The 130,388-nt window shown below is 39.2% G+C and overlaps 4 protein-coding genes, 1 long non-coding RNA gene and 1 pseudogene across 8 annotated transcripts; 4 read left to right on the top strand and 2 right to left on the bottom strand.

The window, feature by feature from the left end:
* Nucleotides 1-24,112: 24,112 nt before the first annotated feature.
* Nucleotides 24,113-34,808, top strand: LOC145766146 (succinate--CoA ligase [ADP-forming] subunit beta, mitochondrial-like). Its single transcript, XM_082577803.1, has 11 exons — nucleotides 24,113-24,235; nucleotides 24,857-25,013; nucleotides 25,253-25,352; nucleotides 25,685-25,853; nucleotides 26,592-26,694; nucleotides 30,192-30,356; nucleotides 31,007-31,168; nucleotides 32,245-32,387; nucleotides 32,789-32,909; nucleotides 33,139-33,227; nucleotides 33,538-34,808. The coding sequence occupies exons 1-11, from the start codon at nucleotides 24,167-24,169 to the stop codon at nucleotides 33,610-33,612; spliced, it is 1,353 nt and encodes a 450-aa protein (XP_082433929.1). The 5' UTR covers nucleotides 24,113-24,166; the 3' UTR covers nucleotides 33,613-34,808.
* Nucleotides 34,809-40,932: 6,124 nt separating this feature from the next.
* Nucleotides 40,933-63,972, top strand: LOC145766240 (dual specificity tyrosine-phosphorylation-regulated kinase 2-like). The gene is made up of 8 exons (XM_082577911.1): nucleotides 40,933-40,953; nucleotides 52,643-52,881; nucleotides 54,053-54,202; nucleotides 54,855-55,244; nucleotides 55,541-55,669; nucleotides 56,264-56,398; nucleotides 59,146-59,271; nucleotides 60,109-63,972. Exons 2-8 carry the CDS (start codon nucleotides 52,714-52,716, stop codon nucleotides 60,763-60,765), a joined length of 1,755 nt encoding a protein of 584 aa, XP_082434037.1. The 5' UTR covers nucleotides 40,933-40,953; nucleotides 52,643-52,713; the 3' UTR covers nucleotides 60,766-63,972.
* An 8,281-nt stretch (nucleotides 63,973-72,253) lies between these two features.
* LOC145767633 (uncharacterized) lies at nucleotides 72,254-77,807 on the bottom strand. The gene is made up of 4 exons (XR_014288824.1): nucleotides 77,669-77,807; nucleotides 73,888-74,072; nucleotides 72,837-72,965; nucleotides 72,254-72,327 (listed from the first exon to the last, which is right to left on the bottom strand). It is a non-coding gene; the product is annotated as an uncharacterized LOC145767633 (long non-coding RNA).
* Nucleotides 77,808-82,621: 4,814 nt separating this feature from the next.
* LOC145767601 (UNC93-like protein MFSD11) lies at nucleotides 82,622-87,271 on the top strand. Its single transcript, XM_082579454.1, has one exon. It carries the CDS (start codon nucleotides 82,652-82,654, stop codon nucleotides 84,095-84,097), a length of 1,446 nt encoding a protein of 481 aa, XP_082435580.1. The 5' UTR covers nucleotides 82,622-82,651; the 3' UTR covers nucleotides 84,098-87,271.
* A 12-nt stretch (nucleotides 87,272-87,283) lies between these two features.
* On the top strand, nucleotides 87,284-112,611 carry LOC145767600 (N-acetylglucosamine-6-sulfatase-like). Of its 2 annotated transcripts, XM_082579452.1 has the most exons (11): nucleotides 87,284-87,418; nucleotides 88,187-88,295; nucleotides 90,426-90,580; nucleotides 90,779-90,844; nucleotides 106,178-106,276; nucleotides 107,835-108,011; nucleotides 108,417-108,618; nucleotides 109,028-109,242; nucleotides 109,486-109,593; nucleotides 109,691-109,882; nucleotides 110,225-112,611. In XM_082579452.1, the coding sequence occupies exons 1-11, from the start codon at nucleotides 87,293-87,295 to the stop codon at nucleotides 110,435-110,437; spliced, it is 1,662 nt and encodes a 553-aa protein (XP_082435578.1). In that variant the 5' UTR covers nucleotides 87,284-87,292; the 3' UTR covers nucleotides 110,438-112,611. The 2 variants fall into 2 exon arrangements, with proteins under 2 accessions (XP_082435578.1, XP_082435579.1); XM_082579453.1 differs by lacking the exons at nucleotides 106,178-106,276; nucleotides 107,835-108,011.
* A 245-nt stretch (nucleotides 112,612-112,856) lies between these two features.
* On the bottom strand, nucleotides 112,857-120,835 carry LOC145767268 (selenoprotein K-like; annotated as a pseudogene). 2 transcript variants are annotated; one of them, XR_014288750.1, is made up of 4 exons: nucleotides 120,745-120,835; nucleotides 120,448-120,532; nucleotides 114,633-114,710; nucleotides 112,857-113,676 (listed from the first exon to the last, which is right to left on the bottom strand). The product of XR_014288750.1 is annotated as a selenoprotein K-like, transcript variant X1 (transcript). The 2 variants fall into 2 exon arrangements; XR_014288751.1 differs by having other exon boundaries at nucleotides 113,583-113,676.
* Between the last annotated feature and the right edge of the window lie 9,553 nt (nucleotides 120,836-130,388).

Here is a 130,388-nt window from a genome sequence, read left to right as displayed (position 1 = left end):
AACTCTTTAACTAACTGTGCTGTTACATACAAGATAATTAAAATAAAGTTTCAAACGTTTTCGACACGTAGGCCTACTTGTGTCCTCATCAGGAATTATTTTATATTTGCAACAGCCTATAGGCTACATAAAAGTGAGAATTAAAAGAGAAATTTGACTATGCACAATAAAACCGAATCGGTCTAGGCTTGGCAGCATATATAAAAAAAAGAAGATTTTAACCTCCAATAGACTCCCAATCAAACTAAAATCAAAAAATTTCAACACTTAGGTACGTTTTACCAGTCGTGTTATACAGTCTAGACTCTAGAACAGGGGTTCCCAACCTGTGGTACGCGTAGGCTACCACCAGTGTTGTATGGTGACGCCGTCAATTTGACGGCGTCATTTGACGGCGTCAACTTTTTGTTGACGCTGAGGCTAGCACCGTCAGTTTATTTTTTAGTTGACGGAAGTGATAGCGCCGTCAAATATTTTACCGATTTTAAGCGACAAGCGCTATGCGTCATTTTTTGTTTTCATGAAAAATTTCATTTCACAATGAGAGTTTCTCAATGTATTCTGGCCAGCTCGACTCATCTGAATCACCGGCTTTCGCGTTGGTTGGAATGGTTCCCTGGATTAGGGTACAAGCGGAAGAAGTTCGCCAAATGGTGATCACTCATATCGTGAGCAGTAGACCTACCTAACGAAAACGAGGGATCAGAGAAAGAAAGCGAAAAATCAATGAATGTCATCGCAGAGGTTGAAGATACTTTATTTCAAGAGCTCTATGCTCCTGAAAAGAGCAATGATGGTGCAGTGAACCTCGTTAAAATAAGATTTAAGTTATATATGCTAAGCCATCACAACGCGCTTGGAACAGAGATAGGCTACCTTTCGAGTAAACGTTTTCAAGACTTGTTTTTGAAATACAACACACCAGCAATACCATTCAGCGCTGCTGTGGAACGCATGTTTTCGCTTGGAAAGGACATTATGCGTCCCAAACGCAAGCAGATTGTCAGACAAACGTTTTGAAATGCTTGTGTTTCTACAAAGAAATAACTAATAAGCTAAAGCAGCTCTTTAACTATACCTATTGTTAGCCTACACTTGGTTGAAATACTTCTGTTTTGTGAGACCCTGGCTAAAATAGCGCTAGAAATTAGCGCTGACGCCGTCAATTTCTTTGAGAGCTGACGCAGTACTTTACGCCGTAAAGTTTTTAAGCTATTCGCGCTGACGCTGACGCCGTCAATTTATTTCATTGACGCGTACAACACTGTCTACCACTAGTGGTACGCGAAGGTTTTTCAGGTGGTACTCGGGTAGCTTTCGTTTTTTCACAACTTTATATTTTGTTTATCTGGTTTTGTTTACAAAAAAATTCCCGAAGCTTATTCTTATTCTTACGTAACTATTCCTGTTGTTTCCTATCATTACGATCTTCAAAATACAGGTCATATCAATTGTCAACAAGTAGGCTATCGAGCACAGTTGCTTTGAAAAGCCGTAGCCTACAACGCTGCGGGACAGTGGGCGTTAATTATGTCAAACGATTGCTCTTGATAGATATCATCTAGGCCAAGGGTCACCAAACTACAGCCGCGGGCCGGAACCGGCCTGCAAACTGATTTCATCCGGCCCGCCACGTGCTGCGGAAATAACAGCTGCACTACAACTGTTAAAGAAAAAATTTACCAAATTATTGTAAGGGACTGACGTTTCTGTTTATCATTAGGCCACCACAAATGGGGACAGACTAGGCCAAATTTGGAAAGATGTAATGTTTTTTTAAAGAGCACGATGCCCTGTAGCCTAGTGTATCACAGCAGGGGATAAATTTTCCAGCAACCTTTTGATTTTTATCACAACTTTGCTATTCCACCGCTGACTTTGTTATTTATTGTTCTCAATTCAAGTCAATGGAGATTCTAAATAGTTGTAGGCCTATATCTTTTCGGAGTTTGCATCCGGCTCGCAGCTGTTAATCTCGCAGCATTCCGGCCTTCAGAGAAAAAACTTTGGTGACCCCTGATCTAGGCCTACTGTTTTATAGCTAAAGCTACAAATAGCGTGGAATAATGCTAGTTGTAAGCTAAAAATAGATCGGAATAAAATGTTCAATAACGATTACAAGGAATATGTTCTCCAATAAATGACCGCTTCATATTCAACGCTAGCTTCCCATGCATGTTCCACAGCTACTGATTTTCCCTTCCTCGTGGGAATGCGAGCAGGGAAATTCAGTCATGATGAACATCAAGTCAAAAAATCGATACCGACTAGGCAGGGATGGAGGAACCATTTTAAAAGTAGGTGGGCCCAAAGGCGCAGCAGTCAAAGTCAATCCAACTTCTGGGGGGCGAAGCCCCCCAGACCCCCTTAGCATTGCTGCATTCCAACTACTTTATTTCATTTCTACATTGAGTTTTCATGATTACCTTTCGTACCAATATGCAAATATAATACTGGCATCAACAATGCACAGCTAATTACCACAAAGTTTCAATACTAGGAGTACCGGTAGGCCGACTGGTATATAGGCTACACATATTTAACAGTTAGCAAAGTTATCCGAGAGTAGCCTAACAGCCTGCAGTATTATGTGCATGCACAACAGCTGCACCACCAATATTACAAATATAATAGGCCAACTGGTATCAAACAACAACAAGATTCCTTCCACTGTCATTATATAGGTGACTGCTACTGTATTACACTTGAAATTTTTTCAATACGATCATTGAAAGCAATGAAGTCTTAGCAAATTGAGGTGAGATCAATCTGATCGATCAAGTTTTTATGAATGTGTTCAACGAAAAAGACCTTTTTGCAGTAGCATTAAACATAAGGATTTTCGGGTAAAACTGTATCAGTTTTGATAAATTTATGTAACTGTTTTATCTATTTTAACGCCTTGAGTTCGTTTTCGGGAGAATTAACATCAATATTTCCATCCACTAGCGTACGCAGGGGAGGCATTGGGCCATGCCCCCCCACACTAAAAATGTTTTAGTAGCTAACGACGTAGATTAAGGCATTTAATATGTTTTGAATTGCACTGTCAAAGCAATTAACAATGTTATTTTATAGATGATGTTGTTGACAATGTTGTTTTATAGATGATGTTGCGCCGTACCGGTAGCCTACCCTCCGTACCCCCCTCTTATTGGCCTTGGCTTGAGGGTAGTTTAGGGTAGGCTTTCTTTTTCGTTCTATAGTTCAGAGTGCGGTAATTTTTGATTAAAGTTAAAATTGCATTCGATATTTAAACTTTCACAGAGTAGTTCGATTTATGCTTTAATTAAGGTAATGACGTTGCCTATCATGATCGAACTATTATGGTTTTTACTTCTCCGTTTAGGCTTGCTAGGCCTATCATGCTTTTCATATTCAGAATCGGTATCTGTACAGTGACATACGCAAAGACCGTGAGAGTCTATATTTCACCAACAGATAAGCTACCTTGAACCTTGGTCAGACTATAGAGTAGCATAAGGCAACTTTTGATAAAAAAAAAAGTCAAATTATATCGAATGCTCCCCTCCCCACGGAACAAAATCCTGCGTACGCCACTGAACGTACCCTCAATGCGCGTAGTTCATTGGGTTTAATAAGCCAACTACGTCGTCTACGTAAGGCATTAAATGCGACGTTAAGAATGTTATATCGTATCGTTTGTTTTCAGTACAACATCTATCCAAATGAGTTACAACCCCCCCCCCCCCCCTTTGGCACGCGTGTAACGTCACGATATGAAGAATGATGCTTTCAGTCTCTATGTCTCTAAAACAAAGTTTGCCTAATTTAAAACGAAACTGCATTAAAAGAGCAAGTTTTGCCAATACCAAACATCCAAATAAAACTCAGCCAGGAATTAGCAACAAAAAAACATGAAGACTTAGCTTTATTACCGAAAAATGCCAAAGAAAACATGATCTTCTCAATTTGCTATGCCACCGGACAGCACCATTTTACAGGAATATTTATACCCACATTTTTGTTGAAAATGCTTTCAGAATGCACCAAATTTAAAGTAATTTTTCAAAATTTTGTGGGGGAGGCCCCCCCGCCGCTGGGCGGCTGGGCTTCGCTCACCGGCCGTCAAAATCCCTTCTTTCAAAATTCCTGGCTACGCCACTGCTATCGGCTATTATTAGCAAATGGGCGTTAAATGCCCCCCCCCCCCCCTTGAGAAAATCCTGCGTACGCCACTGTCCCTATCTACCCTGGTTTAAGTGCCTTCTTTTAGAGACACACAGTTGCTGCATCCTCTACTCTTGCTGCAGCTAAAATTACTTTCTCTATATCACAAAAAACTGCAGGTTATCTTGGTCAAATCTTTCGCCACCTTTTCAAAAAAATTTGGCTTTCAAAAGTGGGTGGGCCAGGCCCACCCAGAAAATAAAGTAGGTGGGCCCAGGCCCACGGGCCCACGTGGTTCCTCCATCCCTGCGACTAGGTGCGCCCAGAAATGATTTTCAATGCGCTGTTAGCAATTTACACAGTGCATCGATCAATTGATGGTGGACAGTAAACAAAAATCTCATAAAATTTAGTTGTGGTGCTTTAGTGTTAATGTGTTATTTTTATGGGCCAATATTATTCTTCTGAATAAAATATGATTCGATCAAATTAGCAAGAAATGGTACGCTTGGCAGTACAGAGCGTCCAAGTGGTACAAGATCGTACAAAGTTTGGGAACCCCTGGTCTACAAAGCGTAAATTGGACCTCCACAACAATGAAAAAACTCACCACTTTCCAAAATTACATCATGAGAAGCATAACCGACAAAAGACCACATGAAAATAGAAGAATCGCCCAGCAACCGCTACATTTAGGTTTTTTCCAGCAAACTGGAGATTGAAGTAATTTGGTTGTCCGAAATGGCAGATCCATTCATTCATTTTATTTTTCGTCGTTTAACGCTTTCGGAACGAAAAAGATATTAGGCCTACTAACTAGTAGGCTAACTACAATAGTTTATATGAGACTACCAGCACGTCAATGAAGGGGAAAAGGTGGCAAAACCTTGAAAGGTTTAAAACGTGCCTGAATAGAAAATCATGTAGTAGGCTATCCGTCTGTAGTTAGCACGGTCACAAAACTAAAAAAAAAAAATAATAATAAATAAAACAAATACAGAGAGAAGCACACATGTAGTATTGAATGACAGCCTAATGAAAAGTGTTGTGGATTGAATTTGCCAGTTCCAATATTGATGTGGATGAGCAGTCATAATAGACTAATAATAACAGGATCGAGAAAGAAAACCGGACATAAAAGAAACCCATCCTCAGGCAAAAGCCCGTTTCGATGTGGCCCAGGAGAGCAGGTGTTGAGCTCTTTCTATGGTCAGACTGCACATCACACAGTAGCCTAGGACGATTGAGGTTTGATATCCAGTTTAAGTTATTGTTTCTTGTCCTGGTGGGTGATGGAATGGATGAGCTGGTAGACGATGATGTCCTGATGTTGTTGATGAAGCTCTCATCCCTTTTTGTGACGCTGTCGTGCTGGTTATGAAGTGATGCGTTTGCTGTTAATATCCACAAACATAAAGATACGGCATAAGCAGGTGACATTATTGATAGGTAGGCCTAATCTTTTGTAAATTATTTCGGATTTCAACTGAAATTTTCACAAGAATGCAACACAGCCTTTCGACGTGATTTTTCTATTGCGTATCCATTTTGATTAAATGTTGTTTTAGTTTGTTGACAAAAAGTGAGTTTGTATCAGTCTTTCTAATTGAAGAAGGAACTTCGTTCCATGTTTTTGCACCTGTGAATTCAATTGAATGCTGAGTAAGCGTTTTTGAAAAGTATGGAATGTTGGTTTGGTTTTGATTCTTTATCCTCGGACTGACAAAGCCTTGATTGGTTATTCCTGGTAGTTTCGCATACTTGTAGAGGCTCTTGACGCAGGACCGGTTACCGAGATTGGCAAAGTGAAGTTTTCCGATTGCTGAAGTGTTGTTGCTGGAAAATTATTCCATTCACTAGGTGTCGCTGAATGGAGAGCAGTCCTGAAATGCGTTGCTCAAGCGCACACTCCGAGAGTCGAACCAGCGCCGCGTGATCTTGAGCCGGGCGCGTAACCACTGAGCTAACGGGGCGGAGAATGTTTAGAGCAGAGGTGACAAACCTGCGGCCCGTCAAAGAATTTTGTGCGGTCCGCAAAACAATTTGACAATCGCTCATGCAAAGACAAAAGACATCTCAAAGCTGTTTTATGCCTTCGCTGGTACCGTACACCTTTCCTTTGCTATTTTCTTGCCCTAAACACTAACTTTCAGAGTTTAAAGTTACAAAATAGGAAAGCTATTCACCAATTTCACCTTGTATTTTGGTCGATTTTTCAGTGTTATATGTTTCGATTCTGCGTAAGATAATTTCAACTGTGTGGGTTTTATTACTTTCATTTGCCGTTTGTTACTTTTTATGAATAATACCTTGAGTCGCTTCTAAAAGACTTCAAAGTAGGTTACGATTAAAAAGTTGTGTAGCTCGATAACTCATGTGTAATTGACAAAGTGGCCCGCGACCGCAAAAAGGTTCGTCACCCCTGGTTTAGAGAATCATTATCATGGTTTCTGATGGACAGGCTGTGAACCTCTTTGACATATTTTAAAAAGTTTAAAGAAGCAGTCTGGTAGTAAATTTTTGTGAAATTTAAACATGAAAAGACCAATTTCCAGTTTGAACAATTGCTCAATTGATATCGGGATCTTGCTACAACTATCATTGTTGGGACGGAAAATACGATGAAATTTGTCACAAATGTTTTGAAGTTTTTGGATAAATTATTATTCGTTGCCATATTTCCAAGTCGTAATGCAATACCTCAGGTTACTTTCAATTAACGAATGGTATAGGCCTACAAGCAGATCAAATTTGACAAATTAAGCAAAATGTTTGGGTTTAACATGCATTTATTGTCAAGTAGTGTTTCAATGAATAGTTTTTGATGTTGGTTAGTGACGAGTTTCTCTAATCATGTAGTTGGGTGGTTCATGTGCTTGTCAGTTATTGGCAATGTAAGCTTGGTAAAACATTTGTGTTGCTATTGGGATGTACGATAAACATACAAAACAAAGCAACTTCAATGGGTTTACCATTTTATAATAAAAAGAAATGCAATGTAATTTAAAAAAATTTGCGTGTTAATTAACTAGTTGCAAACTAACTCAAAGGTTAGTTTTTAATTACGTTAGTGTTATGTTGTACTTGTTTTGTGTAATAAAATGTTAAACCCGTTGAAGTTACTTTGTTTTGTATGTTGTGGTACAACAAAGCAAACTCTCTACCAAAGCTTTATTGTGATGTCATATAGCTATTGCGTCTAGTCACCACTTCCATCGAGACTGATTATTACATCACAATGTTGTTGCAGTTTCATAACAATATAATGAAGCATACTAATTGAATGAGTCAAATCAGAAGTGACATAGGCCACTTTGTATCTAAAGAAAGCTTTCAAACAGAATTAATGAGAAAGTTGTGACAAGTGAAATCTACTTATTCTAAATTAGAAAAAAGCAAAGAGAACAATCCAATTTGTCTATTTTTTGCATTTTCTTCTTCTAAACATTTTTAGCCTACTATAAAATATAAAAAAGAAATTAGCATTAAAACTAATTTTTTAAGGCCTGTAATTGAATAGGTAAGAGTCTTCAGAATTTTTTTTTACATGTTTAGTGTAGTAGGCTACACAAAAGTAAAATCAGTTAAAAACATCTTTTGGTAAGTCTATAATTCTTTTTGATTTGAAACGCAAATTGCCGATTCAGAAGGAAAATGTAAGGGGGGCTCAGGGGGGGCTCGTTCAAGCTTCCATTTTCCAGCTTTTCTGGCTGAACAACAACTTCTCGACTGAACAAGTAACACTTTAAAAGCTTTCTCACAACAGAACTGCAAAAAAAACACGAACATAAGTTGATAGCAATCGCCAATTATCACTTTTGTCAGAAACTCTCCAGACTGGGAATATCAACTTCGTAGTAGCTAATCGTCATGTCAAATGATGGACTGTTAATTCTCTACTTGAAATAAAAAAAACTATTCAAGAAGGAAAGTATTCGTTTGATGAAGTTGTTAACTTGAGCCCCGGAAGTATAAAAAACTACTCCTTTAAAGGCACAACATTGGGCCAGTTCAAAGCTCGACGTAGAGACTACCCTTCTTTTGATCGTTATCGGTTTATTCAAGCTTTGGTTGACAACATTGGAAGCAGGATGGTGGACACCAACAATGAAAATTATGTGAAGAGCTTGGAAATTATTGTACCAGAGTTATGGCCTGCTGCAATCGAAGTTCAATGGCAAGAAGGGGAGCAGAGATTACGAAAAATAGAGGAGAGATTTCATGTCATCACTCCTATTTCCGATTTTCGATTGTATGTTGACAATCCTTGTCATATACCAGATACGATAAAGTTGTTCAAAAACGTAGTACTAAACATGATTGCTATAAGTTCTGCTGAAGCCGAACGTGGATTTTCACAAATGAGCTTGGTCATCACACCGCTACGATCACGACTGACCATATCACTTGTTTCAGCATTGTTGTTCATCAACATCAATGGACCACCTCCTCATTTATGGAATGGCACTGCGGCAACTCAGAAGTGGTTGCTGACTCATCGGTCGGCTGTGGATATTCAAGTTAAGTATTCTTATAAGCTGCCCACATTGAATGAACTCAGATCTCTGCAAAAACTGTTTGCTGGCTAAAATCAAGGACTGTCGTGGTGCTTATAACTTAGCCCATAAAACCAAGGACCTGGCAGACAGGCTACTTGTTTTGTGTAATCTCGTTTGCACCAACTTGGAATATGCTTTTGCTGTAATTGGAGTTTTTTAAACTGTTCGTTAATAACTAAATGAGATTTTAGTGTAACTGTCACATTGGCAGCTTATTGGTTCTTATATAGCAAATCTGCAACCACAAGCGCTCATTTCAAGAATTGCATTTCCTTACTTTCCTATTGCAGTCAATGTTTTTGCAAGTGTGCTTAGGATTGGCTCATACAAATAAGTTTACAATTGAGTTAAGAGATTGGAATTAGCTCATGCAAATCGAGTTTCAAGTGTAGGCCTCTACGCAATAAAAAAAAGCAAAGGAGATTGCAGTGTAGCAACCAAGCCAAATTTCAAACTTATAATTTTATATCGGATTCAACCACGTTTTCACGTTTTGTTGCTTCTACCATTTTCTGTACTTCAAGCTATGTCTTAGCATGGATTGTTTTTCAACATGATGTTCAGAAGTAAAAACATACTGAACAGTGTTTCCTTTTAAAAAAGGTAAACATTGTTGGCTAACCTACACCGATCACGTATACATACTTTGTCTATAACAACACAGTTAAGTGTTAGAGCCCCCCCAAAAAAATTTTAGGAATGCACCCCTGGCTGTAAGCAAGATAAAATTGAAATTTGCCCTAATCAGTCTGTTTTCAACGTGGTTCCAATTCATTTGATATCTAGGTTAGTTAGTTGTTAGTGATGAGAAAGGATTGAAATAATTGGAACTTTCTACAAAAACAGTTAAGACCATTGTTTGCAAACAATGTCGCGACATTGTCGGAAATCAAAAGACAACGATATGAAAGATGGTGAACATTCAAAGAGTTTATTTGCTACTTCGAGAGCGAAATCGAGTTTAAAGATTTTTGCTTCAATATTCTTTCTTTTTTGCGTTGCCATGCCCACCGAGACTTTTAACGTCGAAACACGAATTCAGACCACCATAGAAGATCCAAACCGGTATAGTTTCACAAATGAAAGCAATTTCTTCGGCTACACTTTCACCCTCGGCGCAAAGCCATCAACGAATGATACTGATATGAGGTAAGGAAATATACACAAGTTTTCTGTGCGTTGTTACAACGTTATGTGATGTTGAAGCTATGTCATGTGGGCAACGAGCACATTGAGTGGAATGATGTCATCAAATCTCCTGCAAACAGAATGAATTTGCCGAATTAAAACGACAATCGGTCAACTTCGAAAATAAACATGTCATCATTTCCGAATTTCTGTCGCAATAAAACAGAAAATAATTAGATAGGTTTTGTGTGTGTGAGGTTATAAATAATATGTTTGTACACTCCACTGGGTATAAAACAATACGTCTACCACCATGTCCGTAGCCTACTGTCTTTGTTGAATTGTAAAAGTAATTTTGAAGTCGTTGTTTATGCTTTATGACGCAATACAAGCAAGCCTGTGTGATTTGTTATTCATATGTTATTGTTACACCACAGAGTATATTTTAAACGCTTTTGAAATTAATTTTACAAAATCCCACAAGATCGTTGTTTCTTCACTGTAGATCTCAGATCTGAAATACAAAATAAATACAATTTTAACACGATTGTACCAACTGTGATATGCAGGATAATAAGATAAATAATGATCTGATCATTTTGTCGTTGCTTATTCGCGTAATGGGAAATTACAATTTGTTAAAATGGAGAGTTGTTCAAACGTAACATGGGAGAAGAACGAAACCATAGAAAACTTAATACGATCGTTGAGAACATGAAATTAAAGAAGAAGGTTTCATTCTCAAGTCACTTAAGTCTTAACAGGTTTAAAGAAACGGAGTCTTTGCGATCAGATTTTAAAGTTTTTGTTATTTGTTCTCAGTGTGCTTGTTGGAGCCCCAAAATCTCACCAATTTCCTTCGGCCAACCACGGAACAGCGCCATCTGGCAGACCAGAAGCTCATGAGCAAAATTCAAGAGGAGAGCTTCAGCTTGTGACGTACAATTTAAATGGGCCGGTGGCGTTTTCATCTTTGCTTCCCCCAGCTATTGAACAAGAAGCAGGGGGAATTGTCACAGATCGAGCCGCAATTGGGGCAGAAGTAGCTTTTGATCCGACCCTTGGTCCCAATATTACGGTAGGTAACATTTATAGCAGCCCCATGCCCAGTTACTGAGCTTCAGGGGATAGGAAGACAAGGTTTTCCTTATATTCATTCTTCAGTGCTAAGGAAAGTAGGGTGGCCAGTTCCATTCTTTCGGCCGCATTTCGTTCAATATTCATACAGAAGAGGTGCATTTTCAACAACCAGCATAAGCCTTGAATCAAACGGGGTATCCAATAATTAGAAAACAAATGTATTATCTTTAGCGCCATTCCTTTGCCATCTAAGAAATTCCAATTGTAACAAATTAAATCATAGACTGCCACAACCACCGGCCGTCTATAATGTTAGTGACAGCGAAACTTCAATTGCAAGTGAAAATTTCAAACAGCCAACTGCCAAGATTAAGCTCTCAAAGAAGCTTTCTCAGTCCGTAGATAAAGATTCCCATAAGGAATCATATTAAACATGAAGGGACAACATTTGAATCATTTGGAAAATGTTACTGTGAAGCCTTTCAGAGTTCAAATTACAACCAAGGTTTGCTCGTACCTAAAATATGGTGTCTACAATTCCAACCAAGATTATGCTGCACGAAAGACTTTCTTTTTGCCAGCGTCAAGTTTATATTACCTTACATTGAATAGACGTTAAAGCAAGTTGATTTTCACAACGTGTCCCTATTCTAGGTGTGCAGTGGGTTTACATTGAGAGAATGTCCCTTCGGGTTTCTTGCCCCAGGGACCTGTTACCTCTCCTCTGATGTTGGCCGAACATATTCAGAGGAGACCAGAGGATTGGATAAAAGTAAGTTTTTAAGTTTTGTGTTTACTGTATTTCCTGCTCACTTCAGTTTGTTTTACTGTATTTCCTGCTCACATATAAATCTAATATAATTCTTAAAGATAATTTGTAACCTACATTAATTTAACTGATAGACCTTTATAGTTAGGGTAATGGAAAAGTAGTAAAATTAGCATCAATTAAAACTTACACAACAATTATTTGAGACCATTCCCCTGAATAATAGCACCGAACGGTCTCGGACCAGCGTAACTTGTCCCAATCTCACAGCTATTTCATGTTATTTTTTTGGAGAAGGAACTTTTTCTTTTGCTGGATACTCTTTCAACTAACTCATCACTAAGAAAATCGTATACTAACCAGGAACGCAGCGACTGGGGGTGTCTTGAGAGAGCAATCGGCCTCCTAAATTTTATCTTGCCGCACCAAAAATTACGTTTTCCATTCTGTTACAACGTTATAATGACTTTGTATTACATGTTAAATAACTTTTTCTTAAATGTGCGGCTGCATTCTGTAGCTATATTTTGAAACAAACTTTTATTTCAAATATTAAAATATTTACCTCACCTCCCCCCCCCCCTACAATTGCTTTTGCCTAAAATTGTCCGTCTGGTTACATCACTAATGCTAACGTTTCGACAGCATCTGCTTGCCCGTCTTCTTTGGCTGACGTCATTTTTTCACTGGACTCCAGTGGGACAATAACGGAAGACAACTGGGAGCTCATTAAAATATGGGTGAAGAATGTATCCAGTGCCTTTCCAGTTGGAGATGAATTTGAACTGGGAGTTGTACGGTTTTCTGGAAGGTGAGTATAGCCTATACGTAACACTTTTTAATAATCAGTTTCCAGTTGAATAAGCTAAAGGTGCAATTACCTCAGCGGTAAGCGCTCGACTCAAAATCACGCGGTGCTGGTTCGACTCTCAGGGGTGGGCGCTTGAACAACGCATTTCAGGACTGCTCTCCATTCAGCGGCACCTAGTGAATAAAATAATTTCCCGGCAACAACACTTCAACAAACGTAAACTTCACTCTGTCAATCTCGGTAACCGACCCTGCATCAAAAGCCTCTACAAGTATGCGAAACTACCAGGAATAATCTATCAAGGCTTTGTCAGTCCGAGGATAAAGATTCAAAAACCAAACGCAACAAGATTTTTGATAATAATTAAATCAGGAAATTTCAAGCATTCAACACCAAATAGATGAATGATGACAGTTAGTTAATGTTTAAAATCCATTGTTTACAAGTGTTTAAAATCCTCTGTTGTTTACAAATAGTTACCGCAAGAAATAAATTATTGGTTCAAAATTCTGCTACTTAGCCACTGATTAGTGAAGCTGTCAAAGTTGACAGAATGTTTCTGCGTTACATGATTACGACATGGACAGACGTTGTATTAATATCAATACACCGTCAAGGTTTTTAGTTCATTTAGAAGTGATGGTCAAAAACACCACCAGCTTATATTTATTGCTCATTACTAGCACCGGAGTTTCTGTAGTCCTCTACCGTCTACACCAGGGGCGCCCAAAGTCCGGTCGGAGGGCCAACTTCGGTCTGCAATGCATTTGTACATGGTCCAAAAGCCTGCTGTTGCAAAATTAGTTATTTTTGCCACGCAGACACACATAAATCTACTAATTAAACTTGTAGATTTTTTTAAATTTGATAATGGCAACACTATCAACATGATGACGACACGAAACCAATGCTCTGACAAAAGCCGAAGCTGACACTTATTCAATGTTACAACATAAGGGCTTTTATGTTTAGAGACACTTCTGTGGTGGCTGTCCCCCTCGGCCGAGAAGAAAGCAATTTGGCTTTTGAGGTGAGCTGTCAACCATTCATGTTATTTCCTATGTTTATAATTTCCTTTCGACTTCTGCTAGAAGCGCGAGATGTCGCGATGTCTGGGGTGTCAGTGAAAACAAGGATGCTGGTTGATTTCTCATTGTCTTCAACGTCCATAACCATCAGCATCGTATCATGCCGGGGACCTGAGGACTTTGAACTGTCAGACTGAGCAACCTGACAAACAGTCGTGGGATTCAACCGGTTTGTAGGCTACCGGTTCTTCAAAATAAAAAAAAGTTTGTAGAACCGGTTCCTGTCCAGCTTTTCCGAGCGGACTAAATACAATCACTGTACGTAAGGTTGCTAGGTGTGGCCAATTTTCGTCAAAGCAAACTGGGTTTGCCAACCCGATTGAATTCCACCACTACTTCTAATTCCAATGACTTGCTATACTTGTAACAATGACAGTGGCTATTGTTGTTCAGTGTAAATAAGCTCTCTGGGTTTGGGGTATTTACTTCCTCAATTTGCTTCGTCATAACACATGACTAGAGAACTGTGTTCCAAAAGCTCGTGTAATTCAATATAGCCACAACTAACTCGCAGCATCAGGCTTAAACAGATCGTTAGAATCTACACTGTGAAGTAAGCAACGATCATGCTGCTAAAAGCGAAACTCAATCAATTGCAACAATGTTGAGTCATTCGCATATGTTTAAGTTTACGCTGCAAAGCCCAGGTAGAAGGCAAAATGGTGAGGTCTATACTTGATCCAAGCATCGGGGGATTCTCATTATACTAAGCCTTCGGCACAATAGGGTGGCCATTCCTTTCTTTCGGCCGCCTTTACTTCAGCAACTACGTCCACCCAATTTATTACACTCTGGGTAGAGGTGAGCTGTGTTTGTCAACAACCAGCTTAAGCCAGGAGTCGAACCAGGATTGCATGATTGGAAAGCGAGCGCATTATCTGCCGCGCCATCTCACTGCCCCTTGGTAGAAGGAAGAAAACAAAACTTAAAAAAAGTGAGCTAACTAATTTATGTCACCATGAACCGGCTCAGTTGTGTGGCGAAGAAGCCACTCTGTCCCTCAGTCGACAGCCACTGAAGCTAGGTCATATTTTTCCGCTCAAAGGTCTATCATCTATCGATTAAAATCAAGGCACCCATTCTTGCGATTGCTTAATGAAAGTGACAACCAAAACATCTTTCTGGGCTACAATGAATGAAAATTAGAATGAAGACTAATTACCACCATAATTCGTTCCTTCATCTTTGACGCGGACGGCAGAGGTGTAGCCTATGGAGTCAGGTTTTCTGAATTCCAGCTCCACTCCGACTCTAAAGTCTATGAATCCAAACTCCATTCCGACCAAGTGCAAAACATATACCACGATCTATAACAGCGTATTTGTACTCTAAAAGTAACAACTGGCAAGAAATTCAAACTCCAGCTTCATTCTGACTCCTAAATATTACAAAACACCGGCCCTTGTACACCTCTGGCGGGCACCCATCCCACTGACCTGTCCCCACCGAGACAGGAATGGGCCTCAACCGCCTTCTCGCTGGCATCGGCCATTTCTGCTCAACCATACTCCAATAGGGAATGTCGTCCTCCTCTTCTTGTGAGTGTGGTGCCGAGGAACAGACTGCAGACCATATCATCAACGACTGTAGCATCTTTTGTCTGCAAAAGTGAGCGAAGTATCTGCTTCTCATGGATAGTTTGGCCAAAGACTGGCTTCACTTCAGTGGTTGCTCTCCAGTGGCCTTTCAGTGCAGTCCGAAAGCACCTTCGATGTGATATGATAAAAAATGGATTCAATGTTCCACGAGACATACAAAAATGAAGTCGCGGTAAGTGCCGTAACTTTAACCGTAACGATTCAGAGGAATGACATGATGTCAGGGAACACATCCCAGACAACAATATCCGCTTTTTTACATTGATTCAACGTCCGCAGACGTTGAATCAATACAAAAATGACGGATTTTGTTGTCTGATGACATAGACATAAAATATTTCCGATTAGAAACATTGATCTTGGGTCACCAGACCAAAGCCGAGAGCTGCGAGATCGCAAAGTTGACTCTGGTGGTTTTGTGTTGTTATTATTGTGTTTGTTTTTATTGCAGGCGGCTGTAACAACCATCCCCAGAATTTCCGGGTTGACTTATATTTCCCTTGGGATTACATTAGCTATCGACCAATTTCAGTCGTCATCGAGGTACAACGACACGGAGACGAGGAAAGTTATTGTTCTTTTATCCGATGGAGGGTAAGCCGCAATCTTCATGAATTTTTACAAAGCAATTGGAGAAAATAGAATAATCTCAATTAATCTCGAGAGAAAATAAGATTTCAATTAGTCTTACACTGATATAAAGCATAACAAAAGCATGGACGTTTGGCATTTGAAGGATGAAGAACAACTTGAAGCGTTCTCAATAACCACTTTTTTCGTCATAGAAATCCTTCTGACGACATAGAACCGTCAATATCTGCTGCCATTCGAGCAAACGACTTGGGGATCGATATATACGCCGTGGTTGTGGGACAATCATATAACTTGTACCGACTGCTTGTAAGTTGGGCAGTATCATTATAGAGCGTATATACTATATTATGTATATTGTGCTCTGCTTCTGTACTTAGCCTACACTGAACGTGATTGTATATATGTTGTTGTACGTTGTGATACTACGTTGTGTGTTGTACTACGCTAACGTTGTATATACTGTAGACGTAGATTGTAGACTATACTGCAACATGACGAAAAAGTTACGGTAATCGTACATTTACAAATTAAGAAAGACCAACTGAGAAAGAGTAAGCACATATTAAAGTTCTCATTTTAACGCTTCAACCTCTTACTAGAACCCTACTTTGTTGTAACAACACTCTATCAATCTCGGTGACCGGGCTACGTCAGTGATTCAAGGCCTCTACAAGTAGCCTATGCGAAACTGCCAGGATTAAGCTCTGCAAGAAGCTATTTTCCAATCCGAAGATAAAGATTCAATCAATCAATCAACATTACCAAATATTTGTTTTTAGTTTGGCCGTCAGAAATAACAGGAAACTGAAGTGTTATATTGTGAGTGTGTACAGGGCCGTTGAGAAAATAATTTAGGCCCGGCACTAATGTATTCCTCAGACCTCAAATTAAGACCCTTCTAAGAAAAACTCCAACAAATACAAGATAGCTTCTTCAAGATCCCGGAACCCTGGAAAGGTTCTTTAAATTATTCAGGGCCCGGATTCAAAAGTATCCCCTGAACCTCCCTGTCAACATCACTGATTAGTGCGTCAGATTGATTGATTGATTGAATCTTTATCTTCGGATTGAGAAATACTTTCTTTGAGAGCTAAATCCTGGCAGGTTTGCATACTTGTAGAGGCTTTGAATCACTGACGCAGGCCCGGTCATCGAGACTGACAGAGTGAAGTTTCCGATTGTTGAAGTCATGTTACCGGGGAATTTTTCCATCCATTAGATGCCGCTGAATGGAGAGCAGTCCTTAATGTGCTTTGCTCAAGCACACACCCCGAGGGTCGCACCGCGCCGCAGTCGCGCTGCTTGGTCTTGAAGCTTCTTGTACGAATTATTGTGCTACTCCGTCCTTAGCACGTCTTAACGTTTGTGTTTTGTTGCTTTTACCATTTAGGCCTACTGGACCACTGCTATAATGGCATGTTGGCCTATTGCTTTCGCTGTGATAATCAGAAATACAAACAAACTGATTGAGCAAAATGTGATGCAGCAAATCACTACTGGGTCGAGAACCCCCGATACAAGTGATGTTTCCCAAATCTTCTTCCTCAACAACTTCAATGATCTTGGAAGTATTGTTGGGACTTTACAGAGAGAGATCGGGGGCTACTTGGAGGGTGAGTCGTTTGAAATGTAATGACCTGATCAGTGACGTAAGTTGTGATAGATCACTTATAGCTCAATTAGTTAGCGCGTGACTTCATGATCAAGGATTAAAGGCTCTGGTTCGAGTCTCGGAGTGTGTGCTTGAGCAACACATTCTAAAGACTGCTTTCCATTCAGCGCCAACTAATGGATGGAATAATTCCCCGGCAACAACACTTCAAAAATCGGAAAACTTCACTCTATTAATTTCGGGCCTGAGTCAGTGGTTCAAAGCTTCTACAAGTAGATGCTGTTCCCGACAATTTTCACCAAATCAAACGTCATATAAAAACCGTTATGGTCTACTTAACCTAGCTGGCATCTTACGTCATGGAAATTGCTAGAAAATGTCCAAATATTGCACCATCGGTCGTAAGACCTGATGAAATATTGCATCACTACCTTTGAACACCGGTTTGAATTGCGTGACAATGTCTTTCATTATTGCGTCACAATTACTGTCTACGTGCATTTGAGATATCGCAAATTATTCTAGTCATTCGTAAAATTGTTTGTTGGAAGTCAGTCGCAAGTTTAATTGTTTGCTTGGTGCTTGCTAGCTGGACAAATTTTCCGTCTTTTATCTAAGTAATCTGTTCTGTAGTGACAAGTTTTAGTGGTGTACGGCGTTGCATCCAATTTTCGATAGCCGCGGGCTAATTTTACAGGAATACACTTTTGAATAGACGTTTCAAAAGAGTGTTTATTTTTCGGTCATTACATGCAGACGAACGGATTTGGGAATCTTATGTTACAATTTTCCCACGAAGAGATTATGGTTTACCGCTGTGACCAGATGCGAAACTACCAGGAATAACTTATCAAGGTTTCGTCAATCCGAGAATAAAGATTCAAAACCAACCAAACTAAAAACTAACTGTACTAATCTATTTTATTGTATAGCAGGTTAATTACAACTCATAGACAACAAATGCAAAAGAAAGTTTCAAATGCCAGTAGGCTTCACTTGCCCAATAGTAAAACTTTCAATGGCTAGAAACTCATGAACAGTTGTTCAAACAGCAAGCAAAGCACAAGAAACATTTCTGTAGCCTGACTTGTAGCCTACCGCAACAAAACCCAGACTTCCATTGATACAGCACAGCTACAAATCCCAGACTTCCATTTACATGGCCCAATCCTTTCATAGGCACATCTGCTACATCCGGGACCACCGAGCTGGAACAGGCACAGTCTGGATTTTCCACCGCGCTTGGAAAATCTGTAAGTATGACGTCACAGTAAAGATCTTCAATGGTGTTTTTGCTATTTTTGTGACGTTTGTTTAATTTTACATTGTGTGGCTTCAAAACCAGTTACGCTATTCGTTGATGCAAGTCGAATTTTGTTGTCATATGATATGATATAGGCTACCTATAATATAATAGGCTAATGGTGAGAAACAAATGCTTTTGAAATGACTTAATAAAGCCAATTGGTAGCAAGGTTCTAGCCTATACTTATAAGCTATTTGTAAATATTTCTTATTTCTTATCGGCAATTCTATAAGCATAGGCCAGGGATATCTAATAAAGAAGATACGAAGGCTCGCAGCGATTGCCTTATTGGTTTGGTTTTGAATCTTTATCCTCAGACTGACAAAGCCTTGATAGGTTATTCCTGGTAGTTTTGCATACTTGTAGAGGCTCTTGACACAGGGACTCTGACCGAGATTGGCAGAGTGAAGTTTTCTGATTGTTGAAGTGTTGTAGCCGGGAAATTATTCCATTCACAAGGTGCCGCTGAATGGAGAGCAGTCCTAAAACGCGTTGTTTATGCGCACATCCCGAGAGTCGAACTAGCGCCGCGTGATCGTGAGCCCGGCGCGTAACCACTGAGCTAACGGGGCGGACTTGTAGGCCTACTCACAACACTACCAGGACGGTAGTTTGTACCGCGTTAAAAATGTGGTTCTTTTTAAAATTGCAGAAAGTTATATAGTGCTGCTGGCCCAGTCAGCTAAAGAAGACAGTTAATAAATGTTACCTAGAGCATATTTTAAGAATAACTTACTTGTTTGGAAAGACAGTTGAAAAGTTACCAGTAGCCGAAGCTATTTGTCTTAGCAAAGCCTTTGCCCTAGAATAGGCTATATATAAAGCAAGTAGGCCTATAGGAATTAACAAGCAACTGTAAGCATGCAGTGAATATCCAGGCCTGATGCTAATAGCGCAATGCAGGTTATCATAAGATTTATTAAACTATTACCGGTATAGCCTACCAATTGTCATTCTACGATAAACAAAAACCCGTCTATTGACAGACATAATAAAATCCTTCTTTTAGATATCCTTGATCCTTGGCATAGGCCTAATAATTTATCAATAAAATGAATCTAAGCTTGATACCAAGTAGGCTAGGTGTAATTCTTTAACCAGTTAGCCTATTCATGTTGTCAGTTACGTACCGCGCTGTGTTTGCATGTTTCGATGTTTGTGATGTTAATGTTTTTGTTTGTTGCAAAAACTAGTAGGCTACTTTGTAACACTGCAGTAGCAGCTCCACGATGTTTGGCTCTATTATCTTCACCATCCGAACTGCTACGAGAGTATCAAGGGCAATCTGCAACTAAGTCACTTTTCCACACTAAAATAGCTCACAGTCAGAGTTAATTGGTATTTAATCTACCCTCGGACTGACAAAGCCTTTGTTTGTTTGTTTTTTGTTTGTTTTATCTTTATCCTGCATTGCGAGAAAGCGGACTTGAGCGCTATGCATCGATGTACGCCTTCCGACATACACCTGACCCACGCTGCAGCCGACGGCAATGTCTGTTTCCGGTTGTCTACTCTACTTATGATTTAAATTTGGTACTACCCATTACTCGAAATCGATCACTGGGTAGAGACAATTATCGTAAAGTTTCTTGCCCAGAGAAACAACAGCAAGTGCGGGTGGCTGGAGTCGAACATGCAGGCTCTCGACTGCGAACCCAACGCGCTAACCACTCGGCTAAGGCTGCCTTTAAGGTCATTTCTGGTAATTTCGCATAGGCTACTTGTAGAGGCTCTTGACGCAGAGCCGGTTACCGAGATTGGCAGAGTGAAGTTTTACGATCGTTAAAATTGTTGTTGCCGGGGAATTATTCGAAAATATCCATACAGAAAATGTTCCGACCGGAAAATATCCTCATTTTTCGAGAAAGGGGATATTTTCCGTGTGATTATTTTCTGTATGAATGTTTTCCTTAGCCTATGGATTTTTACTGATTAATGTTTATTAGTAGGACATTGCCATTGAGGTCGCCATGAAAATAGCCTATGATCAGCGTAACTGCATGCAGAACGCTTTCAAGGTTTTGCCACCTTTTCCCGTTCGTTAACGTGCTGGTAGGTTTATATCGATTTTTGTAGTTAGTATCTTTTTCGTCCCGGACGCGTTAATGACGAAAAATAAAATGATTGATTGATCATGCAGGACGCATGCAAAAAAAAAAAAACGCTGTTTCGACCTTGAGGTCTCTTCAATGTAATAAGGTACATACGTTGGATGGAAGGCCTTACACTTATGAATTACCGTACCATATATCGAAAAGACCAGCTGGTGATTTTCTATTTGTATTGCAAATCTAGTGCATATTTTTCAGGTATATCAACTAAAGCGTTTGTAGCCTACTGCATGAGCGATAGGCTACGCGATGCAAAAGCAAGGTTTCGGCTGCAGAATGTTCAAATTAATTGGTGTAAAGCTGAGCATCACATCACAGGTTGGGCACACCACTGCTTTGAGTAGACTTTATTCGACCATAAAGTAATATCATGTAAGTTTATGTTCTTGAACAGGTTTGGGTTTAGAGCAGAACGTCTTAGCCAATAGGTTGTGAAGCATTTTAATTTTACTACGTTTGAATTAACTATCTAACCCTCAAATTGGTACATATCAGGGTAGGCCTACCCTTCATTGTCAGGCTACGGCCGAGCTGTTACACTTTGGACCTTTGTAAAAGAAAGTGCCAACGTAATTTAATTTTAAAGGATTTTTGGGGCTTGATAAGCCGGCTTGGGACTATTAAGCCGCCCGCAATTTCATTTTTTTTTTATCAAGAGGGAAAAGGGAAAAGAACGGACTAAGCTGGAAGGCTACTGTACTAGAGAGCAGCTAGTCTTTGGTTTCATCATGAAAGACATGCAAACCTTCCACTTAAAGATGGTGCAATCGTTGATGATGTAGTCTGCACTCTGTGAGACTGTGACCACATCATCAACGATTGCACTGTTGTTGGACCGTTGGTGCATACGTACTACGTAGTTGGGTAGAAAAGGGTGCAACCTAGTTCGTACCCTGAACAGTTCGTACCCTCAGTTTGTACCCTGAAAAGATCGAGAGAAAAAATTAAAAAAAGCCGAAGTCGCTGATCGCAGTTTAATAGCACAAAGCTGAACTCGCTGATCAGAGCTTCCGCAAACAAACTCGAGGGTTAGGGTTAGCGGAAACTGCGGAAAAATGTTTGTGGAAACTGCGATCAGCGAAGGTTAAAGTTATCTATGGTTAGGGTTAGCGGAAACTGCGGAAAAATGTTTGTGGAAACTGCGATGAGCGAGGGTTAGCGTTAGGATAGGGTTAGCGGAAACTGCGATCAGCGACTTCGGCTTTGTGCTATCTTTCCCTCAATCTTTTCAAGGGGAAAATTTTCAAATTTTGCGGAAACTGCGATCAGCGACTTCCGCTTTTTTTAATTTTTCTCTCGATCTTTTCAGGGTACGAACTGAGGGTACAAACTGTTCAGGGTACAAACTAGGTTGCATCCGGTAGAAAAGCCCAACTCCCATTCAAACTCTAATTTTAACTAATTCTCTTGTGACGTTTCTCTCTCATGAGTTCTCTTCTCTTTCTCCCTTATGCAAAAAATGAAATTGTGGGAAGCTTAAAAGTAACAAGCCCCATGTCAAGGCTGCTACTGAAGGATTATGGAATTATACATTCAGGGTGCTTGCAAACTACAGTATTCTAAGTGTTCCTATTGCTTTAGGCAGACCTGTCATACCATCACCAAACATTTCTTCCATTCAAAACCGAGGTCTACTGAATCGAGATTTAAACTAGAATTATCGGTACATCAACCTTTAAGTCAAATCTCAAATAAAAAATACTGTATCATAAAGGCCATCTGGTTGCCAAATGCTTTCTGTACAAATCAGTAACTTCTTGATATCATCAATTTGCACGGATGCAACCTAGTTCGTACTATGAACAGTTCGTACCCTCAGTTCGTACCTTGAAAAGATCGAGAGAAAAAATTAAAAAAGCCAAAGTCGCTGATCGCAGTTTCCACAATCATTTTAAAATTTTCTCCCTGAAAAGATCGTGAGAAAAATCAGCTCAAAGCCGAAGTCCGCTGATCGCAGTTTCCGCAAACATTTTTCTGCAGTTTCCGCTAACCCTAACCATAGAGTAATCTATGCTCTAACCTTAACCTTCGCTGATTGCAGTTTCCGCAAACATTTTTCCGCAGTTTCTGCTAACCCTTACCCTAATTCTAACCATAGAGTAATCGATGCTCTAACCCTAACCCTCACTGATCGCAGTTTCCGCTAACCTTTACCTTAACCATAGAGTAATCTATGCTCTAACCCTCGATGATCGTAGTTTCCGTTAAACGCAGTTTCCGCTTACCCATGGATCACGGAATTAGAAATTAATAAAAATTAAAAATAAGAATTAAAAATCTAATTAAAAGAATTAAAAATCTAATTCAGTGATCCATGGCTTACCCTAACTCTAACCATAGAGTAATCTATGCTCTGAACCTAACCCTCGCTGATCGCAGTTTCCGCAAACATTTTTCTGCCATTTCTGCTAACCCTAACTCTTGAGTTTGTTTCAAATTGTTTGGGGAAACTCCGATCAGCGACTTCGGCGTTGTGTTATTAAACTGCGATCAGCGACTTCGGCTTTTCTTAATTTTTTCTCTCGATCTTTTCAGGGTACGAACTGACTGTACGAATGGTTCAAGGTACGAACTAGGTTGCACCCTTTTCTACCCAACTACGTAGTACGTATACACCAACGGTCCAACAACAGTGCAATCGTTGATGATGTGGTCAGCACCCAATTTGCATAGCCACCAAACTCACTCATTAGTGAAAAACTACTCTAAAATAAAAGTTGACAGAGTGATGAAGATTGCATGCAATTTCATTCATCAAAACATAGCCAAAAACCTTATTAGTGTACTAAAATCACTTTAAAAATTCTTAATGTCAAACTTAACTGTAAAACTTAAAACATTTGAAAGTAATTAACCCAGTAAAACGACCTTCATTCTAAAAACTTAAAATGAAATGATTATGATTTTGTTGGGTGCTCGTGGTGAGTGGTGACACCATGAAGTACCGGTACTATTAAATGTGCAATGCAAGAGACAACTGGAATCATTGAAACAACACAATCAATGAAAGAGCTGCTTCAAACTTGAATCAAGCTTGCCAAAGTAAGTACATCTAACCTGTGTTAAACCGAGGTTTTATAGGACTTCATATGCACAGCTACTCTATGAGTACACCACGTAGATCAACGTAGTGAAAGACAAGTTTGTTTATGAGGTTGTTAAGCTAGTTTTTAGTTAAAGAAGCACCTAAAACTAAAAGCAAGCTTTAAGCTCTAGTGGCAAAGGGATAATTGCCTCAAAAGCATGATGTCCTCAAAGCATGTTTGGAGACAACTTGAACTGATACAGTACTAAGTAGGCTAATGAATATTGCTATTATTTATGCAGAAGCTAGGCCTAGTCCATCTTGACTAGGAATAAAACACACTTTTTAATTAGCATGGCATCCGTTGTTCAACGGATTTTTGCAAAACATCAAAGTATTCATCATGTAAGCAATGCATTAAAGGTAAGCCTTTGGTGAGTCAATTTACTATTTAATTGTAAAATGTGATTGATGTTTTGTCTTCGCTTTCACTTAACATGCATTTGTTTGATACAAATTTCTTTACACGAACAAGCAACTACAGTACTTTGATTTTGGCACAAGTTTGCAACCTGGGTTTGTTTTTTGCTGAGACTTTTCGATCATTTGTCCGAAATGACTTTAAAAAATTTGGTCATTGTCTTATTTATTTTGGTCATTTTTTCTGATGAAAATATATCCTTTCAAGTAGCTGATAAAAACCAATATTTGCACTTTCTGACTAGCTACCGTACAACATTAAGTTTCGCTGAGAAACGTTGTTTTTTTTGGACATTTTGACCGAATTGACTAAATATTTTTTCAGACATTTTGACTATTGACTATACTTTTTTCAGACATTTTTGTAAAAAATCGATCAATGACCGAAAAAAACTTAGCTTGCAACCATTTCTCATATCGTAGATAATAACGTTGGTGCGATTTGTGTTTCTCCCCTGCACAGTATAGAAGGCGGAGTTGTGTTTTGTAATGCTATTTTGGAATTTCACTTGTTATGATTTGTATAAGTAGATGATGTGACCTCCTGTCATTGTTTTGTCATAGATTGTGTCAAGAAGCACAGTCTTTAAACAACAAACCCGAAACCTCAATATTCATGAATACTTAAGTCTTGGACTCTTACGGAAAGCTGGAATTAGTGTTCCAGATGGGGGAGTGGCAACAACCCCTCAGGAAGTATATGATATAGCAAAAAATCTTCGTGAGTTTACTTCTTAAAATCTTTTTAAAAATTCATTTTAGTTTTTTGAATAAATCTTTGTCAATTGTTCTTTTTCAAAATATTCTGAGACACATTCATTGACTGAATCCATTGCCATTCTGTACAATTTATAGAAAACATTTTTGTGTGGCTTGTTTTAAAGTATTATCATAAAAGCAGGCTACTTTATATAATGCAGCAAGGTATCCAATACCTTATAGGTTTTTATTTGTCCACAGCAACCAAAGATTCCGTTGTAAAAGCTCAGGTGTTGGCTGGAGGTCGTGGGAAAGGTCAATTTGAAAGTGGACTCCAGGGAGGCGTCAAAATAGTTTACTCGTTTGTACAACTTTATCACTGATTTGTTGTTTTTAAATCTTATACCCTATTGCCAAAAGCCGGATATTTTATCTATTTAGTTTACAATTAGTTCATCCTGTTAACTCGGTTATATTTGCAATTCTCTCGATAATGTGCTTCATTTGAAATTATTCCTTGCCTGTGCAACTTTTATGCTTGGTTCAAGAAACTGTTTCTTATTCTGCAGATCAGCCTAAACTGTAAAGAACTCTGTTGTATTTGTGTAAATTAACCATTGTGAAGTTAATATTTGTAAAATGCTAGTGCGAATAATCCATTATTGTGTTTTTAAATTTCATTCTTTACCGCAGCCCTGAAGAGGCAAAAGAGATTGCAAGCCAAATGTTAGGGAGTCGGTTGGTGACGAAGCAAACTGGTGACAAAGGAATTCTATGCACCAAAGTCTTGGTAGTAGAGAGGAAATATTTACGTCGAGAATATTATTTTGCTATCACTATGGAAAGAGGAACTAAATTATTTGTGAGTGTGTGCAAAATTGCTTTGAATTAATTTTTTTTTTTTTATCCAATTTGTAAGATTTGGAATATGAAGTGAATGTAGCCCATGCAGATTGCAGATAGATTTAAGAGGCTGACTCTAAAACGATTTATAGGCTGACCAAAACCATGTTTTGCATGTCACATGCCATTTTGGAATCATTGCAATTGATAATAATTATTGAATTTAATTAATGTTTATTATAATGATTTCATTATCATTATCGTCCATTCGGGCATACCCGGACACCATCAACATAGTTTCTTGAAGCATCCCTGTCCATCATCAAATTCGACAGTTTATGCTTCTGCACTCTGATGTCCTGTTCTAACTGATAAGGAAAGTTTTTTGCCTGTCGACTCCTTTCCTAATGCCATAGTTTGGTTCCCAAAGTAGAATATTACTAATTTTCTGTTGGCATCTAAAACAGTGACCTGCCAGCTGTAATCTTCGTCTTCTGATTGTCTCAGTAAAAGGTGGAAGGCCACCATAAAGGTTTTTATTTGCGACGTGTTGTTTCCAGCTAATGTTGATTGTTGAGTGCCTTTCTTGGAAGTCTTGTGTAGTAGCCATGGAGGCGATTCTCCGCACATTTTGTTAGAGTCCAACTTTCAGCACCGTAAGTCAATACACTTTTGTCCACTATGCAGCTTGATATAGAACAAGTTTATGTTTCTGAACTGGCCTCTAACAAACTACAAAGCTTCCCTTTCTTTCCAGGGACCTGTATTGATCGGCAGCTCACAGGGTGGGATGGACATAGAAGCCGTCGCAGAAAAGACTCCTGACGCCATTATCAAAGAATATGTTGATATCAATAAAGGTTACAAATGTTTTATTATTACAAAACAAACGATGTTTGTTCAGTAGTATTTAATTTTCTGTTAAGAACATTTTTTATTAACAATCTGTTTGAATAATTTTTCATACTGAGTGACATTTATAACAGATACATATTAGGGTGTTACATTTTTTCAAACCTACTACAATATAGTGTTTGTTTGGTGGGAAATGCACTCAAACAAACTATGTCAAACTATTTTTCACTTAAAATAATATTTTGAGGTTCCACACTTGCATTAACGATTCACCCGATATTGGCGATTTTATCATATGAACAACACAGTAACAGTATAAGTAATGTTATTGAATCTGTCCTGGTAAGAAACATAGACATGGGCTAATACATGCAAGGACGTCAGCAAAATTTTTTTAAGGGGGGGGGCGTTTTTGTAATTTTGACATTTTTAGGGGGGCGCCACTTGGGTAAGCTACATAAGTAGAATTACTTTTGTTACTTTACACCTCTGGTCATGGCTAAGTGGAAAATTTGGGGCATTTCTTATTGAAATAGTACGTTTCACAATCATATTGATTATTCAAATTCCAGGGGGGGCCACGCCCCCCCCCCCCTTGCCCGCCTCCTGCCAACTAAAAATACGTGCACTGTATTATTAAATAATATCAAACTCTCATAGTCCACAATTCACTAGTGTATATGTATATTTTAAATATATATACAAAATATTACAAAAAAATCAAGTGTTCTACAGATATTCGAGACTGGTGGTCATGCAAGTAACATATCCTCTGATCGCTGTATCAATCTTTTTCAGTTTTTCGTCACTCATGTCATCATTGCTATCCTTGATTTTCTTTTCCTCCAAGCATTTCTTAACATTTCCAATCAGTCTGTCATTTGGCATTTGGTTACTTTTGAAACTTTGCCATATTCCTCCGTCACCCAATGAAATACAAGGAGAACATTTACTGGTGATATCAAAGAAAGCTTTGAGGGGTCTAGCTGACCATACAAGTTTTCTTGTATCAACAGCTGGCACTGATATATAGGCTATGTCTTTAATTTGATTTAAAGTGAGTGGTGGTTTTGTTGAATGGCAAGAGATGGCAACATTTTTAGGAGAAAGCCAAAGAACCGAATGGCGAATGAAGCAAGATTTCGCATATTTAACAATATTAGCATCCGACTCGCATTAAATCTCTTGCCAGAAGCATTAAGGCTGGTCCTTCAACCGCACTGGGTCTTTTAAAAATGGAACAAGACATTGGAGTGTAGACATCAACAATAAATTGGGAAATTTGGTTCAGAACAACATGTTGCGAGGAATTCAACTGAAATGGACAAAATGATAAAATGCCCAAATACCCTTTTGCAGTTGTTTGCCATCTTGCATGTCCCACTGTCTCCTGCTTGTAAAATAAATATTTTTGGAAAGAACTTGGAACTTGTCTGAATGTATTGCAAGCCAATGCTAGTAAAACTGCTTGATCATCTCGAATTGATTTCTTGCAAGCAGGTTTAGTGGACTCAGCATCCAAAAAGTCAGATAAAATCTGTTGACTTTTTGTAGTTGGTTTTAAATTAGGGGTGGTCAAATTATTAGCTAGAAGATGATGTTTTGAAATCTTCGAAATAAAGTTAAAAACCGATCCATGCTGCAATAACTCCGGTGATGTTGTATCGCCATCAAGAGCTTTAATAACATCTCCCAAATACAATTCGACTATGTGAAATAAGCATTCCAATAACATCACATCATGCTCATACTCTGTATTAACATGCTGTAAAATTCTTGCACAAATTTCACGCCTGTGTCCTGTGTTAAGAGATGTTGTATCTGTAATAACACATAGAATCTTCTTGAAAAAGCTGGGTTGGATCAACTCCTTTATTGCCAAAACGCAAGCTTCCCCGGTAACACTCTTACTTCTTCTAAAAGTTTTAAGAGCTATGAAGATTTCTTCATCAGTGAAATTGGCCAAACATACTAGTCTTTCTCTGTTGAATATTCGCTTTCCATCAAAGCATAGCTGATAGTATACAGCATTAATCATTTTTTCTTCTACTTCACCAAGCAGCGTGTTCCTCAGCGCCAACTTATGCCGATAAACTGTAACATGGGATCGTTTTGCTTCTGGATGTCCAAATATTTCAGCAGCTGAGTTCAATAGTGATGATGATAAACGGTTTGAAGCCAGTTTTTTATCCGCCATAATACAGTTATCTGTGCTAACAATACTTAACCTTTTTGTACGCTTAGATGGCCCAGCCTCATCTTCTTCAACTTGGATTTCTGCACCTTCCATTTCATAATTATCATCACTATTTGACTAGGTTTCATCAAATGCTGAACTGCTTACCTGTATTGATTGTCCATAAAGAATTCTACATGGTTCTGGTCTATTGTTTCTACAGCTGTATTTGCTAATTCTTCTCATATTAGCTTCAGTTTCCTGAATATCTAAACCACCAATCACTTGTATTCTCCTATTTATCTGATCAATTAAAAACCCTGCTTCTAGCACTGGAATGCGCCTTTCAAAATCACATTTGCATACTGTTTTCTTGTGCCATTGCTGCTCAACTGTTATTTTGCACTTACAGGAACTCACATCAAATAAGTTCTCAAGTTTACTCTGAAATGCAGCTACTTTCATTAAATATGCTGGGGAGTTTAGACGAGATAATGGCTGAGCTTGATGTTTTTTCACCTGATCAAAAAGTTCTTTTGTCATTTGAGTTACACGATCAATGTTAACATGTGGCAGACCAGCTTTTCCCCACAACTGAATGATATTTTGTACTAACAATGTCTTTATTTCAACAAATGTAGGAATTTTTTCAGTATTTTGATCAAGCATTATTTTATTTCTTAACCAAAAAAAAGCTCTTGCTACATCACCATTAGTAGGAAGTTGAAGCTGCGGTAACTCAGTTGGATAACCAACGCAATCCAAGATTTTAGTCTGATTTCTAGTGACGCGTGAAGATATCATTTCATATTCTAGGTTGCCAGATAAGTACACAACAACTTGATTTCATAAACTATGGTTTTTAGAGCCTTTTTGCTGAAAAAAAAGTTAATACACATGAATAAATCCAAAAAATAGCAGGCATAAAAATCCTGCATTTTTTTGAATTTTTTAAATTTTATCCAATATTACCCATAGAGCGTGGAACCTCAAAATATAAATATTTTTAATTTATTTTTTGTGCTAACTAGTTTTTGTGCAAAAACCCATCAAATAAATGATATATTGAAAGATTTTGCCCTAAGTTGTAAAAAAATGTAACACCCTAATACATATCCGACATACCTTGAAAATCAATCAACCGAATCGAGGTAGTAGTGTTTGACTTAAATCTCCTTATTTCAATCATCTCTGAAGTTTTACTGTATCTTCCTCCTCATTAAACTGATCAGGTAATTTTAACGTCTTTTGAGCTGATGAAGATATTGGTTATGATTGGCACTAATTTTCAATTTATTTTTATTGATTTGCAATGAAACGTTCCAGGGATAACCGAAGAACAAGCAACTTCTATGGCTACCAAGATGGGATTCTCTGAGGGGAACAGGAAGCAAGCTGCGGACTACATCGTCAAGATGTACAACCTCTTCATTGACAAGGATGCGACGCTGATCGAGATCAATCCGATGTGTGAGGATGCCAACGGTGATGGTGAGTACTTGGTGACGTGATGGTCAGTACGTGACGATGTGATGGTCTGTACTTGATGACGCGATGATCAGTACTTGCTGACGTGGTGGTCAGTACTTGATGACGCGATGATCAGTACTTGATGATCAGAACTTGATGACGTGATGATCAGTACTTGATGACATGATGGTCAAATATATGGTTATTAGCTTGTCATTTTCATTTCATCCAAGATGGATATGAACAGAACGAGAAGGCATTGTAGACATTTGCACGAAGCCTTCATAGAAATCATTGTTTCCATGTACTCTCTCGCTCTGAAACATATCTGCACGAATAGTGATAACCCACCTCTGTAGCTTGTTATTGAAGACAGGGTTGATGTGACCTGCGCATGAGAAGCGGGGAACATTAATGTTTGCGAAAGTATAATCAAGGTAATCATTATATTTTTTGCGTACCGTACCCCAGCAGCCCTATAGGCATCCTTTTCAATGGACTGCCCGTCTGCCATTCAAGTTTAGAAATTTGTATTTTCAGATCTGGTCAATTCACTCAGCTTATAAAAAATTATTGTCTGATCTTTTGGTGACCGGAGCCCCTCCGTTAGTTCGTCTTTTCCCTGTTTTGTTGTAAATAATGACATATGACGTCACAAACGTTGTTGGCAGTCGTGTGCATGGACGCCAAGTTCAACTTTGACGACAACGCGGCGCACCGACAGAAGGAGATATTCGACCAGCGCGACTGGTCGCAGGAAGACGAGAGGGATGTGCAAGCGGCCAAGTCGGACATCAACTACATCGGACTCGACGGGAACATTGGCTGCTTAGGTCAGCATCTACTTGTGCTTGTTCTAAAGTTTATCGTTTGTTTGAAACACGCGCGTATCGCTCTCCAGTCCATTGTTACTACAGCCGACTGATGAGAAAGTATTTGTTTTGTGGAAATGTTTTTTCACAAGAAAGTTGGTTAGGTGACATTGAGTGTGTTCTGTGTCTTGCTCAAAGATAATTGTTCTGCTTTCTTGGACAGAATCGAACGCGTTACCTTTCGATTGTCAATTTGTGATAACACAGCTGCGCACTGAACGGACACCACTCGGCAATCAATGAAGTGATGGCCTCTTGTTCAAACAAAAGCAAATTTATGTTGCATCCATTTGTGTTCATGATAATTGGTAACGAGCTTGTCGAAGCGCATGTCATTGTGTGAAAGTTTTGCTTTTTCGCCAAAACAGGTCTCGTCCTTCACTATATAACTATTCATCACTATTATCTTTCATTAGTTCTTCTTCAATCAATAATGAGAAGTCGTATGTTGGTTGCAGATATGTCCGAAGTTTTGTAGGCGACCTGATGTAATAGAGCAAATAGATTATCATTTATACAAACATCTATTTGCAGTATGGCAGTGATTCCAGTTGATTTTGTCACCAGGAAATTATCTTCGATCATTCTTCTGTAAAATCTGTAGGAAGTTCTTTCATCAATCATTTCAGTGTATTTCCCGATGTTCCGTATACCGGTTACGACAACTTCTGTTAGGTTGGCTGCCATGGAAAAACATTGGCTCCAGATCACCCTTGGATCCAGTAGGATGGTATTCCGCATTGCCGATTGCTGGGCTTGGAAGAAGCTCTTTGAAAGCTTAATCTTTGCACTCTGGCATACTTGTATAGGCTTTGAACCAGTGACGCAGGCCCAGTCACCGAGATTGGCAGAATGAAGTTTCCGATTGTTGAAGTGTTGTCTGTGAATTATTTCATCCACTGGGTGCTTCTGAACGTGCTTGAACTACCGCTCCCCTGAGGAGTTGAACCATCATCGCTGTATCTTCAACCTCATGGTAGAGTGGATGCGTATTGAGTTGTTGACGTGACTTTCATGTTTCTACTTTTGTTTCTCAGTGAACGGGGCGGGACTCGCCATGGCGACCATGGACATCATCAAGCTCCACGGAGGATCTCCTGCCAACTTCCTGGATGTTGGTGGAGGAGCCACCGCAGACCAAGTCACGGAAGCGTTCAAACTCATCACTGCTGACCCTCATGTAAGCATCGCTGGAGTTTTCAAGTTTTGTGAAATAAGAATAAATATCATCATGTTGCTGAGGTTGGGAATTGTTACAAAAGGTTTTCATGTCTGCATGAAACGTTTTGTTTGACCGATGCTGTTTTGTAAAGACTGACGAGCAACGCAATTAGACAACTTATAGTCTTATAGTCTGTAACAAGTATTTGATGCTGTCGCTGTAGAGTTTTTACTCTCCAATCAATACAAAGATTGCTTAGTGCTCGGATTAATTGTTTGCAATAATGAAGCCCACAAACACAGGCATGTGGAGTCGGGCGAAAATATACGACTCCTTACGTCTACAGACGTTGAATCAATGTAAAAAACGATTGATTTGCTGTCTGGGAACTACTAGCCAACCAACTTCCACCGTTCCAGGTCAACTCCATCCTAGTCAACATTTTCGGTGGCATCATGAGATGTGACGTCATCGCTCAGGGGATCATTCAGGCGGCGGAACAGCTTGATTTAAAGATTCCAATCATCGTCAGATTGCAAGGTCGGTGATGGTTGGTTGTGGCAAACGCGCGCGATTATTCAGCGACTATAGCGCGGGCAAATAGCAACATAACAATAAAAACCAAAATTAAAGTTTTAAAATCATAATAGAATTAAGATTAACCAACGGATGCGAAGGCTGGACGATGATTACTAATCCTTGATTAGGCACATAATCATCATCAGTGCGGTTATAACGGGCTCTCCTGATCAGAGCTTTCTTTGCTCAGGTACAAAAGTTGAAGACGCCAAAGCTTTAATCGCACAATCTCCTATGAAGATATTAACCTGCGACAGTTTGAACGAAGCGGCTAAGATGGTAAGTTGGTGTTTGTTGTGATAGCGACATTTGATGCTAAAAGATTGTATGGAATGCAACTTGCGTTGTTATTTATTGATCAGTGAGTGCCTGGTTCGATCCTCTGCAATGGCAGACTGCTTATTTCCATGCAGTAGCTGCACCTTTGATGCGAAACAGTTGGCTTTGTTGTGGAGTCAATTTAACGCCAAACTCAATATGACGTCATCATCGATGACAAATTATTCTCTTTTTAAGCATGTGTTTTACTGGAATGGCGCTAGTGAACCAATTCGTACTGACGTTGTTTAAGCTTACTTTTTCGTTGCAGACTGTCAAACTTTCGGACATTGTCGGACTCGCTCGGGAAGCTTCGGTTGACGTCAAATTTGAACTTCCGATTTAAACCTCCTTCAAAATACAAAAATTTCTTTATATTTTTATTGCTGTGCGCACAATTGCCGTGAAAAATCGATTCTTTTATACTGACCACAATGTGGTGAACTTAGTCCAACATCAGCAACCTCAGGTTTGACCAGGGATTCCTAGAAGTACGGGATGTACAACTATCTACCAAAAGAAGGTGTGGTAAATTTAAGTGTTGCCAGATGTTTGTTAGAATTTCTGCCCGAAATGTTTACTGCAGTGGTTACAAAATTTCCTCAAGACTTGTCTGTTAAAAACTGTTCCACTATTTGTCCAAATCGATTTGTTTACTGCTCATCAAAGCTCAATATTGTGCTTAAATTTACGTTCATGCGAAGCTCACATGAACACATATTACAGGCTTCAGCACTTCAGACGTACATTGAGATTTCCTACATGCATGATGAGTTAGTTTAGATTGGTTTTGTGCAATTAAACATTGTAAGCTAGTTTTGAATTGACAAGCTTTGGGCGACGTTAAAATTGCTGCTTAAAATTTGAAATACATCTGGCAACACTTTTTCTCAACCCTCTCTTCTATTGGCAGGTAACTTGGGCTAGTTGGAAATCCCGTTCTTCTGAATCCTTCTGTTTGATTCAGAAAAACCTGATGTGAGAAAGAAAGGAATTGTTTGTGGGCAAGTCACCCTTTCACATTGATTCAACGTCTACAGGCGTCGAATCAATGTGAAAGAAGCCACTTTTTTATTGCTTCCTGACGAGTATCGCATGCAAGACTGCTCCCCAGTAGCGATGACAGGGGGAGGGCTGTAGGGGACTTTTGGACCCTGTCCTGGGATGATTTTATGGGCCCGGAAACTTGAAGTAACAACCGGGTATTGATTTAGGGCCCGTAGATCTTGTTGGGGCCGGGACTAAATTATCCTCTCAATGGTTTTGTTCCTACCTGCTCTCGACTCACAAATACACACACACGTCGATCAATTAGTGATCTTTGCAAAATGATTGGTTTTTCGAGCAACATTTTGTCTTTCAGAGTAATTTAACTTAAAGTTTTGCATCAACATATCGTCTAGTTACGTTGAATCGATATAAGCTTTGTAAACAAAGCTGTTGCACTTGAGATGTTCTGCTTTGCAACAGACGAGAACTGTGTTGTCACAATGGTTTGTTTTGTAATTTTAGTTCAATTCTAATTAAAAGTTCTGTACGGGGTTGACTGGTGATGTTGTATCTGCAGATTCACTTCGATTGACGACGAAGTTTTGACTTAAGTTACTTTAAAACTCTGTTTTATTGAAAACTGTTTTCCTTGTAAGATGAGCACAAAAGTCGACCTATTTCTGTGATACTTGACGAATTAACAGCAAAATGTTTGTTTGATGTAAACTTCACATAAACCAACGTTGTGAAGTTGGTTGCCATACCTGTAGCTGGTTGCCATGCCTGTAGCTGGTTGCCATGCCTGTAGCTGGTTGCCATGCCAGTAGCTGGTTTAGGTCGTATTGCACCAACTAAAACATAAATTGGTATTTTCGAAATTGTATAATTTAGAAGTTAGAACAGTGGTGAGCTTGTTTCAGTTATTCCCGTGTTCCTGCACAACCAAAACTGGCTACCATGCATTCTCTGGTGGAACTTACATTAAGAAATGTTTGTTTCAAGAAGGTTCTTTTGCAAACTAGTTCGAAATTGTGTTTAACGTATCCTCATATTTATTTTTCAAATTCGCAATAAAATATTTCGACTTCGTCCTATTTGTGATGTCAGCGCTCAAGTGAGCTTGAAAAGTTTTGACGCGATCTGGTAAATGGGTTGTACGTTGTCGGGTGGCCACATGATCGCGGGGGGAGAACGCATGAGCGACTTTTGAAAGGACTTGAAATTTTATTTCGTAACAAAGCTGATGGTGGTGTAAAGCTGATGGACAAAAGGAATACCGAAGAACTTATGAGCTTGCTTGGGTTGAATGAGAGTGTTGATAAGTTGGCAAAAGCGAATGGAGTGAGGTGGTATGGGCATGTTTTGAGAAGGGATGAAGATGATGTTTTGAGAAGAGCGCTGGAGTTGCGAGTGGAGGGTCGTAGAAAACAAGGAAGACCAAAGAAAACATGGAAAAAGCAAGTTGAGGAAGAAAGCAGCAAGGTGGGCTTGACAAGAGAGGATGCGCTAGACAGATCGATGTGGAGGCAGGGTGTGAAGACGATTGCGGCACTTGGAGGTGAATCCGGCCACCCTCGGTAACGGGGACATCACCGGATTAAAACTGGACTACTACTACAACAATATATTTCACTTAGATTCTATTTTATATGATTTTTTGCGAGTATGAATTTATTGCAAGGAAAGTAACGAGCTTCCAGATCGAAAACGTTTCATTCAAGTAATGCCTTGATTACAAATCGAATGAATTGAACTGATTCAGACCATGAAAACTATAACCATAACTAAATTGACACCGTGACTTTCAAGAAAAGATTTCGTGGTGAACTGACTAAAATAACGCACCACCCAATTGACTGACCAAAACCATACTGACACAGACTTTTTGTTCAGTGTGGTTTAGAATGCTTCAAGCAATGCGGCAGGTGCACAACGCTACAACAACATAAAACTACGTATATGTATATCAAACCCTACTAAGTGGTACATATTCCAAGGCAACGCCCAAATTCTGGCCAGCGTTTCGAATTTCTAACAAACACAGATTTTTCACAACGGCACTGAGACGCAAGGAAACATAAGAAAAGCTGCAGGTGCTACAATATCATTTATTTTTGGTTACTTTGACGTCACAATAAATGGTTTTCTGTGTCAGTTAAGACAAAAGTAGCGGATGCCTACCTATGGTTAAAAGATAGGTTGATTGCGGGAATATTTATCCTCGAACTGAGAAAGCTCAATTCTAGCAGTTTCCGCATAGGCTACTTGTAGATACTTTGAACCAATGACGTAGGCCAAGCCCGAGCACCAAGGTAAACAGTAAAGCTTCGGCTTGTCTGTAGATTATTCCATCCACTAGTTGTCACTGAATAAGGAGGTAGCAACAAAAGACCCTATTGCAACATAACTTGGTGTTTTTCCTATTCCGCGTTCTATTGGTTACTAGACCGCAATCTCATGTACTGTCTCAATTAGATCAAAATGAAGTTGTCCCTCTATCGCAAGTTTTCCAGTGATTTGCTCATACCCACCGATCTCTACAAAACTAACTATAAATACAACTTTGAAAATTACTTGCAAATTTGCTATTGCTACAGATTGTTCTGCGGCCGAGAGAAAGAAACTGGCCACCCTACTCTCGTTAGGGCCGATGGCTTAGTATAATGAGAACCTTATCTTCTCATCCCCCGATGCTTGGATCAAGTATGGGACTCACCTTTATAGGCGCAGTCGAGAGCCTGCATGTTCAACTCCAGCCATTCGCACTTGCTGTTGTTTCTCTGGGCAAGAAACTTTACGATAATTGCCTCTACCCAGTGATCGATTTTGAGTAATGGGTAGTAGCCTAGCCTACCAAATTTAAGTCATAAGTAGAGTAGACAACCGGAAACAGACATTGCCGTCGGCTGCAGGGTGGGTCAGGTCAGGGATTGGGTCAGGTGTAGCCTACGTCGGAAGGCGTACTCCGATGCATAGCTCTCAAGTCCGCCTTCCCGCAATGCAGAATAAAGATATGAAAAAAACAAACAAAAACTAACAGTGATCTTCAAATATCGTACAAGGTATTTAGTCAAAATTTTAGTCAAATTTAGTCAAACTTTATTTAGTCAAATTTTGCTTACATTTATTGCCAGCTTGCTTAAAGTGATCACTGGTGTAATTCTGCCTCCAAGTTTCTTTTTTTGTTTAATATGCATTTCTGTTCTTGTTGCTTGGTTTGCTTTACTCTCAGCAGATATACCGACCGCTCACTCTAAGTTCAGCACGAGTTGAGCATCATAAGAAGTTGTGTTTTATCGTTTTTTTCTTGTAGAGTGGTGACCAGACCTCTGAGACAAATTTTCACTAAGGGTACGAAAAGTCATTCAGGGCCCCCCTTTCACTCCGGGCCTCCTTTTTCATGGGCAAACGCGTGATGTTTGCTTAGGCACATTGCACACTATAACTTACAACATTTTACTGCAGAATTGGACATCTGTGCGCAATAATAGTATCAGGCTGCAATAAAACTATTATTTAGTGCTTTGTGTTGTGCATATCATGTGATCTGTCCCTCGCCAATTTGTCTATCCTCCATTGAATTCGTGTGTCAGTTGTTGATGGTGCTGTTGAGAAGTGTCGCTTGTAGGCTACAGCTTTAATGTAAAATATTCAAATTTATTTATTTCTCTTAGATGTACCTAGCCTATAGCCTAATTATTTCTTATGAGGACTCTATGTGATGTTGAAAACGTTGGATTTTAGTAGTTTTTTGATTTTAGTGATTGTGTGTTCAATGAAAAATGTTAAATTCAATTTTATTTTTTTTTACTTTGTCGGAAAACAACAGCAATAATATAAATCCGTTAAGGTAAATCCGTTAATCCGTAAATCCGTTAAGGTAACGTTTTAAAGGCTACTGATCGAGTGTTATATGTATCTGGTAGCCTACAACAAGTCAAGTTCTCTATCAAGGCTCAAATATAACATCTTGTTAAAATATAACCAAATTAATCATCTGACCAATACCTTTCTTCATTAACTTTTGCATTCACCACTTGCCTAGCAGAGGTGAAGGAAGTCACTTCTTTTTTTTTACTCAGGCTGCGCTCCTGCTCCGAAAGTATTCACTCCAGCTCCAAAATTCACATTCTGAAGTGAAATAAGCTTGAAACTACCCTTTTTGAAATAGTTTTTAAAAAACACAAAAAACCTAAAAATACCCGGGCTTTAAAAAAAAGACATAGCGGGTTGGGCTTTTTAAAAAAATACCGAGTTTTCTCAGCCCGCTTTTGCTACACTATGCCCTTCCCCCGGACAGGAAAATAACCAACTTATATGATTTAATTTAGGAACATTTTTGCACATAAAGTAACTTATTAAATTACAACTTTGGGCACCGCAATGTATTCAATTACCTTTCTAGGCCCATTTTCTACATTACGGGCCCCCCGACGGACTAAAGAATAGTCTATCAGCTTTTATGCTTGAACTTAGTCGTTTAGGATGGTTTTAACCAAACATTTTGCGTGTAAATTATAAAATCACAATTTCGGGCCCCCAACAATCACAGTCCTGGGCCCTCAATCAAGGGTACGCTGTACCCTCTTCTCATAGGCCTTGGTGGTAACTGTTCTTTTCCTCTGCATTTAACTCCTAATAAGTAGGTTTGGTGGCTGTGCCGCAACGTTAAAACGCGAACGTTAAAACGTGCTTGAGACCGAAGTAAGTTATTGATTTGAAAGAAATTTGGCACGGTCGCAACACCTTATATCTTAAATTTTTCTGAAGGTGTTGCGACCGTGCCAAATTTCTTTCAAATCAATAACTTACTTCGGTCTCAAGCACGTTTTAACGTTCGCGTTTTGTCGCTTCTACCCTTTTCTCGACCTTTGCTATGTTGACGTGTATTGTTTTGATATGATGGTCAGAAATAAAAACAACTGAACTGAACCATAAATATTAATTTCCAACTGTTTTTGAGATACATATTTTAAACTTTTTGCTTTGCCATCTTTTTTTTCGTTGGTGCCAAATTTGTGTGTTTACGTTACCGTTCTTTTCATTTTTGCGGCAGCAATGAAAAATAAAACTGAATTAATTTCGGATCCGGTATCAATGAGATCCTTGGACCCAAATCAAGATACTTGTAAGAAAAACGTATAATACCCAAATAATACGTGGTGATTTCTCCGTTCCCGGCCCCTAAAATATCTCGGGTCCAAAAATATACCTGGACCCCGTTGTCAGCGGTAGGCACTTTAACATTACCCACTGGTCGAAGAGGTACGCAATCATGCGTGACATGTTCGTTCGCGATTCAGCTGATTTCAGTCATGTGACTCGAGGCAACGGTGGTTGTGGTGAAGCATTCAGTTAAATTTCTTTGTATCAAAATTTTTCGATCAGAATAACACGTCACGAGTCACATGACTGAAATCAGCTGAATCGCGAATGAACATGTCACGCATGTTTTAAATATGTCAAAGAGGTTCACAGCCTGTCACAAGAAATCATGATAATGATTCTCTAAACATTCCATACTTCTCAAAAACGCTTACTCAACATTCAATAGAATTCACAGGTGCAAAAACTTGGAACGAATTTCCTTCTTCAATTAGAAAGACTGATACAAAGTCACTTTTTATTCACAAACTAAAACAACATTTAAGCAAAATGGACACGCAATAGAAAGACAACGTAGAAAGGCTTTCTTGCATTCTTGTGAAGATTTTAGTAGAAATCCGAAATTATTTACAAAAGATTAGGCTTAACTAACAATAAAATCGATTGCTTGTGCTGTACTTTTATGTTTGTAGATATTAACAGCAAACGCAATACTCCATAATCAACACGACTCGTTGCAAAAGGGGATGAGAGCTTCATCAACACCATCAGGGCATCATCATCTACCAGCTCATCCATTCCATCACCCACCAGGACAAGAAACAATAACTTAAACTGGATATCAAACCTCAATCGTCTTAGGCTACTGTGTGATGTGCAGTCTAACCATAGAAAGAGCTCAACACCTGCTCTCCTGGGCCACATTGAAACGGGCGTTTGCCTGAGGATGGGTTTCTTTTATGTCCGGGTTTCTTTCTCCATCGTATTAGGCTATTATTATTATGACTGCTCAGCTCATCCACATCAATATTGGAACTGGCAAATTCAATCTAGAACACTTTTCATTAGGCTGTCATTCAGTACTACATGTGTGATTCTCTCTGTTTTTGTTTTATTTTTTGCTATTTGTTTTTTTGGGTTTTGTGGCCGTGCTAACTACTGATCTATAGTCTACTACATAATTTTTCATTCAGGCACGTTTTAAAACTTTCAAGGTTTTGCCACCTTTTCCCGTTCGTTAACGTGCTGGTAAGTTTATATCGATTTTTGTAGTTAGTATCTTATTTGTCCCGGACGCGTTAATGACGAAAAATAAAATGATTGATGATTGAAATTTCTGCATCCAAAAAGACAAAATTGTAACTTTTCTTTCAATCGAACTCCGTCTGTCTGCTTCGAGACTACAAGTTTTGTTTGTTGCTATGACGTCAATACGTATCAAGAAATCAATTCACAAAAAATCAACAGACCGGCAAAATGAAGCCCGAAGGACGAGGTTGGCCTATGAGCATTAGAAAGATTGTGAACTCTGATAAACGCTTGTGTGCAGTTAGTTATTTACTTTGAAAGTTAGACTGTTTTTCTGAAGCAGGTACTAAGTTAGCTATTATATTTTTTTTTTCATGTATATATTATGAAGTATGTAATATGAAATATAATATGAAGTATAAAAAAAACAATGAAAACTATTAAAACTACAAAAAGTGCTCAATGCCAAGCAAAAAGGCAAAGCAGAGCGAATTATTGATTTAATATTTTTTTTTGTGTAAGTGTAGTACTGTAAAGTTTGAATCGCCCTTTTTGCAAGTGCAGTAATATTCGGCCTATTTTTTCTTTTGTTATAGAGAAGGTTTGGGCTTGTTTTGTTAAACTTCAGCTCGTGTTTAAAATCGCTCTTGTTGCACGTGGGGGCACCTTGACTTAGATAACCGCATGGTTTTTTCGGTGCTTCCATGGTGTAGTTCCATATCAAGAAAAGCAATTTGTGACCTATATCTCCTGATGTGTACATTGAACTTGAATGTGGAGCTATGCCGAAATAAACTTGATTGATTGATATATAGGCCTACATGCTATTATATTACGGTATATTATTATATACATTGGAATCGAATTCAATTTGCAACAGTAAAAAAGTAGTAAATAAGCAATGGCGTTATAATGCAGTCTATGACATTGATAAAAACACTCTTATTTGAAGAAGTATCTGGTTGAAATGGTTACCTGTACCGCTTTATGGGTAATATGGCAATTAGTCAAACTTCTCCAAAAAACACAAGAACTAGAAGGACATTGTGAGTGCAATTTTATTAACCAATCCACAGTTCCACACTATCATTGTAGAAAAACGTAATATTAGTATGTTTGGTGTAAGCCTATTGTCTGGGCAATGATTATATATGCTTTCGAACTGGGGTCTTGAATCAGGTTAGGGTCTGGGTTAGTAATAAGGATTCAACTAACCCTTAAAAAGGGAGCAAGTCTTTTAGGCGCTGACAGTTAGGCGCTGGTCTAATAGGCGCGCACACTGTGGCGTCTGGATATTTAGGTGCGGAGCACTGTGGCGCCCGGTCATTTAGGTGCTATTCCTAGTAAAGTATGTAGATTGTATCAGCATGGCAGCTTGCCAGAAAATTATATCATGGCTTCCGTGAGTGAAGCTGCTTAAACCGGCAATGCTTTTCACACAAAATGTTTCTCGATCAAAAAGACTGTAGGCTAAATTACGTAAACTTTTTGCTTAAAATTTTCCAAATTTTCTCCATAATTATTCTGCTGTACCTCCTAAAGCATTGCGCGCAGAAATGAAGTAAAATTTTTCTCATGTGCAGAATTGTTTTGGCATTCGATTAAACTACATATATTTTCAAATTATTTTATCATGCTTGGGTAGTAAAGATTATAATGAAGTACCGTACCCTTTTCTGCCAATTTTTAATTTTTTTAGAAATTAGAAAAAACATCGTATGGAAAGTTGCTAGTCATACATTGAATGTTTTAAATTTTATTGCAAAGCTTTGCATCTTCGGATAGCTGAAGATGTATGCTTTCATTTGATGTCAAGATTGTGCGTCTACGTCGATCACATGAGATGTTTTTACGGCGTAAATACAACAGATTTGTGTGAAAAATGTCTGGTTATTTAGATTAAACGTCTTGACCTCGGTGGTTGCGAAAGAGTTAAGTCAAATAATAACTACACTAAACATCAGTAAAAAAATCATACCTTAGTCTATATTGAAGCGGGTGGTTGAAATTTTAGTGTGCAGTGCCTGACTTTGCAAGTAGCCTAGGCTACAGCAAAGAAGCCACAGCAAGCTCTTTTGTTTGAGAAGGTAGGCTACACGAGGTGGAAGGATGAAGATTTTTATTAAACAATTAATAAATACGAAAAATGCGCAATCAAACACTGCAACGTATACATGAAGCTATCAGCAGTAATTTTTTCACGATTACGTGAAGTTGAAATAGTCGAAGCTGCCATATCAATCTTTGCTTTATGATGTGGCAAACTTACCAAACTTTTCGGTGCAAATGAAGTGCTCAGATCCAACATCGGCTTATATGCAGGGCAATTAGACCAGCAGACCACCTGATCTCCACAGGACACGTACTTCTGGAGTAGAAGTTGCCGGTTTAAAGGCGCAGCTTTGTGCAATCTGTTACCTTTAATAATTACTTCTACTTGAGACGGATAGATCGTGTGGAGTTGAGGTGCGTGAAAACGCTCTACTACTCTTGATATTAGCACATTTCTACAGGACATTTGCAATGCATCCTGAACACAAGTTGCAGCCAGATGGAACTTTACTTAATCTGTTATCTTTCGCAATTACTTTTGTTCGGGATGGATTGGCCATGTGACGAGAACGCGTAAGACGCTCTACTACTGTTCACATGAATACATTTCTACAGGGCATATAGGCTACACCTTGGCTACAAGTTGCAAGCATAATGGTGGGACTTCGCTCGTTATTAAACCTAGTCGGGGTTTTGACGGAAAACTAAGTTACTCTTCACTTAAGCCTACCGCCCGGTTGAATACAGGCTACGGTACATTTTTTACTGATGTTTAGTTATTATTTGACCTAACTAAAAGTGAACTCATACATGTTCGGAAACTTGAATAATTTATTGATAAAGCTTTCGCCGACGCAAACCTGGATTAACAAGAAATAAATGCTGAACACGCGCATTAAAAAAACAACATATTTTTCTGTTCAAGATAACATTTAATGTGAAAATCATTGCCGGTTTAAGCAGCTTCACTCACGGAAGCCATAACATATTTTTCTGTTCAATATAACATTTTGTGTGAAAATCATTGCCGGTTTAAGCAGCTTCACTCACTAAAGCCATGACATATTTTTCTCTTCAATATAACAATTTGTGTGAAAATCATTCCCGGTTTAAGCAGCTTCACCCATATATTTTTTCTGTTGAATATAACATTTTGTGTGAAAAAGCATTGGCGGTTTAAGCAACTTCACTCACTGAAGCCATGACCAACAACGCACACGCATTAACAAAACAATATATTTTCCTGTTCAATATAATATTTTGTGTGAAAAGCATTGCCCTACGCCCCTACCTGCCAAGCTGATACAATCTACAGACTTTACTAGGAATAGCACCTAAATGAACGGGCGCCACAGTGCTCCGCACCTAAATATCCAGACGCCACAGTGTGCGCGCCTATTAGACCAGCGCCTAACTGTCAGCGCCTAAAAGACGTGGACCCCTTAAAAAGGATTCCACCTATTGGTTAGGGTTAAGGTTAGCAGTCTTCGAAATTAGCATATCTTTGCTTTGGAAAAAACGTTGCCGAGGCCAAATGGCAAAAGTTGAAATTTCCTCGGCAATTGCTGTGAACATTTATTACGAAAAGATTGTACCAAAACATGTAAAACGAGAAGCGAAAAAATATACCAGAGTAGTCTATCACGACCGCATTGTTTGATTTGTTGTGATGTAATAATACTAAAAGTAGCGATAAAGCGAGCAACGCGATGCGCAAGCTGATACGGTAATTTACGTTGACTAACTCACAGGGGGAAAAAGTTAATTTAGAGTTGATTCAACGTTTGAGTCAGTACACAAATCGATTTAATTTTCCCGGCGGGTTATATTGCGTAACAATGCCCAATAAGAAATTTACGTTTATTTTACATTAATTCGACATCTAGCGACATTGAATTATTATAAAATAACGTTAATTGCTCAACCAGGTACCAGTAACAAATTAATAGCTCCCTGCGAGAAGATTGCCTTGATTTACCTATACACTAACATAATTTCGGCACAATTAGGATACTGCGAGCAACACAAAGTCTGTTTGATGAAGAACTAGTTGTCAGAATCATCAGATGCTGTATCGGAGAATGAGGTTGTCGCGTCATCACTGGCATCAGACACATCAAGAGGCTCATCGCTTGGCTGTAAATCTACACTATCTTCGCTGTTCGTAATGAAGCATCTACGTTTTGCGGCTTTCGTGCTTTGATACCCATCCACACTCCTCTTTCTCAGAGCTCCATCAGGGTGTTGTTTTAGGAACAAATCTATGGCTGTGGCATAACGACTGGAAGGAATGTCTAACCCTAACCTTACAAGTGCTCGTGTGGCCTCGGCATTTTTATTGCCGACGCTAATGCGCCAATCATGCATCTGCGTCGGCAATCACCTCGGCAATTGCTGATTGCCGAGGCTAATTTCGAAGACTGGGTTAGGGTTAGAAGTATTTCTGATTCTAACCCTAACCCTTAATAAGGATTCAACCTATTGGTTAAGGTCAGGGCTAGAAGTGTTTCTATTTCTAAGGGCTAAGGTTAGGGTCACGGTTAGGAATGTGTCTATTTCTATCCCCAACCAGCCCCAACCCTTAATAAAAATTCAATATATTTTGTCCCCCGATTTCAGGGGGCAATGTGTTCAGGGGAAGAAATAGGTTGCATCCAGTTGCAGGCCTCGAAATTCCGGCGGTCATGGCGGACATGACTTCCGGAATGACCTCGAATGTCTGCCGAAGCCGACTCATTGGTCGGTCATAAATGACCGCCGCAAAATTCTTGACAAAAATAAAGCTAATGCAGCAAAAATATATTTTAAATTTGAATTGTTACAATTGTTTGTCTAACGCGAACAAATACGGAGCTGAAACAATAATAGTACAGGCAATTGCTTTAAAGATCACATTAGAGTGGCGTGGTTAACGAGCTGATGGCAAAAGTAGCCGTTTTACATCATTTCAACGCTTTGCAATGTTGCCTTGAAATAAAGTTGTCTGAACTTTTCGGCAGGATCTGTATTCTAATTTTAACAATGAGGATTATTGCGTTACATTGATCGTTTGTTAAGAAGAAACGTCACAGAGAAGCAAGTCTCAGCTGGGTTCCGCACGTGCTTAGGCGAATGATGCGACCTTATTCACGCTGATACTGATAGAAATAGAATTTCTGCACATAAGGGAGAGTGTATGCTTAGAGTATGCCACTAGACTAGAGTATGCCACCTCGCCAGAGTGTAAGCTTAGAGCTTAGAGTAGTTGCTTTAACACTAACACTATTGAGTCACTAATACGCATTTGTCTGGACAGTCCTGACATGGAGATTTACGACCCCGCGCCGACAGTAATCGCTTGGCACAACAATTCTATAACGCGAAAACTACGGAATAAGTGATCGTAGTTGCTTTTGTAATAAGAAAATTTGGATTATTGTTTTCAATTGTGTTTATTGCGTCAATACACGACTGTCATTAACGCACTGATTTATTTGCAAGCAATCTGCTCCAGTATGCTTCAGGGTCGGTTAATTAAGCCATTAACACGCCATTAACCATTGCAGAGTTATTCTGTTGTAGAAGATCTTTTTCTACAAACACGACTACACAATACTGTAGTGTGATTTTGTACAAAATCTACATGCAAAAAATATGTCCGGTTGAGATATTAAATGTCCACTGAAAGAGCCAGTCTGGTAGGACATGCTTGACCGCCGGAAAAAAGTACAAATTTCGAGGCCTGCAGTTGTGCAAGGCCTGGTGAGTTGCGATTGAAATGGTTTCGCCCATAGAAGGATTTTTTTGTAGGTTTTTTTGCCTGCTTTGCTATGACGTAAACTCATCAAGATGTGTTCCCTCATGACCATCAGCACTCTTGATAACGCACCATGGCTGATCTTCATACCAAGTGTCTACTGTCTAATATACGAATCTTGAAAATATCAGCTAAAAGCTGTATAGGCTGATAAATGTATAGCCTGAATACAGTATATGTTAAGAAAATAAATTGATAGTTTTTTTTCAAGTCTAAACCTTAAACCATTTGACCAGGTTAACACTCACAATAGCATTTCAAAAAAATTTTTTAATATAATTTATGATGTGGAACCGGTTTTCTTCCATTAGTTTTCTACTTTTCGTTTTAGTTTTCTACTTTCGGTTTTCTACTTTTCGTTTTAGTTTTCTACTTTCGGTTTTCTACTTTTCGTTTTAGTTTTCTACTTTCGGTTTTCTACTTTTCGTTTTAGTTTTCTACTTTCGATTTTCTACTTTTTATTGCTGTGTGTACGGACAGTTTTAGTAAGTTACCGTATTTGATTGTTGCAATATATATTTTCTGTATTTGGCCTATTTAGCAATACTATTACTATGAAGAAAAAAAAAGAAATGAAAAAGAATAAAGCAAAGAATTGAAGGTTTTGAACATTCAGTGACTTTTATTTATTTAATACCGGTATGTAAAAAAAATTTTTTTTGGGCTAGTTGTGCTGATATTTCACTGCTACTGTAATATTTTTGTTTCGATTCAGTTGTGCTGATGACTCCTAAATGGTTTAAAGTTTAGACTTGAAAAAAAAACTATTGATTTATTTTCTTAATGATTGCTTTCTGTGTTAGGTAGATCGCTCATTTGTCATAGATGTGTCATAGTACCAGATCACCTTTTCCAGTTAGTTTTTCTCACTTCTGAATATATGTTGTTTTTATTTCGGTTTTAATTTTTTTATTTTCATTTTTGCCATAAATTTTTCTGAAGGTGTTACAACTGTCAATTTTTTTTTCAACTTGATTACATTTCAAACTCAAGCATGGTATAACATTCGTATTTTGTTGCTTCTACCTTTTTCTAGACCTTTGTTGACATGTATTGTTTTTGCTGTGATAATTAGAAATAAAAACAAGAACTGAAGATTGCAATGTAGGTGGTTAATTGATTTTAAATTGAATTCTTTTGTATCTTTTATGCTTTGTCTGCGGTCATTGTCAAATTATTTATTACAATGCAAAAAACTTATTGCATTCTGTAGTTCTGCAATCTTTTCTTGTTGACACCACAATGTGATCTATCTATACAATTTAACGTCTTTTGTTTCCCATACTGCAAGGGTTGGATGACGCGTTGAAGCAATACAATATTTGACTCTCGACTAGAGAGTGGCAGAGCATTGATCTTATTTTTTGAATAAAGACTTCCATATGAGATTTTCATGACAAATGGTTATTTTCAATTACTCACATAAACTTTATTGAGGCAACTCCTCCTCAATACTCCTATTGGCTGTATTTTCTTTTTTTATTACGGACATTTAAGAGTTGATTGCATGGCAGTGATTTGTTTTCTTGACTTGAAGATAATATGTTTTGTTGATGATGGCGTATGAGCGATCTTTCCAGGCTAGATTGGAGGGCAAGAAATCTTCAGCCACTCAGCAGTCTCGTCGTCCAGGATTCTCAGACCATGCGCACCGTGTGGAGGCCGGTGGGTTAGGCAGTGGTGGATGACATGGTCTGCGGTCTGTTCCGTGGCACCACACTCGCATCTAGCTCAGTTGCACCACACTCGCATCTAGCTCAGTTGGTTAGCGCGTCACTTCTGAAACGAAGAAGCTTCAAGATCAAGCGGCGCTGGTTCGACTCTCGGGGCGTGCGCTTGAGCAACACATGTTAAGGACTACTCTCCATTCAGCGGCATCTAATGGATGGAATAATTCCCCGGCAACATGACTTCAACAAACGGAAACTTTACTCTGTCAATCTCGGTGACCTGGCCTGCGTCAGTAATTCAAAGCCTCTACAGTCTACAAGTAGACAGGGTCTGCTACTATTCGTTGAGTCCGATTCAGTGAGTTCCTAACCTCTAACCCCTAACCCTAAAACGGCAATGATAATTAGGCTACGGTACCCGATAATTTAAAAAAAAAAATTGAAAAAATCCCCCGTTAAAAGATCGGACTACCGAATCGGACTCACCGAAACGGGTCATTCCGAAGTAGACAAGTACCATATGCAAAACTGCCAGGATTAAGCTCTGCAAGAAGCCCAGTTCAAGGATGAAGATTCAATCAATTGATTTGTTGATAGCTATTGTCTGAAATTAGAATCTGCACTGAGTTACATATAAGCACAACTGAAGAACAAACACAAGTCAAACAGTGTTAACGATCTGTTATAAACTATGCGGGAGTGTGGTCACAAGACAAGATATCAAGCGGTACAACGTTAAGGCAATTAAGGATAATCACTAAACAACATAAAAAAAACGTAATTTAGTACAAATTTAACAAAAAAGATGCCCCTCCAGGCTCCAGCAAATAATTGCTTGTTGAGCTTAGGGTTGTGCTGCTTGATTTGGAGTGAAATGGTTATGACTACAGTATTTGTTGTAACATCAAATTTACATTGCATTCATTCAAAATAATTCGAAACTGTTAATCAGAGTTTGAAACTAAAATTTACAATCGAATCTTGATTGTGCAGTTTTTCTTATAGGAAGAAAATTTGTTGCATGGTACAGGCAGTTCTTATCTACCAAAATGTTGTTGAGTTCAGGCATCTTTGCAGTCATTATTGCTTTGTTTGCCTTATTCCACTGAATCATTGGAATGTTGTGCAGAAGGACTGAATTCTGTTGCTTTTTTGATGTATTGTATATAAATGTTCAACTTTATTTAATTTTGACTAAAATTTAATGATAATATTTATAGTGTCAACTAACTAGTGAAGAAAATTGAACGTCATCAAACAATAAAAGTATCACATGATGCATCTTGTGATTCAAAATGTCTTTTTACACTTCTGTCTTTTATTTGAATTCATTTTCTTTTAATTGTGAAATAGATTTAAATAATAGAAATAAGGGGTATACTTCATGAACGTTTTATTCTTGTTCTTGGGTTTATGTTAATTTTACAGCAAACAATCATCTACCTCCATGTCTAGGTTTGTTTGCTTTGTACCGTTTTTTAAAAAAGCCTATTTGCTCTGTTTTGAAAGTGGTGCAATTTCTTGACCTTACTTCATAGATTAATATATTTTGATAGAATAAACCTTTCAAATATCATTTTCTGATTTAATTAAAAGTCAAATCTAATGTTAGGGCCACCCATTAGTGATAGTTGAATTCGTCCTTTTCATTCAAGTTTGACTAGTTTGTTTATTGGCTGAAACTTTTCGGTCATTTGTCCAAAATTGCTTAAAAAAAAATTGGTGATTTTTTATTTAATTTAGTCATTTTTTTGTGATGAAAATATTTCCTTTCAGTGCTACTTGTATTTATCACCTGTAATAAGCCATTGGATCACTCAGCGTTTGAACACTAAGTCTATGTCTTGTACGGCAGTGATTCTCAACATGGTCCAGGTGGACCACTGGAGGTCCACCTGGAATTTCTCTTGGTCCTCGGAGAGTTCTATAAATCCTTGATAAAACGTTCTTTAAAATTGTATTGTTTACTACAGTAAATTATGTAAGGACTGCATACAGGTGTAAGAAAATTATGTAGCATGTATGATTGTATGTCAGCGTGACGTAATAATCATGGTTACTTTGTGATTTTTGATCAAATTTTCTGGAAGCGCTAGATAAGCAAAAGCTCAGCAGTTTTTGAACTTATTTTACCAGTTGACGAGTAGGCTATTGAACTGTTTAAGGCATAAGTGAAGTGCTGGCAGGCCTAATCAATAAATCATATGTTGCTGTAATTGTTGTGGTGTTGTCGGTGCACGAAGATTGCGCTTCTTCATGGTACAAAGTTTCTTTAGGGAGAATATAGAGCTATTTGCTGTTTCACTGAATGTTAATTGAATAATTTTATTAATGTCACATGTTTAATTTTTTCCAACGCTAAAAGAACTGTGTTCTGCAGTGTTTTCAAATTAACAAAACGTTAGAAGCTCCTGTTGCTAAGAAGGCAAAACTTAGACGTTATCATGACATTACCAGACATTACCATTCTATTGAAACAATATGTGCTTGATGTTTTGTTAAAATAAAATTTGAAACAAAATTATGTGTATTCAAGTAGTTAAGGTTAAGTGTGCAAATTAAGAGGGTTTGCTTAATTAGTTAATTAAGTATTATTGTATTAAGGACTATTATATTCAGAATGAACACGCCCTTGAGTTTTCTGACCTATGTGCAATATGTACAGTTTCCACCAGTGGAGTTCAAGTCAACATAGCAAAGTGGTCCATCGGATATTTATTTTAACATATGGTCCATTGGCCAAAAACGGTTGAGAAGCACTGTTGTACGGTATATGACAAAAAATTGTTTTCTTTGCAATCACCATGATCGATTTATGTGCGTATATAGTTTTTCAGACATTTTGACAAACTTAACTTTAACGTTTCAGGACATTTTTTTGAATAATTTGGTCAATGACTGACAGATGATCGAAGGAAAAACGAGGTTGATGCTGACGGGTAGTGCACACACATGCAGTCTTATCTCATAACTTCATTGTGAAAAATCTTTTTCTTCCATTTTCTTTGGCAATGCGTCATTCCGTCATGGGGTACAGATTATCTTAGATCCTTTGCCAAGCTTGAATGGAGATAGTTTTGACACTAGAAATTCCCTTGAGAGCTTAAGAGGTTAATCAACCATGACTGTTTTTATGGAGGCGCTGAGGCATGAAGGAGTTTGTCAGGGCCATCCCCCTTGAAGCAAAATAATTTGACAAACGTTTTTACACATTTCAAAACGAAACTATCACTTGCAATGAATCTGAAGCTCACAAAGTGCATCTTGTTTGAAACGCGAAATGTTTATTTATAACCAACTGCGTGGGCACAGTTAAAAAATATTTTATAGGCATTTTGTCAAGCAAGTGTTCACAGGTTGGTGCAATTTCTCTTTGGTCGATGAAAGAAGTATGGAAAATCTAGTACAACCGAGTGCATATCTTGCGCAGTGTTAAAGCTTGAAAATTACATTTTATCACTTGATGTTGAACTTGACCTATTGTTGCAGGACTATTGTGCTTCAATTTACGACTGTGACGTGTTGTACGCTTGAGCGCTATATCATCACGTGACTTTTCTGTTGTGTACTTAAGGGTGAGGAAGGCGAGGTTGTGATTATTTATTGGTTTTGACATTCACCTTGTGATTTGAGGGTTGGTTTGATGGTTTGAAGACAACTTCACGCCCAAGAGGCAAACAAAGCTTTTTGTGACATCATTTGATATCGATCGTCCTAATATGACACCGCTTCGTGCGCGATTGTCTCTGGCAAACAAAAGCGATCCGTGAATTTATGAATGAGGAAAGTTGCAAGCTTACTAATGTACAAGTTTTTTTTTGCTTTTTATCTCCATTTATTGGCGACCCGTCTGCGCCTCATCACGGCTGCGCTGACACTGTCTGCTTTGTAAACCCTGACAGCAACGCATAATTACAACGCTATATCAAAACAGTATCTTTGTTGGTGTGTAACGTACTTTTCTGTTTCAACCTCAACTATAATTATTGAAAAAAAAAGAAAATCGAACGTTAAACTAAAATAGAACCGGATACGAAATATTTCAATATTTTTATTGACAATTCAATGTTTTCTTTTTTACTAACCCGACCCCCGCATCGTCCCGATGAAGTGAACCACTCTCGGTCAGTTTCCTTGAAAAGGCGATTATTTGAGAGATTCACAAAGGAGATTTGTTCTTTTGCGTTGCGCACAAATTATAATCGAAATACATGAACCCCAACTGCTGCTGCTAGGGTTTCATTACAAAACCTTGTGTGGCCAGTCATGCCAAAATGCTCTGGAATGTCGCGGAAATCCTCCGCTAAGTTGATATATTGCAACTCAATTTTTAGTTGGGTTTTTTGCGTAAGTTTGAAGATGTATATATACGGTTATTTGAAAACCGAAAAATCACGTAATCCGTATACCGCTCGAGGTTTATACATTTTAAACCACTGTCGATCATTTGCTAAGAACGCAAATGTACAATGGCTTAACTTGTTTGATCATTCCATATGAAATATCTTTTGCAGATCATAGGCCTGTATTGCTTCAATGAATGACTTAACTATGGTGTGAAGGAATAGCACTGCCATGTGTTGGAATGGTTGACAAAGATAAGGCCATGCTGACCAAGAATATAATTAGTAGCATGTACGGGCAAGCCCCTCATGCGAGAACAACGCTTACAGACCCATCCAACCATGTCGGCCTTCCACCAATTAGAAACCAGCCTCCAGTTGGGATTGCAAACATCACAAAAGGCTTGCAGGTGATGGCAAACTGTGCTTTTACTTAACATAGTGGACTGTAACCATCTATTGAAGGCTTGAGGTTAAGCTGGAAACGTGCCAGAAGAATAAAACATTTTGAGGAGTGCGAACAAACTTTGCAAAATTTGATTTGTCTCTATAAATATATTTTCAAAAACGCAACAATTCAAATTTTGCCCAAATTTTTGAAACGTTTTATTTTTTATAGCGAGACGAGACCGCATGCCCGTTTTCTACGGCTTTTGTGCCAGGAAATATTCAGTTGTGCTGGCCGCTGATGTAATTATCACGTCTTGTGAAGACATTTTGATTTTAAACCGGATTTATAAACTAATTAAGAGCTTAGTTTTATTCACAGCATGAACTACAAATATGCAATCTGCACATCACATAAAGTCTTTATGCACTTTGAAGCTTATTTCTTCCCCACATTTTATTTCACAGCTTGAAGTGTCTTCGCTGCTGGGCTATGAAGCTCAGTGGCAAATCTTGATTCCATGAGGAAACGGGCCTTTCAGTGTGTTAGCTGTTGGTATTATTTCTATTAAATTACACCACAATATCAATCTCCTTAAAAGTTTGTTTCCATGGAACCGTTGATAATTTGTGCTTTATTTTTGTGCACACGCTGATGAAGGTTGTCGGAGCAATAAATTATATTTTTTAAGAAGATTACATCAATTCAACATCTCCCGACGTTAGATTAGCAAAATTAAGTTGATCGTTTCATCGTCGCTCATTATTGTCCTGAGGCAGTTACTTTGTGTCGATACAAGTTACGTCAAATGTCATTCCTCGTCAATAATTCACGAGATGCGTTCGAGCGGGCATCTCGTACTCCGATGACCAGGTTCGATCATCAGCTGTTTGTCGCGACGAGCGCGCAGTGATCGACGTTCGTACGATACCAATGCAGACGATCAACCTTTTGCTACAAAATCAAAAGTTTTTCGATCAGTTGACGACCATTGCATCGTATGCTCTAAAAGTATTTGCCGTTTTCGTGGTAGTCTTACAAAGCTAGTAGAGAACGAGGACAGGTGACGCGATACAGCGGATGTATCTAGTTAGAGAGAATTAGACATGATGTTTAGTTGTCGGTGTGACAAGGTTTGGCGTGCGAAATAAAATCAAGGTTTTCAATAGTTTAGAATTTCGTTTCTTGCCTAGGTTCAGCAGCTATTTGAAAAGCACCACGTCGAGAAGGGGGCCAGGCATCCCAACTCTATTGGAGTGATGCAGGTGAAGAAGAACGTGTCCTCACAATCCTCTGGAACTAACAGAAGAAGATCTTCTCTTGTGTCTGCTCAGGATAACCAGGTGAACTCACATTGTTTGAAGATGGCAGCCCATACCTTGAATTTTTGCTGACTTGTATCAGGAGCTTGTCAGATGATGTAGGTCGCCCGGTACCCGGACATTTTGCCGAAAGGACATTTTTCCGAAACTCATTTTTGTGTTATATGTATCGATATTCTCCACAATGTGTTTTAGTCTATCGTTCACAACCTTAGTCCTTTTGGCAAAATGTCCGCGGACGGGTCGCCCAATAGTTGGTCAAAGCTCACACTTAGTACGTCGAGCTATGAACCACCTTCCAGTCACAATTTGGAGACCAACCGACTTGTGAAGTTGCGTTCTACATAACTTGGACGTTGCTCAACAACCCTCATTCAATTTGTGTGTCAACCTTCTTGTCGACTTCCATCGTCAAGCAATTGTTGACTTTCCATCGTAGTCGTGGCGGCTTGGATTGTACAGCTAAGTCCAAGCGCCCACCTATTCTGGAGTTACTTGTTGACACTGTTTTTTGTGCTTACTAACGGAACGGAAATGTTTTGGCACAGATCCGTATGGCAGCAATGGACGACCGCTGTTGCATCAGGGACGTTCATTGCTGTCGTTCATCAAATCATATGTTGTTTTGTCAATTGTTGTTGCTGCATCATATTGTCACATTCATCGTTCACAGTCGAAAGAAAGAGCGTCACGCAGCACTCAACAAAACGTTTCCCCGTCTCGTCGGGTTCCGGCTTCCCAGCAAACACGGAAAAGTTCCAACACCGGGACCAACGACGCCTCATCCACCCCTGATCTGGACTCGGCACCGAAGCATATGTCTCCCGAGCACGCCATGAAACAGTACATGCACAAACTGACCTTGTTCGAGCAGCACGAGGTCTTTAGTTACCCAAAGATCTATTTTGCTGGGCTCACTGCTAAGAAGAGGCCCGGGGTGGCCGGGGGCAGCAATAACAATGGATACGACGACGCCCAGTCTTCTTACATCACCGTCGCCCACGACCATATTGCTTACCGCTACGAGATCCTCAAAGTTATTGGGAAAGGGAGCTTTGGTCAGGTGAGAGTCGAATGGTTTGTGTTATCTAAAGTCTAATTTCTGTGTCTAATGTACGTCACCAATCACCAATTCACCATCCATAGTTCAACTGTGTGTAGATTAAAAGTTTTAGTTGAAATTTATTTCCGACTTGCTGATAAGTTGATGGCTGATTTTGAAAACTAAATCCGTAAAAGTGGAAGGTGCGATCTGTGGTTGACCTGTCTTGAGCGAAGCGGACACGTACGGTATATCGCTAGGGCATTGTCTTACGCCGGAGCTGATTTTGGTCTCTTTACGTCTTGCATTCCTACTAGGTGGTGAAGGCATACGATCATAAGCTGCAGGAACACGTAGCTCTCAAGATCCTCAGGAATGAGAAGCGATTCCACAGACAGGCCGCCGAGGAGATTAGGATATTAGAGCATTTGAAGAAGCAAGACAAGGTATTGTGAGACATCAGCGAACATTGGATTTGTTGACTATTTTATAAACGTTTATGTAATGTTATATGAAGTTAAACAAGCTAATGTCACTGTTGTTATTTGAACTACCGCCATTACTTGATATGTCCAATTTTGAGCCCAATTGCGAAAATTCTTGCATGATTGATGTGTTAGCCGCATTTTCAGGGAATGGGTGTGTTTGCCGCGCTAACCGTTGCCATGGAAACTTTGGTTCGTATTGTTTTCTGCCAAGATGATCAAGGCGCTGTGAAAGAGAGTTCTTCCCGGCTATCAGCACAAGGCTGAGTACTCACTAGTACAGCGAGCAGTTGCGATTCGCTAACCATAACGGTGTAGCTTACACGGCCATTCCGAGCTTTCACACCAGCCATTTAGACCATTCAATCAACTAAAAACATGATCAAGGCGCGTTGATTCGCAGACAATAGATCGCTTAATCGATTTCCGAAGGGTTGCTTGTCCGTGACACATGTCTGGCGACGATTATATTGATTGTGCTGTTTCAATGCGCTTCATACAAAGCGAGTCTTTCTTCTCTTGACCGTCACTTAACCCTAAAGATTTCCACCACAGGATTGCAGCATGAACATCGTTCATATGCTTGAAAGCTTCTCCTTCAGGAACCATATATGCATGACCTTTGAACTCCTCAGCATCAACCTCTATGAGCTCATAAAGAAGAACAAGTTTCAAGGATTTTCTTTGCAGGCAAGTGGACCAGCTTTTTGTTTTTTTCTGTTGAATCAAGTAAAAGACCATTGGACAGTTTGCTTTGTTTGGAGTGGTGGCAGCAAATCAGTCTTTTTTGCGTTAATTCAAATTGGGTATGACAGTAGAAGTATGATTTAAATTAGTGCTGCAGTTTGATTGGCTGTGAAGGGACGGTTAGAGTATTGTTTGATAGACGGTTCCCACGTTGGATGTCGAAATGTGTAACATGCCGAAATTAAGATCGAGCTTCAATGTGCTGATATGTGATTAACAAACGATCATACCTTTAACAACTTGATGGGCGCGATTGTAAACGTGCTGAAGGGGCCACCTGTTCAGGATTATACACTGGAGTGGGCCGGTGCAATATCTATTGCTGGTGGAGGCTGAGGGTAATTCATGGAGGGGGCGAAGTTGACATAACAGATAAAATTATTACAATTTTATAAAAAAAAAAATTAGTTTTGAGCACTTCCATGTTTTCAGCGCACATCTATCCGGGGGATTTCCCGCCAAATTGTATCATTCTCAACTTTAACGTTTCGTCAATGAAGATTTGTATCATGACGAACAAACCTCTTGCGAATGTTATTTATACGACGCACAGCTGGTTGTGTTGCCCAATGATGCAATCGTCCCACACTTTTTATCACCAATTTTGTTAGGACAACATCATTTTAAGCCTTGTGAAGAAAGGGGCGTTCTAAAGGGAGGGAATAAATTTAAAGGGGCGTTCGAAAGGGGCGAATAAATTTGTGGCTAGAATACGGTGCGATACTGATGAGCCCAGCCTCATGGGCAAAACACGTGTCTATCGCTGTCAATTCTTGCTACAAATCGGCTGCCGAGAAACATCATTTTAAGCCATTAAGATAAAATCGAAATAGTTGTAAAGCTTGTGTTCTCATGCAGAAAATCCGTCATTTTTACATTGATTCAGCGTCTACAAACATACAAATGACGGATTTTTCTGTCTTGGTTTACTTTTAACAGGCTTCCCTGGTGCATTTGCATGGTGGATAACTTGAAAGTATAGGCTATTATTGAAGCTTCAATAGAATATAGCAACTTATTGGCCCAGGCTGTGATACTCACAGCTCCTGCTTTGTCGTAGTGCAGATGGACAGTGGCGCTAAGTCTTGTTTTGTCGATGCAACATTAATAGACGTTTCCTTAACGTCTTGACATTTTGTTTGTCATTCCAATGAAAACAATGGCCCTTGAAACGAAAGCTGAGTACCCATAAACACTTATTGTCTGTTTGTAGTTTATCATGGTCTGTTTTTATGCTTGCCCCAGTGACATCGTAGAGTTCATGCAGAAGATGTCAGTCAAAAAGCTTGAAGTCGTTTGTTTTTTTGAATTATCACAAAAAATGTTGCAAGCACACCCGCTCTGATACGTCTCCTTGAAAAGGCTCTTTTAGTCAGCGGATTGTTACTTGTGTCAAACGCTTTAGTCTTTGTTTCACCCAGAGACTCTCACTCTGTGTCTGTGATTTTATCTCTCGTTCAGCATTAAACTACTGGGTGTTGTGGATGCACCGTTTTAAAACTCATATGAACATTTGTAACAAAGATCATAACTCACACAATGCCACAACCGCATAGTCGGAACCCGCAGCTTCTGTTCACTGGAAATCGATAATCGATAACATCGCTCAGAACAATGGCCGTCATCTTATCCGTGTCTCCGTTATCGCTTCCGCGCTTAGATCTTGTGAGACGCGTCGTCTTTATCTGTCGCTTACGTCATGCACTTTCTGGTTCGTGGTTCCACACGTCATCCCAGGCTTAGTTATCACAACAAACTTCAAGTGACGCTGCTGTGACGTCACGACGTTCTTACGTTGACCCACGAAACGAACGTGATAAACTCGATCAGCGTATACTATAGACGGATGCACGTTCCGTGCGTGCCAATCTAGCTCTGATCACTTAGCTCATAGTGCACTGCCTCGGGGGGTATTGCCCCGGAGGCAGTGCACACCGACCGAAACGGTCCCCCAAATTTTTTCAGCGGTTTTCCAAAATTTGGACTTGCAACTACAGTAGAAAAGTAATTATTGTTTCTCGCTATGTCTTGTCGATAATACGAATATAGCCTACGATCAATAGGTACTGCTATTTTGCATTCATCAAATGCTGGCATTCATTCATCAAATGCTGGCATATAGCCTACGATCAATAGTTCACGTGCGGAAAAAAGAATAAGTGGAGGTACAGCTAACAGCTGAATCAAAGAGTTATTCACAAAAGAAGTGTACCTTCGATACTCGTCAATGTTTATTTCTGATTTATGGCTCATAATGATCAGTTTTTACTTGTGGAAACATAACAAGCAGAAGCCAACAAGCACAATCTGTTTGATTGTGCAGCAAACTTGTTTGGCGGCCGTGTTGGGCAGGCTGTTTGGTCGCTGTCACAATCATTTAAGCTGTGCCTTGTCAAATAATTCATTTTATGTTGCGTTGATTGTATGTAGTTATGGCTATTTTTTGGTATTTAAATGAAACACTTGTGGTTTCTTAAAACTACTTAGCGGTCACCCAAACCAAACCTTAAAAAAACCCTGGTTGTACTAACGATCAGTTAATTGTGATAGGATTAAGCTGCATCGCGCTTGTGTTGAGCAGGACAGCCGTTGCAACATTGTTTTGCCTTGTTTTGACCGACATCACGGCCGTTGTAAGGCAACATGATCAACCTTAAACAACAAATTTTAAACCCACCCTATACTTCCAGTTGGTGAGGAAGTTTGCCCACTCTATTCTCCAATGCTTGGAGGTCCTCCACCTGAACAGGATCATCCACTGTGATCTGAAACCGGAAAACATCCTCCTAAAGCAGCAAGGAAGGAGCGGTATCAAGGTGAGAAACTTCAATTTCACTTCCTGCTTGCAAATTGTGAATTTCATGCTGATACATCATCAGGTGCAGCTGGGATGCGCTGCTTATAGGGTAGGAAAGTAGTGGGGTGAAAAAGTAGTAGGGTGAGAAAGTAGTGAGGTGGGAAGTAGTGGGGTGAGGAAGTAGTGGGATGAGAAAGTAGTAGGATGAAAAGTTAGTGGGGTGGAGAAGTAGTGGGTTGGGAAAGTAGTGGGATTAGGAAGTAGTGGGGTGAAAAAGTAGTAGGGTGGGAAAGTAGTGGGATGAGGAAGTAGTGGGGTGAGGAAGTAGTGGGATGAGGAAGTAGTGGGATGAGGAAGTAGTGGGGTGAAGAAGTAGTGGAGTGGGAAAGTAGTGTGATGAGAAAGTAGTGGGGTGAAAAAGTAGTAGGATGAGAAAGTAGTGGGGTGAGAAAGTAGTGTGATGATAATGTAGTGGGGTGGAAAGTAGTGGAATGAAAAGTAGTAGGGTGAGAAAGTAGTGGGGTGGAAAAGTGGTGGGATGAGGAATTAGTGTGATGAGAAAGCAGTGGGGTGTTGCTACTTTTGTTTCTGGCGCTTCTAGTTGGTGGAAAACGGGACATACCGTGTGCCATGTCTGGCACTGTATTTTGATAGATTGAATCTTTATCCTCGGACTAAGAAAGCTTCTTGCCGAGCTTATTCCTGGCTGGTTTCGCATACTTGCAGAGGCTTTGAACCACTGACGCAAGTCCGGTTACTGAGATTGTCAGAGTAAAGTTTCCGATTGTTATTGAAGTGTTGTCTGTGAGTTGTTCCATCCACTAGGTGCAGATATTTAAAGTCTTCCCTTTTTCAGGTTATTGACTTTGGTTCCTCTTGCTACGAACACCAGAGAGTCTACACCTACATCCAGTCCCGTTTCTACCGGGCCCCCGAGGTTATACTGGGGGGAAGGTACGGCATGCCTATCGACATGTGGAGCTTCGGCTGCATCCTGGCCGAGCTTTTGACTGGTTACCCCCTTTTCCCAGGGGAGGACGAAGGAGACCAACTGGCTTGTTCCATCGAACTTCTTGGGATGCCCCCTCGCCGCATCCTCGACCAATCAAAACGCGCTAAAAATTTTATTAATTCCAAGGGCAACCCCCGTTACTGCCAAGTGACCACGTTACCAGACGGGACCACAGTCATGGGGCCCGGCCGCTCCAGAAGAGGAAAGTTACGAAAGCCCCCGGGCCAGCGGGATTGGACGTCAGCACTTAAGGGATGCAACGATCCCCTTTTTACAGATTTTCTCAAAAGGTGCCTTGAATGGGACCCGGCCCTTCGACTGACCCCGGCACAAGGCCTACGTCATACATGGTTGCGCCGAAGACTCCCCAAGCCCCCTATGGCACCAACGCATCGGAACAATGACAATTACAACAGAACTGTTTCCGGAAATAAGGCCAATGATGTCCCTGTTTCTATGACAACAACTGCGCGGACCGTCCTTCCCAAGATTGTGGGTTAGCTGAGAATGTTGACCCAGCTACCCATGTTGGCTTGCAACGTCATTGTAATATCTTTCCGTTGTTTTGAAACGTAAAATAAATGTTATAAGAAGCGTGCTTGCCAATCGTAGTTTTACATTGCTTTCACGTTTACATTGCTCAGCTTTTTTTTAGAGAAATTGTTTGTTTCGGATCAGGTTCATTTTCCTTGGTGTGTAGTTTTAAGTGAGACCTTTCAGCGATGTCAAGCTGATGGGGGGAACCCCCTGCCCCTTCGCAACAATTTCAGAAACATTCATTTGGCCGTGGAGTTCAGGGAAACTCCCGTATTGGTGATTCGTGCCCGAGGGTGTCAAAGGATTCACCTCCGCGGGTCATATGAGTTTGTTTCGTCTTGATCTCACCTGAAGTGAGCCTCAAGTCGTGAGACTATGGACTCGTCGGTTGGTTTGGAGGGAGGGCCTACGTTCCAACTTCACGACGTCACGTGTGAAGCGGTTGTTCATTGCCGAATTTTGTTCATTTTTGCTCGCTCAACGTCAACTGTTGGTGACTAACGATAATCCGCACGGTGCAAGGGACCAAATCGATCACCGCATTTCCAGGTTGCTTTGTCCTGTTTATTGGGGAACTGCTCAAGTTTTTTTCGTTTATTTATCAATCCAGAAAGCAAAGATGTCATTGTCACCATTTTCTGTTGCCATACGTAGAAACGACGTCTGTGGCTGATCCAAGAAATCCCCCGCTCCCGGAAAACACAGAAAGTAACTTTACTCATAGTCATGGCATATTTGCAAGGTCAGGTTAATGTAGACCTACACATCATTGTGTTTTGTTGAAATTCCCCCCAGGCTACTTACTGGATCCACCCCTGAACGATATGAAAATGTTGGTTTGGCTCGTTGAAGACTTGATGAAGTCTTTGATAAAAGTACGTTTGATTCTTAAATTGTGCTGAATCCCGGTGCACGGTAATTTGCACTTGTGTTGCAAGACTCCAAGAATGAAGTTTGTTTTTTTTTTGTGCAAAAACTTGGTGCTCATCCAAACACAGGCTTTTATGCTTTTTAGTTTTTATCCAAAGTATTTTCTAACTTTCTACTCAATTGTGTCTTACATTACTTCGTGTTTGTCTTTTATTGCAACTTGCGCGTAAAGCCATAGCTATACATGGCATTTTATTTTGCAAATTTATGTTTTTATTGTTTCACACTGAAACCTACAGTAAGGTTTCGGAAACGATGGTTAACCATCATTCTGATATTTTATTATCATACAACACTTATTTTCCATGAACCAATATTGAATACAGTACAGTATATAAAAGTTTTAAAGAATACAGTAGATCTGAGTTTGAAAGTGTTAATCAATAGATAATTTTCTGTTGTTTTTTGTGTCATTCATGGCGGCCAACTTCTACTCCCTTATCAATCTGCCCAGACCACAAATCAGCCGTTTTTTACATAGCCGTTGAATCAATGTAAAACACGGCTGATTTAACGTCTGGGTGGTTTATTTGGTGACGTGATCTGTTTGCAACATCATTTTAACACCAGTTTGACATTAAATGATGTTAGTTTGTTGCAAATATTTGCTTTTTTCGTTCTGAGTTTTCTCTTCGAAGTCTCCTGTCGATATCCTTCAAAATGATATGCGGTAATTTCTCCTGCCCTTGTTAATCTAAAGTCAAGGTTTTCATGCAAACAACGTATGAAGACGATAAATTAAAATAAACAAACCACTTTTGTGAAACGCCGTTCCACTGAAGAGCTGTCCACTGTACTTGTTATTTTCTCCTTACATTTGTCATAATCGCATCTGTTTCATCCACGATCACGTCACGATGCGTGTGACTTCAACACATGACGCGTACACACTACACAGTCTGCGGTGGCGCCCATTTATGAGGTTACAAATCTCGCTCTTGTATTGTTGAGTCACATTAGAGTTGATGAGGCCACTGACGCTGGATGGTGATTGATTGTTAAAGAATCATCAGTACTATACTCATGTCCATCATCAGTTCACTACAAGTCGTGTTCCACCGGTCGTGTACTCACTTAGGATTGAATCATGATTGAATGCACTAGCAGTGGATCATTCACCGATTAAGAACTTCGCTGATCAAGCAACTTAGTTTCTGTTTGCATCAACTGAAATCGACTGATTTGAACCGCCGATTACTGATCCGCCAATTAACTGCGTGCAAACTCAAATGATTTGCTTAATCGGTGGTTTAATGGATTGGTTGTTGGTGCATTCAATTCTGAGTGTTGATACTTGTTTCACTACAACGCTCTGTCAGCGCGAGTGAATTCTGAGCGCTTCCTATCAACGCTATGCTTGTGTTTCGTCAGCTTGAAGCTAGAACATCTTCACGCAGAGCGTACGTTCCTGTGTATATCCACATTCGGCACGTCAATCTACTGTGATGAAACAAATCGATTTTAAAGAATTACTGTTTGTGTAACAATACACGATTGTTTGTCATTGAAACATCCCGGTGACGCGACAATGTTGTTTGTTATTCTGTTGTGACGACAGAGAGAATGTGACAATCATCGCCGCTTTTACAGCATAAGAGTACGGCACTAAACGATATTATCTATAAACCTGGTACTGCTATTTTGCATTCATCAAATGCTGGCATTTGCACAACAATCTAACCTCTTATTGTTATTTATTAAGTAAGAATCGATTTCGCTATAGTAATAGTATCTTCAGCTTATTCAAATATCAAAAGTCTATAAACCTCTGAATGTTTTTGTCCAATCTCATTCATCCAGGATCTGTTTTGCAAACTTTGACTTCATTTATAGATCATCATTTGTGACGTCACGTCAGCAATCTGCTTTGTTTCATCACTGTGATCTTCGCGAATTGCCCTATTTTCAATTTACGAATTCAAAGTAATTGTGTAACTCGCCACGTCGACTTTATATATAGTTTGCTGGCTGGAATTTCTTTCACTTTTCCTACAAAGACCAAACGTTGGAGACTTTGCTTTGGCCACTTGCTGAGCCCACATGACTGCGAAATTAACTAAGTCGCAAACGCAAACTTTTAATTTGTCACGCGAGTTTGGCGCCAGCTTTCCAGGCTTTTGTTGCGTTTTTGTTTTCTGTTTGGTTGAACTGTCTCTGGTACATGGGTTTTGGGTTCGAACCCGGCTCTAGTACCAGGATTTTATACTTGTTTGCTTTCATGAAATACATGTGTTGACAAATCGTGTTGTCTGTTGCACGAAACCATCAATGAAAGCGATTGGTGAAGGATTTCAATCACGAAGTCATATCAGATTATTCCCACATGGATGTCTGCCATAGCCGTACGAGCCAGGGGGGCAGCCGCCCCCCTGTTGTTTCAAAACGTCGCGAATTCGGGCAAAATCTTGCAATTATTAGGGCAAAAATTGCTACATGAAAAGCGACAAAATTGCATGAATTAAGAAAAACTATAAATTAATATCTTTTACCTATCAAACTAAGTGCCGTACAGCCTCTTATTTGCACAAGATATGTGCCGCAAAATTTTCATTTGGCACACCCGTATTGATGTATTGTATTGCATGGTGATCAAACTGTAGTACGAAATGCACTTAACCAACTGCATCATGCCAATTTGGGCAGCCACCAAAATATGTCTCTAATACTTTTGTGAAACTGCCCAAATCAAAACACAAAATTTGTTATAAAGCTAATTTTATTAATTTTCACAAATGCATCGTGTTGATTTGGGCAGCTGAAAACATGAAATTATCTGATGAAACTGATTAGGCTAGTCTGTTTATGCAACTGCCCAAATTAGCGTGAGGCAGTTTCCCCAAAATGAACAAATTCATTAATTTTTTCCATTTACATTATAACTGTATCGTTTAGATTTGGGCAACAAAAAATATGAAATTATCTGATCATAGTCTATTTATAAAACTGCCCAAATTGGCATGATGCAGTTGCCTCGGCATCAAAATTTACAAAGTCTTTAATTTTTTTCATGATGTCCATAAATGCATCACCTTGATTTGGGCAACTACAAAATATGAATTTATATAAATCTGGTGAATACTTTTATAAAACAATTCAGGTGGAGAGGTTACAGTACTTTTTTAACCATAAACAGACATGGCTAAGCAACACCACAACATTTAACAAAAAAATGTTATACCTGTTAAAAGTAATGTTAAGGTGTTCCTTAGCTTTGTTTGGTTACTTTTATAAAAGGTTCTGCTACTGTTCGGCGAGTTTCCTATTCGGCGATTTTTTGAAAATCCAACGACGCCTTCTGCAAATCCGACGATTGAACATTATTCAATATTCAGACATTGAATCAATGTAAATACAAACTGTTAGGCTAATTGCGTTCTTTGAATCCTATGTCACCGTCTGTATGCAAACTTAAAATATATTACTGAGTTATTTTTGTCATCAAATTACCTAGCCTAACTATATTTTTAGAAGTAGTGCTGCCAGACCTTTTTATTTTTGTACTAAAATTCGAATCATCAAAACTACTTTAATTGATTGAACAAAGTTTATTTGAACAGAAGTAGTATGTCTGTGTTTTATTACATTTACTTCTCTATTGTTATGTACTTTTTCTGAATCCGCATGGTCACCCTGAGCCGGTTTCCTGCAATGTTTGTTTTTCTGAGTCTTTTATCACATCACAACTGAATATTTAAGTGGAGGTTGTTTTTTATTTGTGATGTGTAAAACAAATTTGTTAATCCTACCTACCATGCCAAAGTGCAGAAGCATCGAGTGCATTGCACAAGCAAGGTATCTTCAAAGATAAATTCAGTTGTTATATCTTGATTACTTGGTAAGAAATTCTAGCTAGCTGCATGGTGATCATCAGTGGCGTAGCCAAAGGGGGGGTTTTGGTGGTTGCAACCCCCCCTTCGGCACGCGTGTGACGTCACGATATTGAGAATGATGCTTTTCATGCCTCTAAAACAAAGTTTGCCTAATTTTAAATAAAACATGCAAAGAGCGAGTTTTGCCATTACCAAACATTCAAATATCTCAGCCAGGAATTAGCAACAAGAAAATATAGAGACTCGTAGCTTTATTTCCGAAAAATGCCGAAGAAAACGTGATCTTATCTTTTTGCTATGCCACCGGACAGCACCATTTTACAGGAATATTCATACCCACATTTTTGTTGAAAATACTCTCAGAATGCACCAAATTCAAAGTAATTTTTCAAAATTTTCTGGGGGAGACCCCCCGCCGCTGGGTGTCGCCATTAGCGTAAAAAAAAAACTCCCCTCCTTTCAAAATTCCTGGCTACGCCACTGCTGAGGTCTTGTTATGTTAGTTTTTCACTGTTATCATGCACCGCATACATTACATTTGGGCAATTTCTATAAAAGCGTGCAGATTTGGGCAAATTTACGTTTTGCCCCCCCAAAATGGTTTGGTCTCGTACGGCTATGATGTCTGCTACAGGAAATCAACCGCTTTTTACGTTGATTCAGCGTTTGCAGACGTTGAATGTTGGTGCTGGAGTACAATAATGCAGAACCCTGCCAGTAATTTCAAGACATTTAAAGACACTGCATAATTATTTCTTACGGTTTATGGAGTGGCTTTCGATCCCTCTGTCTGGTGTCGTTGAATTGTAAACATTTTTTTTATTTCATTAGAAAAAGAAGGCGTCTTCATACCTATGTATATAGAGAGTTTCATTTCTAATGTGCACTGTATTTACGCAATGCATAACGAATGAAACGGCAAGGCAGAGGAGAGCCAAAATCACATGACGCCTAATTGCGCAAGGAAAAAAACACACACTCTTCTGCCTGTTTTTTGTTTCTGCCTTTTAATCATATGGGCTTTAATAACACAAACATTACGCAGAAAATGTGCAGAAAACAGTGGAGAATAAGCATTAAGCATTGATGGGTATCTACAAATCTATTTTGGATTTGGCCGGTCAACATTGCCGAACAGGCTTTAACGAAAAATCTCTCAACAGTAGCGAGTATCAAATGTAGCCTACAAGCTAAGAATATGACGATCGAAATATTGAACTTTTTGAAATGAAGCTTTTCAGGTGCAGTTGACCTGCATAGGCCTAGGCAGGATTTGAATAATCTTCTACACTGGTATCGAAACAGACAACAGATGGGTAAAAATAACCACAGAGCAATACAGTGGACGCTAATAGATAAGAAAAGGACCAGGAGTAGACCGAAAAGAAGATGGCCAGATGACATTGAAAAAATATTGACATTACTTGGATGAGACCAGCAAAAGACAGAGAACGGTGTGGAAAAGTATGTGGAGGCAATCTACCAGCAGTGGCATGACTGGGATTGAAAAAGTTTATATGCCCAAGTACGGACAAAAACATACTGACCTAATTTGTTGCACTGCAGCGCTGGAATAGCGGATTTGCTTGGATTGCTTTGTTGAAATTGTGGATCGATAAGTAACAGACCTTTCCCAAAAATAGATTGTTTCCAAATAAATAAGATTAAAATTTATTGTGATTTAAAAATAGATATCTTAACATTACATTTAAGTAAGAATTCAAGGATATTTCAAGCACCAATGCTTCATCGCAATGATTGCGTAATTTGCAACTTCAAAACCAGTGGCGTAGCTACCCATTGGATGTTGTGGATAAATCCAGGGGCGGCAGTCTAGAGTGGCCAAAAAAAATTGAAATTTTTTATTTTTGTTTGCACACCCTCTCATTTGAGGAGGATTCATGAAAAAATGACACTGAAAATTTGAAGTGAATCCGACAAGAGGAAGTGCTCTCCCACCGACCTCTAAATTTGCTTTCTTTGGCATAATTTGTCAAAATTCCTTGAATATGTGACGTAATTCTTTTTTGATTTATCTACATTGCAGTTGCAGCATTTTTGTGTTAACCATTGTTTTACTTTGAATTTATGATATAATAAGTGTTTCCACATGCAGAAAAACAGAAATAATGCACAAAATAAATCACATTAACAAGCGTTTGGTATGAAATTAAATGCACTAAACTTTAGCGAAAACCGCATAAAAGTATGTTCACCAGTCACGATCGCAACGCTTCATGTGACAACACATTGTCCAGAAAAGCAAAAGAAATGTTTGTAAAGAGTCAAGCCATTGATTTTATTTAATGGAGCTGTTGGCATGTTGGCTTTTACTTGCACTTGTTGGAAGCAGCTTTTTGTGGTGCTCGACCACCTGATAGAGGAGCTGGCGCTGTTGTTCATTTTTCATAAGGACTTCATTGAAGTCAGTAGCTAATTTGACTGCCCAGTGCCCGCTCTGCACAATCATTGACGACTTTGAGATCATGGCATGCAAGAAATAGCAGCCTTCGATTAAATGCCTGCTGCACGACAGTGATAGCTCCAGTGTGGATTTCAGTATTGCGTGATGTCGTGTCAAAACAAAGTGCAGCTAAATGCTCTGCTACAACTCGTGTATGAATTCCACTACTTTTTGGCCCATTAGTAATCCCGTTCCAACAGGCAGCTTCGGAATGCCAAGCAGTATCTCAACAACATGCATACCAGAAACTACAATGGCAAAAGAGTTGCACTTTGTGCCATTAGCATTAGTCAAATGTTTACCATGAAAATGAGCAACAAGTGGAACTGTTGGTTTAAATTTTTGCCACACTGCAGCTGCCAGGCTTTCACGTGAGGTGTTTCGAGCATTCATGACAGAGGAATGTGACATTGTCAATTCATTTATATCAATTCCAGCTGCAGCAAGAGCAGGAGTGACGATCATCAATGCTTGACGATTTGATGTTATAGTTCTGTTCAGTGCTGCATTAAACAGTGGATTATCGATAATGCAGCGTTTTGGTAATGGCTGCTCCTACTAGGTTTTCTTTTGTTTTGGTGTTATTTGGATTTACGGTGCAAACAGTGGGTCACTGGAAGAATCTTCATCATCTGCTGATCATTTTCAGATGAGAAAGCAGCAGCAGTTGATGGTACTGGATCAATGCGATTTCTGTTGCGTCTCTGTTCATCATCTTTGCGCTTTCTATACTTTGCAGCAGCTTGCCCATGCATTGGGTCCTCTGTTGTCATCAGTATTTGTCATGCACCACATTGGTCTATCAAAAACTGGCAGTCTTTTGGTATTGTTGTGCGGCATTCCCAGTCAGCATGTGCAATATCAAATAATGCACTTAAGCTCTGGGTGAAGTCAGCTTCTGAGGTCAGCTGGGAAGCAGAATTTCGCCTCCCTTTGTGCTTTGATTCTCCTATATGCTCTTGATGGATGCGTTTTTGTTTGGTAACAACGTGAGTCTTTGCAGTGGTAGCGATATTAGCTTTCACTCACAAGAGCTGTACTGCAAGCAAGTGGCAGTGTAACCTTATTGATCTTCATCTCGTAGTAGAGGTGGTGAAGAACCACACCCCATACAGGCAGCTGACATGGCCCCTCAAGAGAGTCAACACTAAAGTGGGTGTCCATTTGTTGACTCTCTTGAGGGCCATGTCAGCTGCCTATATGGGGTGTGGTTCTTCGCCGTCTCTACTACGAGATGAAGGTCAATAAGATTACACTGCCACTTGCGTGCAGTACAGTTGCAGATGAAGTAATATTAACTACTACCATCTATGCCACTTTTTGGTTTGCAGCACCTTCATCAATATCTGCCCCTACCAATGACCTAGCAATGTTACAGCTCACAGAGGATTATAAAGAGGTTGACAATGCAATTTCCCAAGTGGCAGAAAAAAGCTGAGGTTGCGCTTGTGGTACATCACTGAGGATCTTGCTGCACTGCCTTTATTCAGTGATAATAACACAGATAATGAAAAGAAGGCAATCGTTAATGCTCTTAAGAAAGACCCATTTCCCGAAGATGTTCGTCGTGTTGCCCCAAACAAAATTGTCAAGTTTCAATGTCTCTCTTTGGCACAGTTTGTAACACAGCATTCACTTAACTTTTTCGAGTCACTGCTTCTGTCGACACATGGCGTGATCGTGATGATTATAAAGAAGCATGCAAATTTTGGCGTCATCTCAAAGAGTCTGTCAATGATTGTGCAGAGCGGGCAGTCAAATTAGCTACTGACTTCAATGAAGTCCTTACAAAAAGTGAACAACAGCGCCAGCTCCTCTATCAAGTGGTCGAGCACCACAGAAAGCTGCTTCCAACAAGTGCAAGTAAAAGCCAACAACAGCTCCATTAAATAAAATCAATGGCTTGACTCTTTACAAACATTTCTCTTGCAATTTCTGGGCAATGTGTTGTCACATGAAGCGTTGCGATCGTGACTGGTGAACATACTTTTATGCGGTTTTCGCTAAAGTTTAGTGCATTTAATTTCATACCAAACGCTTGTTAATGTGATTTATTTTGTGTATTATTTCTGTTTTTCTGCATGTGGAAACACTTATTGTATCATAAATTCAAAGTAAAACAATGGTTAACACAAAAATGCTGCAACTGCAATGTAAATAAGTCAAAAAAGAATTACGTCACATATTCAAGGAATTTTGACAAATTATGCCAAAGAAAGAAAATTTAGAGGTCGGTGGGAGAGCACTTCCTCTTGTCGGATTCACTTCAAATTTTCACAGTGTCATTTTTTCATGAATTCTCCTCAAATGAGAGGGTGTGCAAACAAAAATAAAAAATTTCAATTTTTTTTGGCCACCCTAGGCGGCACGTTAACCTAAGTTAACACTAATCAAAGTGAAGTCAAAAAAATGAAAAGCCAGACTTATTGTACTTTAAACTTTCAATAAAATTAAACAAACGCCGCTTTAATTCTTCTGTTATGTGGAATTTTAATCAGCTTTTCCGACGGTGTTAAAGCAGGGTTGTAAGACAGCTTTTGAGAAAAAGAGCCAAATTATCAATAACGTTAATAACGTTGTTAATAATACATAATAACGTTAACAACGTCAATAACGTTACAACAACACAGTCTTCATTCTACAGGAACAATTCCAAATCTTGGTAGCCACTTTAACACCCACTTTAACTTGTTCTGATTGGTTGGCAGTTGCATTATAGTCATTCGCAGTGGCAGAATTTCGACTTGTTAAAGTGGCTACCCCAAATCTTCATCTTCTACAGTGTTTTTAATCCTTGACATTGGCATCAGTGCTTCCACTTCTGACAATTGATAAATCCTTTTCAGTTTCCTTTTTTGTCTTAAAAAATCCCTTTTTTCTCAGTCGGAAATCTTTCATAGGCGAAGTTATTTTTAACGTTATTTAAGTTAAAAGAGGTGCGAATACAACTTTAAAGTTATTTTAATCTCACCTTAGGTAGGCTACCTTTTAACCTGAAAGAACAGACAAACAGTGAATTGAAGAATATGGTATGGTATTCAAATCGCTACAATAAACAACACCTTGCAGGCAGTAGCATGGCTGATTTAGTTGACAAACTTAATCCATTAGAAGAGTAGCTTAGGCCAGTGATTCTCAACCTTTTTTGGCCCATGGACCATATTTTTAAAAAAAATATCCCATGGACCACTTTGCTATGTTGACGTCTCATGAACGCCACTAGTCGAAACCGTATTGCACATAGGTCAGACAACTCAAGGGCGTGTCCAATCTTAGTTCTTCATAAAATAAAACGTAATTAACTAATTAGGCAAACCCTTTTAATTTGCAAACTCAACCTCAACTACTTGAATATACATAATTTTAACTTCAAATTTTATTCTAACAAAACATCATGCACACATTGTTTCAATAGAATTGTAATGTCTGGTAATGCCTCAGTCTGTCATGGTTTGAACAGTTCAATAGCCTACTCGTCAACTAGTCAAATAAGTTCAAAAACTGCTTACCCAGCAAACATTGTACTTCGGCCCAACGTAGTGTGACAGTTGGTAAAATAATGCTCCTCCGTTGGCACTACGTTGTGGCCGAAGTTGACCCAACGTATCTTGCACCATTCGTCGCAGTTGGGACAACTTCTTCAAAATGTTTGGGCCAACGTTATCCCAACTCTGCACCCAACGTAGTTCATCGTTGGTACCCTACGATGGCCCAACGTATTTTGCACCATTCATCGCAGTTGGGACAACTTCTTTAAAATGTTTGGACCAACGTTATCCCAACTCTGCACCCAACGTAGTTCATCGTTGGTACCCTACGATGGCCCAACGTATTTTGCACCATTCGTCGCAGTTGAGCCGACTTATTTTAAAATCTTTGGGCCTACGTAATCCCAACTCTACTGCCAACGTAGTTCATCGTTGGTACCTACGCTGGCCAAACGCACTTTGCACTTTTCGTCGCAGTTGGCCATACATATTTTGCACTAATCGTTGTAGTTGAGCAACGTTGGTTAAACTTAACCTGCAATTTCAAGTTGACACTGTCCTGATGATCCAATATGCCAATACGATGACCATCTTCTTATACTGAGCAAATTTAAGTCAATGATGTAAACAAACGTAAAGTTGTTGAAAAATACATTTATTCGAATGGTAAAATGCACCACCCATGCACAATTCACAGCTACGACAAGACATGCATAAAAGTCTAAAAACACAGTGGACTGAGGTACTTCATGCCTCATCAGAAGACTGCGCCTAGATGTAACAACGTGATCTGTGGCGGCTCAAACGCAAGTACCTATAAAACAATATGCAACATTTGTAAAGAAAGCAGGGATGAAAGAAAATATACTGTACAGTGCAAATTAGGTCGTGTTTACAGCACCGTGAAAGAACAGACTCTAATTGCTACATATCCCATGGATATGTGTATGCAACACCCGGTTATGTTACAATAACAAGCATTTTTTTAATACATCCTAACATTCCTCAGTATGTTTTAATTCTGTAATTCGTAGCCTATACGATGGGGTGGGGAATGGATATACCGTTATGTTCTATCAACCTCTAACATTAATGCACATTCGTTAATCGTGTTAATGCGGTTTGCCTTCTCTAACCAGTGCAAATTATTATTGTTATCGTTTGATAGATCTTCGAAGTCAAGTCTTAAAATGTGTGTATATTTCTTGAAGTTCTGCTCCAGCAATAAACTAATCGCTGGTTAACTAAATAAAAATGCTTTTATTGCCCTTATTGAGAGAATAGTAACGATTTGTCAGTGACGGAGAGAACAAATGAACATACCCGCAGTACTTTTTGTAGCAAGACGTTTAAGCCGGCCCCCATCGCGGTCTTCCCACGTCTTAAACCAGTCGCCCAGTTTGTGGTCGATTTCTTGTAGAGTGCATGATTTCGTATTGCTCTGGACAACATCTATAAGTAAAGCAGTTTTGTAAACAAATAATGTTACATCGATTTTTATTTTTACACAATCATCTACAGCAGTGGCCAGCGGCTCTTAACCTGTGGGTAATTACTTAATCTGGGGAAGTTTGAGGTCTTCCAGAGGGCAATGAGCAGGACAGTGCAAATTATTACCAATTTTTAATCAAACTTAAATCATTGTTGGGTTTGGCTTTGGCTATTCCATTCAATTGATTGCCAAAGACTAATAAAATTGGTACGAATGGAATTAATTTTATGCTGCTGTTTGGAAGTCTTCACGAGAAGATCCAGAACAACGTGTTCTTGTCGAAGGTTGCTTATTTGTGCGAATTTTTCTCTGACATAAACGCCTTGAACTGCTTGCAGGGCAAATGGACAAGGTTATGGAATTTAATAGACAAATAATAGATTTAAGATGCCCAACATGCTTAATTGCTTAAAGTGGGGTAACGGGTCAGAAAAGGTTAAGAACGTTGCTCTACAGAGTCTACAGTCTGTTTCACGTGCCTGGCACGATCATCAGGAGAGCTGTAATAAAAATAAAAGCGAGGACATCACCATAAGCATAGCCGCCGAACCCAGGAAGGTCGGCCTTCCTGACCTTTTCGCAGAGAAGGCCACCCTTCCCTGCGAAATCGGCCAGATCAACTTTCTAATCTCATCTTTTTTACTGCACACGAGTAAACAGCAGGTGTTTTTCAACTAGATCTAGACTGAGGCATTAATCAGGGATAGTAAACAGCAAATTGACAAAAAAGATTACGAAAAAGGTAAACTTCAGATGCTGCAAAACTTATGATATATCCAAGGTTGTTATTTCATTGAAAATTAATCATGAACAGTAAGTATTCTTTCTGGAGACGATATCATACCAACAAGAGGTGAATACAAAACTTAAACAAACACTTACCTACGACCATGTTCTTTAAGTTTTGCATGGAATCAAAAGAAAACTTTTTCTCTCTACTTAATGTATTTTCCCCTTCCCGGTCCGCGAGACGTAACTTGCGACTTCGTTTAACATCACCTGAGGCATCAATCGATTAACCGTGTCGTATAGGCTTTTTCCTCCTAGATACGACACAGTTGTTTGAACTGCAATAGAACAGATGGATGTTGAAATGCATAAGCCGAGATCGTTAAAACAGCATAGAAAGCAGTCCCATCAAACAGTCGCGGTGCGTACCAGGCTACCAGCATACATAGGTGTCGAAATAGGGTGGGCCGGGTGGGCTTTATTTTAACAAAATATGTTTTGCCCACCCTGTTTTCATGACACCTATGAAGTGTTCGTTACAATTATTTCCGTTTTTGTTTTTAGCTGAATTATCCAACCAACTGCAGTGTAACCTCTGAAGACTTGCAATAAACAAGATCACAGATATGCGTAAATCAAACGCACAATACCACATTCCAATTGACAACTTTGAAGGTGGGTATGTAAATGAACCCAAACCTCCAAACAGTAACATTGATACCAACATCAGATTGTTCCAAATTCCAGTTATTAACATCAAGGCTAAATATTTTCACCAAGTTGTCAACTTAAACCTCAAAGATATAAAGCATCTGCTCATGTATTTGGATTAAAACGTAGAGATGGCCTCATCACTATCAGACAAAAACTAAAGTCCCGAAAGCTGACGAAATTCTTCAATACCAAACACGATTTTAATGTTTGTGCAGACTAATACTGTGTGATGCTGAAACCAGCTTTGAAATTTTTGTGTTTTCAATATGGAGTTGTGTGATACAAACCATACAACAGCATGTCTGTAAGAATGTGAAGGACTGATTCACACTAAGCGTTTTGACTCCAATATGACATTTGAAATACAAATTAAATATGCACACAATGAATTCAGTTTATTTAAGAATTTCTAAAACAAAACTATATTCTGCCTCATTGAAGCCGAACTGTGACAGTGTGAATCAGCCATAAAAATAGTGGGTTACTCGAAGTCCACTTTGAAACTAGACTGTTTTATTGATTCTTTGATTGCTAAGATCAAGTGTATTTATACTAGAAGAGGACTTCATTTGTTTGAGTAAATTTTTAAAAGTAGTTCTACTTGATGGGGTATGTTTCACAGTCATAAGATCAATCATTATACACTTTTGACATCGCACCCACTGCATCAGTGCTTGATTTTACTTTAAAAAATCAGTAATTTGCTTGTAACTTTTTTCTGTACATTTTTAAGAGAAAGTTCTTTGGAAATAAGATAGAAACATGTTACTTCTGCAGCATTTAAGCCAAAAACTAACTTTCTAGTATAAGCAGTTATCAAGATATGGCAAAATTAGCTATTTTTAGCTCGTTTGGTGAAATTGCACAGCCACTAGAGAGTGCAAGAACCCAAAATTATGATAGAAGTATTTCATTTGATATTTGGGGCCATATATCAAGACCACTTTTTGAAATTCAATTTTTTTTATTTTTCACTCCACCCTAATGAACAATTCGTACCCTCAGTTACCTTGAAAAGATCAAGAGAAAAAATTAAAAAAGCAGTCGCTGATTGTAGTCGCTGATCGTAGTTTCCGCAAACATTTTAAAAGGATTAGATATCGATTAGCTAGGCATCGGTATCCGCAAACAAACAAACTGAAAAGATCGAGAGAAAAAAATAGAACATTGCTGATCGCAGTTTCCGTTTTTCCGCAAACATTTTAAAATTTCCGGTAATGCAAACATTTTAAAGTTTCCGGTAATGATTCTAAGAGTTTGCCGAAGTCGCTGAACGCAGTTTCCGCAAACATTTTAAAAGGGTTAAGGTTTAGGGTGTTTCCGCAAACAAACAAACTGAAAAGATCGAGTAAAAAAAAAATAGAACAAAGCCGAAGTTGCTGATCGCAGTTTCCATTTTTCCACAGTTTCCGCAAACATTTTAAAATTTCTGGTAATGATCCTAAGAGCTTGCTGAAGTCGCCGATCGCACTCGCAGTTTCCGCAAACATTTAAAAAGGGGTACCTCTAAATACCCATTGTCAGGCATTAGACAAATCCTAGACAATGTCTTGAAATTACCGACAATGCCTGAAAGTAGCTACTCTACAATGCCTGACAACCCCTGAAAATGCTATAATGCCTAACAAACCCGTCAACCACTGATAATGATCGACAATGCCTGGAAATTCCCAACAATGCCTGAAAGTAGTTAGCCTACTCCACAATACCTGACAACCCCTGAAAATGCTCCACAAACCCCCAAAAAGCCTACTATGCCTGACAATGGGTATTTAGAGGTAGGCCTACCATTTTAAAAGGGTTAGGCTTGATTAGAGTTTCCGCAAACATTTTAAAAGGGTTCGGGATTAGGGTTGATCAAAGTTTCCGCAAACATTTAAAAATTTCTTTAAATGATCTTAAGAGTTTTTGTTTGTTTGCGGAAAAATTTTAAAATATTTGCAGAAACTGTGATCAGCGACTTCGGCTTTTTTTAATTTTTTTTTGGCAGTGGCTATTTGACCGGCGCCGGTCTTTGAATCTGAAACACTATTTGACCGGTCATGACGTCACTATACAAGTCACTTTTTTTCTTTTTCTCTTTCAAAGCAAAAGACGAGAGCACGTATATAAGCTCTAAATCCGACTACTTTAATCAACTCGTTACGTGGCGAGTGCGATACGTCGCCGCCTCCTATTCTAGAGGGACTGAGTTCGATACTACCCGGAAGCGTTCTTCTTTTTTATTTATTTTTTTTTAACTAAATTTTGACACGAAGTGCATTTTTGTAGTCAATTTTTAATTTGAGTTGTCTACAGCCCAATTTTTTATGTCTTTTCAAATGTGAGTAATAAAGTTAGTTTTTTTAATTTGCTGGAACTTGAGAATTTCTCTGGGTAATTTTCCGTTTGTGGCCGTGCTAACTATAGCCTACTACATAATTTTTCATTCAGGCACGTTTTAAACCTTCAAGGTTTTGCCACTTTTTCCCGTTCATCAACGTGCTGGGAGGTCCATATCGATTTTTGTAGTTAGTATCTTTTTCGTCCCTGACGCGTTAATGACGAAAAATAAAATGATTAATGGTATGTAAATGTAATGCAACTCAAATTAAAAATTGACTACAAAAATGCACTTCGAGTGAAAATTCAGTTTAAAAAAAAAAAAAATGCTTGCGCGTGGTATCGAACTCAGTCCCTCTTGAATAGGAGGCGGCGACGTATCGCACTCGCCACGCAACGAGTTGAACCAAATAGTCGGATTTAGAAGTTATATACAGCGCGCTTCTCGTCTTTTGCTTGGAAAGAAAAAAAGTGATGGTATAATGACGGTCAAATAGTGTTTCAGATTCAAAGACCGGCGCCGGTCAAATAGCCACTGCCTTTTTTTTTTCGATCTTTTCAAGGTACGAACTGACGGTACGAATTGTTCATGGTGGTACTAATTAGGTTGCATCCGATGCTGCGCAATCTACTTCATAAAACAATCTGCAAAAAACTTGTGGTATATACATAATGCGGTGATAGTAGCAACATTCGAATCCTGATAAAAAACTTCTCGTTGACATAATAGTCATTTTTATGCCACTTGAAAGTGAAGATACCACTTTTTGAAAAAATCGAGTAGGCTACTTCTAAAAATGTTACTTCAAAACCAATAAACAGGTCACGTAATTGCCGTAAAAAGTATTAAATAGTTTACCCTGAAGAATAGATTAGAGTCAACTGAAATAAACCTTACCTGAGTTTCATGATGATCATTCATTTGGGCAGTGCTCTCATAAATGAAAACCTGAAAGTCCCCAAAGCTACGTCTAAAAATTCCTAGATTACATCAAAGTTCCCTAAATCATTATTACATTCAAACAGTTTCACGTTCTGAAACAAAAAGCAAAAGTTAAGCGGTTTGAACAACAACACTAGCAAAAAGCATTCTACATAACTTTGTTGTATTAGTGGGCAAAGTCTCACAGCAAAAAGCAGTACGGTATGTTAAATTACAGTGATGTTTAACATTACAGGGATACAGTGAAGATTTCCCAATGCTTATCACATGCTAAAAATGACATAAACTGTGCACGACTATCGACTTATTCATGAGAGCTAATTCGACTAGTAATTAGTTGATTAGTTCATGTGCTTCAGCATCTGTAGCTGAACTCTTCATGAGCCCTTGCCAACTGCAACAATTTAGCTCGATCCCTTAATCCCAGTTTGTCAGCTGACTTCATACCTTGGGTGTGTAGCAAACCAACTAAACTTTCTGACTTTAAACTGTTCCTGTAGTCAGTTTTAATGTTCTTCAAGCTATCCGTACTAAAAAGTCATTCAACTGGGGCATTTAAACATGGTAGGGACATTAGGCAAGTGACTACTTTGCTATGAACTCAAATACGGAAGAAAACTTGACAAATAAACTTCCATTGATTCTGCAAGCGAACAAGACAAAACTGCAAATGCAAATGGCGTCCAACTCCATTTGGGTTTTCGCGCGTTTTTTACGATTCACGTCACAGACAATTGTAGTTTCTGACTGCGCATCGTCATCTCATTTTAGCGAATTTTGAAAAAGCACGTTCAGATGTCCGCCATTTTTTACAATGTACCAATTACTCGCGTTTGTCAATGCTTTAGATATGGTGTGCTGTGCATATGGATGTAGAAAACGAAGAAAATACAATTCAGATGATAAAAGGAGTAAATATTATTCCAAGATATTTACCAATCTCTCGGATCATGTGTTTGAATGCACCGTTACCAATAATCATATTTTTACACTAGTCAAAACTGTGTACAAATGTTATTTAAAAATTAGGTTTTACCGCATTGGTAAGAAAACTTGCAAGCAAATACAAGCTAAATTGGTTCGTAAAACGCTTAACAAAAATTCTGTCTTAACAAACGTCTGTAGACGTTGAATCAGTGTAAAAATGACAGATTTTGTTGTATGGCTTGGCTGTAACAGCGCAGCTTTCACGCAAATTTGAGACAGTAACAATGGCGAATGCCTTTTTTTAATTTCTTCAATCGAGATGCGCTGTCTAGTTGTTATAAGATGTTTATGGTTTTTTTAAAGTGCTTGCCTGAAACACATGGTACGGGAAACTGTGTCCAATTATTCAGCTCAGTGTTGTCATAATTTTTTTCGAAAATAAAATGAAAACTTCGAAAACAAAAATGAACGGAGCACGTAAAAATTGCGAGATGAAACTACAGCCCTGATTAATTTTAAGAAGGCAGAGTATAGTTATATAGAGCCATAGTAGAACACTAAAAAAACTAGCTGCTGCTAACAAACTTGAAAAACTGCAGCTAAATTTGCAAATTAGTGTTTTTTTTTCAGAATTAGTGATCCTCATAGTGATGCATGATTTAGAAAAACATTTCAAATTTTTTTTTTACTTATAGCAATAACGTAAAAAAATTGAGGGGTTACCGTAGTTCGCCCGCAAATAATGACGTTGGCCCAACGTTCTGTACAACTGCACACCAACATTGGAAAAACCGACTTTCTAATTCTAAGTTTTTTTGCATTTTCATTGTCCCATTACAATTGTAAAAGGAATACGATGAAGCAAACTTAAACAATTCTTCGAAGGTATCTTCAATTAAAATATTTCAAAAGTTGGCAAAGTTGGCAAAACTACACTACCCTCAGCCAGCCCGAACAACCGTCAGCCAACGTTGGGCCAAGGAAAAATGTTTACTGGGTAGCTTATGCTTATCTCGCACTTCCAGAAAAATCGATAAAAAATCACGAAGTAAACATGATTATTTCGTCACGCTGACATACCGTACAATCATACATGCTACATAATTTTCTTACACCTGTATGCAGTCCTTGCATAATTTACTGTAGTAAATGATACAATTTTAAGGAACACTTTATCAAGGATTTATAGAACTCTCTGTGGACCAACAGAAATTCCAGGTGGACCACCAGTGGTCCACCTGGACCTCGTTGAGAATCACTGGCTTAGGCCACACAAAAGCAGCACATATTTTACAATAACATGGTTTACTGCCTTTGTTCACTGTCCAGCCAAAAACTGTTTGTCAGTTAATCGGTTCTGGGACATTTACCACCTGAAGTCCTGGACATCATTACCAATTACTACTCTCAAATTTCCCACCCGGACTCCTAACCTATCCCTAACACCGAAAATGTACAGGTGATAAATGTCCAGTAATGAATTATCCATTCATTGACAAATTTATTTTTGTATTTAGTTCAGTTTTCCTTGATGCGCTAAGGGAACGTTCAAATATTACGTAACGCCTTCGAGGGGGGGGGTTTATGCAAAGCGTTACGTTAGCGTCACATCGGGGGGAAGGGGGTTCAAGCAAAACGTTACGTAACGCTTTCGAGTACGGAATGGTAGTTTTTTGTGCTGAATTCAAAGTGAAAAAGCGTTACATGGGGGAGGGGGGATTGAAAAAAGCGTTACGTTGGCGTTACATGGGGGGAGGGCCGGAGGGGGGGGTCAAAAATTCGGAAAAAAAGCGTTACGTAATATTTGAACGTTCCCTAACTTGTTCAACTCTATAGGCTAGGCTAACTCTTTTTTCTCCTTGTCAGTAATGTCTTCACAATCATCTGAGTCTGATGAAAAACTTGAGAATAGCCTACTACTACTAGGCCTACTCATGATACTGACTCAGTATGACAGTGTGTGTACTCTTACATGTAGCCTATACACACACACAGCCTAGCTAGCTCTATTATTATGACCATAATAGGTTAGCATAGGCTAAAACTAACTTTTCTAAACCGGAAGGATACCACTACCCTAAGCTTATATCATGCCCAACTGTGCGTCGAAGCTCAGTGAACTTTGTCATTGCTAAGTTCAACTGTTTGTTTTTTTGTTTGTTTATCTTTATCCTGCATTGCGGGAAAGCGGACTTGAGCGCTATGCATCGGTGTACGCCTTCCGACATACACCTGACCCACGCTGCAGCCGACAGCAATGTCTGTTTCCGGTTGTCTACTTTACTTATGACTTAAATTTGGTACTACCCATTACTCGAAATCGATCACTGGGTAGAGGCAATTATCGTAAAGTTTCTTGCCCAGAGAAACAACAGCAAGTGCAAGTGGCTGGAGTCGAACATGCAGGCTCTCGACTGCGAGCTCAACGCGCTAACCACTCGGCCACGGCTGCCGACACTCGGCCACATCAATGGATTACCTAATTTTAACTAAAAGAATTGAGAACTAACTCACTCACTGCACTCACGTCCAATTCCCAAAATGGCGAGAATACAAATCAAGCCACGGAAAGGCGAGAATGGGAGAGTGAGGGGATTTCGGTTTCGGGTAGCGAGTGGCCACGGAAACCAGCTTGATCATTGTTATTCCAGTTGTTTTTAGAACTTTTGAAAGGAAATATTAATAAAATTTTCTTTAAAATTGCTAAAAACAACAATTCCCTTTTTAAGACAAAATTTCTTGTAAAATTGTTAAAAATCCTTAAAAAATCCTTCTGATCTTCATTTCCTTTTTTTATCCTCCGAAACGTTGAAAAATCCCTATTTCGGGATAAAATCCTTCAAAGTGGAAGCGCTGATTGGCATAAACATAGTCAGCTATGTTGCCAGATAACTTTTGATAAAATACTCCAAGCACTGTCTAAAAAATCGTAATAACACTTTTCAGTTTCAATTTCCGAAAAACATTTATTCAAATTGCTAGTTGGATAGTATGTGCCAACTGCTTCCAAAAAGAGCCAAATATTGAAAACAAAGGAACAAGGAGCCAGACAATGCGCCAACTGCCTCTCAAAAGTGCCAATTTGTGAAATTTGGCTCCAAAAGTGCCAATCTAGCAACCCTGTGTTAAAGGGGGTGGCATTTTGTGCAAAAATCTAAGGGCGGTATATTGCGTTGCTACGCCACTGTTCAAAACTCGCCCAAAAACAGCTGCTGAAACAGCGAAATAAATAACGCCAATGATAATCAAAATCTGAGTTAAATTTAGTGAAAAAGCCTCCAATCTGGCAACTCTGATCAACATCTTCAATCTGCATCCATGAGAATTTGAGAAACAACTCAATTACTCAACAAGGCCGCTATTAGTCTAAGGACTTCTCCAGTACCCAATTTTTACTTTGAATTAGAACAGATGTTTTTGCAATACAGTATAACAATTAACCACCCAACTCTTTGTGTTTTCGAGTATCATCGCTTGGGGAGTAACTTTTTTATCTAATTTTTAAACACTTTTTCTAATTGTAGCCTATTTTGTTGTGTGTGATTGTAAAGCATGAAAACATGTGGTCACAACTTAAGTTCACTACACTATAAAACTTCATATTGCCAAAAGTCGTAACAGACATTCCAGACAAGATCGTTAATCAACTTTAAATATAGATGAGCTAAAGTTTCCTACAAGACGATAGACAACGTTCTGGAATTTGAACAAAGTAGCTTGTGTATTCGCGTAGAGTAGACGTGTAAACAGTACAAAACTGACAGTTTTCTGACAAGGTTATTAAAGCTTTTATAATTATATAATATCAACAAAAACCAAGTAGGCTAGTTATATCGCACCCCACTCTGCATCATACCTAAAGGGGTGCGCCCCTGCCGCTATGTAATTGACGCCTATGATCCTACAGTTACTGACATAGATTGTTATATGCTTTGTTATAGATTGGTTGCTTAAGTATTACAGTTGATTCTTTTACTTATTTGCATTGAAAATTCACTGCTGTCTGGGATCATGGATAACAGAGAAAATGACTTGGGTCCAAGAATGAAATTTTTCAATGTCATATTTCTTGGTTTATCATTTCTACTGATGTTTACTGGTTTTCAAACATGTGGAATGGTCTCGCAAACTGTCTTGAACAGTTTCATTAATGAAACAACAGTCAATGGCACTGTTCATTTTCAAGGAAGTGGATACACTAGTTTGGCTATTATTTATATTGTCTTTGCATTTGCAAACTGGTTAGCTCCATCAATCGTAAGCGTAATTGGCCCAAAGTATTCTATGGTGCTTGGTGGTATCACATACACTCTCTACCTTGCCACATTCATCCACCCAATGACTTGGTCATTATACACAGCTTCCGTCATCATTGGCTTTGGAGCTGCAATCATATGGACTGGTCAAGGAAACTTTCTAACTTTAAATTCCGATGAGGATACTATGGGTCGGAACAGTGGAATTTTTTGGGCCATGTTGCAGTTCAGTTTACTGATTGGAAATGTTTATGTGTTTTTTTCTTGGCAAGGAGTGACCATCATCACAAAGGAAAAAAGGGTCCCTTTGTTCATTGGCCTAACAGCAATTTGTGGGTTAGGGACATTGTCATTGTTAATTCTTCGTCCCCATCCTGGTTCATCAGTTAAAGACCAAAGTAGACCAATTGAAGAAAGTGAAGCTTTACTAGAAGAAAATAAAGAACAGAATGAAGCGTTTGCAGAAGGCGATGAGGAGGTTGCCAACCCCGGCATGTCACGTGCTGCAGAAGCGTGGGAAGCCTTCTTAATGTCCTTCAAGCTGTTCAAGACACCAGAAATGCTCCTATTGAGTGTCACATTTTTTTATACTGGGCTGGAGCTGACATTTTTCAGTGGTGTTTATTCAACCAGTGTTGGTGCCACTAAAAGATTTGGAACCGACTCGGATAAGCTTGTTGGTTTAACTGGGATTATGATTGGAGTTGGAGAAATATTAGGTGGTGGTATTTTTGGAATATTTGGTAAGAAAACCATTCGCTATGGCCGAGACCCAATTATTCTGCTAGGTGGAGTCATCCATTTGATCAGTTTCTTTTTAATATTTTTGAACATTCCTGACGATGCTCCCATCAACAAAGATGGAACACTTGCGCAAGCTTACATTACTCCCAACACTGATCTTGCCATTGCTTGTGGCTTTTTGCTTGGATTTGCTGATGCATGCTTCAACACCCAATGCTATTCCATAATTGGTAGCACATACCCGCAAAACAGTGCTGCTGCATTTGCTTTGTTCAAGTTTGAACAATCGTTGGCTGCAGCTATTGGCTTTTTCTACAGTTCATATCTTCTTCTGAAGTGGCAACTGTTGCTTTTGATCATATTCGGCTTTTCTGGTATTATTTGCTTCTTTAATGCAGAGCGTCGTGTTCGGAAAAAAACTGCACTGGCATCTACTGAGTATTCTGACATTTCATGATGGATTCAAATCATCATTGGAACATATATTTGTAAAATTTATCAATGACATTCAACTGAAATAACAATTGCAGTCAATTGTAATCAACAGTGAAGTTTTTCCTTGTTTTTCATCCAATGCTGTAATGTTCTTGTGGGTGTTTTACAATTGACTTAACCCCACTTTATTTTACAGAAATCACCATACTATTCATGGACACCTTTTTCTCTATCAGTACAATTTTGTATCATCATTGCTAATACTAATGTATCAGTATTTTGCTCTTTTACAAGGATATTACAGGTAATTGATTTTATCGGAGCTGTAGATTTGCATCAAAATTGTCCTCCCTAGTACATCCCAGAATCTTTGTGACTTACAGCCCTTGATTAAATTCATTTCTTTCGTGCAATCTTTATGGGTAAATGTCAATCTTTTTGTGTGCATATCTATTATTATCCATTGCAGTATGCTTGCCCATCATGATTTGGTTTTTGTACTGTGCATGGTAGTGAAAAAGTACATGAACATGACTTACATTTTGGTAAAAGAGAAAGGTTAAAAAGTGCAGTTAAGAAAAAAGTAATCACCAAGAAGATGATGCTTTCACTACTTGCCTTTTTCTTAAAAGATAATTGAAATACTTTAAGAGACTGCTGATAGTCGGTTTTGCATTGGTATCTTTCATAGCAAGAGGGCTCAAGGGTTTGTAATTAAGTTGTTGAAAATTAGTTTAGATACTTTTCTTGTTCTGTTTGATTTTCATATTAGTTGTTTTAGTAATCTACATTTTGATAAATCGAAAGCTTGAAGAGGAACGTCTTAAAGAATTGTTAATTTCTTATACATAATTAGTAGATTTTAGCAAAAAACTCTTGAGCTTTATCTTAGCTATATATAATAAATGCATGCGATTTTTAATATATAATAATTTTTCATGGCCATACCCAGTGTACCTACTGCACTGAGGATGCTGGTCTGCAGTTAATAATTGTAATATATTCTTAGTAGTTTAGTACATTGGTCAAACATTTGCAAACAAACAAAGTACATTTGCCTTTGAAGTATAAGCTATTTTTTACTTATTGCCTGGTTGTGGTCATTGCATATTGCAAGCGATCAATTTCACACTTTCAATAGTGTTAGAAGAAATACCCTTCGATTTATATTGTGCATATTTATTGTTATGACATTGTTGTTCATAGATTGCCTGCTTGACATGTGGTCAAACCTTTCCACTAACTATAAGGTTGTCCAAGATGACCAATTGGCTATAGAGCACAGAAAAAAACTTGTATGCGAACGATTTGAAATCATAAACAGACATAACTAAGCAACAACACTACATTTAACATTATAAAAACAAAAAACAACAAGCGAACGTTTTCGGCTAGTCATATAGCCCTTTTCAAGCCTATAAGAAAAATACATTATTGAAAAAATGCTAAAGAATCATATAGTATCACAGCAAAAATATGGTCAAATCTAAACATTTGAGAAACTGCCTCGCTCACACAAAATGATAACTGAAAATTACACAGCGCAACGGGTCAAGTATTTCAGAGGTAAAATTAATTGATTGTTCAGACAAGGACTTCGGCAGATTACGCAAGAATGACAGAAGCACAAGAGATAGTGGCACAAAACAAAGTAATGCGAAAAGCACAAGACGTGATAATTTAATCAAAAAACTGTTAAAAGGTAAGAAGCTCCGCAAGCAAATAATTGCCTGTTGAGCCCTGGGTTTAAAGATTTGATGATCAATGCCTCATGAATTTTGGTTTCGAATTCGGACAAACACTTACGTACAATTTTGAAAGACTGCAATGACGGTTTATTATTTGAGCACGATTGGCAGTTTCTAATATGGTCTTTAATTGCACTGTTTTTATTAAAATTAGCCAAATTCAAATGCTCTCCCACTCTCGTCATCAAATGTCGCGTGGTCATACCAATGTATGACGATCTCGCATCATGCGAGCAAGTGAACTTATACACGACGTTAGAACATAAGCGGAAAGGAGTTTTGGACTTTAACTGAAAATAATAACCAGCTTTAAATGTTTTATAAACGGGAAAAATCTTAACGTTGAACTTCAATGCAATAAATCTGGACAAACTTGTGGCAAAACGTTTGGATTCCTTGCCAACAAACGGGATTGTTAGAAAGTTTTTGAAGTCAGGCTCCTCAACTGGAGACGTAGTGGAAACCGAATTCAAAAACCCTCTAAGAACCTTATTAAAAAACCAAGTCGGATAATGATTAGCACCAAAGTATGAGCGTAATTTATTAATTTCATTATTTTGAAATTAATAAATTTGAAATTTGAAATCTGATTTGAATTGCCAGTTTTCTGCTATACAACACATCTTATGCTTTGGCTGTTTGGTTTGTGATTCATGGTTGTGTTTATCACATTGCTTTGGCTAGTGAATCCCATACTACACGCAGGAGTGTTCTAGAGCCGACACAGCAAATGTTGAACCAATGTAAAAATGACGGATTTTGCTATTTGAGAGATGAGTACATGATCGAATTTCCAACAATGGTAACAGTTGCCACTTTGCAATGTTTTACTCAGAGTTGTTTCCAATGAGTGGGAATTGTATGGTCTCTGGCTGGTGTTAACATGACACCTGCATAACCCACTCTTAATCACTGTTCTGTAAATCCGCTTGCAATGTTTGTACAACAATAATTTTGTTAATTTAAGGTTTGTTCGTATACCAGTCCACAGATTAGGTGGTGTATATGCCATCTTTGTTATTTGTATAGTTTCTGTTTGCATGCTATGATAATTTTTACAGCTTTTCATATGAAAGTTAGTCTCTTTTCTTTGAGGGATTGGTCATGTTGTCACTAAGCAACGCTTTCAACCCGCAATTATGTTCAACATTCAATTGGAGTTTGTAGCTGTGCTTTAAATCTTGCAAATGTTTTGCCATTTTCGGCGTTGATTGTTGTACTGGCGTATATCGCTCATGGTTTCTGGTAGTTTGTCGTTTTAAACTCATTCATTGCAAAAAAAAATAATAGAAGGAAATGTCATTGTGCAATATTCATGCTTGCAAGAAATAGGCTACTGCAAACGTCGTTATTTTTGCTTTTTTCAAATTAGTATTTCTGATGACACGCAGCATTGCAGCAGATCCATCCATCGAACGTGATTATTATTTTTCGCGTCTATTTTGCAGGGTGCAGTTTGCTGGGGCAACATGGAGCTAGGCTTGGTATTAGTTTGTGTTAGCATGATCTGTATGTCAGCAATGGTGCATAGCGCAAGTCAACCCAATATTTTGTTTATCTTGACGGACGATCAGGATGTAACATTGGGAGGGATGGTGAGTGCTTGCTGTGGTGAGGGTTGCCATAACACGTCATTTTTTTGCGAGTGCAATTTTGCAAAAATACGCTACAACTTACCACTACCAGTTTTATGTTGGTTTTCCTAAACTACATAACTCTGACGAACCCAGCCTCATGGGCGAAACACGGTTTTTATCGGCCGCTGTCAATTCTTGCTGCAGTCGTCTGCCGAGAAACGTATGACAAAGTTGTGGTTTTCGATTGCCTTGCAATTGTAGCCAAACAAATATGACATACAATGGAACGTGTTTATGGTACAACAAAGCGAATTCTACCAAAACTTTAAACAAATATCACTAGCAGTGTGGTTATGGTCATCAAAGAATGCGGTAAAAACATTAGTTTAATATGATATACTTGTTTATGAAGTCACAATTGCTTAACAAAGATTGCATGTTGTTGGTAAACAAACAACTATTTTGTCCTAATAAACGCGTCACCTTAAGTGCTGTCCCTTGGCTCGGTTTGACTACTGCGCCTTGTTTCAAGGCGGTTAATTCTTACCTTCATGGAAAGAAAGCAACCAAACCAGCTATCGCCAAGGATTGACGGTTTGGTTTTAATTATCAAGTGCGCAAGCTTTCTTTGTGATGATGATTTTCAGAGAATCGAAACATTTCAACTGTTCAGTTCATTGTTTGTAGATTTATTTTACCAAAACGTGTTTATCATGACTCGCAATCTGAGCATCTTTAGATACCCAGAGTCCCAGAGAATATTAATGACGTCATCGTGCATTGCAGACGCCAATGACCAAAGTGAAGTCGCTCCTTCAAGAACAGGGAAGCACCTTTTCTAACATGTTCACCCCAACTCCGATTTGCTGCCCCAGCAGAGCCAGCATCTTGACAGGTTTCCTTATTCAGACATGTTTTTAGTAATACTTTTAAAGTACACGCGAGACTTGTATAAAGTTTGCGTATTTGTCAAAACAAAATGTTTTGCTCGATTTTGAGGCATTTCATGTCGATGATTACGTCATTCACCTGCAGCCTCATTAGCATGAATGACGTCACAACTTTGCATTCAATTTAAGTTAGAACGTAACCACGCAAATCGCGCGCGTTTTGCTTCTATGGAGTCAAAATTATTTTATGACTTTGTGATGTTTCAAAGTTTAAACCAGGGATCCCCAACCACGGGGTCGCGAAAAAGGTTGCTGCCAGATCGCGAGAACACGCAGTCGAAATAACCGTCAAGAGTGCGAGTTGATAGATGGTATGTCCTCAGCCATAAAATTAATTAATTACAGTGAAAAAATTGGAGCCATATATATAGCATAGTATACTAATCCAGAAATTGATTGCAGCAGTTGCAAATAAAAGTGCTCAATGTTTAAAAGACAGAGCTAATGTAAACCATTATTATTTCAACTACAAAAAGTTTGCGCTACCATTGGTTTCATGTATTGCAAGGTACAATCATCAGGCGCATACTGAAAAACACATCAGCAGAAAATTAAAAGCTATACGTCAAAGGCATTTTTTTTATCAAGCAAAATTTAGAAATGTTTTTATACTATGTATAGTATAGTATATGTACAAACAAATCTCATCTACTGTATGTACTCTGCTGTATCTATCAAAGGCTGTCTGTTGTCTATCAATACCTCAAAAATTGTCAAAATTGTTCTTGGAGTTTACAAGCAAAAACGTGATCGATTAACCATAAAAGCAGAATTTTTGTGACATCACAGTCTCACAGCATCATAGTTCTGAGGTACTTCTGCTCCAATCTTCCACCAGAAGCAGAACTACCTCGGAACTACGATGCTGTGATGTAACAAAGACGCTGCTTACATGCGATCAATATACCCCAATTGTAGTGTGTTTGCAGGAGATAGAGCTAAACTCATTAACCGGTTAATGAAATCATTTAAACTACTGCGGCATTTCGAAACAAAGCACTTTACTTTGAAAGATAAACTCAGAAACATTTTGAACGAAGAAGACAAAACCTTTCCTAACTTTCTATTTCTTTAAAACTGTTTTTTCAGCAATGGTGGCAACTCAAACAAAGTTGAGAGGCAGTTTGGAGGTAGCCAACACCGTCTTCTTATCTGACATCACCTGCGTTGGACCATCTTGTTGCCAACAAACCATTCCAGCAGTCCTGTTTATACCTTGTTAAATATTGTTTATCCTACCATGTGTAGGTTACATCATCTCCAGGTGGCCATGGTTACATACTAGTGGTTAATGGTTATTCACCTTTGACCAAAAGTAATATTGTTTTAATGCTTGGTGCTTCTGAAAGTCTAACCAGCAGGCGACTGGCAGCGTAAAGTGTGTTAAACCGCTGTTAAAAATTAGATCAATAAGCAGTTGTCAAACTTGTTTTTTTTATTGCCGGTCCGCGAGGCGATTTTCATTTCAAAACCGGTCCGTGAGTGAAAAAAGGTTGGGGACCACTGGTTTAAACTAATATCTTGCGTTTTTCAGGTGACAAGGCTTCTCAACATCTTGTAGTAGCCTAGTTTGTAGACATCAGAAGAACGCAAGATATTATTGTCTCATTCTGTATTTATGATGTTGGTTGTGACTTTCTAATAAAGCTTTGCACCCTATCATCATCCGTTGTTGTGGGCTCCCTCGATAAATGTTCTGTTGGGGGCAATAAACACATCGAGATGTTGATCCAGATATGCTCCCAAGATTATAAGCTGTGCGCTTGTTATTGTAAACCTACTTTCCACACAGTTTTTAGAAACGATTGTGTTGCGTAATAAATACCTAAACAAAATAACATGTCTTATATCTATCTCCAAAACCTGACTCAAGAAATTTGAGCGCAGATTCTGATTCCCAAAATAACACTCGATCAATTGAAGTTTATACAGTAAAGATAGCACTGAGCAACTCGAGATAGCAGTTATCTTTGTTCCAGGTAGATTCTGATTCCCAAAATAACTCTCGATCAATTGAAGTTTATACAGTAAAGATAGCACTGAGCAACTCGAGATAGCAGTTACCTTTGTTCCAGGTAGATACTCCCACAACCACAACACTCTGAACAATTCTATCAGTGGTGACTGCTCTTCCTCTGCCTGGGTGAAGGGTCCTGAAAAATCAACCTTCGCCGTCTCCCTCCAGAATGCCGGATACAGAACTTACTTTGCTGGGAAATATTTGAATCAGGTGAAATATGTTGGTATTCTGTTGCATTTCTTAAATCAAAATCCAACCAGACACAGAGGATAAACTGACTTTTCATTACAACACTTGCAGCCGAGTCATCTGCATTGAAGATGTCTGTTGTTGTTATTACACTTATATCATACTATATACGCTGTTTATTATTATTGCTGTTTATTTGACTTATCCGTTGTTGATTAGTACGGCAAGAAAGCAGCTGGAGGACCGAACCACAAGCCGCCGGGGTGGAGCGAATGGTTTGGGCTGGTGAGTGTATAGCTTGGTGTGCTTACTGCGATGGGGGGGGGGGGGGGCACATACTGCGATTCAAGTCCAATCTTCGAACGACTCATCGTTGGGTCGCCCGCTCGTTGATTTGTTTCGTTGACTTAATCAACTTGCCATTGAGTTGACATTCTGTTGCTTTGCAGCCGTTGTTTCTAGTCGTCGTCATTTTATTTGTTTCTCAGCCGCCATCTTGTTTGCCGTCATGTGATGAATTCTTGTTGTTTTGCATCTACCCAGGCAGTTAATCATTATTTTTTACATTGATTCAATGTTTTCGGATTGTAAACAATGTAAATGACTGCTTTCCTACCTGGGTATTTTGTTTGCACTTTGGAGTGATGGTTTAACATTCCTGATGGCACGTGATGCATTACGTCATCACAATCCATCAGAACCAGCATCTCTTAACGCAAACTTCAACTAACCAGAGCAAATGAAGCAGACTGCTTCACGTTTACCGGTTCGTTGCTTTGCAGCTTTGATTCAACTACATTGAAACGTCAAACGGGGAGATATTTGCTTTCCTTCATCGTTGTATTTCGCATAGGAAAGTTGAAGAGGCACATTCTTTTCATGACTGTGTCAAAATGAGTTGACGTTTTGTCTTCACGTACCGATGTCTTCGTTCCGCACGCATAATAACAGTCAAAGTGCATCATCGCTATGTAACAAATATTCAAATTTTTTTGTTTATCTTTAAATTTTTATTGTTTCTGCATGATTTTGAGGAGTCAATAATGCAATTATTTGGTGACTTTAGCGAGAAACATAGTGAGAGATTTCACCACGCACGATATTCAGCCGATGCAAAGACGGTGTCAGGGCTACTGCCCAGGGCAATTAACACAGTTACATATGTGATAACTTATCACTGAGAAGTGAAGATACTTTTGATCATAAAAGAAAAGCTTGTTTAACGGTAGGCCTAACCTACATTTTGAAGTTCTTAATTCTTTGAAAAGGTTTTGTTGGTTTTAAAACTTGTGATTAACAAATCGCTGTATACTTACTTGTGATTTTCGTCTTCAAATAGATCCAACAGAAGATCACTAAGAGTCGAAATCTATTACCTGAGCAGCATGGGAGTTTTAAACATAAACAATACAGGTTGTCGTAAATATGAAAAGTGTGATTGTATCAAAAAGCATCGACGATGCAAAAAACTAACATGATTTTTGAACTCAGCGCCCCAAAAAAACATTAAAGGGCGTCAAAACAATGACTAACAAAAATAGAGTGTTACGTAGTAGTATACCAGACAGCCTAGTTTTTCCATTGATTCATCGTCTGCAGATCACCACCTCTTTCATAGAAAGCAACTACTACAATAGGGTGGAGTGAAAAAATTTTTTTTTTGAAATTTAAAAATCAGTAGTTTTCAAGTCCTGACAAATATGCCAGAAACAGTGGCGGCTGGTGAGCTGTGAAAGTGGTGGTGCTGCGGACGGGCGCAGCCCGGCCGCGTCTTCGCCGAAGGCGAGTAAAACGGCGGGGGGTCTGGGGGGCCCCCCCCAGAAAATTTTGAAAAATGACACTTAATTTGGTGCATTCTGTGCGCATCTTCAGCTCTAAATTGTAATGAAAAGTTAAGATAAAACTTTTGCGATTAGAACTTTATCATGCAGATGCAAATGTAAAAAATTAAATTTCTGCACTTTGCATATCTATAATTGGCTAAATCGCTGCTAGGCTGTTAAAAATTACATACATACAGCTCAGAAAAAGTTAAGGACTTAGATATTTATCAACATATTCCCTGGCTAACTTCCTTTTCTCTTCTATATAACCTCTTGTGGTATGTTGCCTGTATTGTAGCAGGGTAAGTCTTTGTCAACTTGACCAGAAAAAAGGGAAAATGTAACCCATGGTCTCAGATTTTAATGAAATTTTGACACTTTGCAAAGCAAGTCATTCTGAGAAAAATGATACCAATCTCAGCAAAATCGGTTCGGCGGTTTGTGAGATATGGCCATTTGAAAATGAGGTGTTTTTGCGTTCGCTCAAGCATGAAATTAGTAAAAGATTGGTACGACAAATTTTAAACGTAAATAAAACATACACCATTAATGTTACAAACTTCAAATTTTGTGAGAACTTAAGTTTGGTTAAAGTCAACACATTTATAAACTTTCAACAATTTTGGTCATGGTTGAATGATTTTGAAGACAAGTTAATATTGTTGTGGAATTGAAATCAATCAACCGTGATGTAACTTCCAAGCACTATACTGAAAAAGGCCCCTCTTCAATTTTTTCGAGTAATACATCATATGAAAGGTCTTGACTTCCCCTATACAGTGAAACAAAGATATCTTTGTGTATTTGAGAAAATCTAGGCGTAGTAAGTTGAAATGTATCATATACACAAAGTGGCTAAATTGATTGTTTTTATAATTGTTCGACAGTGCTTTGCTTCCCTTTTTTGCAATTATGCACAAAATATATACATTAGTAGGCATAATAGGTAAGTTGAAAGCTTTGAGTATCTTGCTTAGTCAATTAACCATACTATGACTACTGAAAATCAAAGCAAAGATTATTGAAATTCAATGTGTAAAATGTTTCACTTGAAACTGGTTTTTAATGATTGTATAATGTATATAGTTTAATGCCAGAAGGAAATAAAACCAAGAATACTAATAGAGAATTGGCTCTTTTTACCTAGTCCAAAGATGCAATTTAATCAACAAAAAAGGTTATCGTGCTTTGAGATATTGTAAGAAAAACATAACGATATGTATCACAAAATTTGTCAGCAAAGGATAATTATATTGAACTCTCATTGCAGTTTTGAACCATGATAACTTTTGGGCTGCTTTTCAATTTATAGTCCCAATTTAAATAATTAGGTCAAACTGGATATTAATGTATATATAATATATTCCAAAGCATATGTGTGACAGTAATTAATTGTTTATTAGCTGATCTCCAATCAGTTTGAATTTGTTGCAAACATTGCATGGAAAATTGATATTGGTCTTGAGTGGTTGCAAGGGTTGGACTGTCTACAACACACAAAACATGTTCAAAAGGGATCCAACATTCGTCTTTGTTTCTTGGCCAATGAAAAGATGGAGACGGTCAATTAGGGTGCAGAAAATTTATAAAGATGTCACCATTTTATGTGTCAACTTCCAGGGTTACTCCAACATACCACTTTCCATCATACATGGTTGCTACAAACTTTCCTTGATTGATGCTTTTGTTGCTGTACTTGGTATCAAAGTTGAAAGTGTAATCATATGTGAGTTCATTGCTTATTCTTTTGATGCCAATTTTAGACTTGTCAACTGGTTCAAAGGAATGAAATCCTCTGGTTCCTTTTATTGTACTTGCTAGCTTCCACCTTTCTTCCAGACGTTTTCTTTCATTCGTCAAATCTTCATTAAGAAGTTTTATGAAATGTATTGAAAGCAAATTTTCAATGCAGTGATCCATCATTTCATCTAAAGTACCAATTTGATGATGTAGAGGTCTTCGTAAACTTTCCATAGCTGTTGAACGCTTCACAGTGCCCCCAATGCCATCGTAAGGTGACTTACCATGACTTGTGGCATATTCAAATGCTGGTCAAAAAATTAATTAAGCTTACTACTCATTCTTATATCGCGAAACGGCAGTCAACATATTGGAAGAAACGAAAGGCTGAGCTTAATAGGGGTTCAGTGTTAATTTTATTAGATTTTAGTGAAAAGTACACCTACCGTTTTCAGGATGAGGTTCAAAGCTATCATTGGTGCCACAGCAGCTGCACTGTCCATCCAGCTGTATGCTACTACATAGATCAGCACAACAAATTGTGCAATTTAAATATATAGATAATATGTTTCTTTCTGATGATTTACGTCATGATGTTTCATTTGTGGATGTGGTTCAATCAAAAATTGTGGAATATCTAAAAAGTCAGCTGCCTGATCTGAAACAAATTGAGTATTTTTCTGATGGCTGTGCGGCACAGTATAAAAACTGCAAAATAAATTATAACATGTGCATTGTGCAATGTGCATGCACAAACATGATTTTGACCTTTAAACATCATGGTCTTTCTTTGCCACAAGTTATGGCAAGTCACCTTGCGATGGCATTGGGGGCACTGTGAAGCGTTCAACAGCTATGGAAAGTTTACGAAGACCTCTACATCATCAAATTGGTACTTTAGATGAAATGATGGATCACTGTACTGAAAATTTGCTTTCAATATATACATTTCATAATACTTCTTAAGGAAGATTTGACAAATGAAAGAAAACGTCTGGAAGAAAGGTGGAAGCTAGCAAGTACAATAAAAGGAACCAGAGGATTTCAATACTTTGAACCAGTTGACAAGTCTAAAATTGGCATCAAAATAATAAGCAATGAACTCACATATGATTACACTTTCAACTTTGATACCAAGTACAGCAACAACAGCATCAATCAAGGAAACTTTGTAGCAACCATGTATGATGGAAAGTGGTATGTTGGAGTAACCCTGGAAGTTGACACAGAAAATGTTGACATCTTTATAAATTTTCTGCACCCTAATTGACCGTCTCCATCTTTTCATTGGCCAAGAAATAAAGACGAATGTTGGATCCCTTTTGAACATGTTTTGTGTGTTGTAGACAGTCCAACCCTTGCAACTACTCAAGACCAATATCAATTTTCCATGCAATGTTTGCAACAAATTCAAACTGATTGGAGATCAGCTAATAAATAATTAATTTCTGTCACACATATGCTTTGGAATATATTATATATACATTAATATCCAGTTTGACCTAATTATTTAAATTGGGACTATAAATTGAAAAGCAGCCCAAAAGTTATCATGGTTCAAAACTGCAATGAGAGTTCAATATAATTATTCTTTGCTGACAAATTTTGTGATACATATCGTTATGTTTTTCTTACAATTTCTCAAAGCACGATAACCTTTTTTGTTGATTAAATTGCATCTTTGGACTAGGTAAAAAAAGCCAATTCTCTATTAGTATTCTTGGTTTTATTTCCTTCTGGCATTAAACTATATACATTATACAATCATTAAAAACCAGTTTCAAATGAAACACTTTACACATTGAATTTCAATAATCTTTGCTTTGATTTTCAGTAGTCATAGTATGGTTAATTGACTAAGCAAGATACTCAAAGCTTTCAACTTACCTATTATGCATACTAATGTATATATTTTGTGCATAATTGCAAAAAAGGGAAGCAAAGCACTGTCGAACAATTATAAAAACAATCAATTTAGCCACTTTGTGTATATGGTACATTTCAACTTACTACGCCTAGATTTTCTCAAATACACAAAGATATCTTTGTTTCACTGTATAGGGGAAGTCAAGACCTTTCATATGATGTATTACTCGAAAAAATTGAAGAGGGGCCTTTTTCAGTATAGTGCTTGGAAGTTACGTCACGGTTGATTGATTTCAATTCCACAACAATATTAACTTGTCTTCAAAATCATTCAACCATGACCAAAATTGTTGAAAGTTTGTAAATGTGTTGACTTTAACCAAACTTAAGTTCTCACAAAATTTGAAGTTTGTAATATTAATGGTGTATGTTTTATTTACGTTTAAAATTTGTCGTACCAACCTTTTACTAATTTCATGCTTGAGCGAACGCAAAAACACCTCATTTTCAAATGGCCATATCTCGAAAACCGCCGAACCGATTTTGCTGAGATTGGTGTAATTTTCCTTAGAATAACTTGCTCTACAAAGTGTCAAAATTTCATCAAAATCTGAGACCATGGGTTACATAGCTTGGTCAAGTTGACAAAGACTTACCCAGCACTATATTAAACAGAACGCCAAAAAAGAAAAAGCAAAACGTATGAAAAAAAATAGAAATTTATTGTTGCAGATCTTTTACTTGTGACAGCACTCATTTCACAGTGAAATACAGTGCTTTTTATGTCTTGAAAACGTCTTGTAATTAACTCTAGAGACGTAATGAATACGACGTAGCAACTCTGCGCGGTGTGCCGAGGGTCAATTTCGTATATAACAAATGAATATCGCTGGTCCCGACTTGTCCGTTGCTTATTTCTTTGCTTCAGATATATATACAATATACATGTTACACATCGATGTGGTGATATAAGAAAAAAAGAAAAGAAAAATACACGTTCAGGTCAGAAAACTACGAACATAACCATAGGTGACGCAAGAGAAAATCGCTGGACGATGACACTTTACCACTATTATGAGTAGGCTGCATGTCAGTCTTCCTTGTACAATGTACATGTCAGTCTTCCTTGTAAAATTACAAGCAACATCACAAAACTTCAATTTTTAAATGAACATCAGCATTTAGCATGGTACAAATCAGGTTATTCAGACTCTGGGCAGCGTTACAAAAAATTATATACATTTTTTCTCAATATAATTGAATTCTTCACCCCTGAGAACATAGGAATAGACACTTTGTTTATCATAATTGGACAAGAAACTAGTGGCAAAAATGTAAAACTTTAAATTGCGATAACTTGAAAACGACACAAGGTATCAAAAAAATTCCAACAGTTATGAAAATCATTCTGAATTATGTATATACCAAATGTGTAAAAATGAAGAAAATCTAAGAGATGGTGGTGTTCACCATTTGTTGAATTATAATGGAATGACTCTAGAGCATCAATCGTTAGTACATTACAGCAAACTTGGTGAGTGCTCACACTTTCAAATCCACATAAACCAAACACACCTCTATATAACTTGTTAACTTTCTTTTTCATTTAACAGAGACATTGGTCCAAAGGTGTGCGTTATAAAGAGGCATGCAATAAGCTCGAAATATAGCTTGTTTTACATCCACACTACAATGTTTGACAAACGAAGGCACATTATTAGCGGCACAATACAAAGCTCAGATTTGTTTTTTTACATCACTATTGTCACACAACATGTAATCAATAAGCACACCAATATATTTGGTTGACTGCACAAACTCAACGTGTTGACCTTGAAGGATCACAACAGAATCACATTGTAAGTTTATGCGTTTGTTACTAAAGCAAATGCAATGTGTCTTTGATGCATTAAACATAATATCATGAGATTTAGCATATTCGGAGCAAAGTGACAAAATAGCTTGGAGACCTTTCAAACTCCGGGCAAAACAACACATATCGTTAGCAAACATAAGATTGTTTAAATCAAATACTGTATAGTTATTACTATCTGAATCCTTAACAGCCTGTTTCACCTCAAACGGATCATCAGAAGAGTCTTATACAAATATAATCTTTCTATAATAGATTCTATTTGAATAGGACTCTTCTGATGATCCGTTTCAGGTGAAACAGGCTGTTAAGGATTCAGATAGTAATAACTATATTTGATTTAACTTGCTCTGCTTTGCTTTTTTGCTTAGCATTGAGCACTTTTTGTAGTATTAATAGTTTTCATTGTTTTAAGATTGTTTAAACATGCATGACCGATGTAGCGGCCTATTGATAATGCATTTAGTCGCTTTGTTAAGTCATCTACATAAACAGCAAAAAGATAAGGGCATAGGATTTCACCCTGTCTGACGCCGTGAGTAACTGTACAGTGTACATGAATCAGGGAAGGTAGATCCCCAATGTTGTATTCGCATGTGCTGGTTGTGGAACCAGTAACTTACATTGAAGTTCTACTGTACAGTACAAGGTATGGTTTGTGACGGTGAGTGCATTACGTAGGTACAGGTACATTCACGCACTGCGTCCTCAACATCAAGTCGATATCTTTTCTTGCTTTCAGTTTGTAATAGAGAAGGAAATCCTGATACGCAAACTCACTCAACGCAAAAAGAAATACAAATGCGAAGAGCTTTTCTGTTGTTGCTGAAAAGAATCTTTCTAATCCAGAACTGTGGAAATATAAATTCCTCCAATAAACTTTTTAAATTCCTCCTTGGTTACGTTTAAGTATCACAGTGGTATTCGGATACTGTATTCATGATTCCGATATCCATCCAACTTCCAAAGTTCTTGAATTCACTCCAAATCCAGAAAAATTAGTATGATTGCATGCGTGTCAAGTTATTAGCATGTAGGCCTACTACATCTATGAAAAAATAGAGAAAATGTTAATGCATAGGCCTATATTGAAATTGTACAGCAGATCAAAAACGAACCAGAGTTTTATCAAAATTCACTGCACAAAAAAATTGCTTCTTTTGTAAGTCCTGTACGTTTCGTTTATTAGAGCAGCCCCTATTGCCTAGCTTACAATTTATAAACAGTTGAACAGCTTTGTGACCTGCATACATTAATTTAACAAACAATAAGAAATTTACTTGCCACATATACTGTACAAAAAACTGTATGACAATAATAGCTTAATCTGCTGCTCAGCTTTCGTATCAACTCTAGCTAATTAGGTTGATCAACCTTAAAATTTACAGTTAATCAACAATGGCTTAGCAGCTTAATGTTTTATATTAAGCTAAATTGTTACTGCTGAATGCAGTTACTGGTAAATATTAAACTGCTACAGTATTGTATTCTGCCATCTCAAAAAAAACACATATTCAAATTCAAGTAGGCTTACAACACATACAAGTGAAACTGTCCTTCGCTGTACCAGTAGGCCTACCGGTACCTACTGTACTGTTATTACATAATGTTTGGCAAGAGGCTCATTTTCAGATACATACGCAATATCTGTACCGGTTTGTAGATCAATGCATCATCACAGAATTTATTTTTTTCAGGTTTTCATTAAATTTTATATAAAAGGCAGCTCAGTCATAGAGCTGAACAGTTTGGCCACACAGTTCAAGTGTGCCCTGTCTCTAAATAATTTCCCAACCGCTCACTCGCCCTAGCAGTTTGGGATATGCGCCTATGCCCATTGCCAGACTATCCACAGTAGGCCATACATAATACATACTTTTAATTTTATTCTTTTTTCCAAAAAGCTGTAGCCCAGTAGCCCACTGCAGCCAACAACAGGTAAATCTCTCTACTTCGAAGTGTTGGTTTGGTTTGGTGGCGGTGCTGAATCAAGGTTGCCAGATGTTTTTAAAATTCCCAGTCCAGTTGCTACTGAAAAGTAGCCCTCACAGGAGATAAAACAAGCCCAAAAGTAGCCCTAACTATGACAAATTCGCGCAAAATGTAGTCAAAATCAAAAAGACATTGGTAAAAATATAACGAAACCAAACAAAAAAAACCAAAACTGCTAAACTTTTCCCGCGACTCTAACACAAATATAATCCAATTCCGCGGGAAAACCGCAGAACTGGCAACTCCTGGAGCTGTCCTGACACAGCTCCAAGATCATCCCCATCTTATCATTCCAAGGCAGCCAAATACGTCATTGTCACATGACTTTTATTTGGTTTGTTTGCTTTGATGACGTCGGGGTCCTGGAGCTGTTTTAGTCTTTGCGCCAGCCAAAGCGTCATCATCAAAAAGCAGTCATGTGACAATGAGGTACTTCCCCTATCTTAGAAAGCGTTTCCAGTTAACAGAGCGATAAAGTTGGAAAGGTCTACAAATCTAAAGGGATTAATAAAAATAATGAAAAATCACAACGTTTGCTACATTTCTTATAACGTGAAGAACGAGGGAAAAATTTGGTGGTGCTGCAGCGCCACAGCACCATTACACGAGCCGCCACTGGCCAGAAACACCAAAAAAAATGAATTTGGGGGGTTGCCACCATTTTCCAGCCGGCAACCAGCCACTAGGTGTCTCAGATAACCCCAAAACATAAAAATCTTCATAACTTTTGAACCGTACATGCTAGGAAGATGGTTTTGGGTTTAAAAGAAGCGGAAATGCCATGTTCCTATCTAACTTCTAAGAACTTTTTGTTGTATTTTTACAAATAATGAAGTTATTGAACAAAAACCGAAATTTTACCAAATAGAAACAATAGCCTATGATATTAAGGAATATTCTGCCATTGTTCTGCCACAATCACAAGTTCATCTTCGAGCTCCGTGCCTTGAAGTGATTTATAAAGCTCATTTGCAATTGTACAACCCCTGCCGTCAGTGTAGGAGAAAGGTGAGTCAGGTAGTACTCTCCTGGTTCACCTACAACAGATATGTTCTTCTAGCATTAGTGATCTGTACTGCTTTCCGTTTGGCCCTTCCAACCATTGTGAGTGTAGCATCTTTTCGACCATCGAAGTAAATGGCATTTACTGAATTAAAATGCTGCTGCTCGTCTTTTTGAAGTTCTTTTCTACAGCGTTGCCTTTCTCTTCGCAGCTTGCTCCGATCGATCACATAAGCTTTATCAGTATCTGTGATGAGACTAACATCTTGCAACACGCTATTTGCAACAGCAGCACGGTCTAACATTTGATATCTTTCACTCATCCTTGCAAGATCTGGCCATTTCTTTCGATTTTGGTTACTTTGCTCAACTGTGAGCGTAACTGCATCTTCAGATTCGGATGAAGATGCAACAATCGCACTTGATCCAGACTCATATTCAGATAAGTGGGCAGTTAGAGATGTTCATGGTTCATCATGTAGTAATGAACTTGATGGTATGAAAGGATTGACTGAACGGCGAATGAACATAACATCAGATTCATTCAGTGGCACAGAGGTATCAAGGCATTTCATAGCTCGGGTACTGCTCTGATCTTCATAAAAATTGTAGTCATGATCGGTCATTCTAAGCTTGTGCTCTATTTCTAAACTCCACCTTTGTCGCGGGTCTTTACAGAATACATCAAATAACGTGTCAATATCAGACATAAAAGTTTCCTCCTTTTTCAAGAATGTATCTGTTTGTTTCTTCTTTGACCAACGATCCAAAGAACTGAAGTTTGTCACCAAGTCATGGATTTTTTTGGTAACAGTTACATAATGTAAAGAGCACACATTGCACCATACCCAACATTCAGTAAGTTCTTTGGCAACAATATCAGCAACATCCACAGTTCTGAAATTTTTTAAAGTGAATACAGCGACGAATCACATCCCGTTTTGTTGGTAAAATACCTTTGGGAAAACCATCGATGCTGGAAAATGTGTGGCCACTGTGTAGCACTTTTATGGTAGTTCTTCATATTTCCATGAGAATTGAGAAGTTGAAATAATACAATCACAGTACAATTACCATTTACCAGTAACACACTTAAACTTAAGTTAGTCTGCATACTAGATTAGGATTAGGCAACGTTTGAATCCTCAACAAAACCATACTACAGAGATGTCTGCATTTAGATAGGCTACGTATTGCACTATGATAAGTAGTGATGCACCATCTGAGGTAACATCTACTATTCTACTTCATATAATCACCCTGACTTCATAAGATTTATCCAATACCCAAGGTCATGAACTTGATCATAGGTCACTATAACACAAATTGCTGTGATTGGTCAAAATAAAATTATGATGGTGAGGTGATACCTGACTAGGCTAAATGCATAAGTACAATCGCAGGAGTCAGCATTACACTGTTTTATATAAAGTCTGAAATCGATTTCGGCTATCTTCAGTCAGCTTATTCGAATAGAATCTATTCTATTTGTATAAGCTTCGGTCATCTTGAGTCAGCTGAATCAATATTTTTCCTAGAAAAGCAAACATTATCTTTGCATGCTAAACAAACTACTCTACAATGGCAGAATATTCCTTAATATCATAGGCTATTGTTTCGCATATGGTAAAATTTCGATTTTTGTTCAATAACTTCATTATTTGTAATAATACAACAAAAAGTTCTTAGAAGTTAGATAGGAACATGGCAATTCCGCTTCTTTTAAACCCAAAACCATCTTCCTAGCATGTACGGTTCAAAAGTTATGAAGATTTTCATGTTTTGGGGTTATCTGAGACACCTAGTGGCTGGTTGCCGGCTGGAAAATGGTGGCAACCCCCCAAATTCATTTTTTCTGGTGTTTCTGGCATATTTGTCAGGACTTGAAAACTACTGATTTTTGAATTTCAAAAAAAAATTTTTTTCACTCCACCCTACTACTACAAGGCCGATTGAAAAACAGGTCAATCAATTATTCGAACAGGCCATTTATTACAACCTTGTGGCTGATCAGCGTTGGTCACTGCATTGATCGTTGAAGACGCAGAGGGCACACGCGTATGCCTATTTGCCTTTTACACGCCGCACACACTGAGATGGATGACTGTTGCTACTGGCGAAATATGTTTTTGGAAAAGTCTTGAAGGCTAGTGTGGAGGCTACACCGGTATGGTTAGCGAAACACAATGCTCGCTGTTCTATAGCGAGTAGTCACTAGTCAGGTAGTACTGACGCCAGGAAAATCGCTCCTAAACAACAGGATTGTGTGGAAAAAGCTCCAATCGAAACCAATCCACACAGTCCCCACCCCACACTCGTGTTGCCCACAACTTTGTATTGCCAGTCGTCTGCATTCGATGGCTAGCAAGACGAATGTCGTGCTCTTCGCGTTTATTTATGTCACAATTTATCACATTGCCGACGATCAGCAGAAGTTTAACATTTCTAGACGTCAACTTAACATTACAATTTGCCCACTGATCGACTTCTGTTCTTCGGATCACGAATTTTTCCAAAACAATTTCCTGACCAGCTCGAAAATTTAAAATCATCAAAGATGGCACCCCATCGTTATACAACGTATAATTAACATCGTAAACCTGATTTTGCCGTTTTGTTTTTTTGAGTTGATAACGAAACCAGTCTTCCGAGCCAAATGAAATCTTTCAAAAGAAACCAACTCAACAATGCTGTAAGTCTTGGGGCAGATGGAAGAATAAAATAACAAAATTTCATTGAATGATAAATCATGAAATAAAGTTTTGAACGCGCAATTCAAAGACAGTTTTGTGTATAGCGGCACCTACAGTAGTAGATGCAGTACTTTACAAGCAACGACACTTCAACTACCAGTTGCACTTCATCAACCTCGATGATCCGGCTACTGATCAGTTGTTCAAAGCCTGTACATTTAAAAGCCTGGTATGCGAAACTAATGGGATTAATAATTGTAGATAAAACGATTCAGCCTAATGCTGCGGATTTGTTGCGGTTTGTCACAATCTTTCGAAACAGGTCGTGGCAAGCCGCTATCGTCTCAAGCCGCTATCGTCTCAACGAACCCGCAGCATCAGGGTAAAGCGATGGTTTATCTACAGCTGTGGAATAATTACCAATCATGTCGCTAAAGATCTCAGTCCATCACATGACTGGATTAAGCTCCCAATGATGATGATGTGAATGGATGAAGATCAATCGATTTTACGATAAATTTCTATAAAAGTTCTGTCAGACTTATCGCATCTTAGTCATACTGGTGATTGGAATGATAACTAAAACGACGACTATTCATTATTAACGATAATAATTGTTGGCTCAAGAAGATGTAAGACACCTTGACTTGACATCATCATGCAATGCAAGGGAAGCCATTGTAGGGGCTGTTAGGCTTGGATGCTGTCTTTGAGGCTCCGAAACATTTCTCATGTTTATTGTAGAGATTTGGGTCAAGCTTGTTGCTCCTAATTTGGGTACTATTGCAAAGTTATATAACATTCTATGTTGTATAACGTGCTAGTTGATGGTGCGTTTCGAAAATGTGGATTCCACAATGCCAGACCATTGTTTGTCATCAGTGAACCGTGAAAGGTTCTCTTGGTTGATTATGTCTACGAAGCAACCAGGAGTCAACGGAGGTGGAATAGTTGTTACCACGGTTCCACTTCACTGATTTTGTTTGTGTTGTCTGCAACTTATGACGTCACATACATTGCACAGTCTGTTACGTGACTTGATGGTCTTGTCCCAGGCAACAAATGATCCATTTGTTACATTGATGTAAAAAACGGTTGATTCGCTGCCTGGTGTGTGACATCAAACTAAATCGCGTTCGGAACATGGTGGACATTTCGCTTAGGGTCTGCTACTATTCGGTGAGTCCGATTCGGTGAGTTTCTAACCTCTAACTCCTCACCCTAAAACGGCAATGATAATTAGGCTACAGTATCCGATAATTAAAAAAAAAAAAATTGAAAAAAATTACCGAATAGTAATCGGACTCACCGAAACGGGACATTCCGTTTCGCTTAATCCTTTTGGAGTGCTTCGCATCTTTCAGTTCACCACAGTGCGATGCTTCTCTTATTTGCGTAAGAACCTTAATTGAATATTTTGATGCTATAATAGTTCTGGATCTGACATTTGCTGAGAACTGATATATTACAAAAAACAAAGTTGACTGCTCTAAACCTACACATATGATGATCAGATCGTGATATATCCATGAACGTCTTAATGAAGGGAGGTCTCTAACGAACTGTCACGGTGATTGGTTACGAATTTCTGAGAAAAACAGGCACCTTCAAAATCCGTCATTTTTTTAATGTAACAATGACGAATTTTCCTGTTGTGGATGTTTGTCCCTCAAACCGCAATGAGGTGATTTATTTTGCGTAAAATGCAGAAAATCTGCATTCGGCACGGCTGCTTCGGAATGTGACTATGCCCGATGATAATCCGTTGTGTACACTCACTAGTCACTACCCTGCACATTCATTGCATTGCTAGAAGGCAACTTATGGCGGTCGAGCCAAAAACAGGTTTTACTGCATGTGCACCTTGAGATTATTTGGCAAGACAACTTTAACCTGAACCTAATAAAACTTTACAGTATCATTGCATAAGTGTCACGGTAGCGTTTATTGGGAATGGCCGCCCGCGAAACGAGTTATGTAATTCAATAATTTTTAATCTTTTTTGTGCTACGGAATATAATGGGAAAAAAATCTTGCACAATACCAAGCAAAAGTTGAAAAAAGGCAAGAAAACAAATCACACCTATCGATGATTGTGCTTTTACAAGGTGATGTTTAGCTGTCGCTTTGAAATGTGAATTGTAGCCTACCTGTCCACAATCAGGCAATTGTTTACGTACAGTCATTGCACTTGAATGAATACATGATACAATTGACACATGCAATCTTCTTTGGTGTAGTTAATGATCAATAGAACCTTCCAGCGCTGACAGCGGAGTATGTGCTGAGAGTAAATATTTTTTGCGCTCACTGCATGAAAACCATTGATGTGATTCACTGAGAAGCATTCAGTTTTGCACAAGATTACTCCCCAAAGTCAACTTCTGCTTTATCACTCCAAAGCATCGGTTGCTTTGCCTGGATTTCATTAAATTATAACTTAAAGTAATATTTTGTTTTCTTGCTATGGCCTTGTTGAGATCAGGAAGATGGTAATTCGCAAATCAGCACAAACGGCTTTTCCAGCTTTCCACACGGGTTTCCAAAACATCCTCTGCATGTAAACATACATCGCGACTTATGTTACCTCACAATTGTGGAGTCTGATGGGATTCCAATGTTGTTACAGGTTGGCAATTCCCAGTATTACAACTACACTGTGTCCGACAATGGAAAGCCTGTGCATCATGGTGACAAGTACGCTGTGGACTACTTCACCGATCTCCTAGTACGTACAATCGTACATACATTGCTGAGTATCGTTGCATCAAAAGTTGCTATTGCGGATTGGATAGTCGCCAAGTGTACTTAGGTGACGCATGGATGACGTCACTAGTTTTTCACCACTGTTTTCACCACGTCACTGGTTGTGTCGTCTTGTGCAGGGGTCACCAAACTTTTTTCTCTGAGAGCCGGATTGCTGCGAGATTAAAGGCTGCGGGCCGGATGCAAATTGCGAAAAGATATACAACTATTTAGAATCTCCACTGACTTGAGTTGAGCACAATAAATAACAAAGTCAGTAGTGGAATAGGAAAGTTGTGATGAAAATCGAAATGTTGCTGGAAAAGTTATCCCCTGTTGCAGTGGCGGCTGGTGAAGTGTGAAAATGGTGGTGCTGCGGACGGGCGCAGCCCGGCCGTGTCTTTGCCGAAGACGAGTAAAACGTCTGGGGGGCCTACCCCAGAAAAAATTGAAAAATGACACTTAATTTGGTGCATTCTGTGCGCATCTTCAGCTCTAAATTGTCGTGAAAAGTTAAGATAAAAATTTTGCGGTTTGAACTTTTTTCTTTTGTTGGTTTCGTTGCTGTGTCTTATTTCCACTATATCGTTTCTTTTTTTATTAAGACAAGGAAAAATAAATTGGATTGGTGAATTGGCTGTAGCCATTATTGTGACAGAAAGCGTTGCTGAACACTTTTGCAATGTATTGTTCTGCAAGCAATAAGTTAATATAGGTTGGGGTTGGGGAATGGGGAATCGCCAAACACAATTAATTAAACTAAATCGGTTCTACAAAATAGTTAAAAAAGAACCAAATAACCAAACCCCAAATATGTAGACAAACACCTTTGAAAATGGGCAATTTTTTTGAATTTGGCGATAAAACCGCCAATATGGCAACCCTTGGCGCGCTGTTCAAGACAGCGCCAAAACGACGAACGTTAGCATTGCCAGACTGATAAACTACGTCATTGTCGCGTGACTTCGACTTGGTTTGTTTGCTTTTATGACGCTCGCGCTTTGGCTCAAGGAAAATCGCAGCGCCTCACAGAGCGAAATCATAGCGGTCAAGCTTGAGTGGAAGCCATGTGACAACGAGGTAGTTTCCCTCTCTGAGAAGGAGTTTCCAGACAACAAAGGGAAAAGTTGGAAAGGTCTGCAAACTTAAACAAATTTAACAAAAACAATGAAAAATCACGATGTCGACGTGTTTTACGGGCAAAATGAGCCCAAAAAATTGGTGGAGCTGCAGCGCCACAACACCATTACACGAGCCGCCACTGCCCTGCTGTGATACACTACAGGGCATTTTACACTACAGCTGTTATTTCCGCAGCACGTGGCGGGCGAGATGAAATCAGTTCGCGGGCCATAGTTTGGTGACCCCTGGTCTTGTGGATCGTGAGTTGCTGCTTTGACGGTTGGTCATGTTTAGGATCCTGTTGCATTAGGAAAGCGTCATTTCTGACTTGGTAATCTTTTAGTTTGTATGTTTGCATGCGATGTCCCGATGCTTCGGGGACCATCGCGATGTTGTGCGCTAATTTGATTGTGACGCAGGCGAATAAATCGGAAGAATGGTTGAACCTTCATCATAAAAGCTACAGTGGGAGCCCGTACATGTTGATGGTGTCCACCCCTGCTCCGCACAGCCCCTGGGATGCCGCTCCACAGTATTCTCAACAGTTCCTGAAGTCAACAGCGCCACGTGGCGGCAGTTTTAACAAGCCAGGCAAGGTATGAGGATCGTTATAATGCTCCGTCAGGTTTTGGCAGAACACTTAAAGGTATGCCTGAAGGTGGACACGAAGATTGGCTTCCTTGCCTTCCCGTCCACTTAATCTAAATCTTCAACCCCTGGCTGTAAGCCTGAATACGACAAAGTGAGGCTGAAGATGCTCAGCAGTGGCTTGTGATCAACTCGCCTGTTTTGAAAAGCATTTGTTTTGTTCGAAAGGACCCCAGTTCGGTTCTTCGACATTGGCCACATGGCCAAGTTGTTTTTAAAGAAAAATCTGCATTTATCCTCATGAGTTGCCTCTGAGCGCAAGTGCCGTGAAAATTCCACGTTAAATACTTTGGTGATGGCTGCAATGCAATATATCTTTAATATGTATGTCTTTGTTTCTGTTATTGTAATAGGGCAAGCACTGGCTGATCAGGCAAGCCACCAACCCGATGGTGAACGACTCCATTATGTTCCTGGATAACGCTTTTAGGAAGAGATGGCAGACTCTTCTATCTGTAGATGATCTGGTAGCCAAGCTGGTTGCCCTGGTTACCAAGCTAGGCCAGATCGATCAAACCTTCATCGTCTATTCCTCAGACAACGGCTACCACATGGGTGAGTGTCCTGTGCTGCTTGTACGAGCCTCAATAGAAGGTTGGTAGAAAGTTTTGTTCTTTTGTTCACCACATCAAGTGAGCAACAACGCATGAATCAACATAATTTATTGAAATAGTAGGAAGAAATAACCCTAACCTGCCACGAGCTTTCAAACACTAGAAAGTTTTGATGTACCGGTTCTATGAAAGTTCGAATCGCAATTTTTTATAGCAGTAGTAGTTGCGCACGACACTTTCACTCGTTGTCTTCAAGCGAACACGTTTAGGAACTGGCTGAGGAACAACAAGCTTCACGTATGAAAGTGCCATACAAAACTATTAAAGATGAAATTAAAAAAACTAGTTATGCCAGAACTGGAAGCAGCTTTCTTGTAGAAATATTTTAACGGAAACTGTGAACATTCCAGGACAATTCTCCCTACCGATAGACAAACGACAGTTGTACGAGACCGATGTGCGGGTTCCCCTCATCATTAGGGGGCCAGGGGTGGCCAAGAACGTTACTCGTCATGAGCCCGTACTCACCATCGACCTCGCCCCTACTTTTGTCGATTTGGGGAGCATTGGGCGAGGTAAAGCCCCAAACTTGATGGACGGTGTTTCCCTCGTGCCTTTGTTCAACGTGAGTTACTGGTTTTGTGTTAATCGTTGACTAAACCTTAAGCCCGGCAGATAAAAGGTGTGCTAACAAGATTGCACCTCATCGGTTGATTTAGGGTTAAAAGATCTAGTTGCTTTGGCGTCAACAAACAAATAGAAACGTCACTACACGGGTGAGACCGAAGAGGGGTGAGACATCTTCGTCGTAACATGGATTGTTGCTTGCAACTTTTTTGTCATCAATCAACTTTGATTGGTATCTCAGGCTTCGGTGACACCAAAGACCTGGAGAACCGACTTTCTGGTGGAGTACAACGGTGAAGGGGACACGACCCCTCCGCCCCGTTGTCCCTCAAAGTCTCCCGGTGTGTCGGTGAGTTGTCTGATGGTTTGTTGAAAATACAGAAGTCACTTTAGCAAAATGCTAACTTTAACTTCCAACTTTAAACAACAACATTTTATTGTTCCAGCAATGCTTTCCTGACTGCGTGTGCGAGGACGCCTTCAACAACACGTACAGCTGTGTTCGAACCCTGGACGTTGGTGCAAAGCGAGATCTCATGTATTGCGAGTTCACAGACTCGGAAACGTTCGTGGAGCTGTACGACCACAGCACTGATCCCAATCAACTCACCAACATCCGGCACACAGCCGACCCGCAAGTGAGTATTGTTATATCACGAGCCCGCCTCCCCCCCCCCCCCCTGTTGCCTTAAACCAACCCTCCTCCTCCGTGCGAGCCGATCAACTGCAGCCAGATCCTTGTATCGTATTCCATCCAATTGACCGGAAGATCTTGTTTTGCATGATGAAAACACAGGCTGGATGCTCCTCTTGTTGGTGGTGAAGTACGACCTGCGGCCGCTGAAGGATTGAAGCGTTAACGCGTTTCGGCTTATGATAATCAAAGATGCGATTGATTGACGTCATCGTCTTCTGTGGTCATTACTCGCGTCGGCTTCTAAAGGAATCACTTTTTTGAATTTTTGTTTATTGCTTTCCAGATTCTTGTGAAGATGAACAAACGGCTAATTGAGCTCGGGGCTTGTTCGGGCAAATCCTGCCAGGTGCCCACCCACATGCATGGTATTGTAGGGGAGACTGGTATTGTGGGGGAGACTGACAAAGAAATGTTTTGGAAACTTATCCGTAACTTTAAATTTTCTCGCGAGTTTAAAAATATTCAGTCTCAAATAAAGTTTGATAACATTCTGTAAGACTCGGGCGGGTTGCTTGGATTTGAGGCATCACTCTCCCATCCCTATATTTTCACCGCCCGGTTAATTCTTCCATCATCATCCCTCGGTTGCTTTGCTTCCTTCGTAGTCATGGATGAAACTGAAGATGAACATTCCTAGGGGGACGACACCTTGCAGCATAATCGATGATTACGGTCGTAGCCTAGTCGTGAATTGAACTTGAAACTCATGTCAATAATCTCTCGACATTTCCTCCTTCCATATTCCGTTTTGAAAGTCGTCTTCGAAGATAAAGCCACCAAGCACGAATCGATTGTTGATGGAATGTCGCCATTGTTTGCGAACAACCTGGAACCATCGTTCGCTGCGCCCAATCAAGCGCTTATCACCGGCAAACCTTGAGATAGTCGCTATATGTGCAATTGTGAGATGTCGGTAATTGAATTATATGCTCGTCATCGTTTGCGCCAATGTCACCGGGAGGTCACGTGTAGTTCTGAATTCTTTGTGTTTAATGAATTGTCGCTGTTTGCCGTGTTTCATGTCATAGCCCAACAACACCAACATCCCGCCATGTATTTCTTATCACCAGCATTTGTATGACTAGAAGACGTTGGAGAGGGTCGTCAGACTCCTCGGCATACGACAACTCAGCAAGTGCTTCAACTTAGCAAGTACATTTCAGCTTCTGCCAAGTCAGCAAATGAGATTTACGTGGTCACGTCGGACTTGCTTGGTCATCGCTTGTCAAACTCATTTTGCTGACTTGTGACATGCCAAGCTTCGGCCTGCTCAGTTTCATCATTTACCAACTTCAGCCACTTGCTGATGGCCACTTGCCGCATTATGGCAGCAAAGAGCCGTTAATAACCAGGACTTAAGTCTCCGACTTCTCGGTTTATAAATGACCGACTCCAACTACAGTGTTGTTAGATTTCTCTGAATATTTTGTCCTTTTTCATTTTTTTAAAAATTAATTTCACTAAAGTTGTAAGCAAAATTGAAACAGCAACTTTCAGAAAAACTTAACCAATTGCAATATTTCTATTTTCTGGTAAAGGTTTAAGTGCAAAAACAAGAAACAATATTTAAAAAAATGTATTGCAAACAAAAATTTTATTGTTCATCGTTTTGTATCAAGTCGGAGTTCGCCGTTTTTTTTAACGACTACGGGCACGTCAAAATCCTTCCGACTTCGCAGTCCTACTTCCAATCGTATAATTGCGAACAAATCTGACTGGTTTACACAAGTCGCACCATCTTACGAATATTTCTTGTTGCCATATTGACCAGATACCGACACAGAAAAACTTTACCTGCAAACTCACGCTTGAGGATTGCTTTTACCTTATTCTTAAGTTTTTGTCTTTGACATTTGATTCCATGCGTTTGTTGATTTTATTGTTTACATCAACTCCCCTGTTCGTGTACATCATCTTAGGCGGCATTTTTGCAGGTTTCTTAGCAGGGGATTTCACTGACTCTCAACCAAAGACGAAAATTTGGTTTGCTTTTTTAATCACTGTTTTAACAACATGACCATGAAAGTGTTGCACGTGTGTGTCTTATTCTAAAGGCGGGGTTGGCCTAACTTGTGTCTCTTTTTGTATGAATTTCTTGTGACACAACCACAGTCGCCGTTTGAAGCCACAAGAACAAGTTGCATTGACACAAACTTCCTGAATACACACAACCTGATGATGCAAAGATTCACAAACGCTTCAAGTTTCCACGGCAGCTTTATAAGGAATCTGATGGCACGAGACCGTCGGGCGATGTTTCTAAAGATCACGAGCCATGTTTCGTTCTTGTCTTGCTTCCGGACTTCATCCAATGATTTCTTCTCGGCGTGAGAAGTGCGATTTTATTGTATGCGCTATTTTGTATTTCTTCTATTAGAATTATAATGTCATCTGTTTTATCAAAGATGCTTACCCCCCCCACACTTGTTTCTGGGGGAGGATTGTAGCAACTTCCAACAAGTTTCTTCTGTAAACGTGATTTTCAAATCGTGGTTGCGTCACAATCTTTACATTAAATGAAGTTTGTCATCATTGTATTGATGTGAAGATAGTTTTTTTTCAACGGTATTGCTTAATGTGAAGTCTCCGGCGATGTTAGCAATTCTGTTATCTGTCCGTTCATCCCGATGCCGGTTAGATTTGTGAACGAAGACACAGCAGGATGTGAGCGCAAGGGCAATTTTCTCATATTTTAGTGGATGTGACATATCGCTGACAACTCTCGATAAGCGAGTCGGCGTAAATGGTTCAAAGCCTTCACAAGAAGGCCACCACACGAAGCTTCCAAAGAGACTTGTCCAAAAGTAACGATTCCGACAAATGCTGGTATCAAAACCGTGAGCAGCATCACTTGGATTGATGAGGTCTGCTCTGCGATGGTGTCGAAGCCATACTTGAAAACGGGCACATAACGGAGGTTAGGTTTATTGCACAAAATAATTTACAAAATAAACGCAAGTCACTGCTTCTTGTTGAAGACGACGACCATAACCCACGAAAAACTCATCGATTTTGAAGGCAATGCGACAAATATCGATGAAATCTTTCAAGTGGGACGAAAAATTCGCTACAAAAGTGTCCTCTACTTTAGCATTCGGGCGATCCAAGCCATGGCGGTTATTTGGAAAGCCTTCATCAACTACGTCTGGTAATGGCGTAGCTAAAGTGGCGACACAATCGGCATTGGGCGCTTGGATAAAAAGGAACTTTCGAAGATTTGGTTTAAATCGCTAGGAACCATAGATATGAAGTATAAAAAAATTGATCGAAGTGCCATACAGTGAACAGAACGAAATTTTTCCACGATAATCTAATAGTCCAATGGTAGTAAGTCCAATAAAGAGACGAGATAGTCTGCCAGGTTCACAAGGAGGCTATTGCTGACCTGGTTCCAATCGGCTTCAAATAAATTGAAGTATTCTTTCGAGCAAAATTTGTAATTTTACGTCTGCAGACGTTGAATCAATGAAAAATGACGGATTTTGCAGTTTGGGAACAAGCCATACAAGCACCTCCTTGTGTATCTGGCCGCGAATATCATTCTACTGAACATTGATGGAAACGTTAAGAGTTATATGAAAGCAGCCCAATGCCTTGCTAGCCTGCCCAGCAACGTTGGCTGAAGCAGGCGTTTACCGCCCTCATCCTCCCCCAGCTGCAGGTGGGGGAGAGGGGCCACCCTGGCTACGTCCAAATCCCCCCAACCGACGCCTTGGCCCATGATCGTCTGGTCCCCTGAAACGAAATGTTTGCTGGTGTTACTACGAAGCAATATACTATTGTTACGAAACTTCATTATTGAATAAGTTAGACCGAGCACTGCAGTCTTCAGAACGTTAGAATTCATTCAAACAAACTAATAGAAAATAGTTCTGACATTGAAGGGGACACTCCTGATGGAAATTTTTTTTTTTTTTATTAAAAACTTTTTTTGTATCTAAAAAGCAGTAAATTTAGGATTCTAAATATGGTAAAATTTTGACTCTATTCAATGTCTTTTTGTCTCAAAACTTACAGTGGTAAGTGTGAGTAATGTACCTTCTTCGAAAGTCATTTTTTGATGTTTTCAACTACTACTCATTTATTTATTGTCAGAATGGCATGGAATTTCGCAGGCATAATCAATATATATAGTGGAGAAGTGATTTATGAGAGGATTTTTGCTGTTTCTGTTTCACTTAATATTGAAAAACAATTGCAAATATATCAAGTTTTTCTAGTACCGGTACATAAATTCAAAATTCATTTATATTTTAAATACAATATACACCTGTGGAAGAAAATCTCCCATCATTATATGGGTAAGGGATAGCGACAATGCCAGCAAAAAGTTAGGAATGATATAAGTTCTCCCTTGAGACTTATTAAATTTGTTACCGGTAAATTTGTTTACTGGTGGTAAAATTTAAAAAAAAAAAATGGAAAAACTTTTGCTTTTTTTTTCACAGAAACGCTTTTCATCTATTTAAGTGTCATATCTTAATTGCAATTTTCATACTCTTTCCAAAGATATAAATACGTAGGGTTTCTACAAGTAAGCACATTTTTTGACCAATTTATTAAGGGCGGTACTGAAATTGATATTCCATCACGAGTGTCCCTTTAAGTAAGACACAGTATAGAACGGTTTTAAAACACGAAAAGTATCATGATCTACAGGGCACAATTGTAAAAATAAATGAAGTAGTCACCCCCTCGGATTGGTTGAATAGCTTGATTGAAAACCTCTGCCGCGCTTCGTCAAATCGGGTTGAAACATAGTTTGAAAGCTGAAACGCCATAGCTTATTACAAATGGAAATTTTTCTTTTTTGCAAAACATTTCTGAATTACTTTTAGGTGTCAATTCGATATTATGCAACTGGCCAATTTACAGCATTGCTATCAAAATTTTATCATCACTTTCAACCAAGAAGTTTCCTTAAATGGATTCTTGATATATTGTGGGATCTGGCGTTTTTGGTCTCAATTCACAGTCCACACACAAGCGTTGAACTGTCATAAGCAGATTGTTTCCCCAAGTTCACCAATGGTGCTAAATAATTATGGTAAAAATGAATGGTTATCTTAATCTCAGATGGTGACTTACCGATTCATCTCACACAGTCCGCCCGTTAGCTCAGTGCTTAAGGGCTGAACTCAAGATCACACAATGCTGGTTCGGCTCTCAGGGTGTGTGCTTGAGCAACACATTTTAGGACTGCTCTACATACAGTGGCACCTAGTGGATGGAATAACTCCCTGGCAATGGCAACAACACTTCAACAATAGGAAACTTAAGTTTGCCAATCTCAGTAACCGGCCCTGTGTCAAAAGCCTCTACAAGTATGCAAAACTAGCAGGAATATTCTATCAAAGGTTTCGACAGTCCGAGGATAAAGATTCAAAACCAACCAGATGATCATATCAACTTGTACACAAACTCTCATCATGGTGTCAACTATTGTCAATAAATGATAACTGCACAAATGCCTGCAGTTAGCATGCTTCCTTGATTACTTTTGCACTCCTTTTGTCACGTGTACTCCGCGAGGCAGTACTCTGTTCTATTCGTATCATTTCATTCTGGCAGGCTAGCGAACAACAGCTTCTTTTGTTCTAGTTCTAGTGTTGAGTTTAACAATCTTACGTTGTGTATTTTGTTGCAGAAATTGCGATTTGATCATTTTTCTTTTGTTAATACATTTAAGAAAAATAACCGTCTTTGTTCATGATCGAATCGCAATAGGATAAGGTTAATCTAAAGAAATTTGTGGAATGGTGGTGATAACATGCGCCTTTCCCAACTGTAATTTTGAAACAGCCGACGTGCCCGAAGCGGTTGCTTGTGTGGTGCTGCAAAGTCACACATACAGTCATGCTGCTACGACGCGCAATGTTCCAGCGCCCGAAAACCTTGGTCCGAAGCTTATTCGACCTACTGTAGACATTGGAGTTTCTCCGGAAGAATGGAACGTGTTCACCAGAAGATGGAAGGCTTTCAAAGAAGGTTGCAGAATTTCTGATGAAGCAGCTTCAGCCCAGTTATTCCAATGTACCGGCAAAGCCCTAGGGGACAGCCTTCTCCAAGCTGACGCTGAAACAGTGAGTAAACCTGTAGATGACCTTTTGCTTGCAATGCGACAACTGGCCGTTATACCTGTCGCCACAGGGGTGTTACGGACAGAGTTTATGGCTATGCACCAAATGCGCGATGAAAAATTTCGCGCTTTTGCAGCTCGTGCTCGAGGAAAAGCGGACATATGTGCATTCACTACTACGTGTTTTTGCGGCCTGACAGTCAGTTATACAGATCACATGATCCGAGACACACTACTCAGTGGAATTTCTGACAATGAGATTCGTCGCGACATGATGGGAATGGACAAAGTATTGTCGATTCCCATTAACGATATCATCGCCCTTGTCGAGAATAAAGAAATGGCTCGCAATGCGGTACCATCTCATGACGTTTCGGCAGTGTCGACTTTCAAGCGCAAGAAAAACCAAAGCCCTATTCCAAGAGACCGTGGACACATCCAGGCAGCACCCTCCTCTCCCAATTGGTCAAAACAAACTCACTGCCCTAAATGCAATAGATTATTCAATCGTTACAGAGAAGGCCCCAGAGGTTGGAACACTACGCCTTATTCACTTTGTCTCGAATGCTTTCGGTCATCTCGTCATAAAAACAAATGGGGCGCTCCTCCTAAAGATGCATCAGTCGGAGCACTCTGTGCAGCACCTACTGTACCTCAAATAGGCACATTTGTCTCAACACAAACTGACATCGTAGCCCGAGACCCAATGTGCTCAACAATTCGTGGTCCTCACTACACATTCCAAAAAGGGCATTGGACACCATCCCGCATGCGAGAACATCCCACAGTTCGGGTAGACATATCTATGGATGACTCATGTCATCATGGCAGTTACACTAGCGTGATAGCACAAGCAACAGCAATCGCAGATACTGGTGCCCAAATAAATGTATGGTCACTGAAGAACTTTGTGCAATCCGGCTTTGGACAAGAGACCCTTGTACCCGCACCAAACCTAATAGCTGCAAATCGCTCTACTATTTCCATTACAGGAGCATTTCGTGCCATCATTCGGGGTACAGCGCACGGCTGCAATGTTGAATGTCGGAGCATGATTTACATCAGTCAAGACGTTGACAAGTTATACTTATCTCATGACACACTATTGCATTTAGGTGCCCTATCCCCGAAGTTCCCAACTCTAGGGGAACATCAGATCAAGCAAGAAATGGCGCACAATCTTATCGAACCAGAAATCAACGTCGTCAGACTTGTTAACGGTGGCTGCACGTTACCCAGCAAGCAACTGGAGTCGTGCACTTGCCCTCAACGTGGTGCAGTTCCAGCTCTCCCAACCAAGCTTCCGTTCCCGTGCACACCTGAAAACAATGACAAGATGGCAAACTGGCTACTCCAGAGGTACGCCGCATCCACTTTCAACACTTGCCCGCACCGCGCGCTACATTGTATGGCTGGTCCTCCCATAGAAATACATGTTGACCCCAACGCGAAACCAGTGGCTGTTCATACACCAGCGTCTATCCCCTTGCATTGGCAAGAAAATGTACACGCTGATCTCCTCCGCGACGAGGCTCTGGGAATCCTTGAAAAAGTCCCCCACGGCGAACCCACCACATGGTGTCATCGTATGGTTATCACACGCAAAAATGATGGCTCACCACGCCGTACTGTCGACCTTTCCCCCTTAAACAAATTCTGCCAGAGAGAAACCTTCGCCTCTGAAGCTCCATTCCAGCTATCCCGTCGTGTCCCCAGAAACACTTGGAAATCGGTGACTGACGCATGGAACGGCTATCACAGTGTTCCACTGCGTCCTTCTGATCGGCACCTTACAACTTTCATCACTCCCTTTGGAAGATTGATTGATTGATTGAATCTTTATCCTCGGACTGGGAAAGCTTCTTGCAGAGCTGAATCCTGGCAGTTTCGCATACTTGTAGAGGCTTTGAATCATGGACGCAGGCCCGGTCACCGAGATTGACAGAGTGAAGTTTCCGATTGTTGAAGTCTTGTTGCTTGGGAACTATTCCATCCATTAGATGCCGCTGAATGGAGAGCCGTCCTTAGAGTGCGTTGCTCAAGAGCACACCCCGAGAGTCGAACCAGCGCCGCTATTGATCTTGAAGTTTTTTCGTTCCAGAAGTGATGGCGCTGGTTACTACCATACAGGCAGATGCCGCCCATACCTTTTGCTTGCAATGGTCTGAAATCGTTCGGGAAACAGCCGCCGATCCAAACCTTAGCAAGTTAATGGTAGCTATTGAAACGGGATTCACCTTTCCCAACACCGGCGACATTCGCCCATATCTCCCCTATCGTGACGGGTTCTTTGTTGAAGACGACGTTATTCTATATCATGACCGTATTGTTGTACCACCATCGCTTAGGCCTAGAGTACTCTCAACGTTGCATGCTGGTCATCAAGGTGTGTCTGCCATGGAACGCCGGGCACGTGCTATAGTATTTTGGCCCGGTATGACTAATGATATCCATGCTATTCGTGATTCGTGTACATATGTACATCATGTAATTGTAATGCTCCATCTCAAGCAGCTCCTCCCCCGACGCCATGTGATCCCCCAGCTACACCATTTGAGAAAATTTTTGCAGATTATTTTGACTATGAGGGCCGTCACTTTTTGGTCATTGGGGACAGATTCTCGGGGTGGTCGGATGTATTTGCCACGCCATCAGGATCGAGTGCCGCAGGAGCAGCTGCTTTGACTCAACTTTTGCGCTCGTACTTTGCCACGTTTGGTGTTCCTGAGGAAATATCTACAGATGGGGGTCCCGAATTTACTGCTGCCGTTACTGAACTCTTTCTTAAAAATTGGGGTGTGCAGCACCGCATATCGTCATCTTACTTCCCTCAATCTAATGGTCGAGCTGAGGTGGCTGTCAAAACTGTCAAACGCTTGCTCATGACTAATGTGAGCCCAAACGGAGACCTGAACAACGATTCTTTCTTACGTGCATTGTTACAGTTGCGTAACACACCTGATCCTGACTGTGATATCTCTCCAGCAGAGATCGTGTTCGGTCACCCTCTGCGCGACGCATTCGGTTTTGTAAACCGCCTAGTCAAGTTCTCCAATCGACACATTCGTCGTACATGGCGGGATACATGGAAGGCAAAGGAAGACGCCCTTCGTCTGCGAGCTGGTCGAACCGATAAGGCGCTGTCTCAGCATACTCGTCCTTTACGTACTTTACAATGTGGAAACCGCGTATTTATCCAAAACCAAAACGGTAACTATCCTCGAAAATGGGACAAAGTGGGAATGGTTGTCGAAACGTTGCCGCATGACAACTATGTAGTGAAAGTTGACGGGTCGGGCAGAATCACAAAACGGAATCGACGTTTTTTGCGAGTAATTCCACATACTAAAGCATGTGCCGATCCCATCTCTCCTCAACCAAACATCAATGCTCATCCACAGAGCCTCCCATCATCTTCTTTTGCCCAGCCTCCTGAAACGGACTACTGCCCTCCCCACCCTCCGCATCTCGAAATAGGCCCTAGCCAAGAAATTGGAGAATCACCGATGTTGCCTCTCGATGCAGATCACAGTCCGCCTGCACTCTCCTGCCCCACACCAGCCTCAAGCCCGAAGCTTTGTGAGCCACAGCACTCACCGGAACCTCCAAAGCAGCCGCTACCTTTCGATTCAGTGGAACCAACCGAACCCACAAGTGGAGTCCCTCATATTGAAAAATTGCCTGTTTTGCGCCGTTCTACGCGGTCCCGACGGCCGGCATTGGATTTAGACGCATCCTCTGGTCAATGGATAATCAAGGGTTCGAGCTCGTAAGTCTACAGTTTCGCCTTACGAGCTGGGGGGGGGGGATGCACAAATGCCTGCAGTTAGCATGCTTCCTTGATTACTTTTGCACTCCTTTTGTCACGTGTACTCCGCGAGGCAGTACTCTGTTCTATTCGTATCATTTCATTCTGGCAGGCTAGCGAACAACAGCTTCTTTTGTTCTAGTTCTAGTGTTGAGTTTAACAATCTTACGTTGTGTATTTTGTTGCAGAAATTGCGATTTTCGAGGCTTATATTACAGTAACTTCATGGATGAATTTAAGCAAAATATTACTTTCAGCTGAGTTTTTATTTTACAAAATATTATTACCACAAGCAGGTGCGCAAGCGGATTTTGTCTTGAGTAATTGTTTGAAAACCAGCAGTTAACTTTAAAAAGGTGGACCTTACGTTACCAAAACACCAATGTAATGCAATATATACCATAAAAAATGATTCAAATATATAATACAGTTATTCAAATACTTAGCGACAATTCATGAAGCATAAGACACATTGTTTTTATATTTGGGGGGGGGGGGGGACATTAGTAGTTTGAAACTTTTGCAAGAACAATAATATAGTAGATGAACCAGCTGAATTGCAAACCAGCAATGAAAAGTACGATAACTATTGATAAAACTTGCGATCAAAAGTACTTACAATAAAACAAAAAAGTTAATCAGTGCCCAAAATGTGTCGTAAACGATGGACAGTCGCCATGGTGATCGATTACTGGCAAGTTGGCCTGCAAAATAATTTAAGTTGTAAAATGTAAACAAGTATTCATGGCTATCCAATATCCATGCATAAGAATATATTATCATTTAAGTTTTTGATCTTGTAGCACCAGAAATGATTCCAATGCAATCAACAATGAATTCAAACAAACATCACAAAAATTGCTTTTCACTCATGAATTTATAGAAGATCTACAGCTACGCCTAGTGATAACTTCACCTCCTGCAATGTAGGGCATGATCAAGAATGTCTGTCCTCAGTATATTTTTCACAACAGTATTTAATTATGATATTAAACTTGCAAAACCTTTAAAAAAATAAAGAACCAACTCTTTGTGAAAAATGTTCTTAATTGAGTTGGGCTACTAGTACTACTGTGGCATATATGGAGAGAACATCCTGACACTAGAAAGGACTTCAGTTCGACACTTCTCTAAAGCATGCAGTGGGTCTTGGCAAAACATTTTATGGCATATCAAAATAATAGAAGCAGCTGACTTTGTCCCTTCACTGCTTCCTGTAGTGTGGCATTTGTAATTGCAGCGCACAGTTAACGATGTTGCAATGGGTGTAAAATAAAACAGGATAATTATTATTAGCTGTCCGCCCCGTTAGCTCAGTGGTTACGCGCCCGGCTTAAGATCATGCGGCGCTGGTTCGACTCTCGGGGTGTGCGCTTGAGCAACGCATTTCAGGACTGCTCTCCAGTTCCCCAGCAACAAGACTTCAACAATCGGAAAACTTCACTCAGTCAATATTGGTAACCGGCCCTGTGTCAAAAGCCTCTACAAGTATGCAAAACTATCAGGAATAACCAATCAAGGCTTTGTCGGTCCGAGGATAAAGATTCAAAATCAACCAACCATTATTGTTTTACGTACACTTACTGCACTTGATGAGACCTTATACTATAGTAACTCATAAGTCAAAACACTGTTGAATTAACACAATTAAGCATCAATTGAGCACTTTGCTATAGACATGAGTTTCAAAATTAATTTTTCTTTTATTTTCCACAAAACCCTTCTCTTTTAGGGTGAAATTTTTTTCTAGGAAGTCTCAAAAAACACATATAAGATATTGTTTAGAGATGGTCTAAAACGGCTCACAATGCTCGCTTTTCAGCGTTCTGACCACTATTTCGAAAAAAAATCCTCTTAAATGGTACTTTTCATTCTCAGAAAACTTGCTGTGCACATTTGCACAAACTGTGTTTGCATTTACCAAATAAAACCATGAAAACTATCAATACTACAAAAAAGTGCTCAATGCTAAGCAAAAAAGCAAAGCAGAGCAAATTAAATCAAATATAGTTATTACTATCTGAAGCCTTTACAAATTGTTTCACCTAACGGATCATCAGAAGGTCTTATTCAAATAGAATCTAAATAAATAAAACCAAAATAAAACCAAAATATAAAAAGTCGGAGATCAAAAGATGACGTCAGCAAAATTTATTATTGTGTTTCAACTTCGAAAATTACAAAACATGTAAAATACTGAACATCAATTATAGTCTAAGCGTAAAATGCGAAAATATAGGGCCGCCTGGAATAAATTGCGACCTTAACAAATTAGATATCGTTGGAAAGCTTAATTCCTCTAAATTAAGATTATCGCTCTCCTCTAACCAGGGGCCCTTGGCAAAAAAAGTTATGGCCGTTTTTTAAGCAACACCTTGCGCCGCTAGTGGCGCAGTTAATCTAGCTATGCTTTCAGCAGAAACAGCAAGTCGTGTAAAATTCTGGCAGTCGAAGTCGCTCCGCTGACCACTGACCAGCTTATTAGCCATGTAGTGGTATCCATCTTGAACTCTGAGCGTTGCGCGTAAAGAAAAAAAAATAGCCATGTGGTGTACTACCAGGCGCGAATCTAAGAGTTTTTTTCGGGGGGGGGCCAGAAAATTTGAAAATCAATTAAAAAGAAAGAAAAAGCTAAACAGATATGAACGATGATACTACGACATATACGATATGCTATAAAATAGACATTAAAACAACCATTTTCATCAAATGTGATGCTGAGGGACTAATATCAGCTGTTTAGAAGCATATCAAACCATTTGATGCGGAAACATACAATTTCTACAATTTTTCACAAAATTTCGGGGGGGGGCCCGGGCCCCCTGGGCCCCCCCCATAAATCCGCGCCTGTGTACTACAAATCAAAAATTTTATGGCAGCAAGACTTGATTTATCTAAGTTGATATAAAACTGTTGTTTCAGGTATTTCAGTGGAAGCATCTTGACACTGAAATCTTGGATCTCGCACAATGGGAATGGAAAGCTGACGCAGCAGGTGCAGTTATGCCAATAAAGGCCAATGTAGATCCGGCACCAGAATGGCTATTGAGCGTTGTACGATGCAAATGCAAAGAAGGAACAAAAAATCAATGTGGTACAATGTCTTGCAGCTGCAGAAAACATGGCTTGAAGTGCGTAACAGCATGTGGAGAGTGTCGTGGGGAAACTTGTTGCAATCTCAGTTATGTACAAGAAGACTGCCCTGAGGATTGCGACATTTTAATCATGTTTTCAGTAAATGATTTTATAAAAAAATGGAACGTTTGCCCTTTTGATTTTATGAGTCTAACTCTATTGTTGCCTCCCTGATGAGGTCCGATTGCCATCATTGCCTATATCAAATTATCGTCTTCATTATAATAATTCTATGTATGCTGATATCTAGTTTTGATGGCTGCCATGTCATCTGATTGTTTTTATCGTTCTGAATACTTTCAGTTTTTCTAACTTGTAACACTACCGTACCATTGTCTGTAAACTTGTAATAGTAGATAGCCTATTTAGTGAGATTTTGTACATTTGCAGTTTGTGTATTATTTCGTTGTTGTTGTTCGTTATTTGTGCATTTACAATTTGTGTATTATTTTGTTGTTTTGTTTTGGATATGGACAGCTTTGTCTGATGCAAATAAATATTATTATTTGTGTAGCCTATTGCCCAAATTTGGGCTACCCGAAAGATTCCACTGGATAGTTGAGCTGTAGGCTACTCCTCTGACATGGCATATCCACTAGCAGTGTGAGTCGAATTTTCACCGTCGACAAGAACAATAGTTACACGCCTTGGGCACTCGACGGCATAATTATTGATCTAAAGTTTTAAAAATTTCGCACTTTTTGTATAATGCCCATAATATACTCTCGCCACTTGTAGCGCTTAGTTTCGTCATTAAACCGGACCTGGGGTCAAAATGCCCCCTTGAATCATTATATGAAGCTCTGTTATGTCTAAAAACGATCTTTTAGAACAAATGTATTGGATCTGCAATTATCAATGGGCTGAGAGTAATAGGTAAGCAATTTTAGTTTGATGACGTCAGAGTGACGTCTTTTAAATTAAAAAAATATTTTATCAAATGTGAGTTGTCTCTTTCTTATACACATAGGGAAAAAAGTTGAAAATTAGACTAAAAACTTGCGCAAAAGGAAAAATACACTTTCGCCACTAGCGGCGCAAGATGCTGTTTGAAAAACGGCCATAACTTTTTTTGCCAAGGGTCTCTGATTGGAGGAGAGTAAAAATCTTAATCTAGAGGAGTTAAGCTTTCCAACGATACCTAATTTGTTAAGGTCGCAATTTATTTCAGGTCAATACGTTTTACGCTCAGACTATTATGCAAGAGGTTTGATTTGTTTTGAATGTTTATCCTCGGACTGACAAAGCCTTGATTGGTTATTCCTGGTAGTTTCGCATACTTGTAGAGGCTAAGAAAAGATAATATTTTTCAACGATTTTGTAATTTCTTTATTTGAATACGAATTAAAACAGCTTCCAACTCATGTCCCTGTATGATTTCAGCTCGGTTCTAATTTTTAAAAAAGTTGGAAGCTTAAGGAAGCAGAGATTCGTACCGCATCCTTTGCTCTCGTTTTTGCTATACAAAGAAACAAGTGAGAAACAAAGGAAAAAAGCAGAGTAAAATTTGTCCGATTTACGCAGGGATTTACGTTTTCTTTACCGTACCTATATTTTGTGGAAGCAATTTCTGAGTCGCTTACTCTGTTGGGTATTGTAGGCTACCAGTATGCTATGTCTAGGTATCCCTGCGTAGGCTAATAAGAAAATATAAGGCGCTGGTTAGAGCTGTGTGCCTCGTAAAGAAAATGTTATGCCTAATGTTAACTTTACACTGTTATTCTGGCTGGATAGACTTTTTGGCATGACAGAATATGTAAGGTCTAGACTTGACTAATAGGAATATTGGCTTAAGCTACTACAGCTGTAGGTAGCTGTAGCTGAGCAGTTTACCTGAGCTTTTGTGTAGCTAAGTTTTTTGTGTTCTCTAATTTTAATCGCAATTTTTGCCCGCTTGTGTGTAGGCTAAGAGCTACCTTTAATAAGTTAATTGCTGTTTATCTGCTAATAAATTGCATACAGATATTCAGGCCCGGATTTAGGGAGGGCAGAGGGTGCAGGTGCCCCGGGCCCCCGACTTTTAAAGGGCCCCCCTACGTGGAAAAATGTGATTTTGTGTAATTTTTTTTCTTTTAGCTTTTAAAGTTTCTGCAAAATGCTGTGCAGTGCTGGATTAATGCAACTGTAGACGTAGAGGTGGTTTTTGCACGGGGGCCCCCCGATCTAAAAGTGCCACAAGCCCCCCATCAGCTAAATCCGGCCCTGCAGATATTAAGCTACCCTAAAAGTGTTTTCAGAAAGCACTAGGCTATAATCCATTATTTGGGTGTAATTTTGCAAAATTTTCCAGGGAGGCATGTCTCCAGGGCCCAGACTACCTAGAACACACTAGGCCTTTGGCACGTTCTAACCCCCACGAGTATTATTGCTTCCTTTGCTCAACCCACCAGAATACGCCCAGTGTTGTACGTGTCAACGAAATAAATTGACGGCGTCAGCGTCAGCGCGAATTGCCTAAAAACTTTACGGCGTAAAGTACTGTGTCAGCTCTTAGAGAAATTGACGGCGTCAGCGCTAATTTCTAGCGCTATTTTAGCCAGGGTCTCACAAAACGGAAGTATTGCAACCAAGTTTAGGCGAATAATGGCTATAAAGAAAGAGCAGGTTTTATGTTTTGACACTGTATTATATAATTAGCTGCTTAGCTTATTAGTAATTCACTTGTAGAAACACAATTATCATTTCAAAACGTTTGCCTGACAATCTGCTGCGTTTGGGACGCAGAATGTCCTTTCCAAGTGAAAACATGCGTTCCACAGCAGCGCTAAATGGTATTGGTGTGTTGTATTTTAACAACAAGTCTTGAAAACGTTTACTCGGAAAGGGATCACTGTTCCAAGCGTGCTGTAATGGCTTAGTCCGCGGACCATTAGTGGTCCGCGACGACTGCACAGGTGGTCCGTGGCGATATGACAAGAAATTAAAAAAGTCACACATATACGTTGTAGCCAACAGTAGGCCTACTTACCCTGTCAAAGATAATTGCCGCAGTTCTTTACAACTTAAATGATTTCGAAAGCTTTTGCTATCCAGTATCGTAAATCTTACTTGTTGCATCTTCGTTGATGCAGTTACAAAGTTTTTTACAAAAAAATAGTGGTCTGTGGCCCAAAAACATTCACAAGTAGTGGTCCGTGGCCCAAAAAAGTTTTGGAAACCCTGGCTTAGCATTTAGAAATCTTTTAACGAGGTCCACTGCGCCAACATCGCTGTTTTCAAGGGCATTAGAGCTCTTGAAATAAAATATCTTCAACTTCCGAGATGACATTCATTGATTTTCCTCGATACTGCTCAGTGCTCACGATATGAGTGATCACCATTTGGCGAACTTCTTCCGCTTGTATTCCAGGTACGGCAGCCATTCCAACCAACGTGAAAGCGGGTAATTTGGATGAGTCGCGCTGGCCAGAATACATCGTGAAACTTTCTGTTGTTATTGTTGTTGTTGCATGTTCTCTCTTCTACAGTTATAACGACCGCTCACTCTAAGATTACCATCATAATAATTTTTTTTTATTGTTTTATTATTTTTTTGATGAGAGTGACTGTTCTTTTCCCTGCATTTTAACTCTTAAATCCTAGTAAGTAGGTTTGGTGGCTGTGCAAAATAAAAATATTAATTTCCAAACACTATTTTAGCGATGTATATTTTCAATCTTTTTATTGGTTGGTTTTGAATCTTTATCCTCGGACTGACAAAGTCTTGATAGGTTATTCCTGGTAGTTTCGCATACTTGTAGAGGCTCTTGACGCAGAGCCGGTTAGCGAGATTGACACAGTGAAGTTTCCCATTGTTATTCGTCCCGTTAGCTCAGTGGTTACGCGCCCGGCTCAAGATCACGCAGCGCTGGTTCGACTCTCGGGGTGTGCGCTTGAGCAACGCATTTCAGGACTGCTCTCCATTCAGCGGCACCTAGTGAATGGAATAATTCCCCTGCAACAACACTTCAACAATCGGAAAAATTCACTCTGTCAATCTCGGTAACCTGCGTCAAGAGCCTCTACAAGCATGAGAAACTACCAGGATTAGCTTATCAAGATTTTGTCACTCCGAAGATAAAGATTCAAAACCAACCAAAACCGTTGTTGGTCTTGTCACCGGGGAATTATTCCATCCATTAGGTGCATCCATCCATTTTTTTTGTTTATTCAATTCAATTTATTTTTCTTTGTCGGAAAACAACAGCAATGATAAAGTTACCAACATTTTACGGGAAACCAACAAAAGGAAACGGCGGCAAAACCAAAAAAGTTAAACATGCATGCGATGTAAATTTAAAGGATATGTCGATGAAAGTAAATTTAAGCACGGCCACCAAACCTAACAGTTTAAAATAGATGAATTAGTTGAAAAAATCAGTTGTCTCCACATACCTAAAGCAACTAGAGGTCTGACAGTTGATGAAGCCATGCAAGGACGACGACGTCCGCCCCGATAGCTCAGTGGTTACGCGCCGGGCTCAAGATCACACGGCGCTGGTTCGACTCTCGGGGTGTGCGTTTGAGCAACGCATTTCAGGACTGCTCTCCATTCAGCGGCACCTAGTGAATGGAATAATTTCTCGGCAACAAGACTTCAACAATCGGAAAACTTCACTCTGCCAATCTCGGTAACCGGCCCTGCGTCAAGTGCCTCTACAAGTATGCGAACAAGTACCAGGAATAACCTATCAAGGCTTTGTCAGTCCGAGGATAAAGATTCAAAACCAAACCAAACCAAACCAAACTTTACTACCAATACAAAAACAGAAAATTATCAAGAACACAACCATTTAAGAATAAACGTAGGCTACGTACGGTGAGCTTATTATACAAAAAACTATGTAGCCTACAGCGCTTCGTTTTTAAATAAAATGAAGTGAAGTGTTCGCAGAAACGACAGTGGTGCAGTTTTAAAATAGGAATCGATAACTGATGTGTTCAGGAATATACACTAAGTTAATTATTGTTTAAACATGGTATTAAAGTGATGATCATAAATGATGAAAAATGCAGTGAAAAATATATGAAAATGGTCTTGATGGCATGCGGGTGACTTCGGTATCGGAGAGGGATGAATTCTCTTTGCGTTTTTCATATGAATTTCCAACCAAACTGCTGGAGAGTGATGCAGCTTCATAGTTGAAGTACCGTGCTCTTGACAAACAAATCTACACAACAAAGTAACAGAGAGTCAAAAGGTTCTTTGAACAAGTACAATATACATAGTTCGGCTTGGTAACTTATTAAATCGTTGTAACATATTAACATCTAAAAGCAGCCTATTGAAACCAGGGGGCAGGGGGAGCGGATGCTCCCCCTGCCCTCAATTTTTCTGCAGATGGAGGGGCAGGGGGGGGGCAATGGTGCCCTTTTAAAGTCATGTAAGCAACTGCACATTTTACAATATAACAATTTCTGCTATTCGCTTTTAACCAAATAATAATCTTTCATTTTTGCCTCAAAACAATATTTACGGCAGAAAATTTTGCAACACAGTACAAGCTTTTTTTTCGGGAGCTCCATCTCGGCGGCCAAACCTGTGGGCTTGGAGGCCAAAATACAAAATAAAAATAACGATAGCACAAGTAAATAGAATTAAACTTGCAACAATGCTAAAATGATCACTTAGCGTTGTTGAAGTCTGGGCCTGGGCGACGTCCTACAATAGAATCGTTGCACCACGCAATAACTGCTTTATCGGGATTGTAATCTAGTACTGCGGGACCATCTAACGACACTCGCACGAGTGTCTCCAATGTGGCTGATTTTAACGAAGTTTGCCACTCCCCTAGAATTCTTTTTAGCAACGAAAAACAACGCTCGACATGATTGTATTGACAATGACGACAAAATAAGTATTTCAATGATGTGAAGGACATTACTAAATAAAGCATAATTTTTGCAAAATATGATCAAAAAATGTTTTCCCCTTGGATGTCAACTAACCTATAGTTCTCCTTTTTAACAACGATTCAATGTCCGACAACATCAATAACAAATATCCCCGCACAATACAACAGTGGCGATTATGACGCGCTGACCTAATTTTGCGTCACTCTTTGATATTACATATTTTCGACAGTTTATCCACGATCATTCTATTGCGAAATTAAATATTTGGCTAGAAGAGACCGGCGGCCAAACTTGGCCGATTGTGGAGGTAGCACCGGTGGTCATTCAAGCACTACTTAGCGGCCATGGCCACCGGCTGCTTTAAGGCTTGACAGTAGGGGACTGGTCACAGCGGTAAACCATAATCTCTTCGTGGGAAAATTGTAACATAAAGTTCCCGGATCCGTTTGTCTGCATGTAGTGACCGAAAAGAAACACTCCTTGAAACGTCTATTCTTAAAGTGTATTCCTGTAAAATTAGCCCGCGGCTATCGAAATCGAGATGCAACGCCTTACACCTCTAAAACTGTCACTACGATACAGATTACTTGGATAAAAGACGGAGAATTTGTCCAGCTAGCAAGCACCAAATAAACCAGTTAAATGTGCGACCGACTTCCAACAAACAACTTCGAGAATGAATCAGAAAAATTTGTGATAACTCAAAGGCACGCCAGCAGTTAGCGCGACGCAACATTTCATGTTTAAACAGGTTTCAACTGAAACAGGTTTAAGCAGGTTTGACACAGTCTTACGAACGATGGCGCAATTTTGGCTCATGTTTTAGGAATTTCCATGACGTAATATTCAGTAGACTTAAACGGTTTTTATATGACGTTTGACCAGGCGAACAACCGTCTGGAACAGTTACATCATTATAACATAGCATGATGCCCTTCTTTGTATACTGGACACTTGTAGGCTATCATTACTCAATACATAGTGAGCTGATAGATTAGCATTATCGCTATATCTTATCTTAAAACTTGAAAAAAAATTTGCCTTTTAGTAAAAAAAAGTGCCCTTTTTTCGTAATCTTGCCCCCCCAGTCAAAAATCGTTCCGGCGCCCCTGATTGAAACTGAATAATTTTAGGCGGTGGTGGCAGACGCACGACTGTGACAGAGTGACTGCTGACATAAGCTAAGCAGATACTTCGTGTCAAACAGTAGTAGGCTACCGGTACTTGAAAGATTAAATATAGCCTACAAAAGTTGACGCATGCTAATCAGCTTGAATTTTAGTTCGCAGATGGGTTTTCAGTTTGCTGCAGAATAATGAAAATGTTTCGATTTCAGTAATGTTTTAGGGGAGATCGTTCCAGACTTTAACTCCACTGAATTGGATGGATTGTTGGGTTAACTTTTTGGATATTACTTTTTAATTACTTTTTTTTTCCATATTACTTTTTGGAGTAATATGGAAGAAAAAATCGATTGCTGTTTCTGGTTGATATGTGATGCAAGTTGCTGTTAAGTTGAAATAGTGAGTTAAAGTTTTTTGGCAGTTGATTATGTTTCAGTTTAAACATGAATTTGCCAGTTTCAATAGT

This window comes from Aplidium turbinatum, chromosome 3 (genome assembly GCF_918807975.1).
Source record: "Aplidium turbinatum chromosome 3, kaAplTurb1.1, whole genome shotgun sequence".
NCBI classification, from domain to species: Eukaryota; Metazoa; Chordata; class Ascidiacea; order Aplousobranchia; family Polyclinidae; genus Aplidium; species Aplidium turbinatum.
This window is presented reverse-complemented; position numbering and strand designations above follow the sequence as displayed.

Excerpts from the sequence above, each read along its gene's own strand:
- LOC145767600 (XM_082579452.1), top strand. The coding sequence starts at position 87,293 with ATGGAGCTAGGCTTGGTATTAGTTTGTGTTAGCATGATCTGTATGTCA. Across the intron at positions 90,845-106,177 it reads GGAGCGAATGGTTTGGGCTG|GTTGGCAATTCCCAGTATTA; the intron begins GTGAGTGTATAG and ends ATGTTGTTACAG. Across the intron at positions 109,594-109,690 it reads CAAAGTCTCCCGGTGTGTCG|CAATGCTTTCCTGACTGCGT; the intron begins GTGAGTTGTCTG and ends TTATTGTTCCAG.
- LOC145766146 (XM_082577803.1), top strand. The coding sequence starts at position 24,167 with ATGGCATCCGTTGTTCAACGGATTTTTGCAAAACATCAAAGTATTCAT. Across the intron at positions 24,236-24,856 it reads ATGTAAGCAATGCATTAAAG|ATTGTGTCAAGAAGCACAGT; the intron begins GTAAGCCTTTGG and ends GTTTTGTCATAG. Across the intron at positions 32,910-33,138 it reads AATCATCGTCAGATTGCAAG|GTACAAAAGTTGAAGACGCC; the intron begins GTCGGTGATGGT and ends TTCTTTGCTCAG.
- LOC145766240 (XM_082577911.1), top strand. The coding sequence starts at position 52,714 with ATGGTTGACAAAGATAAGGCCATGCTGACCAAGAATATAATTAGTAGC. Across the intron at positions 52,882-54,052 it reads ACATCACAAAAGGCTTGCAG|GTTCAGCAGCTATTTGAAAA; the intron begins GTGATGGCAAAC and ends TTTCTTGCCTAG. Across the intron at positions 55,245-55,540 it reads GGAAAGGGAGCTTTGGTCAG|GTGGTGAAGGCATACGATCA; the intron begins GTGAGAGTCGAA and ends CATTCCTACTAG.
- LOC145767601 (XM_082579454.1), top strand. The coding sequence starts at position 82,652 with ATGGATAACAGAGAAAATGACTTGGGTCCAAGAATGAAATTTTTCAAT.